The sequence below is a fragment of the Pseudorasbora parva genome, chromosome 2 (assembly GCF_024679245.1).
Source record: "Pseudorasbora parva isolate DD20220531a chromosome 2, ASM2467924v1, whole genome shotgun sequence".
Classification (NCBI taxonomy): Eukaryota; Metazoa; Chordata; class Actinopteri; order Cypriniformes; family Gobionidae; genus Pseudorasbora; species Pseudorasbora parva.
In genome coordinates this window covers 12,398,576-12,529,070 of record NC_090173.1, presented here as the reverse complement: position 1 = coordinate 12,529,070, position 130,495 = coordinate 12,398,576, and the positions used below count along the sequence as shown (strand labels likewise).

The 130,495-nt window shown below is 40.0% G+C and overlaps 3 protein-coding genes and 1 long non-coding RNA gene across 4 annotated transcripts; all 4 read left to right on the top strand.

The window, feature by feature from the left end:
* The first annotated feature begins 13,093 nt into the window (after nt 1-13,093).
* LOC137092056 (junctional adhesion molecule-like) lies at nt 13,094-55,271 on the top strand. The gene is made up of 10 exons (XM_067456342.1): nt 13,094-13,239; nt 19,792-20,148; nt 20,245-20,601; nt 34,083-34,184; nt 51,424-51,525; nt 52,002-52,094; nt 52,274-52,324; nt 52,732-52,845; nt 53,006-53,149; nt 54,879-55,271. Exons 1-10 carry the CDS (start codon nt 13,134-13,136, stop codon nt 55,040-55,042), a joined length of 1,590 nt encoding a protein of 529 aa, XP_067312443.1. The 5' UTR covers nt 13,094-13,133; the 3' UTR covers nt 55,043-55,271.
* Nucleotides 27,303-30,120, top strand: LOC137089427 (uncharacterized). The gene has a single exon (XM_067453001.1). The coding sequence runs from the start codon at nt 27,303-27,305 to the stop codon at nt 29,781-29,783; it is 2,481 nt and encodes an 826-aa protein (XP_067309102.1). The 3' UTR covers nt 29,784-30,120.
* A 1,722-nt stretch (nt 55,272-56,993) lies between the features above and the next one.
* On the top strand, nt 56,994-58,383 carry LOC137092159 (uncharacterized). The gene is made up of 2 exons (XR_010908165.1): nt 56,994-57,154; nt 57,284-58,383. It is a non-coding gene; the product is annotated as an uncharacterized lncRNA (long non-coding RNA).
* A 1,778-nt stretch (nt 58,384-60,161) lies between these two features.
* On the top strand, nt 60,162-90,248 carry elac2 (elaC ribonuclease Z 2). The gene is made up of 24 exons (XM_067456330.1): nt 60,162-60,548; nt 62,621-62,671; nt 62,769-62,839; nt 63,903-63,967; nt 64,065-64,122; nt 64,938-65,006; nt 65,159-65,302; nt 66,033-66,088; nt 66,201-66,259; nt 68,341-68,413; nt 68,548-68,660; nt 69,838-69,936; nt 70,015-70,153; nt 71,216-71,301; nt 71,694-71,815; nt 72,113-72,203; nt 72,917-73,055; nt 73,361-73,399; nt 75,043-75,152; nt 75,333-75,432; nt 77,039-77,159; nt 83,885-83,963; nt 87,151-87,295; nt 89,045-90,248. The coding sequence occupies exons 1-24, from the start codon at nt 60,298-60,300 to the stop codon at nt 89,258-89,260; spliced, it is 2,496 nt and encodes an 831-aa protein (XP_067312431.1). The 5' UTR covers nt 60,162-60,297; the 3' UTR covers nt 89,261-90,248.
* Nucleotides 90,249-130,495: the final 40,247 nt, after the last annotated feature.

Here is a 130,495-nt window from a genome sequence, read left to right as displayed (position 1 = left end):
CCTTCAAAGACCACATTTCAAAGACAGCTCGGTCATGCAGGTTTGCTTTGCACAACATCAGGAAAATCAGACCGTTCCTTACGGAGTATGCAACACAGCTTCTTGTCCAAGCCCTGGTCATTTCTAGACTTGGCTATTGCAATGCGCTTCTGGCTGGACTTCCATCTTGTGCAATAAAACTGCTGCAAATGATCCAGAACGCTGCGGCACGTCTTGTATTCAATGAGCCCAAAATGGCTCATGTCACACCTCTATTCACCTCTCTGCATTGGCTACCACTCGCTGCCCGGATCAAATTCAAAGCCCTGACTCTTGTTTATGGATCCACCACAAGCTCAGCACCCGCATACTTTGACTCACTCCTACGAGTCTACACCCCCACCAGAAGCCTTCGCTCAGCTAATGAGCGAAGGCTTGTGGTACCATCACAGAGAGGCATGAAATCCCTCTCTAAAACTTTTTCTTTCATTGTTCCTGGTTGGTGGAACGATCTTCCATCCTGCATACGCACGACAGAATCACTCGCTTCATTCAAAAGACAGGTAAAAACTCATCTCTTCCACAAGCACTTAATCTTACAATAAAAAAATAAAAAAATAAAATAAAATAAAAACTCTTTCTTTCTCTATCTCTCCTTTCTTCTTCCCTTTTCCGGTTTTTGCTACTCTGAGCGGTATACAAATCTTGGTATTTGGGGCACTTTTTGTGTTTTGTTCCCTGTTCTCCTGAGTTGTAAGTCGCTTTGGATAAAAGCGTCTGCTAAATGCATAAATGTAAAAATGTAAATGATGTATCATCACAAGAGTCTTGAAAATATATTATGAAGGTTGAAAAGTTACCTAGTGCTGCTTTAAATTATTACATTTACTAAGAGTAAAATGGGTAAAGATGCCCAGTTAACATATTTGAAAGGTATTTTACCATTCAATATGCTTTAATTGCAGCTTATTAGATCATATTTTTGTTCACACATGGTTAAAATGTTTTCTTGTAGTTTTGACCATGGAAATCTACAAAAGCTACGGTCACTGTAGTAAAAAATAAACCATGGTTCATTTTCATAAGGGACTGCCAATGCAGAATGTTTTCATTTACTTTGTAATATCAATATTTTTATTTGCATATCAATATTTTTCGATACTCACATCAGTATCGATATATCGATACTTCATATCGATACGCCAATCCCTAGTGTAGGGAACAGCTCGACAGTTACTTCAAGGGAAACAGCTGGCAAGAGGAGTAAGATGCATAAAGCTAGCCTCTGAGGCTCTGTTCAGTCTCTTCTGGCAAGCCATGCAATCATGGCTTGAAAAACAAGGCCAATGTGCAATGACTAAAGCACAAGAGCAAATCCTACGAGATGTACAGCCTGCATTGCATGGCAATGACAAGGCCACTGCTCAACAGCCCATCAGTGAGGTGGAAACTGAAGATCAAGGAGAGAATCCTGATGTTCATAAATGAGGGAGTTAAGCAATCATTGACCTTTGGATACTGGTTAATGTTTGCTCAATGGTGCTGATCTATTGCTAATGATTCTTTGTTCCGAAGGTGAAGCTGACTTTCATCTCAACCTGAATTGCATGTGTGATGCCTTGGTTCAGAGCTGCTGGCGGGACCAATTATGGCAAGTACATGCAAGTCTATGTTGCAGAAATGAAAGCACTTGAACATGAACAACCAGAAGCATTTCAAATGCATGCAGCAATTTTGTTAGTTGTTCACTGGTCTGAGCATCAAAGCTTCAACTGTGTGGCTACTAATCAGGTAATGGAGCAAACCATTAATCGAGAAGGCAAGGGTCAGGATAGAGTGGTTGGCTTCACATTTCGAAAAGGAACTCTCACAAGATGGTTGATGACAAAACATGACCACAGCATGTGAATGCAATGAAAAAGCTTTCACACTGAAGATCAGTTCTCAAAAGCACACAGAGCATGGAGCATCCAGAATGGAGCAGTTTACCTGCATGCCACTCCCTCATGGGTTGTGACACCATGAGCAGTTGGTACAGAACCTGGGAAGGTCATTGCCCTCAAAAGACTGAAGACCCATCTTTGTGAGTTACAGGAAATTACCAAATTTAGACTCTCTGGTAGCCTGGATTATTATGAAAAAAATGCTTGCTTTGAAAATGCACGATTCATTAAATAGGTGTCAAGTTCGTAAATGCAGCATATTATTATGAAAAACAGCTTTTAAAAAAGCACAGTAAATAATGAAAAAATATATTTTTAAACACAACAATAGTGTGTGTGTGAAAGAGATAATATATTAAACAATTTCATGTAATTTTACAAAATAAATAGACACATTTATTTATTTAATTATCTAATTAATATAAATTTAATTATCTAATTATTAAATTAATAAATACATTATTTAATTAAATATTTAATTATTTCAGAATAAACTGGTACATTTAATTGTTGTTTTATTGAATTCATTATTTATTTAATTATTTAATTTTGAGTGATTTGGTCCTCCATAATTTACGGTCATTTTACATGGTGTCAGAAGTGATGGATAATGGCAAAGTTTAATCCTCCATCGAGTTTTTCCTTTGATAAACTGATGGAGTGGATGGATTGGAGACAAAGATTTCAGCTCTTCCGAATGGCTACTAAGCTGGACAAAGAGGACGGAGAAGTGCAAGTGAGTTGTCTCATTTATGCCATGGGGAGCGAGGCAGAGAACATTTATAAATCGTTTGTGGTCACAGAAGAGGGACAGGAAAATGACTTTGCAATCGTCCTGGGAAAGTTTAATGATTACTTTCCGAGGAGAAACGTCCTTTACGAACGTGCATGCTTTCACTAGCGAGTGCAACAACCAGCAGAATGAGCAGAAGCGTTCATCAGAGTGCTGTACAAGCTGTCCGAGCACTGTGAGTTAGGCACCATGAGGGACGAAACGATTTGCGGCATCTCGGATAAAGATCTCTCTTGGAGGCTGCAGTTATGGAAGCCGGTAGCATACTGCTCCAGATGTCTCACTGAAGCAGAAACCCGATATGCACAGATCGAGAAGGAATGTCTGGCTGGCATGTGGGCGTGTGAGAGGTTTGATAAATATCTTTGCGGCTTGGATGAGTTTAAGCTAGTGATCGATCATAAGCCACTTGTAAGGAATTGATTCAGATCAAATAACTCAAAGGGGTATTGAATTACAGTGATACATATTAAATTATTCAAAATTTATATGTAACACTTTATCAACTATTCATCCAGCAATACGTTGAAATTAGAGTACATTATCAATCTTGAATCAGGATATTACCCGTTACAATGGCAATAATATCAATTTTATGTTCACTGTTTGTGAGCTTAGGTAACAATCGATCAGTTTGAGGCACTAACTTATAAACACATAGCCAAAGACACTTGTATAGATGAAGGTAAACAAAAGTTTATTAAACTATTCTAAACACACACAAACTAAAAAAAACACACATTCATACAGTTACTGGGAAAGGGATGTTTGTTAACGGAAAGGAGTGAAGTTCCGAATGATTTCTTAACCACAACCTAAGAATGTACTTGCGTTTGAATGCTCTTACGAGCATGGGTTCCTCTTAGCACGGCGCTGCTCGGCTGGTAGTCAGTTGTTGTGGTCAGAGGGACGAATAGTTTGTTTTGCGGTTGGAAAGCCGTATCCTGGATGGCGTTAGCTGGATGCTACGCGGCGGCATCTCTGTGGCGCCACTGCGCCTGACTCCAGGAAGTTTTCTAGGGCGAGATTCAGACAGTTTTGGAGTGTGGTGATGAAGAGCTCTGGGTAGCTCGGAGGATGCTGCGTGCAGGCAGGAAAGGCCCGCACGATCAAAACAGAAGTCACCGCAAAACCATGGCAGTCAGTAAAGCGCGAAGCAAAACAAAAAGCAAAGAAATCTTGTTGCCCTGGAGTTTTAAACGGGCCCAAAGGTCCCTCCTTGGGGGCGTCTCCGGCCAATGAGATATTGGTGTGGGTGGGTGTCCTGCCCACTTCTCCTGTTCATGCATATCATTAGTGTACTGTCTGATTAAACACTTTTAAGGACCCAAATTTCCTATTGTGATCACAGTACATTTTACACAAATTTACTTTGCATCAAAATGATGAGAATCATTTATCCATCACATAGACATCAAAGAGCTTGCTATTCCCGTGATGGGAGTAGGAGATAGTAAAGATTCATATGTAATACTTGTCACGTGTACAGAGAAACTTTACAAGTTACATGAAAATATACATAATACCTTAGTATATGTTTTAGTCGCCGTTGGGTGGATTAATTCATGTTATTGAATCTATGGTTGAAGTTGACTCCTCATGTCTGCATTGGTGTGAGGTCTTTGTGTGATGTTCAAAGAGCCTTTGGAATGCGCGGGTCGAGGAAGGAGGGGCACGGCGAGGTGTCGTAGTGTCTAGGTTGATTCTCGACCTTTGAAAAGCTCTTAGCGACTCTGTGTCCTGATAACGATTTAAATTTATGCCTGTCGGTAATAAATGCGTCCCTTCTTCGTGAGGTTCTACCCGCTATTACGCTTGTAGAACAAAGAGAAAACACATCATGTGACTCATCTTGTCCTTGTGCTGGTTGAGATAACACAGGTAAAGGGGGAGAGATGTTGTCTCTGGGCCAGTTGGGGCATCCTTGATTAGTTTTATGATCGGTTCAGGTTTCGGAGATGGGGTCTCTAGAATGCTTTGTTGTGTCGACTCACTGCTGGAATATACATATTCCTACACACTGGTTCCTCTCTTCAACAGCAGGAGTCTTGACAACATTCCAGTATGATGCCAGAGTCTTTGGATGCGTCTAATGCGGTTTAAGCACATAGCAGAGTATGGACCAGGCAAGATGCTTGTTGTTGCAGATACATTATCAAGGAGCCTGCAAACTGCCACTACATAAGAAACAGAAAAATATGATGTGGAGAGCTATGTGGATGCAGTAACACAAGGTATATCTGCGACATCCCATAAAATGATCTGTATCAGAGATGCTACTTCAACAGATGGTGAATTGCAAGCTGTATTCAACTGTAATCACTCAACAAAAAGATCTACGCAGCATCCTCAAGCTTCTACATCACTGGATCTATCCAAGCCCACCGGAGTTAAAGCTACATTGTGTGATATTGTGTGGGATCTACCTTGCGGTGAAATGTATATGACCAACCAGTGAATATTAGTTTCTATTCCTCTCAATTCCGGTTTCGTTTTAACTCATACGGTGGCCAATTTAGTCCAAGATAATCTTGGTAATCCCCCTCCTTACATTCGACATGGTGCATCGAGTGTTAAAACGCGAAAGGCGAAGCTCGAATTTATGGGTATGTCCCTCTTCAGCTAATGTACTTCAAGATGGAGGGGCAACATGGCGACCGGCATTCAAACCGATCACCCGTATGTAATTTCAATGGCAATTTTAAACTTATGTAAATACTTTATTACTTGAGAGAAGTAAATATACATTAATAAGCACATATTATTGAAAGTGTTTTTAGCTAAGAATAAACTAAAAAATGTACACAGCTTGTAGCTTTAATGCTCAAATTCTCCAAGTCGTCCAGAACCTCTCTCAAACTGTCAAGAACCTGAAATCAAAGATTTTGTAGTTTGAACATTCATTTAATAACTCCAATAGCTCGGTCCCAGCTACTAACGTCTCTGCAACCTCCCAGCTTCCTTCCCCAGCCATCGGATTAAGCAATACATCAAATGTGCCTTCTACTTCAGCCCTTCCAACTTTTCTCCAGCCTATGGAGTCAACATTTCATGATGCTCTGCCACACCTGAAACTCCTCCTTTACCCTTCTTCAGCAGTCCCACCTCAGTCTTTCGGTAGGCATTTCGTCTCTCCAGCTGCAGTTACAGTGTCTCCTCTTATTAGAGTGAACATTGTCCCAGGTAAGGACATTAACTTAGGCTTCACTTCTGCTTCCGTCGTCTGCCGTTGACAGAAAATGGTAGAATGTGGTGACATGGCAGTGCTTCTCAAAACTTACGATCCAAGATTAAACCGGAATCGTTAATTTGGCGAATTCGTCATCGCATTTAGCTTTACAGATCCATATTGTGTCAGGTCTTTCCTGATCAGAGTGAAGATTTAGATCTGTATCTAGCTTTAATGGCTGACTTTAATAAAAGGTACAGAGGAACCTTATTTTACAGATATCACAAATCTTCTCAGCCAAATCTTCTTCTTTCATCTCGCTCTACAACTCCAGACTAGTCTGGTCCGTTACCGACACGGAATTGCTTGTTCGCCATTTTGGTGGTCAAAAAAACAAAACAAAAATATACATTTTGCTGGCATGCTCCATTTGTTGAGCTCACCATATGACATCAAACCATTTGCTAGTCTCCGCTGACTGCGCGCGCTCCTCCCCAAATGGACGAGCCGTTTATACTAGGCTCGCTCGCCGTTGTGTTATTCTTTGAAAGGACAGAGGGCGACTTAGAGTAATTGTTCTATAAACCATCAGCAAAAGCATCAAGAAGAAGTGGGCTAATGTACACCATAGATGTACACAGATGATATTTATTTTAGTTCATTTCACCAAAAATCTGATCCCAATCTGTTGTTTGCAATTTTACCATTAAAGCTGACATATTCCTGGCACTGCAATGTTAATGTTCGCGTGCTCTCTCGATTCGATTCCAGATTATTAGACGGCTCTGCCTGTTAGCCAACCTGGACCCAGTACCCTGTCCTCTCACAGCAGCAATAATCGTAAATTGAACAATCTTCATCGCTTAAATACATGTCTAAGGTGTCGCTCCCTCAACTTTCAAAGCTTAGCCCTTCAAATTCCAGTTTTTCCCATTCATTTTGACCGTTGTCAAGTCCTTCTCCGAAACTTCCATTTGTTTGCCCTTTAAAGGCTTAGCTAAATCCTCTAGTAAACAGATCAAAAAACGTCTGCCATTACTCTGCCATTTTTGCATAAATTCAGCAGTTCCGTTCACAATTGTCTCTTCCTTTTACATCAATATTTTAGCTTGAAGCAGTGTTCCTAGCTGCTTTTTAAGGTCGTATGCGTCCAGGTGAATTATCTTCAGATACTAATACATTCGGTCCTACCCATGGTATTTCCTATTCTGATATTTGTTTCTCTCCGAATTGCCTCACTCTAATGTTCAACATATAAAATAAAAATAAAAACTTCTAATTATGCCCCTCTCTTTATCTTACCTAACGGTGCACCTCTTTCAAAAGGCTAGTTCAGAACCCATTTTAACTCTGTTTTTAAAAGATGCAGTCTAGGGCTGCACGATATTGGAAAAAAATTACATTACGATATTTTTCCCCCCAACGATATATATTGCGATATTTCGACCCATCAACTCAGGCTAAAGTCAATAATTACTATTCCGTGATATTAATAATTTCACTAATAAGCAAGCTTCATTATAAGTGACAAAAAGAAATGTTGGAAAGTATGTGCAAACATGCAACTAAACCTCCAGTAGGTGGCAGCAGGTGACCGTCTTAATGAGCGAGTCACTGAGTCGTTCATTCAAACGATTAATTCGAACGCTGAATCGTTCACACTTGTTCCTATGAGTGAGACGTGTTACGGGTCTGCTGTGAATGATTTTCACTGCTGAAATAGAACAAAAACACTAAATATTGCATCTAAAATGTAAGTGACTAAGTGAATGTTAATTAGTTGTTTATGGAGCTGTCATATGAAATCAGTGTCTTTTCAGTCGTGATGTTATTCAGGAAAACGCTCAAGTGTTGTAATTTCTCCTCGAGAGGCTGCACGAGCGTCAACAGCGCGACCTTATTATCGTCAGTTAGAGTTTAGATTCTCTGGCCGAACCCAAACCTGACCCGAACCGACCCGCGGGCCGGGTCGGGCTGAGATTTCTCTGCACTATCCTCGGGTCGGGTAGGGCCGGGCCTGTGATCAAGCGTTTTTTTTATTTTTAATTTACTAGTCTAATTGGGTGGGCAGAAAGCTATGCTATAATCAGAAATTATATATACATATTTAGCAAAGTAAGAACTAATACAACAACTAAGAAACAAATGTGTAAGCTACAAAATTGCACTAGTCAGGATTAGTGTAAAAATGTGTGTTAAACTCACAGCTCGTGCAGTGATGGAGCGCAGCATTATAAACAGAAACGCTCTGAGTCAAGAGCTGCTCGCGTGAACACTGCACTTTGCTTAATTAAATATCTTAGAATCGTTTCGTTTAAAAGTGGTCATTTCAAGCTTTCTATACGCATATTTCTCATGTCTGTGAGGCGAGTAGCCTGCTGAGTTTGGGTTTATTTATGAGACGCGCGCTCCAGTGCATGAGCAATGAAAGCGATCACTCCCACGACTTCACCTCACGATTATAGTCTGCTTTTTGCTTTTTATTTATTAAATCCAGGCAATTGGCCTAAGAAACCTTTTTTTTTAAATTAAGATACAATTTAAACAAAACGAAAAAAATGCTTTCAACAAAACAAAACTTAATATTAAACTAAATATAACCACCAAAATCATTTCTGACCCACTCGCATCTTTTCACTCATCATAATCAGATGAAATATGTAAAAATAATATTATAATATTTAAACATAAATATGAAGGAAAAAAACGCATTGTTTAATGGCTAGAACAAAGTAAGCTACAGATAAATGTCTGAGCTGGATTTGAGCAAACATCAGTTTACCGGTGAGCGGTTCATGAGCGCGCGCCTGCGGATTATTGAGCGGAGTCAAGTCAGCTTTATTTATAGCCTATAGCGCTTTTACAATGATGATTGTTTCAAAGCAGCTTCAAAGTGTTAAACATGACAATATTGCAACAAAATGTTATTCGGCTGTACAGTCGCTGTGGAGAAAACTGAAAACTAAATGTAGTTTTATCATGAGCCTCACCAGTCCGTTTCGCTGCGCTTTGCTCATTACAGGCTCGTTCTCGTCAAAACGCCCACGTATTGAACAATGGTCGGGTTTAAATCGGGCTCGGGCTCATAATTACAGTTAATGTGTCGGGCCGGGACACACCTCTATCGTCAGTTCATTATATATTATCCACACTATTATTATCCACTATCGATCGCCACTTACACTAAATCAATGCACAAACGTTCTTGCATTTTGGTGATTCGCTAGTTACTTTTTTGTTTTAATCAGGCTCTTGTCTGTCAGTCAAGTAAAATTCTCTTTCACTTGTCCCTTCAAAACACCCACATGTCCTGGACAAGCGTTAATGTCGAGCCCTGCTTTGTATTCGACGTAAAGATCTTTGTGGTGCCGTTTTAAATGATCAGACAATTTGGTGGTGTTTTCTTGTTTTGTGGCCACAAGACACTCTATGCAAAAGTACCTCTTTTTGTTCAACATCCTCCTTTATCCTCCGCCAAAATAGTCCCAAAAAGATGATTTCTGCTATGAACCTCTTTTTTTTTTTTCCTCTTCGTCGCGCATTTTAGCAGTGAATGTTTGGCCATGAGCGGTGAGCAGCGGCACAGCGAACCAATCACTGTGTAGGCTCGCGGAACGTGCATGTCACTCCAGCAACAAACTCGTGTTTACTGTGTGCTTCCGTTCTCTTAATACACCATGGGCTACTACCCTTCACATCGCATGTGCCGGCGATGTGACTATCGCACATGCGCACATCGCGATGTCGATGTTAAAACAGAATATCGTTCAGCCCTAATGCAGTCTATCCCCCTCTCTCTATACCGGGCACTCATTCAGATTTGGGGCAGCTACTACCGCAGCCGAACAAGAAATCCCTACGTCGGCCATCAAGATTTTGGGTAGATGGACTTCCTCGGCTTTCGAATCATACATAAGACCCGATTCTAAAACCATTCTTCAAGCACAGCAAGCTCTGCAGTAACCATAAGGTAAAATTCTATATAACTACTGGCTGTGGTGTCATAATATTATTTCCTTCATCCCGTTATTATTCTAGCCAGCACTTCTCAACGACTTTCTAGTCATCTAATATGTGTGGCCTAGCGGTGCTCTGTTCAATGTGGCCTCGTCTCTATGTGACTGTAGCAGCCGTTTTGCCTTCTTTACATGTTCATACATGGTCCAAAGAGACTTTGTCTCTGTGTTTTCCTAGGAGTGATCTGGCTATAGTTATATATTATTTAAAAAAAAAAACCTTTTCTAAGTCATAGGCATGATGATCATTCTTAGGGGCGGCAGTAGCTCAGTGGTTCATGTAGGTTGTCTACAAACCGAAAGGTTGGTGGTTCAATCCCCGGTTCCACCTGACCAAGTGTCAAGGTGTCCATGAGCAAGACACCTAACCCCAGCTGCTCCTGACGAGCTGGATGGTGCCCTACATGGCCGACATCGCTGTCGGTGTATGAATGGGTGATTGTGAGGCAAAATGTAAAGTGCTTTGGATGGCCATAGGGTCTGTTAAAAGCGCTATATAAATGCAGTCCATTTCTCTATTTTTCAGGAATCCCAGGATTTTAGACCAGTGGGTATTATCAGTTACCAACTTTTGGGGGTTGGATTCATACTCCACCTACCTTTGGGGGTCGGCTGTGCCCCTGCCCTCATCTTCAGGCAGGAATTGCAGATCCGATACCCTCGTATTATGCTCTACAGACTATGAGAGTCTATGCTCTACGCCAAATGACTTTGTACATAAATGCACTATTGTTAAAATAATTCTCCCGAGTCTTTCCGGTAGAACTGAGATTCTGCAAAAGGTTTACAAAGGTCACCAGGGCCTTACAAAGTCTAGAAAGAGAGCACAGGAGTCCGTGTGGTGGCCAGGAATTTCGGCTGACATAAAGAACACAGTGCTATCATGTCAGATATGTTGCGAGTTGATAAATACACAACAGAAAGAGCCCCTGATCTCCACACCACTCCCAGAACGTCTTTGGAAAAGGATTGCAGCTGATCTTTGTGAGTATCGTGGTCAGAATTATTTAATTATGTCTGATTACTATTCCAGATTTCTTGAGATTCTACACTTACCTTCCACAACAACATCTCACATCACACAATAGTTGAAGGTTATCTTTGCCAGATTCGGGATTCCGAATGAGATGGTGAGTGACTACAATCCTCACATTCTCCAACAGAGTTTCAGGAACTAGCTAAGTAAACACATTGGACTTTAAACACATTACATCAAGTCCTCACCAAAAAGAATTCTGAAGCAGACAGATCCTTTGGTAGCTCTAATGTCCTATTGATCGACCCCCTGTGCCACTACAGGAGTCAGTCCAGCAGAGCTTCTTAAGCTGGGCATACACTGTGTGATTTCTATGGGTTTTCAGCAAGGTTACCTACTCACACTGTACGAGTAGATCGCATGCAATGTAAAGCCAAAGCTCACGATTGATGTGCTCTCACTGTGCGGTCCGACCGTCGAGCGCGTCTTGACTGCTCACATTGTACGGGTGAAAAATGCGCAATAAAACCCCCGTGGCGACGATTGACCATGGTGTATTATAGAGAGGTAAATGCATCAGCTATTGATATCAAGAGGATTTAGAATTTATGTAGGCTATAAAATTAGTATTATTATTAGAGTAGGCCTACTTTTATTATTAAATTGATATTACATTAATTTGCCCCCCTCCCCCCAACAATAATGCATAATCGACACACTGCATAATAAATTAATAGATAGATTACTCCTCACTATTTAAAAACATTTAGCCCGATTAAACAAGGAATTATAGCCTAGGTCTAGTTATATGATTATAATGTCAGAACACTGCAATAATAATGTCCGTCTCAATGAAAAGTAAGAGCAGATGTATCTAAAAACAACTTGTTTAACACAAAATGGGCCTACTTCTCTTCTATTTTTTTTCCACAATATGGACGTAAATAGAAATATTAAGAAAATAAAAAAGAAAGAAAATAAGGCAATAAGCTACGTTATCAGTATGTTGAATTACATTTATCTCTCGTTGTCTGAGAATATGCGGCGAAAGCTTGTCAGATTTTACTTTCACTTTCTGTAGTGAATAATTGACTGGGTTTGAGACTGCGTTTAAACTGCGCATTGCGTGATATCCACTGACTCGCTTTCATGAAGAAAAAGAACTCATTGCAAATGACATTGTGTCAAGATGGAGAAGGTTAAATATTAATTAATATAAAAAAATAAAATCAAAATAAAAGTTTAAGTAAAACAAGTAAATTAATGATCAACTAGCTAAATGAATAAGATGCACTGGATATATACAACACAAACTGGAGGAACAACAGTTTACTTAATTTCTGCTATTTGATAGCTGCCTACATAATTAAAGATCTCCCTCTTTTCGTTTTCTTCCTTAATGCTTTTAAAAATTAAATGGTTGAACTTCTGCTTTGGCGCAGTGAGGGGAAAAAGGGCAATCAGTTCGTGGCTTTGCTTCAACTGTGCGATAACCTCACGAGGGGCGAGCAGAATTTCTGACACGCCAGAAATTCATCCGACCATCCGATTTCCGATCGTGAGAGGTTTGTCGCCCCTCGTTTTCCCCTGTACACTGCACGAACACCTCGCGACAAACGATGCACGTTAAACCTAAAAATCGGCCCGACCCAAAAAAGAGTCGCACGAGTCAGAATTCAGCTCGAAATCGGACGAAAATCGCACTGTGTATGCCTGGCTTTATGGGAAGGAAAATCAAAACAACACTTCCAACCCTAGAGAAGAATCTTCAACCCAAGTGGCCAAAAAAAGTTGGCCAACAAATTACATGTTGTTTTGTTTTGCATGATAATGTTTACTGTCGCCCCCCCCCCCCCCCCCCCCCCCCGCCACTCTGTTGCTTTAATTCAGACGCATCGGGGGTATGACGGAACGTCAGTATGTCAAAGTAATGGCACTGGCTGGTTGTTTATAAAAGTGGTTTTGACGAGAAGAAACTGCCTCTTTACGGTCATTTTACACTAAGGATTACTTTTCAGGGAACAGGGTTACAGTCAAGTAACCGAGACGTTCAAACTGCTGTCATTTTATTTACTTGCTACTGTGAATTATTAACTATTACTGTGACTCAGTCAGCCCAAATCAAAGTGTGTAAAACTGATATCAGATCATCAGAACAATATGCTGGTCATTCACAGTTAAATATTAAGTGAAAGTGGAATTAGATCGGTAATCTCTCAATGCATGTCTGTCCGTAACGAAGCAAACTTTTTCTTTAATGTTCACATCAAATATGGAGCGAGTTTCACCTAAATTGATTTGCGAGAAGATGAATCTTCTTATTTGTATTTTCATATTTTCAGTGCTCGGGATGCACTCTGAAGGTATGTGTGATGTTTATAGGTAGCCTAACAGTAGGGCTGAAATATCCTTTTCTTGACCTTTACTGTTATACTTTGTAATTTGTATGTTGTAGTGTGAGCAGTGGTTTTCAAACCCTGGGTCGAGGAGTAAGGATTTTTTCCATCGGTATTGAAAAAAATATTGGAACAATAATCTAATCTGGTTTTTGTTGACTTTTGTTTATTATTGATAATTAACAGGTTTAGATATTAAAGTTGTATTGAAAATAATAGCTGGTTTGATGTCTCCATTTTGGTGATAAGTGTTTGCTTTAGTTGGGCATTAGGTTTTCTCTGGCTGCTGTAGCCTTATTTGTTTTAGCGAGAGCAGCAAGAGAAAATGTGATCAGATCGTGGCTTCCTGTTGAAGATACAGTTGTAAGGGGTGTGAGAAAAAAAATCAATGCATTTTGATTCTCTCTCCAACTATTCTGGATCAATTCTGAGACTCGATTCGGAGCTTTTAACTGTGTATGCGAGCTGGCGGTGCTTGTGCTTTAGAAACACCGCTTTTCTGCTTGCTTCCAATTCTACACACGCACATACACACACACACACACACACACACACACACACACACACACACACACACACACCTACTTACCTACCTACCTTGATGTTACGCTTACACACAGTGTGTGGACGGTTTTTTCCTTACAAATTTTCTTATGAAAGCACAATTTATGTCCTTTGGAATTCAGTGGACGTATATAAAAATATGAAACTCACTGACAGAAGCTGCTTTCAACTTCAAATGCTCATGTGTGCTTAGAAAAAAGCGCTTGCGCATACGGCTGTGCGTGAGTCCGACTCCATGTGGTGGTAAGGGAGTATGTATGAGACGAGAGTGCGGATGGTTGCAACACTTTTCGCATTTTCTTCAGTTTCTCAGAGACTGCTTTTATTAGAAAGTCAACAATTTAATGCATAAAACGCAAATCTGTCAGCTATACCCACCCACACTGGTTTAACATTCGTAGGCTACATATGATAATATAGCCTACATACAATTTTTACTTGACACTCAAATGTTTCAACTGACCCCATAAGGAGACGGTTGCAACATTCATTAAAATGTAATAATAACAATTCCTTTTACATAAATTTGCAATTTCTTTATTTTATTTGTACACAGACTGGTTCTTCACAAGTTAATTTAACTATATTAAAAATAAATAATAAAAAAAATTCAAGTCACAACCATGTTTTGTTTAATTACTTACATTGTGGCCTAGTCTAACAGTATTTACATAAAAAGGGATATACCTGCTGGCTATTGAAAGATGTCATTAGTAGTGAGTAATTTGTTACTTTTTAGAGTAATTTACACAAAACTGTGTCATCTGAGGTTTTTTTCCAGACAAAAAATACAGAAATCTATCATCTCAGGGGGACATGAGGGAGGGAAGCACAGTCATTCGAATATACTACGGAGTTTCTACCGATACAAAGCTTAATGCTAATTGTGGAAATAACCTTTAACTACACTATTCTGATTTGTGAAATATATCAGTTTTGGACAGTTTTTTTTTTTTTTTTTTTTTGCAACATTTTGCAACCACTTTTCACATTGTCCTGTTTATTGTAAAGTTTATTTTAAACAGTATGTAGCCTATGTCGCAAATTATCTCTGAGGGGAAATAATAATTTTTCATAACTTATTATGATTATTCATTATGATTAATTATGATTATTTGAATCAGTTAAATAGATTAATTTGATGAATCTATATTAATATTACAATCAATAAATCAGTTTATTTTGTGAACTTTCAGTATTGATAATAAATTAATTTTAAGAAAGGGATATTTTTCATGGCTACAGAAAAATACAAACCCAATTCAAAAAAGTTTGGACACTGTACAAATTGTGAACAAATATTTTATTCAGAATACAACATAGATTTTAAACTGAGGAAATGTGTAATTTTAAGGGAAAAATAAGCTGATTTTAAATTTCATGGCTTTAACAGTCCTCCAAAAAGTTGGGACAAGGCCATGTTTACCCCATGTGTGGCATCCCGTCTTGTTCTTATAAAAGTCTGCAAATGTCTGGGGACTGAGGAGACAAGTTGCTCAAGTTTAGGAATAGGAATGTTGTCCCATTCTTCTCTAATGCAGGCTTCTATTTGCTCAACTGCCTTAGGTATTCTTTGTCGCATCTTCCTCTTTATAATGTGCCAAATGTTTTCTATGGGTGAAAGATCTGGACTGCAGGCTGACAAATTCAGTACCCGGATCCTTCTTCTACACAGCCATGATGTTGTAATTGATGCAGTATATGGTCTGGCATTGTCATATTGGAAAATGCAAGGTCTTCCCTGAAAGAGACAACGTCTGGATGGGAGGATATGTTGTTCTAGAACTTGGATTTACCTTTTAGCATTGATGGTGCCTTTCCAGATGTGTAAGCTGCCCATGCCACACGCACTCATGCAACCCCATACCATCAGAGATGCAGGCTTCTGAATAACACTGATAACAACTTGGGTTGTCCTTGTTCTCTTTAGTCTAGATGCCATGGCATCCCAGTTTTCCCAAAAAAAACTTCAAATATTGATTTGTCTGACCATAGAACAGCCCTTGGCCCAGAGAAAATGCCTGCACTTCTGGATCATGTTTAGATATGGCCTCTTTTTTGACCTATAGAGTTTTAGCCGGCAACGGCAAAGAGCCCGGTGGATTGTTTTCACGACAATGTTTTCTGGAAGTATTCATGAGCCCATGTTGTAGCATTCCTGTAGGTTTTGCAGGCAGCAGTGACTCAGTGGTTCATGTAGATTGTCTACAAACCGGAAGGTTGGTGTTTCAATCCCCAGTTCCACCTGACCAAGTGTCGAGGTGTCCATGAGCAAGACACCTAACCCCAGCTGCTCCCGACGAGCTGGATGGCGCCTTACATGGCAGACACCGTTGTCGGCGTATGAATGAGAGAGTGAATGGGTGAATGTTAGCAATATGTAAAGCGCTTTGGATGGCCATAGGGTCTGTTAAAAGCGCTATATAAATGCATTCCATTTACCATTTACCATATGTGATGCAGTGCCGTCTAAGGGCCCAAAGATCACTGGCATCCAGTATGGTTTTCTGGCCTTCCACCTTAGGCACAGAGATTGTTCTAGATTCTCTGAATCTTTGGATGATATTATGCACTGTAGATGAGGATAACATCAAACTCGTGGTTCAGCGAGGTTTGTAACGGGAGAGAAGAGACAGGGGATGAGCGGTAAGTACGTGGGTTAAGTGCACAATAACATTCACCTGTGTCTCAGTAATTGGTGTGGGGAGACCGGATAAAAGCTGGTTGGAAACAGGATGAAGAGTCCAATAATAAGCTACAACAGACTTTGTCATTGCAAGAGTTTTATAATGCCATGATGAGCATGGAAAATGGTAAATCTCCAGGAATTGACGGGCTACCTGTTGAGTTCAATAAGACTCTATGGCCCGTCATAGGAGATGATCTGCTGATGGTTCTTAATGACAATCTGAAATATGATGACAATCTGAAAGGAGGACTATTGGCACTAATCTGCAGGAGAGCAGTCATCACACTGTTACCTAAAAAAGGTGATCTTCAGTGTATCAACAATTGGCGCCCTGTTTCGCTTTTATGTTCAGAGTACAACATTTGGTCTAAAGCTTTGGCCATAAGACTTAATGAGTAAATTAATGAGTAAACTGATACATTCTGATCAGTCTTATTGCATTCCCTATTGCACTTTAATTAGAGATATTTTTGATGCTTCTAAACTCTTGGGAATTAACTCTGGTCTGATTTCTCTTGAAAGGCGTTTGACAGAGTTGAACATCTGTTTTTATGGAATACTTTAGAGGCTTTTGGTTTTAACCTTTCTTTTATATCAATGATTAAGGCTGTGTAATGTAAAATTGAGATTGTTCTTAAGATTAATGGTGGTTTGAGTGCTCCATTCAAAGTTCATAATAATAATAATAATAATATAATAATAATAATGTGTTCGATTTATATAGCGCTTTTCAAGGCACTCAAAGCGCTTTACATTGAAGGGGGGAATCTCCTCAACCACCATGAAGGACAGAGGCCAATGGGCAAATTTGGCCAGGATGCCTGGGACATCCTGGGATTTTTAACGACCACAGAGAGTCAGGACCTCGGTTTAACGTCTCATCCGAAAGACGGTGCTCTTTTGTCAGTATAGTGTCCCCATCACTATACTGGGGTGTTAGGACCCACACAGACCACCGGGTGAGCGCCCCCTGCTGGCCTCACTAACACCTCTACCAGCAGCTACCTGGTTTTCCCAGTTGGTCTCCCATCCAGGTACTGACCAGACTCCGCCCTGCTTAGCTTCAGTGGGAAAACAGTCTTGGGCTACAGGGGATATGGCTGCTAGTTCAGGCAGGGATGTGCCATGTCTGGTATGCTGAATTCCTTAGCCATCGAATCTTTACTTCAAAAGTTACTAACTCGTTTAAAAGGTCTGGCTTTCCCTGGTTGTAATAGCTCTTTACATCTTTCCGCCTATGCTGATGATGTTATTGTTTTGTGAATGGAAAATATAATGTTATTACGTTAAAAAAATGGTTAATGATTTTAAATGCATTTCCTCTGCTAAAGTCGATTGGGGGTAAAATGAAGCTATATTGGTGGGAAACTGGAGTGGAGATCTTCCCACTTTACCTGGAGGATTGATTTGGAAAAGAGGTGGTTTAAAGTATCCTGGTGTTTATCTGGGGAATAAAAGCTTCATAAAGAAAAACTGAGAAGCTCTAATTGAGAAAATAAAAGGCAGATTGGAAAAATGGAGATGGTTACGCCCTCAGATGTCTTACAGAGTGCGTTTTCGTATAATTAATAATCTTGTGGCATCTTCATCTTCATTATGGCATAAACTTGCTTGTGTGGACCATCCAAATGGACTCCTTGTCGCATCTTGAGAAGAATGGAAATGGATTTAACATTGTATTTATTGGATCATAAAAGATTGAATTTTACTGGAATTCCTGCTTTTTATCAAAATTTGTTTAAAGTTTTGTTTAAAGTCAACAAAAAAAATGAAACATCGCTGGATGTAACCAGCAAATTCTCTTTATTGGTTGTTGGAAGAGCCACTTGTTTTAAGTGCTAGGTTTGATGTTTTTTGGGGATGATTTTCCTGGTTTAACCGATTTATTATGTTGTAAAAAGCGTTTTAAATTAAAAATACATTATAAATGAATCAGGAAGTGATTTACAGAGATCTGACAAAGTTGCTACCCTTTTGGGGGTTCGATACATATGCTTTGTTAAAAAATTTCTTGACAAACTAACTATACTTTTAACTGCTGAAGAAAAGACACTTTTAGAAGAGTTTGGTAAAGGAACATTAATCCCTGATAATAAAGATTTCTTTACAGATATTGAAATTTCCCCTGTTTTGGAACAGTCTTGGCTCATTTGAAGATTCTGCCCACGCTACTTTCGTTTTGTTTATTTATTTGAATAAAGTCTTTGAATGTTCGCCGGTTCCCGCCTCTTTCTTCCCATATCAAAGAACTAAGTTAAAAATAATAATAATAATAATAATAATAGATTTTATTTATAATGCACTTTTCATTCCGAAGAATCTCAAAGTGCAACAAGGGGGGGGGGGGATAACAACAAAAAATGAATAACAAGTAAAAATATAGAATACTACAAACAATCAACCAACACAGAAAACAAACAGAAAACAGAGCTGATGGTGAACAGAAACAGAGCTGATGGTGAACAGAAAACAGCTGATGGTGGAAGTCTCTGTTAGCTCCGCAGCACACTGTGGTCCACTCCATGTTTCAGATTTCTCCCAGCGGCAGTGTCCCAATGACATCGCCGAGGCAGGACAGCTGAAGACCAGATGATGGGTCTTCATGACGATTCAAACGATGGGGATCGCCGCAGCACCATGCAGGAGGCAGAACATTTTTTCGGGCACTTCTGTGGACACACCGGGGTCGGCGCAGAAGTCCAAGCCGCTCCACGGCCGCAATGCAGGACGGAACAGCGGCGCAGCCGAGAAGCGGAACATCCCAACATCATGCCGGACGCCGATTACGATGGCCCAGATGACGCTAGCCCGGTGCAAACTTCAGCCACCATGCAGCTTAAGCCCAAGGGAGACCACCAGTGAGCAGTCGCGACGAGAAACATCAAAAGTCCTCCAAACCAGAACCAACCAACCGCAGCAATTCAAACGTAAACATTAGAAGCGGTGGAAAACGGCGAAACGAGGAACAACGTCCTCTCAGTGGCTGCCAGCAATCAGCAACAGCCCCAATTGTAGCTCTGACTGTTAGACTAGTCACAAACATAAGGAAATAAAATAAAATCTAAATCTAATAGTACATTAACATGATCATTTGTGGGTGGAGAAGCGGCGAACAGACGACGCCAGCGTCCTCTCCCCCACGTTGCCTAGCAACATCAAATATGTTCAATACTATATAAATAAACGTAACTTTGCTGTTTATTGTGGAACAGACCATGTTTTTTTTGTTTTTTTTATTTAATGAATATTGTATTTCCATATTTTAGGCTTTGTTGTGCGCGGTCCCTCTGCTCCTCTGGTTGCTCCTCAGGGATCTTCAGTGGTTTTGTCCTGTTATGTTGATAAACCTTTACCAGTGCAGAGTCTGGAGGTGGAATGGAGAAGAACAGACTCAGATGCAGACTCAGAGACTGTAGTTAATTTGTTTCTGGATGGTGAGAGTCGACCAGAGTCCCAGCATCAGGATTATCAAGATAGAGCTAATTTCTTTACTGATCAGATTCAACATGGAAACTTCTCCCTCCATCTGGTCAATCTGAGAGCTGAAGATGAGGGAAAATACACATGTAAAGTTTACAGCCGACAGGATTCTGGAGAGACTGAGGTTCAAATAAAAGATGTTGGTCAGTAAAAACCTGATAAGTTCTGGTAGAAATTTAATTTATCATTCCATGAAAATATTTGTGCTTATACATGTATTTGGGTTTATTTTCCCTTAGAGCGTCTGCTAGTATCAGGATCGAGTCGCTCCATATCTGCGTCTGTGGGTGAGGACGTCACTCTGAACTGCTCTGTAGACTCTCACATCACACCTGAACACATCGAAGAGCTTTCATGGAAGAAAACGTACAGAGATGAAGATATTCTGGTTCTGCTCTACGAAAACAACAAGACTCTACCAGAGGCAGCACATGAGCAATACAGAGACCGAGTTGAGTTCTTCTCTGATGAAATCCCTAAAGGAAACTTCTCTCTCAGACTGAAAAGTGTCAGAACTGAAGACAAAGGAGTTTACATGTGTCAAGTGTTTGCTGGAAGACTTTCAGCCAATGCAACTGTAGTACTTGAGAGACTAGGTGAGTCACGGATAAAACCCAAAATATCTGTCATAATTTTTATGGCACAGTCAAAGGCCCTGTCCCAAATGGCACACTTCATATGCACTTTCAGTCTTGTGGACTTACAATTGCTACCACGTGCACATGTCCGTTAAGTCCACAAGACCGTAGAGTGTCCCATTTGTTATTTTAGGTCTCAAAAGGGTGCTTGCAAGTTGATATGTGCCTTCGATGCGCACTTTTGTTGAGCCTGCACTTCTTCCCGACAGTCAAAGCACCGTTACGTCATGAAAGTGCTGACTCGTAGCAAGAGCGCAAGTGTTTAAGGTGCCATTTGGGACAGGGCCGAAGTAGCACATCCGACTCAAAAAGATCTGAATGAGCCGGTCCAACTGACTGCCGAAGTTTGCAGAGGATTACAAGGAGTCTGATGAGTGAATTGACGATACGATACAAGCCTGATGCATTGGAAATATATGCTTATTATATTTATTGTTATTAAACCACATTTTATTAAAACCTGCAAAAACCTTCCTGTCGAGAGATTTTACTATGGTTTATTGTGCATTCAGATTATGTTTTTAAGCTAATTCAATGCGTTTATAAGACTGGTTTGTTTTTTCTATATACTTTAGACATGTAGAACATATTCGCATTAGTGCATCAAATATGTGCTGAAACGTTAGTTGCGAATCTTACCCAAGATGTTGGCTAGGCTATTCAATAATGGTGTCTGGAATAAAGGATCTGCGAATGAAACTGTGACCACAAACTCCATTAATTATTTCCCCGCCAAACACGGAAGTTCCCGTTATTTGTGAGGAATTGTTCCTTTTCGTTCAGTCCCTCCGAGTAACGTCAGTGACTGATGAATGGGGGTTTCACTTAGAAGCCTATCATCTTCGAGATCTAGAAAACGCCCAATGGCAGTGCCAATGCCATGGGCATGCGAGATTTGCATGCGTAACTCTGCCTACCCGCATGGGTATATAAGGAAGTAGCTGGCATGATCGCATTATGTTTTAGCTTCAGAGCCAAGGGTTACATACCTTTCACTCCTAAAGCCTTCTGAGTTAACTGTCAGTTCTTCAAGACGACAAGACCTTCCAGTCGGTGTTGGTGTCAATGGTGCGTTCCAGTGAATGCATACTTCCTGCCTGCTGTCAGTCGATACAGTATCCAGTTGGTGTGTGGTCCCTGGGTGCTTCGGCATCGACTGCGAGGTTATCCTCTCACAACAAGAGCTCACATGTGGCACGTCCTTTTCAGGATGTCTCGCCCGTGTGCTTCTGGGTGTGGCCGGTCTCTGGCGGCTTCTGATGGGCACTTGCACTGTCTGACGTGTTTGGGTTTCAACATGCTCAGGCGGCGCTTGTGGATGAGTCGTGTTCCCACTGCGGGAATATGGCCATCTTCGTGTTGCGGTCGAGACTCAATGAGCTCCGTGCGGCCGCCGGAGTGAGAGTCCCCTCTGCCACACCCCGATCTGACGTCTCTACGCGAGGCGTCTCTTCGGCTGGTGGCCAGGGTGACCTGAGGGTGATGGTGTAGAATACAGTTCTGACGCTCATGCCTCGGCCCACACACCCCTCTGTTGTACTGGTACCCACGAGCGTTGCGATGGAGCCCGCGGCCTCAGCCTCGGCCGGTCCGCGGGTTTCGTTCGGCGCTCCAGAGGACGATGAGATGTCGGTGACCACATCGCAAGGTGGGCTGGAGTCCAACCCGGGAATAAGGATTGGGCTGTGCTGCCACCCTCGGGTGTGCCAGCATTGCCCGAGTCGGACCCGGAGCTGACAGCCATGCTTGCCCGGGCAGCCGCGGCACTTGGTCTGGAGTGGAACCCTCCTCCCCGGCCAGAGCGTTCGCGGCTGGATGATTGGTTTTTGGGTGCGCCACATCAGGACAGCCATCCTGCCGTGCCCCCAATTCCTTTCTTCCCGGAGGTGCATGAAGAGATTGCGCACTCGTGGAGGGCCCCGCTGTCTTTCCGCGAGCGTTTGACAACCTCTTCCACCTTCTCCGCCCTAGATGGAGCGGTGGCTAGAGGGTACACTGGGGTTCCCCCAGTGGAGCATTCTGTGGCGATGCAACTGTGTCCCCAGAGCGCCTCCTCTTGGCGTGGCGGCCCAACGCACCCCTCCAAGGCCTGTAGATTCACATCTTCAATGGTGTCGAAGACCTACAGAGCTGCGGGGCAGGCCGCCGCCTCTTTGCATGCCATGGCAACTCCTCAGGCCTACCAAGCATATACTGCCCTGGTGGCCCGCTGCTGCACCCAGAGCGCCGCCGGCACAATTGCCTCAGCCTCCTCACCACCGAGGGTGGCCTCCTCCTGCAGTCCCCCCCCCCCCGCTCCCGCGCAGCCACAGCAGCAGCCATCACCCGGGCCGCGTTGCAGAGCGCGCGGCAGGAAGCCGCCCCAGTCCGCTCCAGCCCCGCAGCCCGCTAAACGGCAGGCTAAGCGGCGCTCCTGACATGAGCGTGCGCAGTCACTGCTGACTTGCCTCCGTCAGATAGAGAGCAAGAGTGTGGTTCCACTGAAACTATTTCAGAGGCTCCTGGGGCATATGGCATCGTGGTGACGCAGCTCGGATTGCTTCATATGAGACCGCTTCAGCACTGGCTTCGCGATCAAGTCCCGAGATGGGCATGGCAGTCTGGCCGGGTCCCTGTGACTCAGGCCTGCAGACAGACACTCACCCAGTAGTCGAACCTCAGTTTTCTACAGGCAGGTATTCCCTTAGAACGAGTTTCCAGGTGTTCTGCCTATTATCTGGTCATGGTGTATGAGCTCCACCTAGTGGACATTTTCCGATGTTGCAGTTTGTTATTTTCTGCACATACGCAGTCGCAGTGTTGATTTAGTGGTTCGGCAGCGGTTCAACTTGCAGCAGCGATTTCAATACAGCATAACAGTCTTCACCTTGGAGAAAGATATGCCTGTAAGTTTATTTGCTATTTGTTAAGATCTTTTAAAGTGTTATGTAGGTACATAGCTAATATTTCCTATTGAAAATAAGTTTGTGTCGGGAAGTTTTCTATTACATGTACGCATATGTATAACGGTACTCACGTGCAGATTGTAGCGCACATGTTTATATTATATCCAACTTATTAATGTACACGTTGTAATTTAATTTCTTGTTTATTGTATTTCAGTTTTACAAAAGAAAAAGGATCACATAAGTAAACATTCTGAAAAGGATAAACTGCTTCATGTGTATTTGTTAGCTAGCTGTCTAGCTTCTTCAAAGTGACGCAGTTGCAAGGACAGCATAGTAAAAAGGCATCGACGCATCAGGAAAGATTAACAAGAGCTGTATTTACAGTCATACGCTGCACAATCCTGTGATCAAAAGTGAAGAATTGCACATTGCATAGAAGCAAGATGGATAAGAGTGCAGAAAAGGCCCAGCAAGCTTCAGAGAGGCAATCTCAAGTATCCGGCTCCAGATATTCCTCACGCTCGAGTAGATCATCTGCCAGTTCAGCAGCTATTCGTGCTAGAGCAAAAGCCGAAGCGGCACGCGCAGAGGTGTCTTATGCTGAAAAAAGAGGCAAAAATGATGAAAGAGAAAGCAGAATTGGAAGCGGAAGCAGCAAGACGCAAAGCAGAATTAGAAGCTAATTTGCATGTGCTACAAAAACAAAGGGCAGCAGTTGCAGCCTCAGCCGAAGCAGCAGTTTATGAAGCTGCAGTCGAACCGGAGGATCCGCTGCAGGATTTCTCAGAATTAGCTATTCAAGATTCAGCACAAAGAACCAGTGACTATGTGGCAAATCATTCTCTGACTGAAGATAAGTTGGAACAGGTTCACATGCAATCTATGTCTCATGCATCACAACAGTTTCCAGATTCTACACATCCACAGTTCACTACAACAGCTCCTAGGTTTGTTCCTCTCCCCCAGAGTACCACAGTCGATGTCTCAACACCAAAAGTAAGCATAAGAGACCGTGGAGGCTACATTGCTCCACAGCATCCCACATGCTATGCAAACTCTCGTGAATCCTCTTGCAGAGACTATCCAATGAGACCTTTGGAGACCACTGACCTAACGAAACATCTGATACGACGAGAGTTAGTGAGTACGGGGTTGCTGACATTCGATGACTGCCCAGAAAATTATTGGGCATGGAAGACATCATTCCGGAGTGTGATAAGAGACCTCAATGTAACCGACAGAGAGGAGTTAGACCTGCTCGTAAAGTGGCTCGGGCCAGAATCATCACAACAGGTCAAAAGAATCAGGTCAGTACATGTCCATAATGCAGCACAAGGTGTTAAGATGGCATGGCAGAGAATAGAGGAATGCTATGGTAGCACTGAAGTTATTGAGGATGCTCTGCTAAGGAAACTGGAGAATTTTCCTAAAATCTCTATTAAAGACAATGTCAAGTTGAGAGAGCTTGGAGACCTTTTGTTAGAAATGGATGCAGCAAAGTCAGGAGGACATTTACCAGGACTGGCTTATCTAGACACTGCTCGTGGAGTTAAATCAATCATTGAAAAGCTGCCGTACAGTTTGCAAGATAAATGGATTGCACAAGGCTCCAAGTACAAAGAAGATTACCGTGTTTCCTTTCCACCATTCAGTTTCTTCACCAGATTCATTGTTAATCAAGCAAAGATCAAGAACGATCCAAGTTTTTCATTCTCAACAAGCAGTAACCAAATTTCAGCAAAAACAGAGCCGTCTGCAGCAAAGTACGGTAACCGATCATCTGTATCAGTCAGAAAGACTGACGTGTCAACTGTGCATACACCCTTTCAAAGGAAAAACCCTGAAAGGAAATTGATTGAACCAGACAGTCAGTGTCCAATCCACAATAAACCTCATCCATTACCAAAGTGTCGTGAGTTTAGAAGTAGACACATAGATGAGCGCAAAAAGTACCTGAATGAAAACAACGTTTGTTTTAGATGTTGTTTATCTACGCAGCATTTTGCCAAAGATTGTAAAGTCAACATAAAGTGCAAAGAATGCAACAGTGAGACGCACACCACAGCACTACATCCAGGTCCATCTCCCTGGCTTACAGAACAGCATGTGGGAGAGAGCCAGCATGGCGGGGAGAAAGAAGAGTTTACTTCGACAGAAATTGTGTCCAAGTGTACAGAAATCTGTGGCACCATGACAAAGCCCAGGTCATGTTCGAAAATCTACTTGGTGACAGTATATCCTTGTAACAAACCTGAAAATGTTGTGAGGATGTATGCAGTACTGGATGATCAAAGCAATCGATCATTAGCCAAATCAAAGTTTTTTGATGTTTTCGGCATCACAGGGGAATCATTTTCATATACCCTAAAAACATGCTCAGGAACTATGGAGAAAAAAGGACGCAGAGCATCTGGCTTCACAATTCAATCCATCGATGGGAAAACTCAGGTAGAACTTCCGTCACTCATTGAATGTGATATGATGCCTGATGACCGATCTGAAATTCCAACACCTGATGTCACACAGTACTTCCCTCATCTGAAATCGGTAGCCGATAAGATTCCAGAACATGATCCTAATGCACCTATCCTTCTGCTGTTGGGAAGAGATATCTTGAGTGTCCATAAAGCACGTGAGCAAATCAATGGACCTCTTAACATGCCTTATGCCCAGAGATTAGATTTAGGTTGGGTTATCGTCGGAGAAGTCTGCTTAGGGGGAGCTCATAAGCCGACTAATGTGAACACTTTCAAAACAAATGTGCTACCAAATGGACGACCATCTCTGTTCAACCCTTGCACAAACTACATGAAGGTAAAAGAGACTTTCAGTACTCCTAAGCAAGAAGATTATACGCATTCACTGTGTTATCTAGGCACTCCCACGCGTAAAACTGAGAGTTTAGATGATAATGTGTTCGCCAGAACTCCTAATGATGACAAACCTGCTCTGTCTATTGAAGATGGTGAATTCCTTCAAATAATGGAAAAGGAAATGTATGTTGATGATACAAACCACTGGGTTGCACCACTGCCATTTCGTTCACCCCATCGTAGATTACCAAATAACAGAGAGCTGGCACGAAAACGTCTCCTTTCTTTACAACGCTCCTTTCTGAAGAATGCCGAGATGAAAAATCACTTTGTTAATTTCATGCAAAAGATTTTCGACAATGATCAAGCAGAACCAGCACCTCCATTAAACCAAGGTGAGGAGTGTTGGTATCTACCAACCTTTGGTGTTTACCATCCCCAAAAGCCAGGGCAAATCAGAGTGGTCTTTGATTCAAGTGCCCAGTATCAAGGCGTCTCATTGAATGATGTACTGCTTAGTGGCCCTGATCTGAATAACACACTTTTGGGTGTGTTACTGCGTTTTCGCAAAGAACAAGTGGCGATTACAGTTGATATACAACAGATGTTTTATTCGTTTGTAGTTAGAGAGGACCACCGAAACTACTTAAGATTTTTATGGTACAAAGATAATGACACCAGCAAGGAAATTGTGGAGTTCAGAAGGAAAGTGCACGTTTTCGGAAACAGTCCATCTCCAGCAATTGCTATCTACGGTCTAAAATGAACAGCTGATCAAGGTGAGAAAGAGTATGGAGAAGATTCAAAACAGTTTGTCGTGAGAAACTTCTATGTGGATGATGGACTCGCCTCAGTGGCTTCTGAAGATGAAGCAGTCAGTCTCTTGCAGAGAACTAGAGAGATGTTAGCAGAATCAAACCTCAGACTGCATAAATTAGCATCTAACAGAAGTTCAGTTATGGAGGCATTTCCTGCAAATGACAGAGCTAACGACCTGAAGGATCTAGTACTAGGTGTTGACCCTTTACCCCTCCAGCGCAGTCTAGGAGTAAGTTGGAATTTACAGTCAGACAGTTTCACATTTCAAGTATCAAAAGAAGTGAAGCCGTTCACACGAAGAGGTATCTTAGCAACTGTGAACAGTCTGTATGATCCTCTAGGATTTGCAGCCCCTATAACCATACAAGTAAAGGCATTAGTGCGAGAACTTTCGGTGGACCAATGTGATTGGGACATGCCACTCTCAGAAGACAGAGAAGTTCAGTGGAGAGTGTGGACTGATGATTTACTTCACCTTGAAACACTTAGTGTTCTCAGACCTTACGTACCAGTGTCACTGACTTCTACTGTCCAGAAAGAGGTATGTGTGTTTTCTGATGCTTCTACTATGGCAATAGCTGCTGTAGCATACCTCAAGATTGTAGAGGATAATGGCCAGTGTCATGTAGGCTTTATTATGGGCAAATCAAAGCTGGCTCCAAAACCTGCCCATACAGTGCCACGCCTGGAGTTATGTGCAGCCGTTTTAGCAGTTGAACTTGCAGAATTGATAACAAGTGAAATGGACATTGGTCTACATTCAGTGAAATACTACACTGATAGCAAAATTGTACTGGGATACATTAACAATCCTTCTAGAAGATTCTATGTTTATGTGGCTAACAGGGTTGTACGAATCCGAAAATCGACCAACCCAGAGCAGTGGCATCACATTGCTACTAGTCAGAATCCAGCAGACAATGCTACAAGACCAGTTTCAGTGGCTGAACTACAAAACACAAACTGGCTCTCAGGTCCAGCGTTTCTGCGGCAAACTCATGTAAGTGAACAAGCTGAACATTTCAGTCTAATTGATCCAGAATCTGACAGTGAAATCAGGCCTGAAATAACCACCTTGGCCACGAAGGTGAATAAATGTCAGCTGGGGTCCCACAGATTCAGTAGATTTTCCAGTTGGAAATCTCTTGTGAGAGGAGTGGCTATTCTTACTCACATTGCTAAAACATACTCCAGTAGCACACAAAAAGATTCATGTACAGGCTGGCATTGCTGCAAAATGGATCGTACAGTGAATTTTGCACGCGCAGAAACAACTATAATCAAATGTGTCCAACAGGAGATCTTCCAGGAAGAGTTGAAGTCTTTGAACAATGGCGAAAAGATCTCTAATCAAAGTACTATTAAGAATCTGAGTCCCATTCTTGATGAAGAAGGACTGATTAGAGTGGGTGGACGCTTGTCAAATGCAAACATTACAAAAGGTGAGAAACACCCTCTGATCATTCCAGCTAATCATCACATAAGCACTCTCTTGGTCAAACACTACCATCAAAAGGTAGTCCACCAAGGTCGTCACTTTACGGAAGGCGCACTGCGTACAGCTGGCTTATGGATCATCAGAGCTAAAAAACTTGTCTCTAATATCATCAACGAGTGTATCATCTGTAAAAAACTCAGAGGGCTGCTACAAGTGCAGAAAATGTCAGATCTTCCCAAAGACAGACTAATCGTAGCCCCTCCATTCACATACGTGGGACTTGATGTTTTCGGACCCTGGAATGTGGTGTCACGACGCACTCGGGGAGGCAGTGCCGAAAGTAAGAGGTGGGCAGTCATGTTCACTTGTTTATGTACAAGGGCAGTCCACCTGGAGATACTTGAATCCATGTCCTCTTCAAGCTTCATAAATGCTTTGAGAAGGTTTCTGTGTCTGCGTGGCCCTGTCAAGCAATTCAGGTCAGACAGAGGCACAAACTTCATAGGAGCTTGTAAGGAACTCAGAATCAACTCAGATGATCCTGAGATCCAGAATTACCTTCTGGATAATGGATGTACCTGGGCATTCAATGCACCCCATTCATCTCACATGGGAGGAGTGTGGGAACGAATGATAGGAATAGCCAGGCGCATTCTAGACGCAATGCTGTTAACAAACACTCGACTTACAAATGAGGTTCTTACCACACTGATGGCGGAAGTAGCAGCTATAATGAATGCACGACCCTTGGTTCCTATTTCAACAGACTGTGAAAAAACAGAGATTCTTACTCCAGCGATGTTGTTAACTCAAAAGGCTTGCACAGTATCAGCACCTCCTGGAGAGTTCAGCATAAAGGATATGTACAAGAGTCAATGGAAGCAAGTTCAGAATCTTGCAGATACATTTTGGAAACGTTGGAAACAAGAATACTTGCCCACACTTCAGACTCGAAGGAAATGGATGGACGAGAAACCAAATGTACAAGAAGGAGATGTTGTGTTGTTGAAGGACTCTCAAGTAAAACGCAACGAATGGCCAATGGGACTTGTTACAAAGGCAATTCCAAGTGCTGATGGGAAAATTCGCAAAGTCGAAGTGAAAATAATTAAACAGGGGACTGCTAAAGTATATCTTAGACCAATCTCAAGTGTAATTGTTCTTCTGTCGTGTGAGAAATAACTTGATAAATTGGTAAACATACAAAATGTGATTGGGCAAAACTATTAATGGTATAACAATGTATACCAGGCGAGGAGTGTTCTGCCTATTATCTGGTCATGGTGTATGAGCTCCACCTAGTGGACATTTTCGATGTTGCAGTTTGTTATTTTCTGCACATACGCAGTCGCAGTGTTGATTTAGTGGTTCGGCAGCGGTTCAACTTGCAGCAGCGATTTCAATACAGCATAACAGTCTTCACCTTGGAGAAAGATATGCCTGTAAGTTTATTTGCTATTTGTTAAGATCTTTTAAAGTGTTATGTAGGTACATAGCTAATATTTCCTATTGAAAATAAGTTTGTGTCGGGAAGTTTTCTATTACATGTACGCATATGTATAACGGTACTCACGTGCAGATTGTAGCGCACATGTTTATATTATATCCAACTTATTAATGTACACGTTGTAATTTAATTTCTTGTTTATTGTATTTCAGTTTTACAAAAGAAAAAGGATCACATAAGTAAACATTCTGAAAAGGATAAACTGCTTCATGTGTATTTGTTAGCTAGCTGTCTAGCTTCTTCAAAGTGACGCAGTTGCAAGGACAGCATACCAGGCATGTTGTTGTGTCAACAGATGCTTCCACTATGGGTTGGGGTGCCATGTGCAATGGTCATGCTGCCACGGGCTCCTGGACAGAGAGCCAGCGCCGCCTGCATGTCAATTGCCTCGAGTTGCTGGCAGTATGGTTCGCCCTGCACCGCTTCTGAGCGTTGCTGAAGGGTCAACACATACTTGTCAGGTTGGACAACACGGTCGTTGTAGCGTACATCAACCACGAGGGTGGTCTACGCTCCCGCCGCATGTCCCAACTCGCCTGCCATCTCATGTTATGGAGTCAGAAGCGCCTGAGGTCCCTTCGTGCTGTCCATATCCCTGGGATTCTGAACCGTGCAGCCGACGAGCTCTCACGGATTCAGCCAATCCCCAGTTGGTCCAGCTGATCTGGGATCAGTTCGGGGACGCGGAGGTAGATCTGTTTGCCTCCCACGACTCGTCCCATTGTAGCCTGTATAATTCCCTGACCGAGGGCACACTCGGCACAGATGCACTAGCGCACAGCTGGCCGCAGGGCCTACGCAAGCATGCGTTCCCCCCAGTAAGCCTTCTTGCACAGCTTCTGTGCAAGGTCAGGGAGGACAAGGAGCAGGTCATCTTGGTCGCCCCGTTCTGGCAAGGCCAGACCTGGTTCCCAGAACTAGTACTAACTGCGACAGCCCCTCCCTGGCCGATTCCTCTCTCAGAGATCTCCTCTCTCAGAGACGGGGCACCCTGTGGCACCCGCGTCCCGATCTCTGGAACCTCCACGTGTGGCTCCTGGATGGGACGCGGCAGGTTTGAGTACCCTACCACCTACGGTGGTGGCTACCATCACTTCCACTAGGGCCAAGTCCACGAGACAGCGTTAAAGTGGAACTTCTTCTTCAATTGGTGCTCTTCACACCAAGAAGACCCCTGGAAATGCCCGATCGGGTCGGTGCTGTCATTTCTCCAAGATGGGTTGGATCGAAGGCTGTCTCCATTCACCCTTAAGGTTTATGTGGCTGCTATTGCCGCCTACCATGACCTCTTGGACGGTAAACCAGTAAGTAAGCAGGACCTGGTCATCAGGTTCCTGAGGGGTGCGAGGAGGCTACATCCTCCTCGTGCTCCTCTCATACCCTCTTGGGACCTCTCAGTAGTTTTAAGTGCACTGCAGAGGGCCCCATTTGAGTGCACTGGCCTCCATCAAGAGGGTAGGGGACCTGCAGGCATTTTTGGTTGACGAAGCGTACCTGGAATTCGGGCCGGGTGACTCTCACATGATCCTGAGACCCCGGCCTGGATATGTGCCCAAGGTTCCCACCACTCCGTTCAGAGACCAGGTGGTGAACCTGCAAGCGCTGCCCTTGGAGGAGGCAGACCCAGCCTTGGCACTGCTCTGTCCAGTATGCGCCCTCTGCGCTTACATAGACAGGACGCAGTGTTCCAGGACCTCAGACCAGCTCTTTGTCGGTTATGGTAGGAAGCTGAAAGGGAAGGCTCTCTCAAAGCAAAGGTTGTCTCACTGGATAGTAGACACCGTTGTTTTGGCATACCAGCAGCAGGGACGCCCATGCCCCCTTGGGGTCAGGGCACACTCCACTCGGAGTGTGTCCTCCTCTTGGGCTTTAGCGCACAGCGCTCTGTTAACAGACATCTGCAGAGCCGTAGGCTGGGTGACACGGAACACATTCGCCAGATTTTACAATCTCCGAGTGGAGCCTGTATCCGACTATGTACTCGCCTCTACAAGTGGCCGGTAATGGATTGGCTTAGGTGTCTTCGCTTACTCGCCATTCCACTCCACGGACTGAATACGTGCGATATTCTTCTCAGGTGAGCTTCTCCGAAAGCCCTGAGCTCCTCCAGCGCTGATGACGCCGACGCCAGTAAGTCTGCCCTATTCAGCCAGACACTCGTGTCCGGCCAGGTGCCCCATGTGCATGGTTCCCCCTCCGGGTGACCCCCACATGTGTATTTCCACCATAAGTCTCCATGAGCGGGTGTCTTCCCTTGGCAAGCTTGTCACCTCCTGGGGTTAAAAAATCCACCTGCGGCTGGTACCCGAGTAATCTTCCGTATGCAGGCCTTAGCGGGTCATATGTTTATTCTTAAGTCCTCCCTACGGGTAGGCACTATGGAGCATATCTCCACCTGGAATATGCCTCCCAGTGTACCTTGGTATCTCCTGTGTTATGTGGAGGCCCTCGACCGTACTAGTCTTACATCATGGCACTCGTGCTTGCACAGGGCACGGGAAGACAGCTGAGTGGCTTGATTATATTGGGACCCCCATTCGTCAGTCACTGATGTTACTCGGAGTGACTGAACGAAAGGGAACTCCTCGGTTAGGAGGAGGGAACGGAGACGTAACGTCCCTCTGCCACATCCATGTACGGCTGGAACGGGAGTTCAACTTGGCTCCTCAGCTGGTAAAACATAATGCGATCATGCCAGCTACTTCCTTATATACCCACGTGGGTAGTCGGAGTTACGCATGCAAATCTCGCATGCCCAAGGCATTGGCACTGCCAATGGGCGTTTTTTAGATCTCGAAGATGATAGGCTTCTAAGCGAAACCCCCATTTGTCAGTCACTGACGTTACGTATCCGTTCCCTCCTCAGGGAGCGAGGGTTACATACGTAACTGAGACGTTTCCCCGCCAAACACAGAAATTTCCTGGTTTCCGTGTTTTCACTGTCAGACGCTAGGGGGCGCTATCACGGATCTTCTGAATGAGTATATAATATCCTGAACAAAACACACGCGAGGAAGACGCAAAAAAAGCGATCATGTAAGCAGATGTATACGTAAAATAACGTGATTATCAACATTAAACATAAAATCTAATCTATCTAATGTTAGTGAATGAGATGTTGACTGAGGACGAGCTACAGGACTGAAGCATTAGAGGTGTTGATGGACTCGATCTGCTCCATCTGTGTTTGATCATCTCTGATCATTAATCATCATATAAATCTAATCTATCTAATGTTAGTGAATGAGATGTGGACTCAGGACGAGCTACAGGACTGAAGCATTAGAGGTGTTGATGGACTCGATCTGCTCGATCTGTGTTAGATCATCTCTGAATCTGATCTGGAGTCAGTCTTTCACTAAAACAAGATTTTCTCAGCTTTTTGCTCAAAATGTGTCTTTTTTTATAAAACTTACCCATATTCAAAAGTTGATAAAAAAGGAATGCAAGAAGCTAGAATTTTTTTTTTATTATTTTATTTTTTTTTTTACCAATTAAGCACACAGTTTTCTTCAGTCATTCCAGAATTTAAAAAAAATGTTTGTAACTTCACAGTTTGCGTAGATTACATTACCCGGCATTCAATGCGGCATTACGTCATGAAAGTGCGGACTCAAAAGAAAACTGTGAGGGTTTAGGGTGCCACTTGGGATCCAGCCTTTAGCTGTTGAGTCTACATCGGTTGTACATTTGTTATTGCAGTGCATTGTGGGATTAAATGAGTTTTTAGGAATTAAACGCATGAAGGGTGCGTCTCAATCAGCCCATTGACTTATGTCCTGATCAGTGCCCTGACTAGTAAACTAGGGAGCTGATTGAGACGCAGGGGAAGAGAACATAGGGAGAATGGGCACAGAAAATAACTTCAAAACAAAAGTCCATATGACAACATTGGTGAACACAGACCAAGGGCACATTTCACAGTAACTCACATTTAATGACTGTAAAGTGACTTATTTTTGTTATCTTTTTAGGTTTCTCTTTTTCACACATAATGGTGTTGATACTCTGTTTTGCTGCATTTGGATCTTCACTTCTGCTCTACATTATAATCTACTGCAAATTTAAAAATACAGGTATGTTCAAAAGACTTATTCACTGTAAAATCCACACATACAGGATTTTATTCAGAAAATCACCAACAACATTTACATAAAGCTTGTAAAAATACAGCAGAGTTGAGATGAGGTACAATATCGAAGTGATGTCTTGATACGTATAAAGTGCTGAGTTTAAACAATAGGAACATGTTATCACTACAAACAGTCCAGAGTGAATCCATTACACAGTAAATCATTTAGGCTTAACTACTTAAAAATTATCTAATATATTTAAAAACAATAAGGAATGTTACATGGTGTTCTCTTTTATCTTACCTTTTACTCTAAAGCTGTTAATTTAAAAATCAAAATCAAGCATAGCGTTTGTCCTGGCAGTGGTCACTGAAGATTGTACCAGCTGACTCTCAGCTGATCAATCGCCTATCACAGCATATAAGGTCTATTCAATATCAGCAGCTTTTCACTCAAAAATTCAAATTCTGTCATTGAAGACTTGGTAGTAAACCAAGTACACTGCTATGATTGGATACGAGTTTTGCATATTGTAATGAGCTTCGGCTCCCCAGTCAATACACATGGCGAATTGTTTTGATAACTTCCTATGTGGAAAAATGACAACTGGAATGATTCGCCCACAGGGCCAGGCTAATGATTTTGCGAGCCCTGGCCCATACATGTTCGACCCCGAATCTGATCCTAAATCACAGAAAAATGAACCAACACCACCTCAAGTACAAAGGATACTCCAGTCTGTGACAGTGTGGTAAGTTATGTTTAGATAGACACGTATACAGTAGATATCAAATGATCTGTAACAATGCAATATTAGCACATGTTTTACTGACACAAGTGTGTTGCATTCATTCATTCATTATCCTTTATTTTACCAGGAAATAGTCCTGGCCAAAACAGCAGAAGAATAAACATATACACACAATTAACCGAAGAAGACATTTAGCAATTTAATCACCCATTTGCATCATTTCTGTCAGGTCCAATATAGAAGGCACAGCATCATATTTTAATCTCATTCTGTCTGCAAATTCAGTCTCTTGTTTTCAAAAGAATCTGCGGTGAAATGAAGCGAACAAACAAACACGCAATGTCTTACCCACATGAGCTGGGACTTCATTAAAAATAATGTTCAACCACATTCCTAATATTGGAATCGGAAGGAAGCTTATGCAGCGACTGTGTTCTTCCACAACCTGGCACGTTATTTTGGAATCTTCAATTCCATGTTTATTGCTTGGAAGTTTGATCCAGTTTAGCTCCACGTAGGCCTATGTTATTTATGTTAAATGTCATGCACGAATTAGTGGCCGGTCCATGTGACTCCAGTGTTCAACCTTAATGTTATGAAGCGACGAGAGTTTTTGAATTTTTGTGCATACAAACAATGTGAACAGCTTCAGAGACTGACACGGAATTATTGAATAAATGTGTTATTTATTAGAAAACCACTGTATACACATGGACTATTTTAACAATGTCTTTATTACCTTTCTGGGCCTTGAAAGTGGCCCGATCTTAATTTGTGTTCTGAAGATGAACGAAGGTCTTACTGGTTTGGAACGACATGAGGGTGAGGAATAATGACAAAAATCCAGCGTATAGCATTAGTTCTGGCTGAGCACGTTAGTCAAACTCGCATCAGCTGACTGTCAGCTGATCACGTCTACCTATAGGAATATGACGTCTATCACAGCATGTATGTATATAGAGCTCCATCAGTATTATCAGCAGCTATCGCATTTCTCCAGAGTTAATTTACCCTCCTCCATCCCCAGCTCCTCCACTCGTCCAGTCAGGATTTGGTATTCTAATATCCCTTGAATCTAATAAGACTGAATTAGGTTGTACATTTGATAGACATTAATGCTATCTACAAGGCATCATTGCTTCTGTTCTGTTTACCCCAGTGGGGTTTATCACTGCTTTCCTTGCTCTTATCCATACTAAGCTGCATGGATCCGCAGGACCATACCGCCAATCTAAACGATTTGCTAATTGTCTATCCCTTTGACGAGTAATCCTGACAGAATTTTCATTTTTGGGTGAACTAATCCTTTAAATATCCCTTATTAGTGTATCAAGTCTCCTTTACTCTTAAAGGGGTGGTAAAACACGATTTCAATTTTCTAATTTTATCTAGTGTGTATTGTTGCTGTTTGAGCATAAACATCTGCAAAGTTACAACGTTCAAAGTTTAATGCAAAGGGAGATATTTGCTTTTAACAAAATCAATTTCAACCAAAGGACTACAGCAAACGGTTGGTAGGGAACTACAGCCTTTTCCTCCAGGGTTGCTGACATCCACAGCTCCAATATTTACATAAACCCCTCCTCTGAGAATATTAAATAAGGGGGGCGAGGCCACTTTTTATTGCTGTGGAGAAGAGTTGTTGTGGTATAGTTAGTAGGCTGGAGTGCCATTGGTCGTTCAATGCCGACAAAACACTGTTATTTTCATCCGGATTGCAGGTCTACTTTGTTCAGCTTTTCTAGGGACGGGGGAGTTAGGGATCAATGGTTAAAATTTATTTTGAACTCGGTTCCTCATAATTATTACCCAAATCTCGCTCTCTGTGCTGCACATTTTACAGAGGAAAGCTTCCACAATCATCAGTTCAATACAGGATTCGCAGAACGGCTTGTCCTGAAAGATAGAGCACTTCCACAACCTGTAAGGTTTATTTTTCTTTTTCTTTTGGTTTATGTTTTTTTTTTTTTTATCTGAATGATTTTAATAGGCTACGTCAACATTGTGAAAAGTGTACGTTTTAGGTCAACGCATATAGCAGAGAATAGACTGGGCACACACCTGTTACTTATGTGACTTGCTTGACGTTAAAAATAGTTAAAACAAACTATTAGTTAAAACATTAAAACAACTCCTTGCAGTCTTTCGCTATCTGCTGTCTGACACACACAGCGAAACGTGGGCACAAGTCGCCTCTCTGAAAGCATGTGATCCCTTCAGTTCTGTTTTGTGTCTTGTTACACACTCAAATACACACACAGATGGCTTTTATGTCAAAATGGCTGTCTTGATGAGTATTTATGTAAACCCAGTCGGTTATGCTTTAAGTGAACGATATCAGTCGGGGAAAGTTATGGCTAGTACAGTAAACATGCCGCTGTCTGTCAAACAACAACAAAACAGGAGAAACTCACTCAGTGCTCTCGGCTGAATAACCTTTGTAGATTTATCATGTATCAGTGTATATTTAATTCATATGAGGACTACTTTTTTTTAGTTATTTTTTTTTTTAAATAACAAAGATAATCGTCCATTCCTAGTTCAGGAGTCTTGTTTGCCTGGATGTTCTTGATTTTAAGCTTTAGGTTGATATAACTATATATTACCAAGTCAAGCAAAAGTTTTTGGTATTTAAATATTACATTTTTTGTTTGTTTACATTTATATTAAAATTATATTGTCAGATTTATGACCTAAATTTGTGCTTAAACACTGCAGGTCACTTTCAGAAGTTGTATCGATGCTTTCTTTTCCTAGGAAGAATGTGAAACACATAAATAATATAATTCTCAGTTTTTAAATACTTTTTAAAAATATAATTTAAATAGATTTTTAGGGGAGACCCCTAATAGTCGAAGATTCGATGCATCGATATGCAGGACCGGATTCGACCACTGATCTCATGGTCGAATCTTCGCGGGTGTTATGAAACGAGGATCATACCATTTTGGCAATATGGGGGTGCTCAATATTAGTGTTATAAAGACGTGTCACGGTGCTGAGCGATCGCCCCTTTAAGGGCACTGAGCTTCGCACAGGACACACCGCGCCTTTAAATTTCGAACACATACACCAACGGCGGCATTTGACGCCTGTCCGCGGCGATTAAATGTATATTTCCCTCAAATCGTGAATGTACATACTGATTTCACCCTGTGCTACAATATACACTCATCATGCAGCTCTTCTTTTAGAAGTCGATTCAAAATTGAGCTCGCGCATATATAATGTTCACGTCTGCCTGGTGTGGAGATAACATTACCCGAGACACGGCGCTGAGCTTCAGTCCGGTGTGCAACCCCATTTAGACACAATCGACTTAAGAACGAGCATATAAACGCACTCAAAGTGTTCTTTTCCTCTCTAGGCAGGTATTTTTTTTTTAGGTTTATTTATCAAAATGTTCTTTTATATATATTTGTGTGATGTTCTGTGTTTCGATCGCGGCTTTTAAATGTTATGAGAGAACGGTTAATTCACGAATGTGTAGTGTATAGTTTTGATCACTTTATTAAAAGTGGTGGCTGTGTGCCGTGTGTAAAGTAAAATAAAAATAGTCTTAGCCTCCTGCTGACTAGTGTCCTGCCCTTCCCAACCCGTTTATACCGGCAATTTTTTATTTCTGGTCTATTACACACACACATAGATGATTCGACTATCGGTCGACCATAGAGAGATTCGAAAATTCTGATTCGAATGTGTAAACCCTTAGTCGGGAACACCCCTAGATTTTACGCACTGATAGCAATATCGTATCGCATATCGCATATCACATTATTTAAGAAGATATTGCACATAACATTTTTCTTCAATATCGCACAGCCCTAGCCTGACAAGCCAGACCCACATCAAGATGTTTGGTCTGGAAACTCACCATTGACGGCTCAATCAATAGGGCGGGATAAACGGTTGTCTTTCAAACTCCCTCTGCATGCGATAGGATAGCGCTACAACCAACCAGAGCAACGAAGGTGAAACAGAGCTTGTTGATAGATTAAACATTCGCCGTATCCGGTCGGCAAAACTCTGAACACATCTTCCTTTCTTAAGAATGACTTCAGTGCCGTTCTTTGTTCTTTTCTCAGAGAAAAGCTTAACTCCAAGTCTTCCAGAGTCGCAGTCAAAGCTGATTTGAAAGACCGCCGCCGTTCGCCAGTTTCTGTGTTTACTAGAAGCACGCAAACGCAACTCGGCCATCATTATGTTAAGCCCTGCCCACCGGCTCTATACACGATGTGATTGGCCTGACCAGAGTTTGGTGTTTACAGCTCAGAAGTAAATTGAGAGTTGCTAGACGACACACGCAGCAAATTAGATTTGCTGCCGCTAGGGTACATCTAGATTCTAGGCTAGCACAGCCCTACAAGGAAGTAAACAAATGACAACGTTGTTTGTCTCTGCAAACTAGTTTGTTAAATGCACATTCATACTTAATGTTATCCGACAAACACCTAACGTTACAAACTTTTTTTAAATCTCAACAGCGAACTTGGAATTAGTGTAAATTATTCTTTGGTTAGAGCTTTTATGTATTGTTTATCTACATGCTTACAGGCATGCTAAATATGGTTCTGTGTTTGATTTGGCTGCTATAGTAAAGCCAATGTTTAGTGTTCATTTTGGGTTAATATTTCTTGCTACAGATAGTTGCCTATAATCATTCCAAAAAATACAAAAGGTGCCATTCAGTAGCGATCACTATAGATCCACAGTCTTTAAGGCCAGTAAAGGTGGGGTGTTTCCGAAAAATGTGCACTAGGCGGTTAGCGAATCAGAACACAGCTGGGCCAGCTAACCAATCTGAGCCCATTGTGTATTTTTGAGGGACCGGCTTCATAGAACCCAGAAACCATTGCACCGTTTTTACAAGGAGGGACAGTGCAGTGTAGAATAAAGGTAAAATATATGAAAAATAATGTGTTTTTTTTTTTTAAATGAAGCATGAACACGTTAGCCTAGAAATCTAGACGCACCCTAGCGGCAGCAAATTTGCCATAATGACGAAGTTGCGTTTGCGTGCTTGTAGTAAACACAGAAACTGGCGAACGGCGGTCTTTCGAATCAGCTTTGACCCCGACTCTGGAAGACTTGGAGTTAAAGGACAACTCCGGTGAGAAATGAACCTAGGGGTAATTAACAGATGGTTACCGAGTAGATTGTTCTCTGGGATGCGTTTTCATGAAAATCGAATGTAAAGAGTTTCATCTCTAAAAACAGATTAGCTTATAGCGCCTGTCTATGGGGCACAGGGTGGTAAAATTAAATCGCTAGATAATACCACTAACAAGGCTCAAAATAGCCTCACACTAACACGGTAGCATAATGAGGGTCCCTACATGCAAACCGAAGCATTGAGAACTTTGTAAGAGTACAAACAGTTTAATAAGAAGATATGTTATAAACATAGTGCCTTACGCGTTCACGGACAGGCACCATCTCGAAAAACAGTCTCGATGAATCGATCTACGAGTGCTGTTCTAAGTGAGCTGGTCGATAGGAATTAAGTTTGTGAAATGTAATAACATGGACATTTTTATTTTTATTTATTTATTTTCTCTGTTGCGTTCAGTGTTTTCTTCCAGAAACAACGAACCATATGAGATTCCAAGTCACAGTTCATCACTTAGAACAGTGCTCGTGGCTCGATGAGTTGAGACAGTTTTCCAAGATGGTGCCTGTCCGTGAACGCGTACTGCACTATGTTTATAAAGTGTCTTCTTATTAAACTGTTTGTCCACTTAAAAAGTTCTCAATGCTTCGGTTTGCATGTTGGGACCCTCATTATGCTACTGTGTTAGTGTGAGGCTATTTTTAGCCTTGTTAGTGGTATTAACTAGCGATTTAATTTCACTACTCTGTGCCCCATAGACTAGTGTTATAAGCTAATCTGTTTTTAGAGATAAAACTCTTTACATTCGATTTCCAAGAAAACGCATCCCAGAGTACGATCTACTCGGTAACCATCTGTTAATTACCCCTAGGTTCATTTCTCACCGGAGTTGTCCTTTAAGCTTTTCTCTGAGAAAAGAACAAAGAACGGCACTGAAGGCATTCTTAAAAAGGGAAGATTTGATCTGAGTTTTGCTGACCGGATACGGCGAATGTTTAATCTATCAACTAGCTCTGCTTCACCTTCGTTGCTCTGGTTGGTGTAGCGCTATCCTATCGCGTGCAGAGGGAGTTTGAAAGACAACCTTTTATCCCGCCCCTCGGATTGAGCCGTCAATGGTGAGTTTCCAGACCAAACATCTTGATGTGGGTCTGGTTTGTCAGGCTAAGAACATATTACAGTGCACCCCAAACACAACAAGCCTTCGGAAGAATGTGTTTTACCAGCCCTTTAATGCAGAAGTGATTTATTCCTCTGTCTTTTTAAACTTGTTTTTGGTGAATTACAATTCCATTTACAGCTAATGTCTGATTCGCCGCATGTCCTTCCTCTGCCACCTGCGCTGTTTTCATCTTCTCACACTCTTCAATCAATCAATCAATCAATCAACTTTATTTGTATAGCGCTTTTACAATCACGATTGTGTCAAAGCAGCTTCACAGTGTCAAACAGGACAATAGTGCAACAAAATTAGATTTGGCTGTACAGTTGTACTGGAGAAAACACTGATGTTATCAACTTATTTTAATTTATCATATAGCGACAATTCTGGCATATCAGTATTATAGTTTATAGAATTAAATAAAACCTAATTCATACATTTTTTTGTATAATTAGTTGAATAACTTTAATCATAATTTTAGTGTCCCCAACTGAGCAAGCCAAGCCACAGGCGACAGTGGCAAGGAACCATAACTCGATCAGGGCATGATAAAGAAAAATAATGAAGAAACCAGACTCGGGGGTGCCAGTTCTCCTCTGGCCTATTAACACACCGTGTATGATTATTATTCTGGCAAACTTACAGGTCAGAAATCATATTAGATCGGAATATTCAAAATTTCAGGGTATCCCAGAAGAGACGGGTTTATTTAGGATGGGGCGTCGATTACACAAGAGTATGAATACACGAAAGATCGGAATTATTGCGCCGAAGATGGGTTTTGAGCATGTCGTGCCGGTGAGGCAAATTCGGAGGAGACACCAATTGACACAGCTCAGCAGACACTCCAGGATGCGTTGGTCATGTCCAGGCAGGTCCACCATCCGATCCGGACAGGGCCCAGATCCGGGATAAACCTCGGGATAAACAGAGAGACTAACATTAGTGTAGATGCCACTCTTTTTTATGATGTAACGAGTACATCAGGTGTTATGGGAAGTGTTCCCGGTTCCGGCTGACCTAGTTAATGCAGCCTAACAATCAGTCAATTGATTTGAATAATGAAAGTTAAAAATGTTCTATGTGTATGCCATAGTAAAGAGATGTGTTTTTAGTCTAGATTTAAACTGACAGAGTGTGTCTGCTTCCCGAACAATGCTAGGAAGACTATTCCAGAGTTTAGGAGCTAAATAGGAAAAGGATCGACTGCCTGCAGTTGATTTAGATATTCTAGGTATTATCAACTGGCCAGAGTTTTGAGACCGCAATAGACGTGATGGAGTATAGTGTGTTAAAAGCTTGCTTAAGTACCGGGGAGCTAAACCATTTAGTGCTTTATAAATAATAAGCAAGATTTTAAAATGTATGCAATGTTTAATAGGGAGCCAGTGCAGTGTTGACAGAACTGGACTAATATGATCATACTTCCTGGTTCTAGTAAGAACTCTAGCTGCTGCATTTTGGACTAGCTGGAGTTTGTTTAATTAAGCGAGCAGAGCAACCACCTAGTAGAGCATTACAATAATCTAGCCTTGAGCTCATGAACGCATGTACTAACTGTTCAGCATTTTGCATTGAAAGCATTGAAAGCATACTGAACTTGTGATCGGTGTGACATCTCTTCATTTACTGCTACAAACTGATAACGGTCAGATAAGTACGATTTAAACCATGCCAAAGCAGTTCCACTAATGCCAACATAATTTTCGATTCTATTCAGAAGAATGTTGTGATTGATAGTATCAAATGCAGCGCTAAGATCGAGTAACACTAATAGAGAGATACAACCACGATCAGATGATAAGAGTAAATCATTTGTAACTCTAATTAGAGCAGTCTCAGTACTATGATACGGTCTAAATCCTGACTGGAAATCCTCACATATACCATTTGTTTCTAAAAAGGAAAATAATTGTGAAGACACAGCCTTTTCTTTTTGATAGAAACCGTAGATTCGAGATTGGCCTGTAATTGACTAATTCTTTAGGATCAAGTTGCAGTTTTTTAATAAGTGGTTTAATTATAGCCAACTTAAAAGTTTTTGGTACATATCCTAATGTCAAGCATGAATTAATAATATTAAGCAGAGGATCTATGACCTCTGAAAGCATCTCTTTTAATAGCCTAGTCGGTATAGGGTCAAGCATACATGTTGTTGATTTTGACGATTTAACAAGTTTAGCCAGTTCTTCTCCTCCTATAGTAGTGAATGAGTGTAATTTTTCCTCAGTGACACTACAATGCTCTGTCTGAAGTGATAATGTAGTAGACGGCTGCATGGTTATAATTTTATTCCTAATATTATCTATCTTACTAGTAAAGAAGTTCATAAAGTCATTTCTGCTGTGTTGGTTACAAACGTCAGAAGTTGAAGCTTTATTTTTTGATAATTTAGCCACTGTATCGAATAAATACCTAGGGTTGTGTTTGTTTTCTTCTAAAAGAGTTGAGAAATAAGCAGATCTAGCAGTTTTTATGGCCTTTCTATATGCCATAATGCTCTCTTTCCACAAATTGCGAAAAACCTCCAGTTTTGTCTTCTTCCAGCTGCGCTCCATTTTTCTGGCTGCTGTTTTAAGGGCCCGAGTGTGCTCGTTGTACCACAGCGTTGGATTATTTGCTTTCATCTTCTTTAAGCGCCGGGGAGCAACTATGTCTAAAGTGCTAATAAAGAGAGAGTCAATAGTTTCTGTTGCAGCATCAAGTTCCTCTTGGCTATCTGTAATGCTGAGGAGATGGAACTGATGTGGAAGATTATGTACAAAGCAATCTTTAGTCGCAGCGGTTATCGTCCTGCCATATTTGAAGCAAGGGGATGGCTTTGCAGCCTTAGGTAAATTAAGTATACATGATATTAGGTAATGATCTGAGATGTCATCGCTCTGCTGCAGAATTTTAACAGTATCAACATTTATTCCATGTGACATTATTAGATCTAAAGTATGATTAAGGCGATGAGTGGGTCCCGATACGTGTTGTCTAACTCCAATAGAGTTTAGAATGTCTCTAAATGCCAATCCCAATGCGTCTTTTTCATTGTCTACGTGGATATTAAAATCACCAACAATTAGTACTTTATCTACAGCTAATTCTAACTCCGATACAAAACCAGCAAATTCTTTGATAAAGTCTGTATTGTGCCCTGGTGGCCTGTATACAGTAGCCAACACAAATGTCAAACGGGATTTATCATTTACACTACACAGCTGTCAGGTTAGCTCTGCTGGAAAAACACACAAGATCCAAAAGCGAGTTATAGGTTTTAATGAACCAAGTCTCACAAAAAGGAGGAAAAGCAGGAAGTCACAAGCTGTAGGACAGACAAGATCCCAGGCAGGAGATGCAGGCATGCAGGACTGTGATCACAGGGACGCAATGGGCAATCCAACGCCGAGGATCCTCCAGGAAAGACAACCCGACCAAGAACGCCAGGGAACAGGAACGTACACCTCACACACACAGGAAGCCTGTAACGATCTGACAAAGATAGTGGGTGAGTGAGGTGAATAAATAGGGGAGATAATCAGGTGCAGCTGGCGATGATGATGAGAGGAGCAATCAGTAGCCACGCCTCTAACAGCACCACACAAACACAGTGAGAGAATGAGTCACTGAACCCATGAACCGTGACAGTACCCCTCCCCCTAGGAGCGTCTCCTGACGCTCCCAGGAGGACCTACCTGTCGATTGTAATCATCGATGAGGGAGTGATCCAGTATGTCCCTAGCAGGAACCCAACTCCTCTCCTCCGGACCGTAACCCTCCCAGTCCACCAAGTACTGAAATCCGCGTCCCCTCCGTCTTGAGTCCAGAATACGGTTGACCGAATAAGTGGGTTCCCCATCTACGAGTCGCGGCGGTGGGGGAACCGGGGCAGGCGGGTTAATAAGAGAATGAAAAACAGGCTTTAATTTGGATACATGGAACACAGGATGAATCCTCCCGTACGCTGGAGGTAGTTTGAGGCGGACTAACAGGTAACAGGAAACGGACCAATAAATTTGGGAGCCAATTTATTACATACGGAGCGCAGAGGAATATTCTTGGATGAAAGCCACACCTTTTGACCAACGACGTAAACGGGAGGCTTAGACCGGTGGCGATCGGCTTGGGCCTTGGTGCGCACCCCTACCTGGAGAAGAGTCTCACGGGCTCTGCTCCATGTATGGCGACACCTCTGGACGAAGGCGTGAGCGGAGGGGACCGCGACTTCGGATTCCAGACTAGGAAATATTGGTGGCTGGTACCCTACACTACATTCAAACGGAGAAAGGCCCGTGGACGACACTGGTAACGTGTTATGTGCGTACTCAACCATTGACAGTTGTTGACTCCAGGAGGAAGGATTCTTGGACACCAAACATCGCAACATTCTTTCAAGATCCTGGTTGGCCCGCTCGGTCTGACCATTGCTCTGGGGATGGAAACCCGAGGACAGACTTACAGTCGCTCCCAGTAATCTACAAAACTCTCTCCAGAATTTGGATATAAATTGGGGCCCCCTGTCGGAAACCATGTCTATCGGGAGGCCATGTATGCGAAAGACGTGATCAACGACAGCCACCGCTGTCTCCTTGGCAGAAGGTAATTTGGGCAAGGGAATAAAATGAGCAGCCTTCGAGAACCGGTCCACGACCGTCAAAACGACAGTCTTGCCCTGGGAGGGCGGGAGGGCAGTGATAAAATCTAGCGCAATGTGGGACCAGGGTTTCGAAGGAACTGGCAGCAGTTGGAGTAACCCATCTGGAGGACGATTGGAAGTCTTACCAATGGCACAAACTGAACAAGCCAAAACAAATTCCCGAATGTCACGAGCCATACAAGGCCACCAAAATCGTTGCTTAACCAAAAAATTGGTTCGATTAACTCCTGGATGACAAGCCACATTAGAACAATGACCCCATCGTACAACGTCGGACCGTAGACTCTCGGGCACGAATAATCGACTCGGTGGTCCGCCGGGCGGAGGTGTTACCCCTTCTAAGGCTGATTTGACCCTCGATTCGATCTCCCAAACGAGTGTGGAGACAATGAGTCTCTCAGGTAAAATACACTCGGGAGTGGACGGGCGTTCGGAGCGATCAAAAATGCGAGATAAAGCATCGGGCTTGATGTTTTTGGAGCCCGGGCGGTACGAGAGAGAAAAATCAAAACGACCGAAAAAAAGGGACCACCGAGCCTGCCTGGAATTGAGTCTTTTAGCAGTTTTGATGTACTCCAAATTCTTATGATCGGTCCAAACAATAAAAGGTACCCCCGACCCTTCTAGCCAATGACGCCACTCTTCCAATGCCAGTTTGACTGACAACAACTCTCTGTTACCAATGTCGTAATTACGTTCGGTAGGTGACATGCGATGGGAAAAAAACGCGCACGGGTGCATCTTGTCATCCGAGGAAGAGCGCTGTGAAAGAACCGCACCTACCCCCACCTCCGACGCATCGATCTCCACCACGAACTGACGTGATGGATCAGGGGCTATGAGAATGGGAGCCGAAACAAAGCGGCTCTTGAGTTTGGAAAAGGCAACTTCGGCTACACCAGACCACCTGAACGCAGTTCGAGAGGAGGTCAATTCCGTCAGAGGTGCGGCTAGTTGGCTGAAATTACGAATAAATCGTCTGTAAAAATTGGCGAACCCCAGAAACCTTTGTAGGGCCTTACGGGAATCTGGACTTGGCCAATCTACCACAGCCCTAACCTTTTCGGGATCCATGCGCACTCCCTCGGATGAGACGATATACCCAAGGAAAGGAACTGACTGTGCATGAAATGCGCATTTCTCCGCCTTGACAAAAAGCCCATTCGCTAGCAACCTCTGGAGCACTCGTCTGACATGCTGAACATGTTCCTGGAGAGAAGAGGAAAAAATCAATATGTCGTCCAGGTAGACATAAATGAACTGATCGACCATATCTCTCAGCACATCATTGACGAGTGCTTGGAAGACCGCAGGGGAGTTAGACAGCCCGAAAGGCATGACCAAATATTCAAAATGGCCCCTGGGGGTATTAAACGCAGTCTTCCATTCATCCCCCTCCCTTATGCGGACCAAATGATAGGCATTACGTAAATCCAGTTTTGTGAATATAGATGCTCCTTGCAACCTCTCGAAGACTGAAGACATCAACGGCAAAGGATAAGTATTCTTAACCGTGATGTTGTTCAACCCTCGGTAATCAATGCAAGGTCGCAAGGAACCATCCTTCTTACCCACAAAAAAGAACCCCGCCCCCGCTGGAGAAGAGGAAGGCCGGATGAACTTGGAAGCTAGCGAATCAGAAATGTATTTCTCCATGGCCTCCCTTTCTGGAACAGAAAGTGAGTATAACTTGCCTTTAGGCGGAGACGTACCTGGCTGTAATTCTATGGCACAGTCATAAGGACGATGAGGAGGTAGAGAAGCAGCCCGGGACTTACTGAACACTTCCTTCAGGTCAAGATACTCCTGGGGCACGTTAGACAGGTTCACCGACTCATCCTGCAACACAGAACTAGACACAGACGTACAGGCAGACACAAGACAAGAGGCATAACACTGATTGCTCCATGCAGATATGGAGTTGAGTCCCCAGTCAACACGAGGATTGTGCTTGACTAGCCAGGGGTGACCGAGGACGATGGGAATCAGCGGAGAGTCCGTCAGGAGAAAGTCAATACTCTCCGTGTGGTTCCCTGAAGTCACCAGAGTAAGGCTGCTACTGGAATGTGTAATAGCAGGTAAATGCTGTCCGTTAAGAGCGTGAACAGTGATGGGATGGTGAAGTGGAACAATGGGTATCTGGAGCCGTACAGCGAGGGAATAGTCTAAAAAGTTACCTTCGGCTCCAGAGTCCACAAGCGCCTGACAGTCATGAGTCCTGTTTGCCCATTGCAGTCTTCCCGAGAGGAGGGTGGTGGACGAGGATTTCCCCAGCGTGGACCTACCCGACAGTAACCTCTTATCTACTGTCGGGCTTGATCTTTTACAGAGCAGTTACCGAGGAAATGCCCCGCTGCACCACAGTAGAGGCAAAGGCCCTGCGATCGTCGACGTTCCCTCTCCTCCCGGGAAAGCCGAGCTCGTCCGACCTGCATGGGCTCGTGATCGACCTGTGGGCTGACCGTGTTCTCCCGGGTGAACTCGTAGAATCCAGCGCCGCGTCTAGAACGTGAACGTTGATCCTGAAGCTCTAGTCTAGCGTCGACCCGTAACGCCAGCTCCATCAGCCCATTGAGATCCTTAGGTAGGTCCAGAGCATATATCTCTCTGTGAACACGGTCAGCCAGCCCATGCAGGAACATGTCCCACTGCGCCTCCTCATTCCAACGGCACTCAGCAGCTAGAGTCCGGAAGTCGATCATGTAATCAGATACGGGTCGATCACCCTGCTGCAAACTAGCCAGCCTCCGCGCTGCCTCACGACCCGCTACAGCGCGGTCAAAGACCCGCCTCATTTCCTCTGAGAGTGCCAGGAACGAGGAACAGCATGGATGGTCATTGGCCCACACCGCCGTTCCCCAACGAGCGGCACGTCCCGATAGCAACGTCAACACCAGTGCCACCTTCGAGGCCTCCATGGAGAAGGTAATTGGCTGTAAAGAGAAGTATACAGAGCACCGAGTCAAAAATGATCTGCACAGGTCAGGTTCACCTGAATACCTCTCCGGAGTGGGAATCCGTGGTTCCTGACTGCTGGTGATAACAGCTGGAGTGGGGGGAACGGGCGGTGGGATGGGCGCAGTGGGTGGTGTTAGTTGTTGCATCCGACTGGTGAGCTCGGACACCTGCGTCACTAATGCCTGCACGGCCCGTGCTGTATTAGCCGCCTGATCCTCTTGACGCTCCATGCGCTGGTTGCTGGCAGTCAGATAGTCCTGTAATTGGTTAACACTCGCTGGATCCATCTTGGTCAGATCGTTCTGTCAGGTTAGCTCTGCTGGAAAAATACACAAGATCCAAAAGCGAGTTATAGGTTTAAATGAACCAAGTCTCACAAAAAGGAGGAAAAGCAGGAAGTCACAAGCTGTAGGACAGACAAGATCCCAGGCAGGAGATGCAGGCATGCAGGACTGTGATCACAGGGACGCAATGGGCAATCCAACGCCGAGGATCCTCCAGGAAAGACAACCCGACCAAGAACGCCAGGGAACAGGAACGTACACCTCACACACACAGGAAGCCTGTAACGATCTGACAAAGATAGTGGGTGAGTGAGGTGAATAAATAGGGGAGATAATCAGGTGCAGCTGGCGATGATGATGAGAGGAGCAATCAGTAGCCACGCCTCTAACAGCACCACACAAACACAGTGAGAGAATGAGTCACTGAACCCATGAACCGTGACAACAGCGTTACATAAAGCACCAAAACTTCAAAGGAATTATATTTGAAACTAGACTCCTGAGTAATACTGAAATATTATTATAAATTATAGCAACACCTCCCCCTTTACTTTTCAGATGTGGCTCATGTTTATAACAATAATTTTGGGGGGTACACTCATTTAAAGTAATGCAATCGTCAGGTTTTAGCCAGGTTTCTGTCAAACACAGCACTTCTAAGTTATGATCTATAATCATATCATTGACAATAAGTGTTTTTGGAGAAAGGGATCGAATATTCAGCAACCCAAGCTTTATCAATTGTTCATCCGTATTATATCTGTTGTTTATTTGTTAGACATCAATTAAATTTTTACTGTTGAATGGTTTTGATGGTTTTTTGTATTTACTAATTCGGGGAACAGACACAGTCTCTATGTGATAATATCTAGGTGAAAGAGTCTCTATGTGCTGGGATTTAGCTGACTTTGGTGACGTGAGACAGCTAGCAGACGGTTGGTTTAGCCAGTTTGTCTGCTTCCTGACCTGGGCCCCAGTGAGTTAAGGTTTATCTCTAAGACTATGTGCCAAATGACTAGAGAGAAGACCAGCACCGGCCCAGGAGGGATGAATGCCGTCTATCTTCAACAGGTCAGGTCTGCCCCAAAAACTTCTCCAATTGTCTATGAACCCTATGTTATTTTGCAGACACCACTTAGACAACCAGCCATTGAGTGATGATAATCTGCTAACTATTTCATCACTCCTTTTAGCAGGGAGGGGACCAGAGAACAGTATGGCCTTTGACATCGTACTTGCGAGTTTACACACCTCTTTAATGTTAATTTTGGTGATCTCCGACTGGCGAAGTCGAACATCATTAGTGCCAACGTGAATAATAATCTTAGAGAATTTACGATTAGCTTTAGCCAGCACTTTATAATTTGCTTCGATGTCAGGCGCTCTGGCTCCCGGTAAACATGTGACTATGGTGGCTGGTGTCTCTATTTTCACGTTCCGTGTAATAGAATCACCAATAACTAGAGCACTTTCAACAGGATCCTCAGTGGGTGCGTCACTGAGTGGGGAGAACCTGTTTGATATTCTAATCGGAACGGAAGAGTGGTTTTTTGATCCACAACTATGCTCTCATCGTCACCCGAGTGTTCACTAAGCTAGTCGCATCCAAAGCAGTATCTAAAGCTGTTACATTCTCACTACTCTCACATAAAGCTTGGAATGCGTGTCTCTAAATCTGAAATCTTCTCCGTCAGCCTGATTAATTCCTTACATTTATCACATGTGAAGCCCTGTTCGCCAACGGAGATAGATATGCTAAACATGTAGCATGCAGTGCAAGTGACAATGACAGGAGAAGAAGACATGGCTTACCGTATTTGTTGATGAATCCAAAACTTACCACAGTTGTCTGATGGAGTCTTTTTAATAATCCAACTCACCACAGTTGTCTAAAGAACTCAGAAAACAGAGACCCGGATACCGGGATGGAAAGCTACCAGGCTAGCGAAAAGCTAACGTGTGGTAGTGATTTAGATTAAAAGCTAGTAATGTCAAATTTAAATTGATAGGCTGTATTAAACACTATATGGTGATGAGTAAGTTATATTTAGCAGTGTAAATAACAAAGAAAATATATCAAATAGAGATTCAAACACAGCTATACAGAGCTACAAACACTGAGGCAGGCAGCAGCAGCAGCAGGCAGACAGACAGGAGCAATCGATCAGGAACCAATGCAGACACTCTTCTCCTTCTTCACTTTAATCTTCATCATTAGTATCTCTGATTGAATTTCAAATGACAAGCAAGCAAATGGCATTTCATTAAAACAGGTAAATAGCATTTCTTACAATACAAAATAAGTTATTAATAACTATTCATTCCTCACTAACAGACTCTACTGCAGCCAAACGTGTCAGGACTCTTGGCTTTCTTCAGGTGTTTCTCCCACATATAATGATGTTTGTGGCTTTTGTCCTCTGGGGTGTTACTGAAGGTGAGTGAGTCAAATATATTGATCACACTGCCAGAAATGTTCGTTTCTTTGGATATTTGAAATGCAATACTTGTGAAAAAGAATGGCCTCTTTTTTAAATGCTGTCATGTTGCAGCTGTTTGCTGAAGTGCTTTTAGTATTTAGATCTATAAAAGCTGATTTACACACACTTATGTCATTTCAAAACTCTTTGAATTCTTGTTGGGGAAAAAAAAACATTGACTTCCACACTGTAAAAAAAGATGTTGCTACCTTAAGTTTGTATGTAGATTCAACTTGGCTGTATAAGTCCTTTACAATATTATCACAAATCAGGTTTTTTATTTGTTATAATAGGTGTGTAGATTGATGGGAAGTGTTTTTTTTTTTTTTTTTTTTTTTTTTTTTTTGTAATGGATGCTAAATAGCAAAATGGAAAAAATCTGAAGCCAATCAATTCACATGAATCTGGTTTTGTTAATCTGGTTTTGTTGCAGGATTTCTGTATGAGACGATCTCTTGCTGTGCTCTTTATATTCTGAGGCCTCTGATGGTGATAAATGTTGCACCGTATTTAAAGAAGATGTCAGGTCTGGATCTTTCATTGAATTTGTTTATTTCATCCAGGAGTCTTCACATAATTCCCATATTCTCTGTATTATTTATGAGATTTTTAGACATGTTCTTAACATGAATGTGATATTAATTATTAATTTGGTCTAATTTGCTATATATATATTCATTAGATTTAAACCATTTCTGTTCACAGTACTCAGTCTTCACTCTGAATTTGTCATTTTTATGCTGTTCTATTTTTCAGGTTGGTAAATCTTAAAATCTTCCATATGACCGTGTGTATTATCATGCTGTCATAATCCACAATGATAGCTGAAATAATCTGCAGTGACATAAATATAACAACATTAGATAAACACATTATCACTAGATAACACACTGTCATGTGCTTATACTTTATCATTATCACCTCGCTGCTAGAAATGTACCATTTCAGTGAAACTACAGTTTCTTGTTGTTAAACTATCAGCGCTGAAATCAAGTTTCTGTGCGCATATATGTTTCCTCCGAGAGCTTTGACTCAATTCACACACGGCCTGGAGCTGCTGTGTAGCTTTAACTCAATAATCACAGGCCTTAAAATGGCGTCATCCAATCAGAATCAAGCATTCAACAGCCACATGTTTAAGGTTTGCCGTTGTTCTGTTCCAGTTCTCATCAGTCTTGCTTGGGGGAATATTGTACATTACGAAGAGTCTGAAAAAATAATAATAATAGCCGCGTTTGGTGGTCTGATTCTGCTCTGTGTCATCTCTATCATTTTCTGTAAGTATTTCTGTCTGTTTCGTTTGTTTGAGAGTAAGTGCTGTGAGTACAGTAATAGAATAATGATAACTCAATGTTAATATCATTTATTTACAGCCCCCATTATAAATAACGCAGACGTGAAGAAAACATTTGATTAAATGTGTCTTTAATTTTCTAGTTTTAGATGTGGAGATGCCGTGTCAAGGAGAGATTTGGGAATGGATAAATGATAAATTAGATCTTGTAGCTGGATTCACTTTTTTTATTCTGCCTTCATTACAATTCGCCCTCATGTACTTTGCTTTTGGAGCCTCGAGAGGAGGTCAGTGACTCTTTATCAGATCTTATAAGGAGGACAAAGGACAAATATTCACAAATGAGAAAAGCAGTGATTTGTTTTTACAGTTTTTTTTAACTGCTTACACAAAAAAATCTTACTTGTCACACACTTTCTGAAACCTGACACTCAAACTCCAGAACCATCAAATCTGCAGAACCATACGCTAATTCTCTGCCTCCAACTCAGTTTTCAATTTCATAAAACACTTTTTGCAGAACACACACATCACACGCACACACACACACACACACACACACACACACAATTCTCTAACACAAAAATCTAAGACGAATATCTTGATTTCCTTTTTCAAACACAAGCGATCAAAATGCAACACCTTTCATCAGTGCCTCACACAAACTCCTCACCTGTGCAAACACACATTGCTTTACTTAAAACCCAATAATCATGACTTTAGAATAAGCCAAAGGTCAAGTTATAGTTACTGAACAATGGATGAACGCAATTCAGAAAGAGTAAGGGGAGTCGGAGCGAGACCAACCAAAACACACACACACACAGACATACTACACAGACATACACAGACATACACACACACACACACACACACACACACACACACACACACCCACATACACACACATACACGTGTCTGGTTCACTATCTTTGTGGAGACATTCCATAGGTGTAATGGTTTTTACAAACCGTATTTTCTATCCCCTTACACTGCCCCTGCCCCTAAACCTACCCATCACACACACACACACACACACACACATACACCACACACACACACACACACACGCACACGCACACAAACACACACACACACACACACACACACACACACACACACACACACACACACACACACACACACACACACACACACACACACACTGCCCCTGCCCCTAAACCTACTCAACATACACACCCACACCCACACACACACACACTGGCCCTACCCCTAAACCTACCCATCACAGGAAACATTCTGTATTTTTACTTTCTCAAAAAAAAAAAAAAAAAAAAAAAAAAACTCCTCCTGTGTGATTTATAAGCCTTTTGTAAAGTGGGGCCATGGGTAATGTCCTCATATTTCACCCTCTCCTGTATTACCTGTGTCAGACCTATGGCATTATACACATTTGTGTCCTCATATGTCACAAAAACATGCCCACACACACACACACACACACACACACACTGCCCCTAAACCTACCCATCATACACACACACACACACATACACACACACACACACACACACACACACACACACACACACACACACACACACACACACACACACACACACACACACATGTGGGTTTTGACTAAGTGTGTTTATATGATATATCCAAAAATACAATATTATGGCAAATGTTGTTTGCTTCTGAGAAGTGTTTGTGATATTTTGAATGCAGTGCTTCATTTTGCAAGAGATTGTGTGTGTGCAACTCTTGGATTTGTGTGTTAAGCTTTGAAAAAAAAAGTTTTGAAAATGTGTGTAAGCAGTAAAATATATATATATATATATATATATATATATATATATATATATATATATATATATATATATATATATATATACAGTAACACTGGGAATTAATTTACAAAGTCTGATGTTTGTTCATAAATGAGGAATCAGTAAATCATTGCATTTTCCTGTTTAAACGCCTTATTAAAATATCTCTGCTGTAAAATGATTTCAGTAAATCAGACAAACGTTATTATTCTTCTGTTTTCAGGGTTTTTTGTCAGCATCATTTTCCCATTGTTCTTTTTTCTGTCATTGTCCTGTGTGGCCGACATAAACAGAGAGAGAAGCTGTGAGTATGTGATGAACTCATCTGAGTGGATCCTTAACGCTTTCCATTTTAAAATCAGTTTCTGTCTAAATCTGAATGTTTGAAAGGCCATTACAGTTAAATCTGAATGTATGGGTTTTACTGAATCTGGACCTTCCACTTGATTTTCACAGTTTTAAATATTCATGTAAACTCTATTTTGAACAGATTATTGAATTAAAATATTCAAATATTTTTCAGGTAAAAATTTGCTCAATGTAACCTCATGGATGATCCTCATGTTTATCATGACTGCAGTAATGATCTATTTCTACATCAGAGCACTGAAAAATGAGAAAGGTATTATTATATTTCTAATATTGTCAAGCATTTTTATAATTACTTCTCTGGGCAGAAGGTTCATTATTCACTTATAAATAAAACCTTTCACTGAATACTTCATATAATCAAATCCAATTCTATATAATAACAGCATCCTTCTGTGTGCAGATGCTGCAGGATGGACCTGGACGGCTGTATTTGGGCAAGTGCTGTGGATGATGGCAATCTACATTAAGGATAAAGATCTGGGTACGGTATTGATCATCTACATCTTTGTGAACTGAATCTTCCTCCTGATCTCCAGGTTTAAATAGTGCAGCTCAGACGTGAAGTACAGTGCGCTAAGAGTTTGAAAATTATCCAAAGTTATTCCGGTTTGACAGATCTTTGGTGTCCATAAATTGTTTTGATATTGCCCAAAATACCAATAGAGCAGTATTTTGTTCATCCATGCTATTTTAATTTTGTTCTGATGCTAGTTTTTTATGTTTATTTAAAGCCATCAAATTTTAGTATATATTATAATATATTAATTTCAATATTTACATTTATATATATATATATATATATATATATATATATATATATATATATATATATATATATATATATATATATATATATATATATATATATATATATATACATTGACCAGATTGGTTATGACAAACTGATTTATGACTGACTTGTCACTTTCTTGACTTATCAACGTACCGTGGTAACATTTATTGTTAATTATTGAATTATTGAGTTGCACAGCTGAGTTTATGATGCGCACTTACAGAAAGAAATAACATTTTATAATTTTCACAAAATCACTGTGAGTGTGCACACTTAGTTTTATGTGAGAATGTAACTATAAAACTGGTTACATTCGTTCTGTAAGGGCAGGATTCAAGATTTACCTTTTCAGGCTCATTTCTGTCACTGGAGTCAAAACACTCAAAAAGTATGAATGAAATATTTCATACCTCCAGTCACACGGCAATATCTGAAAAGAGGAATGACAATAACACTGGAAATAAGAACAGATTCATTAAAATGGATTAAGATGGATTATTATTCTGATGGTTAATCCATAAATCACTGATGTATTCATTACACTTGATTTTCTGTTTTAATATTAGATTAAAGAAATGAATCTGTTTTACAGCTCTCCCCTTCGCCGTTAAGCAGATGTTGTATGTGTTTGGATCCGTTGGTGTTGTTTTACTGAACTCTGTTGCACTGATGACTGAACTGATTCTGAAAACAGGCGAGTCAACAACACTTTACTTTGCTAATGTTTCATGCTGTTAGTATTAAAAATATATCATGAAGATGAATTTAAACATGACCGGCTATAGTCTAATATTTGAATATCATTTTCAGTTAATGGTGTGCGTGCAGTTGGAGATCTAAGAGTCGTCGTCTTCTCCTCTGAAAGCATCTTTGCCTTTTCTCTGCTGATCTTGCTCCTGTTTGAACGCTGTAAGTACAACCGGAATTATTATATTTTATTATAAATCAGTATAATGTGTTTAATCATCTTTTATTCATTTAGGCTGGTCATTGTGTGTTTTGGTGTGTTTATGGCGTTCATAATAAAGAATTTAAACTTTATTCATTCAGCCCTTTGTTTGTTTATTAAATTCAGGAATCAGAGATTTTTTTTCATTGATGATTTTTATTAAAATATCTTTTCTCCCACTGCTTTTAACACACAGGGATTTCAGACATGAAGTGTTGGCAGTGTTGTCAGGTTAGTATTATTGATAAGAGATTCACAATCAACCTGGCATTGATTTTGTATATTAAACGTGCATCAAACACACACTAACACACTTCTTAAACAGAAAGTGGCAGAAACTGATGACATTCCAGTCACAGGATTGAACCAGAACCAGGATTCTCAGGTCAATGTCTTTTAGATGGTTTATTGAGTACAGATTTAATAATTGAGCTAATATAAAAGGCTCTTTGCTTCATGTTAAACAACCGTCCTAAATAAATTAATTAAAACACGTGTCTTGTCCTGAAACCAGGATGCCGCAGCGTCTGAAGCTTCAGCCTGTGGATCAGACCAGAACCAGAACACAGAAATGAATCGTCTACTGAATCAAGATCAGGAGGCTGGAAAGAGTGACCAGATGGAGGAAAATCAGCCGGATTCACTGGAATCACAAACATAATCAACAATCAGAGAAAAAGACTTGTTTATCTGACATTATGAGTATTTGCTCAGGTGTGTTTTCTTCAGTGTTTTTATCTGATCAGAGCGCAGTTGTTCAGCGTTCAGGCCAGTGTTTCCTCAGCTCTGTGTTCATGAAGATCCATGAGATGAAGAGAAACACAGTGAGTGCAGATCATCACAGATATTAATGCTCATAATAATATAATAATACAGCTGAGAAACATCCAGACAGAGACCACAGCATCTCTACAGGACATGAAACACAGATATTAATGCTCATAATAATATAATAATACAGCTGAGAAACATCCAGACAGAGACCACAGCATCTCTACAGGACATGAAACACAGATATTAATGCTCATAATAATATAATAATACAGCTGAGAAACATCCAGAGTCCACAGCTTCTGGATATTAAAATCATTAAATCCAGAGTTTACTCCTGAGTGTCTTCACATCAGCATCCAGAGAACCGTCAGCCAGAGTCCAGATCATTCCCTGAGAGCAATCATCACGCCGGGGAAATAAATCTGTTTTATTCCTCTAATGTGACTGAATCTAGGTTCAAAACTCTGAACTGTTGTAACCTTTCTTCCTCTTTCTGGAAAATGTCTGTAATTCCCACTTTATAAAGTTTCCAGCCCAGAATGAGCCCAAACGTAGAGGCTACAAGAACATGCCGATCAGCCGTTCTCCTCCATAATGATGACTCTGGACAGATGATAATTAATACATTTATACATGGCACATAATTTCTTTATGTGAATAAAGCAGTTTAGTGTGAACAGACTGAAACTCAAGTCTTTAATTACTGAATATCGTCTTTTCACACTTACGTTTGTTTGTATTTTTAGTCTCTTGTATTATTACAGAATAATATTGTGCTTTATTTTCTAGTGTTTTCTAGTGTTGTAAAAATAAATGAATAAAACAAATGTAAATAACTGATTTCTGGCGTATTTCTACTTCCGTCCGCTGGATTCATGAAACACTTCTTCACTTTCTCTCCTGTTTGTTGTTGACAGCAAATCAAAAAGCTCAATCCATCTGGAACAACCCTACAGAAACAAACATGAGACGACATCAGACCACAAACATGTTTTAGAGCAGCAGAAATGTTTTTTTATTTAATGTGAAAGTGAAGCCTCATCCACAAATCAGCATCTGGATCATTTATCTGACGATAGATCAGCGGTTAATTAACAATAATCACCTCTTCTGTACATTCACTGTATGTGCAAATAAACCTGACAGTAACATTTACCTGCACGTAAGTCGCCACACTCAAAAAAATAACTCATTGAACAAACTCTATCCAATAAATATGTGTAGCCCCGACTCATAAAAAACTAATTCATGCAAGGAAATGTAATTGAGTTCGTCCAACTCAATTTGATCAAATACATTTTAAATTAACGTTACTTTTTTAACCTGTCAAATTTGTTAATTGGAAAATCCATTATAAGTTTCATTCATTATCATACACAATGTTTATAAAAAAAGAAAAGGCGTGCAACTCTGACATTATGTATCACTGAGTGCACAGCCTAAGCAAAAGCATTAAAACTCCTCTGAATGTCCAACATAACTGAACATTAAACACTAACATTAACTAACAACTTTCCTTTACAGAAAAACACACAAAATAACATTTTAATCATTAAATTTACTCTCCTAATGAAGTCCCTTGCCAAGCATCCTGGGAACTACAGATCCACTGCCAAATATTTCATGTAGTTTTAACAAAAATTAATTAAGTAAACTTCAGTTTTAAACACAGGTTGATTGAACACAATTAAATTAAATTGTGACACATTTGATATGTTTAAGTAAAGTGACCATAATTTAAATATGTCATCTATGAAGGGCCTGAATTTTTTTTTTTTTTTGTTGTTGTTGTTGTTGTTTTTTTGAGTGCAACGAGAAAAACACTGACATGAGTAAATTACAGACTCTCCAGATGATCTGAGAAAACGAGACACTGATCTTGTGGAACATCTGAATTCTTATACATTTATAAAATGAGTTTATTAATATCTCTCTGCATACTGAACTTTATAACTACAGTTTTCTGGATATGATGACTGCAGGATGAAGCATTATAGTGAAGTTTACGACACGTTTGTGCTCACGGGGCATTTAGATTCACAATCAAACAAACAATATATATTTATATATTTAATATTTTTTAAGTATATTTGATTATTTTTAATCAGCTGAGTATAAATGATGTGCTAGACGCTCATTATAATCTAAATCATGAATCTGAGGAAGAGCTTTTGTTTAAAATATCTCCTTCTGTGATCAGCAAAAGAAAGAAACTCAAACCTAAGGGTGAGTAATTGATGACAGAGGTTTCATTTTGGGTTAACTACCTCATTAAAAAACACATTTCAGGTTGTTGTTTTTTCACGTATTATCGATGCAATTTTCCCAATATAATGAAAACAGAGTAAAAATTACCAACCACAAATATTTTGTACAATTATAGCGACAATTTTTTTTACAATAGTCTGACAAAAGTTACACACAATATCAAATTTAAACTGAATTATCTATTAGCAGTGTAAAAATGTAAACTTGAATTGTATTATATTACAGTAAAAAAGTAATATATGAATATATAAAATATGTTAGTTACGCGTCATTCCCATAGACGGTAAAAAAAAAAAAAAAATCATCCACCTAGCGTCTAGACGTCACAATCACGCGCCGGAAGCGCGTCCAGCATCAACACACATGTGTGTGAGTCCTTCAAACCGCTGAGCTCTACCGACACTAACAGAGCTGTCTCCTCATGTGTGTTTTGTTTTCGTTGATCTGATGTTATGAGTCGCTCCTCGTAGGCGCTCAGTGTTTATTATGCTCGCGCGCCTGCGCTGCTCTTTCCTCACACACAGATCGCTGAGAGTCGGCGAACAGACTCGGACACTGATGGATACACACACCTCCGGGAAGAGCAAGCCGGCGAAAGACGCGCGGAGACATGTGAAGACGAGGGACAACCGGCGGCAAGGCGAGCTGCACGGGCCCTCCACCGTCTATGTGCAGGTAGCGGGCGCCGGGAGTCGCGATAACGGCGCGTCGCTGTATGTTTTCTCCGAGTATAACAGGTACGCGCAACAACATGCCAGTGTCACGTGACGAACTATCTGTCATAACAAGGGTGAACCATAACTTCATAACTCATAACAGCACTCATCTATAATCATGATGATTTCGTTAATGCATCTGTAGATGATGTTAAATAAAACTAAAATATGTGTGAAGCGCATTTCAATGACATGTCAGCTTATTTTAAATAATTATAGTACCTAACGTTATAAATGTACTAACAAATGAAGTGAAAGTAACACTGCACAAGTTAAGTTTCACAAATGACATTAACAGACATTTGCACACTTTGAATGCTAAAAACAGTAGTTTATAAACATAAGTGTGCATTACATAAACTTATGACTCGTACATTGAATTGAATGAGGAAAGATTTAAACGTTTCAGGATAATCTCAGTGCTACCTGGAGAGAGAAAAACTATTATATTTGCAAAATCATATACAAAAAATTGATTGTTGCATAACATGTCATGAAATATTGATTCATATATTTATTTGCCTTTAGAAAAAATATTTTTTATTAAATATATTTGATTTAATATATTATTAGATATAGTGTATACATTTATGTATATAATATGTATATGAATATATAAAAAACCACTGACCATCTAAGCAGTATAATCTTTAATTTATTAATAATAATATTATATTTAATAAATAAAAAAAAGTTTCTTAAAAACTTTTACAAACATTCTCACATTATGTAATGCTTAACAAATCTGTAGTTTCACAACATGCATTATACTTTTATACATATCTGAATTAATAAAAAACTTATTGACTTTGTGAATGTTAGGGATGCATCGAAAAGAAATTCTTGGCCGAAACCGAATAATAATGAAATGCTTGGCCGAAGGCCGAATACCGAACGCGGTGTTTTGCATTTTTTCCATTTATTTGGCAATTTTTTTAACATTACAATAATTAAATAGTAAAAAATAGCTTTTTACTATTTTGTGTTGTTTTCAGAGAAATAAATCAAATAACAAAAATATTTATTTAACACTGAAAAATTTTTTACGTTCCAGCAGATATTATACAAACTAAGCACAACATTACTTAAAATAAATAATTAGTAAAATAAAAAATATATTTTTATTTGGCCATCTTCTTGAATAGCCTATGTTAGGCCTATAACTGACTGCTGAAAGAATGTAACTCTGTATGTCTACAACAACAAATGTGCATTGAATAGTGCAAAAAATGTGGATGAATCCATAACAAATAAATAACTGTCCTAGACATAAGCCTACTTAGCCTACTTCTTCAGGAAAAGTGGCCGGTTCTTCTTTATGAAAAGTAGCTTCTCTGCTTTCTCACATGAAAGTCGGTCCCTCTTCTCATCGATGACATGAGATGCAGCACTAAACAGTGCTTCCACACTGCTGACATGTTTGCTGCATAAAGCGCGCGCCTCTCACTCTACGCGGGTTACTATTTGATCGCGTCATTAAAAACGTCATTGTTCGGCCAAAATTATTCGGCCTTTTTACTTATTATTTACTTATATAATTTCGGTTGCCGAACATTCGGTGCATCCCTAAGGAATGTTTTAAAATATATCATGATATTTTAAAATGTTACTGTTAAACTGTATGTAATGTATGATATCTGATTTCATTTGTTGATGAATTATTAATATCAATTAATATAAATGTTTTCGCAAAATCACAGTGCTACCTAATATATATGATGTGTACATATTTATATTTATGTATGCATGTATGTGTGTAAACTAAACACACATGAACTAAAACGTAATTTTATTACCGGTGTTGCTTGACTTCATTTTGTTAATTTATTTTAAGAGATCAGTAATGAATGATCACAAATAAAAATTTAAACTTTGATTTATGTTTATTTGCCCGTGTTAATGCATTTACAGTATAAGTCCATCTCTATATTTTCATAAATATCCATTTAGGATTGTACATGAACCTCTGCCCAGCTACGCATTTAAAATGTGTTGAGTTATTAAAGATATTGATTATATGTGTTGAGTTATTAAAGATATTGATTATATGTGTTGAGTTATTCATGATGTTGATTATATGTGTTGATGTGCAGGTATCTGTTTAACTGTGGTGAAGGAACACAGAGACTGATGCAGGAACACAAGTAAGAGATCAGCTCTCACTGCAGATTTACTCTGACGTGACGTAACGACTCTTCTGTGTTCATATGGCATGTCTGTGTGTTTTGATTGTGTATCCAGAATGAAAATTGCACGCTTGGACAACATCTTCCTCACCAGGATGAGCTGGGAGACGGTCGGCGGTTTATCAGGTGCTTTAGGATTTCGTTCTGTCACATTTGAAGCTTTTTCCAGTTTTTATTTTCTTAAGGTCCACACAGTTTGTGTAAGTTTCCTAAATTAGATTCTAGAAATGCCACTTTCAGAACGCCTGGTCAGGACTTGACGGTTACTTTTTTTTCCCAAGTAGCACCTGTGCTTCTAAGTTGAGAAATTTAGGAGCACATTAAGAAACTTTAGCGCGCGTAACTATTTCTGTATTCTATATACACACTGTAACTGATTTTGCAATAGTTTTATTTTAGAATCACTGAGATACTATATCATTTTTGTTGATACTTTTAATTTAATTTATGCCTGCGTTCATTTTAATTTTAGTAGAACATTTTAGTAATTATATTTTTTTGTCTTTATTTAAAAAAAAATCTGTATAGTTTGTATTAATTTTTATTTCAGTTTTAGTTGACATGTAAATTTTAACTAAATTATAATAAGAACGTTTAAGTTAAGTTTTTAAATTTTGTTATATGTTAGTTAACGTTTATTTAAAACATTAAGAGTAAAAAAGTAAAGAGTTTTTTTTTTAAGGTTTTATTTTTTGTTAACAATAAAAACACTGTTACTAGTAAAGTCCATATATTTAATAATGAGCGTCAAATAATGTTATTAGTCTTTCTTTGCTTTCAGGGCATCCCAAAGAGAAGCTAAAAAAGTTTAAATTCCAACTCAATTTGTGTTTCCAAATAATAAGCGCGTGGAAATTGGACACACTGCGTGACTTTTATTTAATAAATGAGCCTGAAATACACAGGGACTCTTATTTTGAAATATATCGGCTTTATTAAGGCAGCTGCTCATTCAAATTCAGATGAGAGAGATAAAATGTGTTCTTACAACTGTGATGTAAAAGATCTTATGATCTTACATTTAATAAAACTCACATATGCTCCCAAAAACATTGTACAGTTCGCACACATCTATTTATAATCGCAAATGCGAGCGAAATTCTGTTCATGAAGCAGGGCTTTCCATTTCTGTGTGAAGACTCTCATAAATCTCTGCTCTCTGTCTTAACTCTGTGTGTTGTGTGTGCAGGGATGATCCTGACCCTCAAAGACACGGGAGTCCCTCAGTGTGTCCTGTCAGGACCGCCACAGCTGGTACGTCACACACATCTGACAAGCCAAACTATCGGCACTCATGCATCTGTTTGGATATGAATCGGTTTTACTGAATTGTATTGTTCTGTCGTTTTAGGAGAAATATTTGCAGGCCATACGAGTGTTTTCAGGACCGCTGGAAGACATTAAACTTGGTGAAGTCCACCGTTATCATTCTGCTCATATTCATTATATATGCAGTGTTGTTATAGTTTAATAAAAGAGCATTCACTTTAAATAAAGCTGAAATAAATATAAATGTCAGATGAAAAAGCTCAACATAAAACTAAGTTGATGTACTAAAAGTACTAAAATGAGATGAAAATAAAGTAATAAGAATGTCAAAAGCGCATAACAGAATTACTAAAATGAAAACTGAATCTAGAGAAATGAAAGCTAATTGAAACTATTAATAACACACACTGCTGTGCAGAAGTTTTTGATCTGTAAGATTTTTAATGTTTTTAGAAGAAGTCTCTCATGCTCAACAAGGCTGCGTTTATTTTATTAAAAATACAAAAAAAGTAATATTGTGAAATATTATTGAAATGTAAAATAACTTTTCTATGTGAATGTATGCTAAAACGTCATTTATATCACACAAATAAATTGCATTTAAAATATATTACAATAGAAAACATTTACATTTTATTTTAAGGTTACAGTGTAATTATATATTTAAGTACTGTGTAATATTTAGTAACTACGTGTACTTACTATAGGTTTAGGGTTCGACTGAGGGTTAGTTGCTTATAGTAATAACAGTACATTTGGCATAATTATAAGTAAGTACATGTAACAAGGACATTGTCAAATAAATTGTTACCAAAAAGAGTTATTTTACATTTAACGGCAGTGCAAATATAATAAATAATAGTATATAAATGATACTAAAAAACATCAGTGCTCTGCTCACTGTGCATTCATTCAGCTGAACTGATGTGTGTGTCTGCTCTTCTTTGGTTTGCAGCGGTCAGACCGTATACTGAAGCTCAATATAAAGACAACACCATGACCGTCAGTCAGGTTCCTCTCTTCTGTGAGTGACCCCCCGTCTTTACTCTGTTCTCAAGCATGAATGTTGAATACCCTTCACATGTAAAGGATCCGTCTTTACTATGTGTGTGTGTGTGTCTGTGTGTGTGTGTGTCTGTGTGTCTGTGTGTCTGTGTGTCTGTGTGTGTGTGTAAGCTGAGCGTAAGGCCGAGGCCGGTGGACGTTCCCCAGGCTCCGGGCGCAGCAGTCCTAACAGTGGCCAGAAGGGGGCGCTAAAGAGACTGGAGGACCTGGAGGAGTGTCCAAGTCTGAACACTGGCAGAAGATCAGCAAGTCCAGGCAAGACACACACACACACACACACACACGCTATCTTTCTGGGGACTCTCAGTAGGCGTAATAGTGTTTATACTGTACAAACTACATATTCTATCACCCTATACTGCCCCTACCCCTAAATCGACCCATCACAGGAAGCATTCTGCATTTCACATTTTCAAAAGAACTCATCCTGTATGATTTATAAGCTTTTAGGTCCCCACAGTGACAAGAGTCCCCATTAGTCTGTGTGCATTCAGGTTGAAGTCCCTATAGGGATAGAAAAACGTGTACACACACACACACACATCTTTTTAGCTGTACTAAAACAGCTTGTAAAATGTGTTTTTATTACATTTGAACATCATTGTTTGTTAATAATTTAAAAATAATTTGTCCATTTATAGTGTTAATGTCTAATATAATAATAATAATTGTAATAATGATGTATTGCATTTTTATTACATTATTTGTTTTGATCAAGAAAAATAATTTAAATCTAAATTTGAGTTTGCCCATTACATTGTTATAATAATAATAATAATTCAAGTTAGTAAAATAATTTCCATTTAAACTACATATTTATGTGGATCAAATCTACGTTTCATCGCGCAAACCTTTAAACAAACAAATCTCATTTACAAGAATCATTTTTGCCTCATATTCATATTTTGTGGCTGTTTTGCAGTGCACTTAAAGAGAGTAGCGCTAATGTGTTTCATCAGAAATATGAATGTTATGTTTTTCACAGAAGGCAAAGGAAAGATGACTAGAGATTCATCTCTCGTGGTGGCTTACGTGTGTAAGGTCAGCAGAAATAATCTGAGATGGAATACATTTAATAATAATAATGATAATGTGAACTTTTAAGATCATGCTGTGCTCACAGTAGTTTAATTTCAGTGTAATGTTTCCTCAGTTACACCCCAAGAAAGGAAACTTCCTGGTACTGAAAGCTAAGGAGATGGGCCTGCCAGTGTGAGTGTCTGATATATATATGATATATATATATAGGCCTGTCGCGATAGTCAATAAATCAATTAATCGCACAATAAAAAAATGAGCTCAATTATTTTTCCGGCCACGATAATTTCCATTTGCATGCTTGTTTTTGTGCGCGCCTCGTCCGTTTGGGGAGGTTTTACCAATAGTTTATACTCGACGCTCCGCTGGGTGATGAGAGACGTGATGCTCGGCCAGCTTCGCATGAACTCTCGCTTCTTTAGTTGCAGAGCCACGCGCAAAGTGTTACAAAATTTGACGTGCAAACCACCATGCCAAATGGGGTCTCGCCATTTGATGTCATTTAGGGATGCACTGATCATGATTTTACATGGCCGATTCCGATACCGATTTTTTTCAAGCAAAGTGGCCGATTCCGATACCGATTTCCGATTTTATTTTATTTTAAGCAACAAACAATAAAGAAAGAAAGTATACATGAACAAGATGTTTATTTGGTATTTAATAGGCCAATTTGGCTTTTGGCCAATGAAAACAAGTTTGCAATCTGAAATTAATAGGAAATTAAATTAGGTTGAACCTATTTAAAAATTAACATTACCTATTAACTTTAACATATTCTGCAATCCAAACAACACAATCAACACACATTGAACAATCCAAACAAAGAATTAACTTAAATCAGCATTTGTTTTTAAATTCAGTTTAAAGAAAGAAAAAAAAGTCTTTACCAGTTAAATTAAAATAAATAATGAAATTAAATAATTAAAAAAAGTTTATAAATACATTGTTCCAAAAATGTTAAATCAAATAATGTTTAGTGCAACGAAAAAACAAAGATGCTACAGCAAATTAATTCAATGTAATTAAGGTAAGGTAAAATAAAAAATAAAATAAAAATGATCATCCTTAACTGATAGTAGGCCTATTTCACTTCAAGCGCATGGATGTTCTTTTTTACAAGCAGAAGCATTTCGGCTCTCACAAGTTAGTCTGTTTCGTTTCTCTTCCAACACGTGAGAAGCTGAGCTGAACAAGTGCTCACTATCTACGCTTGTGCACGGCGCAGAGAGGAGCTCGCGCAACTTCAGCGAGTGCAGGAAAGCGGCTCTTACCGTATTTGTGTGCCCGTACACCAACGGCTGTTTGCTTCGTGGTATCTGTACTTCAGACAGTAGCTCTGCATTTCCAGTCCTGCTCGCATATTGCAAAATACTTCCACACAAGTGACGTTCGCGATCGCGAATGATTGTAATATAAGCGTATGTGGATTGCGCAAGCGGGCGCCCTTCCGTAAAAATCGGCGGAAAGAAAAAAAAAAACGTCCGGTTGCCGGTCGCGCGCCAGAAGCAAAAACCGTCCGGTTCCGATTTTGGGCAGGTCAACCGGTGCATCCCTAATGTCATTTGGCGTCATTGACGTCATTTTTGCCGTGCGCGCTCGTGCGGACAGCTGCACTAAAGTTGGCAGTTTGATAAATTCTTCAGTTACACCTTTATGTGCTAAAAATGCACATCATTTCTATAGAGATAGCAATACACAATATCCTTTGTTTGCCATCAATGTCTTTTCTCTTGCTGTATCAAAATCTCATCTAGCTTTCCTCAGAGATGGTCAAGTTCAGTTTGTGCATGGTTACATGATTTTTTTAATACTGTATCCTAAAGTGTGGATAATTAAGCTATATATCATATGCTGAAGTAAAAAATATTATTAGAGTATTAATGATTAAAAGAAAAAAACTACAACAAGAACCGTACAGAACTGAAAACCATGACCCTAAAACTGTGATACGAACCGAACCGTGGGTTTTGTGAACCATTGCAGTTTTCATCCATTTTATTTATTGGATATGGTATTATTGTGGATGTTAATAGTTAATATGATCTTTGAAAGGTGTACCTGCATTATTATGCCATTATCCTTATTTTAGATGAAAATGGTCTAAGAACGACAATATTATCGTTTATCGCAATCATTTCTTGGCCAATTTATCATCCAACAAAATTTGTTATCGTGACAGGCCTATATATCTGTTCAGTTGTGTGTTCAGGACAACACGCATATAAACATATAACCGATTTCTTTACCTGTAGAGGAACAGCAGCCATCGGGCCCATAATCGATGCTCTGAAAGCTGGAAAAGCTGTCACACACGATGGGAAAGAGGTGATTGTTCAGTTCTTCACAATGACTGACGCTTTCATTCTGTTCTGCACAGATGTTTCAAACCGTCTAGAGACTTCAGTGTCGGTCTGTACGATCTCAATGTTTTTCATCTGAGTATGCATCATGTGTTTCAGATCCGGCCTGAGGATCTCTGCACACCGGCTGATCCTGGACCAGTCTTTATAGTGGTCGACTGTCCGTCAGAGGACTTCATCCAGCCGCTCTGCACCAATCACATCTTACAAAGGTGAAGAAATGTCTCCTATAGAGACACAAGGCCCACTTTCTCCGCAGACATCTAATGTGACGTGTGTGTGCAGGTATCAGAGCGGCGGATCTGACGACTATTATACTACTATAGGAATATTATCTATTATTAGGACTATATAAATATTTCTAAACAGTGATGACATAACGGAGCCCCGTTTACTGAACTCATGTGACTCTGGCAGCTTGATACAAGATCCGAACCAATTGATTCGAATCAGAAGATTCGTAAAGCTTCGAAGCTCTGTGAAGCAGTGTTTTGAAATTGCCATCACCACATGGGTTCACCTTCAAACTTTCCGCCCAGTGGATATGTTACATCTGTCAAGTTTAAAGAGTCAGTTCACCCAAAAATGAAATGAATGTCATTAACGACTCACCCTAATGTCGTTCCACACCCGTAAGACCTCCGTTCATCTTCACACACAGTTTAAGATATTTTAGATTTAGTCCGAGAGCATTCTGTCTTTCCATTGTAAATGTATGCACAGTTTACTGTCCCTTTCCAGAATGACCAGAAAGGGAATCCAAACATCATCAAAGTCGTCCATATGAGACATCAGTGGGTTAATTAGAGTCTCTTGAAGCATCAGAAATACATTTAGGTCCAAAAATAACGAAAACTATGACTAAATTCAGCATTGTCTTCTCTTCTGGGCTTGTTCAATCTGCGTTTGCGACTGCGCAGTGATGCTGCTGATGTGTTATCTGCTGCGCCCGAGCTTCGTTTATAGTCTGAGGGAGACTGCGCAGTGACGCTGCTGACGCAGTCGCGAATGTGGATTGAAATCAAACCTGGAAGAGAAGACAATGCGGAATAAAGTCGTAGTTTTTGTTAATTTTGGACCTAAATGTATTTTCGATGCTTCAAGAGACTCTAATTAACCCACTGATGTCTCATATGGACGACTTTGATGATGTTTTTATTCCCTTTCTGGACATGGACAGTATAGTGTGCATACACTTGCATACGCTCTCAGACTAAATATAAAATATCTTAAACTGTGTGTGAAGATGAACGGAGGTCTTACGGGTGTGGAACGACATTAGGGTAAGGAGTTAATGACATACATTTCATTTTTGGGTGAACTAACCCTTTAATTAGTTGAAGGACCCCATTATGTATTTAATTCTCTAATAATGTGGCGTGTGTGCAGGTATCAGAGCGGCGGATCTGAGGACTCGGCAGCTCTCGTGGTTCACATGACGCCCGAGTCAGTGCTGAACACGGATCAGTACAAGAGCTGGATGGAGAGGTAACGCTGGACTGCAGTGATCACAGGGATCTGATCGTGTGTGTGTGTGTGTGTGTGTGACGCGTCTGTGTGTCTCAGGTTTCCCAGCAGCACGGAGCATCTGATGATGAACGAGCAGACGTTTACGCCTCACAACGCCCGCAGTCTCAAACTCCAGACGCAGCTCAACCTCATCCATCCCGAGATCTTTCCTCAGCTCAAACTCTACAAGAGCAAAGTACAGCAACACTCACTCGTGCCACATTTAACTTCATCTTGGTTAACATTAATTCAGACATCAGACATTAATCTGTCTTGGTTTTAGGTGTATTTTTTGTATTTATTTATTCTGATTTCTGAAACTAAAGAATTCTGAATCATTACTTGAATGTTTTTTTTTTTATTTATATATATATATATATACTTTTTTCTCATGTAATGTCATATTTGATGCTAATTTCTGATTTAATATTGCATAGTCTGTTACAGATCAGTTTGGTCAAATAGATCAATTACCAAGGTTTTATTTTGTCTTATTTTATTAATTTATTTTAACAAATCATAAAACACAATTAAATAGTCTCTGGTCAGATTAATTTAGATTTTAATTTAGAACTGTTTTTGTTTAATTAAGATTTTTCTTAATGTATATTCATTTATATAATATACATATTTTTTTGCATTTCCGATTAAATAGTCTCTTTATATAAATAATTAAAATATTTTTCCAAAGTATTCATTGGATCATTCCATATTTAAAGCATTTCATTAAATATTTAATAGTCTCTTACAGACCTTTTATTTTATTTTATTAGATTTCAATCATTACCAGTGGGACATTTTATTTATAAGTGGTCAATTATTAATTCGGGTGTATTTTTTATTTATTTACATAATGTATTTTAATATTCCAGTCTATCTATTTTTATGTATTTTTTATGTAATTTAATATTTTTTAATTTATTAATTTTATCTTTTTTTTCTGAGTTAATTTCTTGTTTAATGCATTTTGTTAATTTAATTTAATATTAAATATTTTTTTTGTCTCTGTTGGTCCGTTTGGTTTGAATTAGTTTGCCAGTAGAAACTTTTCAACTATTTTATTTGTCAAGTGTTTTTTGTGATTTATTTTACATTACCGGTATATACATTTATGTATGCAATGTGTTTTTTTATATATATATATAATTATTATTATTGTTTTTTTTCTGATTAAATACATTTTTTAATTTAATTTACAATTTAATACTTTTTCTATTTCTATCCAATGTAACTTCAGTGAATTATTTGTCTCTGTTAGGAGCCGCAGGCGTCTCTAAACGTCCCAAACGTCAGAGCTGAGTGTCTGCTCAAGTTTCAGCTTCGGCCCAAACTGGAGTGGCAAAGGTCAGTTCGGGTCATTGATTGACAGTGTGTCAGCTGATACAGCTGAGCTAGTTTTTGTGGTCCTCATATACCTCGAATACTTTGTGTGTGTGTGAGCCTGTTTATGTGTTTTATGAGGACAAATTTGTATAATTACATAGGTATCACACTGGTATTACACTATAAACGTGGTTTATGAGGAGATTTCAAATGTCCTCATATTTGAAATAGCTTTAAAAAATACTAAAAAAAAATTGAGAGAGAAAAAATGCAGAATTTTTCCTGTGATGGGTAGGTTTAGGGGCAGGGGCAGTGTAAGGGGACAGAATGTACAGTTTGTATGGTATAAAATTAATTATGTCTATGGAGAGTCCCTGTAAACCACATAGACCAACGTGTGTGTGTGTGTGTAGAGATGCCATCCTGTCCTGCGACTCTGAGGAGTTTGTGAAGGAGGCAGCTGAAGTGCCAAACTTTCTGGAGGAAGTTGAGGAATGCAGAAAGTTCCAGGCGGCTGCGTCTGTCTCCACATCTGGTGAGCTTTCTACCGAATCTGTGTGAGAGAAGGAGGGATGAAAGTATTGAATTAGAAGAGCAGAAAGACAAGAACACTTCCACAGCTTGACATTTAATTTCCTCAGAGTAAAACTTTCCCCACTTCTCACTTCCACTTCTCTCTCCTGTATCGCACGCCTCAGATCGTGCGAGAGTAAATGGAGTTGTTCTTCTAAAGTGGACCTCTTCTATATGAACTATAACACTTTTTCAAGCTCTTATTGTTGGTGTGTGGGCTGATTTTAATGTGTTGATGGTGTTTGTCTGTCTGGTGAAGGTGAGAAGTTTCCTGAGATCGTGTTTTTGGGCACCGGCTCGTCCCTGCCGATGAAGATCAGAAACGTCAGTGGAACTTTAGTGAACATCAGGTAATACCGAAGATGTTCAATTCATTTATTGGGATTTTTCAAATATTAAACATTACAACATGCCACTAGCTAGCTAATTATAATATGTATTACTATGTGGACGATTACTCTGAAGTGACACATCGATCAATACTTCTTAAAGGGATAGTTCACCCAAAAATGGAAATGTGATGTTTATCTGCTGACCCCCCAGGGCATCCAACATGTAGGTGTGTTTGTTTCTTCAGTAGGACACAAGTGAAGATTTTTAACTCCAACCATTGCAGTCTGCCACTCATAATGCATGTGAATGGGTAACAACTCTATGAGAGTAAAAAAAACAACATGCTTAGACAACAAGCACAAAAACCCTGCTGCTCGTGACGACACATTAGTTGAAAACTAAGTATTTATGTACACAAAAGTATTTGTTTTTTGTTTTTTTTACCTCAGATCCAAATGAATCTTATCTAGTGTTCCCATCTGTCATTACTTCCGCCAAAATGTCCCATCTGTCATAAGGTCAAACTGGCACGATCATAGATATACATAGATTCCTCATTAGTGCCTGCGCGGTTCGGCTGAATGAATTATGCATCTACAGAATATATATCTATAACCGTGCTGGTAAAAATAAACATCACATTTTAGCTTTTAGGTGAACTATCCCCGTTTTATTGCTATAATGGACTTGATTGTATGCAGTGGTGTATCTGATCATCTCTGTTCCTCAGCCCGTCTCAGTCGCTGCTGTTGGATTGTGGGGAGGGAACGTTTGGTCAGTTGTGTCGTCATTATGGCAATGACGTGGACAATGTCCTCTCCAAACTCTCCACCATCTTTGTGTCGCACCTGCACGCAGATCATCACACGGTGAGACTGTCACACACACACTATATAATGTTAAAATGTTAAGTTTCAGTCAGCTGGATAATAAATAAACCAGTTTATTTTGCCATAAAAGACTGTACATTTATACAGCTAATTATGTGGATGCTTGCCAAATGATTAAATAATGATCAGTTATACAACTGTCGAATACCAGAGCCGTCAGAATCATAGAGAGCTGAGAGATAAATGTATAAAAATTATGAATATTATATATAATGATAATCAGTGTTTCTAGAAAGGCATTTATCACTCTGCTGACATTGCTGTATGTTTTGTCGTCCACACAGGGCTTGATCCATTTATTATTGGAGCGAGAGAAAGCTCTGGTATGTATTTTTGTTTGTTTTTGGGGGTCGGTATTAGTGCTCGGCACAATGACAAAAAAATTATATAACGTTTTTTTTTCTAAATTATATCGGTTTTGCGGTATATGACGGTATTTTTTCCCCCGTTGTTAACCATATTTTCTACTGATATAGAGAGGAAATACTGCAGTAGATTGACTATAACGCACTATTTTACTGTCATGAGTGAATATTGTAGAAACACTCCTCACTAGAGTTAATACAGGTTTGCAAATCCCCACAAAATGATGCTGCGGGAAGACAACCAATAAAACACAGACCTCGAATATTATAACTCAACAGACACATGAATATTAAAATATGACCACAGAGAGAAACCAAAAGTTGAGGGCACTTTAAAAAATCTAACCCAATATAACAACAAACTGCCGAAACGAGGGAGAAACGTGGAAAAAAAACATTTAAAAGGTCTAAGCTAAGGATATTTGAAATACATTTAAGAGCACTACAGTCTCTGAACAAACGACACGTCAGTTTAACACAGAAAGAATAAAGCAGTTACTTTTATTGCCCAGTTTCTTTGAATTGTCAGTCTACATTATTGTCTTCTGTGTATCAGTGTAATCCATCGTGTCATCACATTCGTGATCAGACATATGGTGTCCTTGTTCGCACACATATTCCATTTGAAGAAGATGTGATGAAATATGTGGTTCATGTTTAGAGCACTGGAGTAGGCTATATGAAATATGTCCATAAAAAACTTAAACGTGCTCACTACGCTCTGTGTCTGATCTATATGATCCATGTGGTGAGCGTTGTTAATCTCATTGATTCAATAAAAGCGTGGCGTTCAATTCCCAGGGAAAGCAAGAACTGACAAAAATGTAAAATGTGTACCTTGAATGCAATGTTAGTCGCTTTGGATAAAAGCACCTGCCAAATGCATAAATGTAAAATGCAAATGTAAACTGCTCTCATGCGTTTTGTTTGAGTTCTCCGCTGTAATGCTCAGCTGTGTCCTCACTACAGTGCAACAGGGAAACGTGACCCCTCTCAAACAGTGTTGCGCCTTACGAATGTTGTTTAAACGGCATAAACCGGTATTACATTATATTAAAAATTCATATCATAACAAAAATAAATACTGGTTTTCGGTGTGAACCGGTATACCGCCCAGCTAGCCTGGATGCCAGCCGAACTCAGCCCCATCCACAAGATTTGAGCTCGGGCAGTTCGATCTGGACTTCTCTCTGGGAAAAATGGCGTTTGGGGGATACAATTTGTGTTATTTTGGCACTAAAATTTGCGCTCATGGGTCTATATATCACATAATTGAGGTCGCTTAAACCCGCGGACATGGAAAACAACCCCTCGGGAAAACCGCAGACTTGGCAACACAGTGCAGTTGAGCTCTGTTGACATTTGACAACTAATGTTATGCGTCGCTCAGCTGCTCTGATTGGTTGTTTGTCTATCCGATTGAGTTTCTTCCTGGTTCGTTTGAAACGCCCCATAATCACAGCCCAATGGAGCATCAGACTCATATAATCTGACTAGAACTGAGTATGACCATGTCAGGCTACCACCCAGCACTAATCAGTGTTATTTTGTGCTTGTGTGTATGTAGTATTTCCCCGTTAATGTCGTCTTCTGTGTTGCAGGCGAGTCTTGGTAAAGCGTTCAGTCCGGTGTACCTGATCGCACCCGTACAGATCATGACGTGGTTGAACCAGTACCACGACCACTGCCAGCAGATACTCAGCCAGATCAAGTACGAGAGAAAACTACCACTCTCTTATTTTATCTCTGTCTGTCTTTCTGTAAGAGCATCTGTGATTCTCACTATTGACTGTAAATTCATTATCATTTGTAAAAAAAAAAAAAAAAAATTATATCAACGTAAAAAGTACGTTTCTTGCTTACTCATCGCTTCTGTTTTTGATTGTTCCAGTATTATCCCATCAAAGTTTTTGTGTGATGGTGCCGAGATCCCCAAAGCCAAGACCAAATCCTTCATTCAGACCGTCCTGAAGAAGAATGACCTGGTCAAGGTCTGTATGGACTGTATAGCCTTTTTGTGATATAGCTAAAAAATAGGGGTGTAACGATACATTCATGTCTCGTTTCAATAAATATCACAATACTGAACTCACAATATGATATTATTTCCATATTTCAACATGTATATTTAAAAACTGTTGAATAAAAAGCTAAATGCTAAATTACTATTACATTGGGGGCAATATTGCGCACAGGACAGTGCACAGGATGCCAGAATAAAAATATTCATGATTTTAAAAATTATTTTAGACAAATATGCTTGCACACTGTCACTAGATATATTTAAAATAATGTAGGCCACTTTAAACTGGTAACACAAGACATTTGGGATTATCAGGACCCACAAATATCCCCACATTGCATTATCATATATTTTATTCATTATATTATATTATATACACTGTGACCTGTGGCTAATTATAGTGACCCATACTTGGAATTTGTGTTCTGCATTTAACCCATCCAAGTGCACACATTTACATTTACAGCGAGTGGTAGCCAATGCAGAGAGATTAAAAGAGGTGAGACATGAGCCATTTTGGGCTCATTGAAGACAAGACGTGCCGCAGCGTTCTGGATCATTTCCAGCGGTTTGATTGCACATGAGGGAAGTCCAGCCAGAAGTGCATTGCAATAGTCAAGTCTAGAAATGACCAGTGCTTGGATAAGAAGCTGTGTTGCATGCTCCGTAAGGAACGGTCTGATTTTACACACACACAGTAGTGGACACACACCCAGAGCAGTGGATAGCCATATTGCTGTGTCGCCCGGGGACTTTTAGGGCCTTGCTCAAGGGTCTCACCTCAGTTGTGGCATTGAGGGTGGAAGAGGGTGCTGGTTATTCACTCTCTATACTATACACAATACAGATTGACACTATCCATGATACATATTGCATTTTTGCATTGCAATATTGTGACACGATATAATCATTACACCTCTACTAATACTATTTTTTTTTACTTTTCGGCTATGTAATATATATGTACTAGATATATTTGAATGTTTATGCATTTACTCTAATATATAACAACATGTAAAAAAAAAAGTATATATATAAATTGTATTTATTTTTATTTTTATATTTTGGATCATGATTTGAAGCAAACAGCAGTTTCAAAGAATCTTTTAAAAGTTTTATGCAAAAAAGAACATAAAGTATCTAATGATATTCTGTTTATTTGCTATGCACTGATGTGATAATTAATCTATCTAAATATTTTTTTCTGTCTTCTAGCACTTTTTTCTTACTCAATAAGTGCGTATGGTTTTGGTTTTTACGATGCTTAATGGCTGTATAAAAAGCACATTAAAATATTTAAGATGTTTGTTTATTTTATGGCACCAATAAATGTAATTCATAAATCTTTCAAATATCTGCCATCCGTACACAGACCAACAGATTGTGATATAAATAAAGTGATCTATGGAGCATGATGTTCTCTAATCCTCTCTCTCTCTCTCTCTCTCTCTCTCTCTCTCTCTCTCTCTCTCTCTCTCTCTCTCTCTCTCTCTCTCTCTCTCTCTCTCTCTCTCTCTCTCTCTCTCTCTCTCTCTCTCTCTCTCTCTCTCTCTCTCTCTCTCTCTCTCGTGTAGTTTCAGACCTGTTATGTTCGTCACTGTAAGAACGCGTTTGCCTGCGGTTTGACGCATCAGTCTGGTTGGCAGCTCGTGTTCTCTGGAGACACCATGCCCTGCGAAGCCGTCGCCAATATGGGTAAACACCACATGCATACTATTATATATAGGGGTGGGCAATATGATCAAAATCCTACAATGGAAAAAAAAAAAAAAAAAAAGCTGTAAAATTTACTGTTTAAAAAAAAACGGTTTGGGTTTTACAGATTTATTCAAATTTTAATTACACAATACCTTTTTTTTACTTAGAAAAACTGTAAATTTATCAGTATTTTACTGTGAAATCACATTAAATGGTTAGAAGGTTAGATCTATTACACTTATTCACCGTATATTGTACGTAAACTTTCTGTTAGTTGACTATTTTTAACAATAGCATTTTTACAGTCTTTTACCGTTAAAATCAAGATATTGTTTTCTAATTCTTTACAGTGCACATCACAATATGAGTAATTTGATTTCACTATTAATAATTTACATCTCACTATAGGTGTTTTTGCTTTAAATAAGGCATTTATATCAAAATGTTTAATAACACTGAAATTTTATAGTTCTTAACATCATTAAAAAAAACTAAATACGAGCCTAAAAAAAAACTCCTCAAGCTTAGTGAAGAAGTGCTAAGTACATTAGTTAACCTGAACTAACAATGAGAACACCTCTAAAAGCATTTATTAATGTTAATTCCAATATTTGCTAATCATTCATGTCAAAAGTTGGATCTGCTGTACAATCAATGAACAGTTGAATTTTTATGATGAACATTAACAACGATCAATACATTAGTTGCAGTATTTATTCATATTTGTTAATGTTAGTTAATGCAGTGTTCCCTTTCGAGAGAGGTTCCTCGTATTACGTATGGGAAAAACTCCTTTTCTCGAGAATGTGAAGCAAAACTTTTAATAAAGGTATCTATGTAAAGCGCAGTGAGCTGCACGGCCATAGCCCAGCGCGAGGAGCGCTCTGATTGGCCGGGCTGCGGCAACTGCATGAACCTATGGTGAGGCGGCTGAGAGGAACGAACCAATGGGGGGCGTTCCAGAAGCCCGCCGAAAAAGGTGCTTATATTTGCATACAGGAGGCTATATAAGACCCTAATTCGCCATAGGTGTCAGATTTTATCTCCTTCAGCGATACCTTCGCTGGTCTCCGGAAGAAGCACCGCCGTTGAAAAGGCACCAGCGGAACCTGCAGCTGAGGACGACGGACTCCCTCTCCGCCTTCTCTGCCGTTCCAGCTACGCCATCCGGCGTTATATATCCTTTAAACTGTGTCTATGTTGAGTGTTATATGTGTTTGTGTGTGTGTTGCCGCTGCAACGCCACTTCTAGAGCTTACAGGCTTGTTCTACTCGAGGACTCTCTCGTTCCGCCGCGTCGTTAAGCGCCGCGGAAAGACGGAGCTCTTCTCACTCTCCCTCTGCTCTCGTCCCGTCGCGCTGAATAGCGCCGCGGAAAGAGAGAATGTTAGAGGACATGAGCACACTCAAGCCGAAGCTCTCTTCACTCTGCCGCCGCCGCGGCTCTTCTTCCGCCGCTGCCGCAGAGTTGTCCTCACTCTTCTCTCATTCCGTCGCGCTACAGCCGCGGACAGAGAATACTAGAGTGAATAGGCGAACTCGAGCCGAAGCTCTCGTCACTATACCGTCGCGCTGAGGAGGCGCCGCGGACAGACGGAGTTTTTCCTCAGTCTTCCTCTTCTCTAGTTCAGTCGCGATATCGCCGCGGACAGAGAATACTAGAGTGAATAAACAAACTCGAGCCGAAGCTCTCGCCGTGCTAGAAGCGCCGCGGACAGAGTTTTACCTCACGCTTCCAATTCTCTCGTCCTGTCGCTCTATCGCCGCGGACAGAGAATACTAGAGTGAATAAACAAACTCGAGCCGAAGCTCTCGCCGTGCTAGAAGCGCCGCGGACAGAGTTTTACCTCACGCTTCCAATTCTCTCGTCCTGTCGCTCTATCGCCGCGGACAGAGAATACTAGAGTGAATAAACAAACTCGAGCCGAAGCTCTCGCCGTGCTAGAAGCGCCGCGGACAGAGTTTTACCTCACGCTTCCAATTCTCTCGTCCTGTCGCTCTATCGCCGCGGACAGAGAATACTAGAGTGAATAAACAAACTCGAGCCGAAGCTCTCGCCGTGCTAGAAGCGCCGCGGACAGAGTTTTGCCTCACGCTTCCAATTCTCTCGTCCTGTCGCTCTATCGCCGCGGACAGAGAATACTAGAGTGAATAAACAAACTCGAGCCGAAGCTCTCGCCGTGCTAGAAGCGCCGCGGACAGAGTTTTACCTCACGCTTCCAATTCTCTCGTCCTGTCGCTCTATCGCCGCGGACAGAGAATACTAGAGTGAATAAACAAACTCGAGCCGAAGCTCTCGCCGTGCTAGAAGCGCCGCGGACAGAGTTTTACCTCACGCTTCCAATTCTCTCGTCCTGTCGCTCTATCGCCGCGGACAGAGAATACTAGAGTGAATAAACAAACTCGAGCCGAAGCTCTCGCCGTGCTCATTCTACCGCCGCCGTGCTGAAGCGCTGCGGACAGAGAATACTAGAGTAAGTTAGACGAGCGAGCTCGGGCTGTTGGGTATGTCAAGAACAATGTCGCTGCAGCGCGCGCTTACTGCCAAGGAAGTTGTAATGGCTGCCTTGTCATGATAGCGCGCGCCCCTTCCACAGCGCGTTGCTGACTAGAGCGCGGCTTACGTCATAGCACGCGCTCACTGTCAGAGCATAAGGGCGTCGGAAAATGGCTGCCAAGCTAAGCCCTTTTTTTTTTTCACTCTATCACTTCCAGTCCCCTTTATTCAGGCGGCTGGAAAGGTTTTTACACTGTAGACAAAGTGTCCACTACACAGTGTGCACCCCTACATAAGCACTGTTAATTCAGCCTCACAAAATCACAAATAAATCCCGCCGCGGCCGGATTACACCATATAAAGTCAACTAGCCTTATTGCAGTCAACTAGCCTGTGGTCAAACACGCTTGTCTGCATGCGCGCTTTCAGTCTAGACTAGAGCATAACGGCATTGTGGAATGGCTCACATACCACCCGCACTTCCTTACATTCTCCCAGTTCCCTTAAGTTAAGTGACTGGAGATGAAATATTGCAGTCAACTAGCCTGTGTTAGACACGCTCGTCTGCACACTATGCTGTGTGCGTTTACCCCTGTGGATTTGCTCACTGGTTTGCACCGTGGGTATTCTACGTAGGTTGTGCGCCACTGCACATTGTTTACACTACACACAAAAGAGCTTTCTATGTAGGAAATGTGCCCACTTTACAGTCTGCACTCCTGCACCCAAGCACTTTTCACAAAGTTCACTCTCGCACACACAATATAAATGTGAGGCGTGCGCCCACTGCAAAGCCTGCACCGCCAAAACTAACACTATCCCCACAGTGTTACAAGCAGTGTTACAGCACAAGCAACCCGGCTAACAGGCCCCTATTACTAAGCGGCCAGCCCCCGAATCTAATTCAACCCCTGGCTTTACGAGCCCAGGCCTGGCAGGCCATTCCTGGTATATAATATTGGGTGTTGAACATATAAAACGAGGTTCTCGCTACAGTTTTGCTCGCAGACCCCGCGATTCAAGCCGTGGTCGAGCCCTCTGTAAGAAGCAGTGTCAGTCACGTGCTTCTCGCTGAGGCATTGAGACTGTTAAAGGAGAGAGCGGCGAAAACAGTACACCCGACGCTAGCGAGTCAGGTTTTTACTGTCGCTAATTCCTCATGCCGAAAATGGGTGGCGGTCTCAGGCCCATTTTCCAGGCATCTGAACAAAGCACTTATGACACGCTCGTTTCAAGGTGCTGACGGTGAAACAAATCCTCGCGCACATTCGCCCCGGGGATTGGGTTTTCTCAATAGATCTGAAAAACGCATACTTCACGTTACGATAACCCCCCCACCCCCACTACAGGCCATTCTTGAGATTCGCCTTCGAGGGGCAGGCTTATCAGTACAGTCATTGTCATAGACTCAAGACTTACGGCATAAGAACCGTGCATGGCTAAGCATCTCCTTTTATGGGCAGAGCACAATCTGAGCTCCCTAAGGGCGGTTTACGTGCCAGGTATTCTGAATCAGGGTCTGGACATGTTATCCAGAGGACCCATGTCCCCAGGGGGATGGTCCCTTTACCCGCAAACAATTCAGCTCGCACAGCACACGCTGCCCAATATTTTTTCTGCAAACGCAGGGATGCCCTGGCCCATGTTGGCCCAGACTCCCTCTATATGTTCCCTCCGATCGCGATCCAGCTGCAGCCTGTGTTTTTTAATAGCCCCACTTTGGAAGAACCGCACATGGTTCTCCATACTGTTTCAGCTGTCAGACACAGCCCCATGCCTATTCTGCCAATGAAAGGGAAGGTCTGGCATCCCAATCCCGAGCTGTGGGCCCTCCACGTATGGCCCATCAACGGTATCCGGGAACCTCTCTGACAAGTTATGAACACTATTTCGGAAGCTAGAGCCCCCTGCTATCTGGCAGCTCTGCTTTGAAGTGGTCAGTGGTTTTCTAACCAATGTGCTACGCGAAACATCGACGCACACTCATGCGAACTGGCGGAACCGCTCGCTTTCTCCAAGAGCTAATGGATGCGGGTCGTCCCCCCTCCATACTCGGGGTGTGTGTCTCCGCCATAGCAGCTAGCCACGCTCCGATCGCGGCACATTCACTAGGGAAAAGTGATCTTATTGTGTGTTTTCTTAAAGGGGCCAGGAGATTCAGCCCGCCTTGCCCCTACCTCGGTCCCTATTTGGGACCTCGCCATGGTTTTGGAGGCCGTGAAGGGTTCCCCCTCCTAACCACTTCAGAACACGAGCTTGAAGCACATATCACTCAAAACCGTTTTTCTGCTGGCTGTGGCCTCGGTTAACCGAGTGGGTGGCTTACCTGCACTCTCCGTGAGCCCTTCCTGTCTTGAGTTTGGGTCCAGCAACTTCAAGGTTGTGCTCAAACCGAGGCATGGTTTTATGCTGAAAGTGCTATCAACCCCTTCAGTATGCAGGTCTTTGCACTGCTTAACCCGCGTCTCAGAGAGAATAAGACGCAAACCTATTCTGCCCAGTCAGAGCATTGAGATTGTATCTAGAGCGCTCCGCCCCCTTCAGGCAGTCGGATCAGCTCTTCATTGCTTCGGTGGCCGCACTAAAGTTTGTGCTGTCATGAAACAGTCTCTCACACTGGATAGTGGATGCAGTCCCACTAGCATATAGGTCCAGGACCTAACCTGTCCTACAGGCATTTAAGCCCACTCCTCTAGAGGCATGGCCTCATCTTGGGCTTGGTCGTGTGACATTTCTTTGGAAGATATCTGTGCGGCGGCAGGCTGGGCCTCTCCGTCCACTTTTATCAGATTCTACAAGTTGGAGGTTCCAGCTCTACAAGCAGGGCTTCTCTCCATCTAGGCTCTATCTTGACCCTGGCAAACAGATTGCCTTACATTTTGGCCTGTACACATTAGTCCTTAAGCACTATTCATTCATCATAAGATCCGACTATGTCCGATCAGCTGTTCAAACGAACCAACTCTTCCGGTTCTTCATTCCCCTTATAAGCCGCCTCTGTCGGTGTCTCGGGGGTTTATAACATGTGCTTTGGGTATACTGGGTCAGTCAGCACACACGGCGCTTTACATTGTGTTCCCATACGTAATACGAGGAACCTCTCTCGAAAGGGAACGTACTCGGTTACTTTCGTAACCTCGGTTCCCTGAGAGAGAGGAACGAGTATTACGTTCCGTGCCGTGTTTATGCTTCTCAGGTATCGCTTCAGTCGATCTTAAAACCTGACACCTATGGCGAATTAGGGTCTTATATAGCCTCCTGTATGCAAATATAAGCACCTTTTTCGGCGGGCTTCTGGAATGCCCCCCATTGGTTCGTTCCTCTCAGCCGCCTCACCATAGTTTCATGCAGTTGCCGCAGCCCGGCCAATCAGAGCGCTCCTCGCGCTGGGCTATGGCCGTGCAGCTCACTGCGCTTTACATAGATACCTTTATTAAAAGTTTTGCTTCACATTCTCGAGAAAAGGAGTTTTTCCCATACGTAATACTCGTTCCTCTCTCTCAGGGAACCGAGGTTACGAAAGTAACCGAGTACGTTAACTATAAAATGACCTTTATTGTAAAATGTTGCCTAAATTATTAATAATTTAATAGAAATTTGAGGAAGAACAACTGTCATTAATTCTATTGATTTTGAGGTGAAATGTGAGGCGGAAAATGTTCTTGATGGTTTCTTGAGGTTACACTGCATGCTATTAGGCTTATAGTTACACGTTTATGGTTCTCAGTCTGAACTGTTGGAGAAACCCTCAAAATATTCCATTATTCAGAATCTGGTCATTAAACGCCCATCAGTCCAGTTGTAGAGAGACTGTAATTGCGTCTGGATCTCTATAGTAACTCGCGGATCGATACGAATGATGCCTGCGTTTAAATGCAGCTTCCTGTCTTTATCAGCTCTGTAATCGATCACTTCAGCGCTGAGCTCCGAGTCACAGAAACCTCTTTAATGGCTCCAGAGGGAGTCCGGCGGTGATGGAGGGTATTCAGCCTTCCCCTCCTGAGCGCTGGAGATGGTTTGGCCCGCTAGTCTCATTAGGAAAGGCCTTTGTTGTCTTGACGCTTGTTTGGCCGCTGGAGTTCTTGTGATTGATTTCTAAAGGGAAAAAATGGAGTATGTGTTGGTGTGTGAAAGGGGGAACAGCATGTCAGCTGTAATTTATCTGTGTGTGTGTGTGTGTGTGTGTGGTGGAGAGAGTTTGATACATCTCTCGGTTTGTTCTCAGGCAAGAATGCAACACTTTTGATTCATGAAGCCACGCTGGAGGATGGGATGGAAGAAGAGGCGTTAGAGAAGAGACACAGGTACATGAACACAAGTCTTTAGCAAATGAGTTTTTCACAACCAATTCTGACACTGGTTTTACAGGTACAGCAGCAAAAAACAGCCTCTTCAGTTCCACAAACGCCTCTTCATGTTAATAGTTTTTAACTACTTATCGTTTAATAACAGCCTCTTTTTACAGTTGCACCACATTTTGGCAGATTCATAAAGCAGTCGGTGCTGAAATGAACTGCTAGATTGGTTCAGATCTGACCGAAATCATCAGGGATCTTGTTTAAAATCGAGCTTGTTTCTAACATTGTTATTGTGGTTTACACAGAAATATGAAGCAGCACAACTGTTTTCAACATTGATAATAATCAGAGATGTTTCTTGAGTTTTAACTCCGTATATTGAAAGGTTCCGCTCGGCCTCCGTTAAAGTTGTCTGATAGCTGCATTCAAGTCAATCAGACTTATGGTTGTGTAGTTATAGCCATTTGTATTTTTGCCATTTGTATTTTGATTTATAGCCCCACCAAATGACCAGTCGTCACATGCTTTTTTTTTACACGACCACAGATTGAGCTCTTACATAGGTGTGCTGAGTTTGGTGACAATATCTCATATTTTAGTAAAAGTGGCTTCTCCCTCTTCAAACGTTTTGGTGGCCCTTAGGGACCGTGAAAAAAAAATGTTAACTTTTTTTGATAATTATTGACAACCCGACTGCAGAGAATCTTTCTGCACCTTTTTGGTTCCGATCAGGCCAAAAACCTAGGACTAGTTCGCAAAAGTAAGTTTTTCAAAAAAATCCAAAAACATTTCAAGACACATAAACCTACGCTTAACGCTTTAGGAGCTATAAGTGTTTTTATACTTTTCACTGCTGTAGCGTCCCCTTGGTGATGTTGCAGAAGGTGTAAAAACTACCATCCCTCAAAGTTTCTACAACTTGCAGTTTGGTCTGCCCAATCAGTTTTAATGGGGAGAATGCTGATGCTTGGACATTTTAACTAAAATAATAGTGCTACATGCTTAAATCCCTAAGTACATTTTGACATACCGTAATTCCTCAAATAAAGACCGGGGCCTTTTTTTACCTGAACTGCCGATGGGAACCGGCTTTTATTTGAAGCAGGCTTTTATTAGGGGCAGGCCTGTATTTCTAATTCCATCTGTTTGAAATATAATCGCTTTATGTAAACCATTTTCCATTTAAAGTGATCGTTCCAGTGGACAAATAGCATTGATTTTTTTTTTAAGCAACATTTGTAAAAATATCACCAGACAAAAAAAATACGCATTTTTTGTAATTCCGCGCGCAGCTCCGCATCCGAAGATGAACGAGCTCTCGGCGAATCTAGCCGAGCATGACGTCTCATCACACCGGCCCCCAGTTTACACACACAAATGAGGTGCTTATATTTACTGAATGAGCCTACAAAAGCAGAAATAAGACATTTTAAATAAAGAGCCAGGTTTAAGCAAATAAATAAATAAATACATCACGACATTAAAGTTTTGTGAAATTGGGAAATATTTAAGAGATCGTTAATTTGGTGCATATTTTGTTCTCATGTCACAAGTAATAATATCAAGCCAAGGTTTACTGAGTTTTACACGATTCTTTTGTGGTGTGGTTTGTGGTGAAATGTACTAAAATAAATATCATCACCTGTGCAAGTTAGCCCACTTCTTCTCGACGCGTTGGTTTATAGAACAATTACTCCGAATCGCCGTTTCAAAGAATAGCACAACGGCGAGCGCATCAAGTAGGCTATAAACGCCTCGTCCGTTTGGGGAGGAGCACACGGCGCGCAGTCAGCGGAGGCTTGCGCAGCGGAGACAGGCGAAAGTATAAATAAGGCTTAAGACAGGGCTGCGTGGAGCTGAGCTTCGAGGCTTGGGTGCGACCCCCTTACGACATAAGAGTAGAGAGGCTAATGTTAGGTGTGTCTTAATCAGCTCCCTAGTTCAGTAGTCGGGCACTGATCAGGACATACCGGTAAGTCAATGGGCTGACTCCCTGATCAGTGCCCTGACTACTGACGGAACAGATTGAGGCGCACGCATTGTGAAGATCGATATCTGTAGCCTGCCTGACACGGCATTTTCACAGACGCCGCATCTCTCATAGTCTACAGTAGCCTATTTAAAATGGCACATGCATCCGTTATATTCTCAATTTCATTTACAAATTAATCCCTGTAAAGTGTTTAAGGTTAACTATCGACGAGACCAGGATTAGTGTGTGTAGCACTGGCATGACTCTCATCGGGGCGTGTGGCATCAGGATGGTTTCGCATTAAATTAACGGCATTTAGGGGATTATCCACTCATTTTCCCCCGGCCTTTATTTGAGACCGGCCTTTATTTGTTCGTGCTGACCACGCCCCCGGCCACTATCAGAGTCCCGGCGTTTATTTGACTACAGGCTTTTATTTGAGGAAATACGGTATATTGTTTCAATGTAATGAATGTATTTTAACTTGTCACAAATTATTTTACATAAATACTGCAAGAGTTAATCAGCAGCTCATATCAAAAGTTAATTTTTTGCCTTAAGTGAAGCGGTTATATTGGGCATGTGCAAACTAACAAAACAGGCAAGAAGATAAACCCTCATTTGATTTGAGAGCTAAAAAACACTGTCGCAGGCGGAAAGAGAAACTCTTCTGAAATGAAAGTGGTCAGCTTTCCCAGAGGATAATGCGCTTCCTGATGGAGGACTCATTTTAAAGCGGGTCTCTCTTAAAGTTCTGGGATTCTCCCTTTAGATGAGCATTGATTGGGTTCCTTGTGGGCTGCTGGATTTCTGGAGCGCCGGGTCTCTGGATGAACTGCTCCGTGTGTCACGCCTGGGGCCTTTTCCAATTGAAGAGCTGAATAACTCGGAGAACTTCTGAGTGGAATTGATTGGAGATTTTTGTGGGGGATTCATTTGGGTTTCAGTGAGGAATTGATTGCCTGAGAGGGCTGAGAGCGTCGTCCAAGTCAGTGAAGCTTCGGTTTAGGTTTATCCGCTGAAATGCACAAATTTACAGATTTGAGTTTCAAGCTTTGTAGAAAACAGACACGAGAACTGGTTGAGGAAAACAGAGTAGTACAGAACTCTAATAGGGTCCATGTAGACTTTCTTATGTCATTTATTGTGTAAATTGAAGTTTGTGAAGAGGTTGCATGATTGTGTCCGCGATCGTTGTTTGAATCTGACTCTCTTTTCCAGCACCACGTCTCAGGCTATTGGCATCGGGGTGAAGATGAACGCCGAATTCATCGTGTTAAATCACTTCAGTCAGCGGTACGCTAAGATCCCTCTCTTCAACGACGACTTCAACAGCAAAGTGGGCATCTCGTTTGACCACATGAGGGTGAGGATACACATACTGTCAAATAACTAACAGCTAATTCTTCTTAACTAAAATCCATCCTTCCTTCATTTTGTTCTTACTTCCTTAGTTACTTAAAGGGTTACTTCAACAATTAGCATATGGCTTTGTATCAGTAGAAACCCTGGAGTATATTCAAATGATTGTCCCCCCCTAGCCAGAGGCTAAAGACTACATTAATATAAACAGCATTAATATAAACGGACCTAAGCTGAGCAATGTGTTTTAACTTTTCAAATTAATTTATATAAAAGTGAAGCTTCCGAAGGCATGAACTGAAAACGTGCCAGACTGAACACGCGCTGTGAATGACTGTCGCGAGTGTAGTCGTGATTACCTCAGCTCTCATCACGAGAGCTCATCAGCTCATTTATGACGTTAAATGTAATGTAAATACATATTCATCTTTCCAGCGCTGAAGATGAATCTAAAGCTTTTCCCTTTAATTTCTTGCATTCTTCCATACTTTCTTATATCCATCTGTTCTTTGTTATTTCCTCCTTACTTCATTTTTTAGTTACTTCCTGCATTACTTACACCATCATTCTTGTCTTATTTCTTTAGTTATTCCCTCCTTTTTTAGTTACTCCCTGCATTACTTACATCATCATTCCTTCCTTAGTTATATTCTCCTTAATTCCTTTCTTAGTTACTTCCTCCTTAATTCTTTTCTTAGTTACTTCCTCCTTTATTCCGTTCTTAGTTACTTCCTCCTTAATTCCTTTCTTAGTTACTTCCTCCTTAATTCCTTTCTTAGTTACTTCCTCCTTAATTCCTTTCTTAGTTACTTCCTCCTTTATTCCTTTCTTAGTTACTTCCTCCTTTATTCCTTTCTTAGTTACTTCCTACGTTGCTTGCATAATCATTCCTTTTCTTATTTCTTTACCTCCTTACTTCCTTTCTGTTACTTCCTGCGTTACTTACAGCATCATTCTTTCCTTACTTCCTTATTTTCCTCATTACTTCCTTTCTTTCTTACTTCCTATATTACTTGCATAATCATTCATTCATTATTTTATTTATTTTCCTTCTTTCTTAGTTACTTCCTGCATTACTTACATCATTATTTATTCTAGTTATCTCTCTCCTTACTTCCTTTCTTAGTTACTTCCTGCATTACTTCCTTAAATATTTCATTTTATCCTCACTTCCTGCATTACTTACACCATCATTGCTTCCTAAGTTATTTTCCTCCTTACTTCCTTTCTTAGTTACTTCCTACATTACTTGCATAATATTTTATTTCTGTTATTTTCCTCCTTCTTTTCTTAGTTACTTTCTGCATTACTTCCTTAAATATTTCATTTTATCCTTACTTCCTGCATTTCTTATATCATCATTGCTTCCTAAGTTATTTTCCTCCTTACTTCTTTTCTTAGTTTCTTCCTACATTACTTGCATAATCATCCCTTTCTTATTTGCTTTATTTTCTTCCTTTATTTCCATCCTTCGTTTCTCAGTAACTCCCTTACATTACATATATCCTTGCTTAGTCTTTCTTTTTTATTTCCATAGTTGTTTAATTTCTTATTTACTTTACAATCTTTACAATCATACCTTCCTTAGTTTGATTTCCTATCATCTTTATTCTTTAGTTGTTTATTCTTTAGTTCAATGTTGTGAAGCATTTATATCTATAGTTTAGAAATGCTTCACAAACTAAATAAAATTTATATTCCACTTTGCAATCAAGTGGTAGGTTTTATGTGTTTTGTTTCCTTGTACTCTCAGATTCGATTTGGAGATTTCCCGATGCTTCCGCGGCTCATTCGGCCTCTGAAGGCGTTGTTTGCGGAGGTGATTGAAGAGATGGAGGAGAGGAGAGAAAGGAGAGAGATGAAGAAGAGCATCGAGCCTCCATCTAACGAAGAGACGAGCAGAGGTGCCAAGAGAGAGCAAGATGACCTCAACCAAGAAGCAGCCGTCAAACGACTTAAGGCAAACTGATGGGCAGCCAAATTAAGGAGGAGGATAGGGGATCAGCCCAACCTATCAGAAGGAAGGCTGGGGGAAAACTAAACCAGTGGGCTATGAACTTAAAAATATATATCATAAAACCCATGTTGGGTAGAAATCCAACTGGGCGAGATTTAAAGCAGCTGGAGATTAATCCGAGTTACTCTGAAATGCAGTGTATTGGTTTCTGGCTGGGATCAGAACTGAAATCTGTCCCGCTGCTATTGATTCTGCTTCAGGTTTGACCATGGGTGCCGGTGGGGAAGTACACTACCACAGATTTTTTTGAATGTTTGGCATTTTAATTTATGCCTTCCAACCTCTTTAAACCTGAAACAGAAACATTTCAGCACCGGCGAAAGACATTACGTTTGTTGATTTATATATAGTGATGGAGTTATGGAGAATTTCACTTCAGTTTGAAATCAGGCAGGTTTTTTTGCGAGTAAACTGCATGCAGTTGTGAGAAAAGGCACTTGTACATTTTCTGTATGTAATTTTATTTTATGTCCATGAAATGGCTGATCAGCTTAGGCTTTTCTAATTATTTTAGGGAAATAAACATATAAACCTGGATAACCATTGGTCATTATTATATATTTTTTTATTTATTTATCCCATCCCCCTTTATTTTATTAGTGCAAACACCAACAATTTATTTTAAAAAACTTGGTTTTATTACTTGAATTTTGTGTGACTTGGGTGATTTATAGAATTGTAATTTCATTATAGCTTTGTGATGCATATAGTTGGTTTTGCATGAATGAATAGGCCACTTTCATTGCTTTTTTTTTCTGGTCATGTTACTGCTGATGGCACATCCATGTGACTTGGTAATCATATTCCAGCTACAGATTTTTAATTGTGTATTAAACATGATACGAGTGATGTTTTAAGTTTAAAATAGAACTGAGAGTGGAAGGATGAGGCAAAATGTGTTGTTAGTTGTGGAAAGTTCATATAAAATGGATGAAAGGACCATCCGTCTAGATCTACTCTTTCATAACTCATGGTGTTAAAATCAACATGAAAGGGTTTCTGCTTCTTCTTTTTTTCAATGATGTAACATTTCAGGGTGAAAAAAGATATTTGGTGGAAAAAATGGCACTTCCATAAAATCTGTGTATATTGTGAATGGATTGGAGGATGAAAAGTGTCAGGTTTAAATAAGGGCTTGGTGACAGCTGAAAAGTCATTTTAGAGATGGAGCAAGTTATTACATTTAGTTCGGAATAGCATTAATTGCTGAATAATTCACATTCACAATCTGACATTAAAGAATAACAAACCCCACTGGGACAGATGCAGGGCTGTGCACTTGTTTAATCGTAGCTGAAGACAAAGCCTGCATCATCATTTTTTCCCCAATGGGAACTGATGAAGTTGTCACTGAAGTAGATTGTGCAGTCAACTAACAAAGCTTGTGATTTAATGTCATGTCTCTGGGTTTGATGGTTACTCCGTCATTAAGTGCTCCCCAAAGGGAAAACATGTTTGCTTTGCCATTTATGTATATGTCGAGCGCTATCTTGACATCTAATCAAATTTCTCCTCTGAGCTATAGCACTTCAGTTTATTTTTCAAAGACATGGGGAAAAAAAGCAATGTATGTTGCATCTGTCTGATACTGGTATCAATATATTTCACCAAAAACCTGAATGTTTCTGATCTTGTCGACGGCGCTGCGCCCCGGTGTTCACTAGCAGACTGGTTTTGATCTAATATTCATCATAAAGGTTCAAATAAAGTTTGGTTTATGAATTCTATTAGAGTGGGAATTATCTACATATAACAAGATTCGTCATAGGCTTTCTTTCGTTCAATGAAAAATAAATGAGAGACTAGAGGCTCTGGCTTCATTAATTTCGAAGATGTCTTTTGGACATCTTCATGTTGGAGTCGACTTTTGAAAAACATAAGAATCCATGAAATATGTTAACCTGTTTCTGTTTTCTAAAATATGTGTGAATTCTGAAAGAAATGTTCTGGATTCAAACCGATGTCTACAGTAGAGTAGGCTATATGGGCCATAAACTATCATTGATTACCACAGAATATAATTGATGTCTACAGTAATGTGTGTATTTAATCTATTACACAATGGTAAAGAAAAAGCAGAAACACTGCTCTTTTTTGTTAAAGCACTTTTTTTGTACAGAAAATACATTAATTGTAAAAATTATTTTAAAAGTGGGTCTACTTTTCTAGGCGGACGAACTTACTGACGTAGCGTGACGTCTCTTTCTGGTATCCTTGCGCATATACACAAACTTCAGTCAGAGCAATCGCGACCTGCGCTTTTAAAATAGAAATTTGATTAGCGCATTTCGCGGTCAAAGTCTTTCAAGCTAAAAAAAATCCATATGAAGGTGATACCTCATCTTTCTTCTGTCGTCGTTGTGGTGTCTGTAGACTCTTGATATTCCTTTATAGTTTGAGTCAAAGGCCTATAGGCAATATTTTCGTTCTTGGTGTGAACAGGCCATTGTCCTCTCCATCACCTTGCAGGTTTGTAGTGATTTTTCTCATTCAAAAAACGTTTACCACTTATTTAATTCTCACATACTTGCAAAATGTTGTATTTAGCTAATTGTTTGTAACATTCCTGCAGTTGTCTGGGCGCATTTCCCTCATCCACCACCGGAGGCCGCAATTTACTCAAAAATTAACGAATGTTTCCAACTCTTAGCTTACCTCGCTCTGAATGAAGAAACAATTATTGATGTCCACTTAAAGATAAAAGTAAGGCAGTTGGCCATCTATTAATTAGTTCAGTCACTTCTCAAAACCCCACTGGACTGATAGTAAGACCTGAGAAGTTTTTAATTGTTTGTGATGTGTTTGAGACCAGAACAATCTCTACCATCTCTCATTAACAGGACAGATGTCCCTGTTGTCCAACAGAGGATTCATTGCTCCTGGTAAGTAAGTGTAACAGATGTTTTATTTACAGTGACAATCCCAATGGACAAACCTCGGGTTTCAATTGAAGAAAAGCCGGTTCTGGGCCAGAAAAACCTACTGATATATCATAAGAGATATCAGTGTCCAGTTTCAGCATAACCGTGAAGCATCTAGTTTAAATATAAATGTATTTGCACCTGCTGATCCAGTGACAGACATGCAGGCTCAGTTTGTCTGTTCCTCCAGATCTTTCTTTCTTCATTCAGGATGTGTTGTGATGTGCTTTGATTTTTTTTTACATGACACAACCCCATCATCTTAGTCTCTCGAGTGATCTATGTGTTGTTCATATAAAAGCATATGCGTGTATCTCCCGCTGTGATCCCGCTCTTCTCTTAAGCAGGTGTGTTTTCTCAGCATCTCTCTTTACAGTAGATATTTGTGGATGTGGGTTTGGCCCCTGAAGGGATCCTTTTTTAAATTCAGTTTCATGAAGCTCAGCTCTACTCTTCTCTGCTCAGATGTTGCTCTATCATCGATCTCCATACTTAGTTAGGTTTTGTTTCAACTTTGTATCAAGTATCAACTTTGTCTCCGCTATTTCTTTTAGACTTCATAAAGACAAAAAAATCAAAAGAGAAACAAATGACTCCCTATCTGTCATCTTGTAAAAGCATAGAGAAATAACTTTGATGTGAAGCAGCTCAGATTTCTTGATCTGGAGAAAGCTGATAAGTGTTTGAGTTCATGTATTGAGATCTTGCATTTTTATATTACACTTTTGTATTTTGACAACTAGAGAGACTAAACTAGAGAGGAGAGACAAGATTACTAGGGTCTTTTTGTTTCAGGATAAAGTAGCCCCATTAAAATCTTGGAGAAACAACTAAAACATTGAAGAGATCTTTATTTCCAATAAAGGAAATCTTTTCTTGATCTTATACTGACAAATCGGCAACCGGATGAAGGTTTTATTGCTCAGGAGACTTAATGAAGTTCTCGGTTATGGTGTCTCAGTATCAACTCAGATGTACCTCGTAAATCTGTTTTAGGAGTAAATGTAGATATTAGCTCAAATTGTCTGATCTTGAGAGATCTTGAGTTTCTCATTCATATTGAGATTTCTTACTTTTGATTTCAGACTTTGGTGTCTTTGCAAATCTGAGCACAGTTCGATAAATTAGTGAGACCTCTTCTAAAACACTAGAGAAGACCCATACGAGAGCTTTTTTAGCAGGAGAAATATCTACAGGGGAGACTTGAGCATTTCCATTTGCACTCCATTTAATCTCATATTTGTGTAGTAGAAAGAATTCAGATTTCATTCATGATTTCTTATTAGGGTGAACATATTTTGATTTCCGAAAACCAGGACACTCAACCCAGCAATTAGATACTTCGGTGTATTCAAAGATGCCTTATTAATTTCAATACATTTAAAGTATGCCCCCTTGGTACAGATAGAAAATTGTTATATTACAAAACAGGGATGGAAACTTTTGTGTCCACCGGCCACTGTGGCTGGTGGATTTCAAAATCTACCAGCCACTAAATGTTTTTATCAGCAACTTTCTTGTTTTTAACTGACAATTTGTAACTGCATGTGAAAATTAATACTACAAGCTCTACAATACTTAAGCAGTTTATTTAATCTCAAATCTCAATGAAATACTAACATTTTCTCTATCTCTCTTATACACACACAAACCATGAACTGATATACATTTCATTAAATGAGTAGGGCTCTGTGCACTCTTATTTTTTACCTGGATGTGGCATTTGGGTGATTCGTGAACTTTTATGGCTTCCAGTTTTAAACTATTCGTTTTTGCATCTTCTGAAGCGTGTTGATGACATACCGAGCAGAACATTGTCAGTAGGGATGCACCAAAATAAATATTCTTGGCCGAAACTGAAAAAGAGAAAACCAAGGCCGAAAACCGAAGCACTTAAAAAATTATGCTAATTATTAGTACCATTGCGTTTATGGCTAATGCTATGACTTGCATAAATTGCATAAATTAATATTAAAGTTTTGAATAATAAATCAATTACAAATTATGCAAATATTTATTCAGCACATAGCAACAATGCACAGTATAAAATAAAATTCAAACTAAAATGTTTAACTTGACCTCACTCGTGTACATTTAATAATAGCTATTGTACAGGCCTAATGGCCTGCAGAAGAATAAAGTAATCAAATGTAAAATAACTGCATATTTAACTGTTTAAATGAAAGATTAATCCTTATTAAACTTACGAAAGCTATTCAATCAAGAGCAGTGAGTGATGTCCTTTTGTTTGACATTAAACAGAACAGTAAAGGTTACTGCCCCTTTAAGACCTAATACAGGGATATGTGGTAACTGTATAAAGTTCACTTAAGCCATATTCAGACTATGTCTGCTTGGATACTCAACAAGATAGACATGTTGACATACTTCTTGTGTGAGTTTGTCCGTTTAAGCACAAAACTTGAAAGATAACTCAATATCTGCGCACTGTGAGACGTCTGCGCGCTTCCAGATGACAGAAACAGATCTCACAGCGTGCGCAAGTTCTCATTTGCGTCTTCTGGCTCTACATCCGGATAATGATGGTGAAAATGACTGGTCATATTCGAAAATACAGCAGCATTCGCATGCATTGAACAAAGTTTACAAAGAGGTGAAACAGTATGCTATTTTTATTTACCCGCCACGGTGGCCGGTAAGGTGAAGCGAGTTCACCCACCACAACTCAAAATCACCCCCATTTGGCTGGTGGAGGGTGCTTATTTCCATCCCTGTTACAAAATACTATCTGGTGTTCTCAATATAAACTTTACCTATAAGGATGAACTTCAGATATTTATCCTTAAAACTATTCCACCTCACTAGTAATGAGCAGTAATTAAGAGTTTACTATGGTAAAAGTGTTAATAGTGAGACCTGGACCGTAACATAAAGTGTGACCAAATTTTGTAGCTCAGATCATTTAGTATTAGCCTGGCTTTGCCCTGCTACGTACTTCCGCTCAACTTCTGTCTGAGATTGCGTTTTTTATTTTATGGTTTTCTCTGGTCTAATTTTAACGGGTCCAATCAGCGAACCGAGGAAGTGGCTGAGAACGATGACGTTGATGTTGTGCGCTAGTTTGAGATGACATACGTCACGACCAAACGTTAGCGATTGGTTATGGCAGATCCAATAGTTAACAAGGAAATAAACGCTTGTCAATGGAAAGTGGCCAGACTCTCTGTGCAAATTAAATGTATGAGAGTCTGGTAGTACAAGGCTCATTTAGTATTGGAATAATCTGAGAAATATTGAGTTCATATTTTGATCTTAAGCTTTTTAATTGCAAATTGTCTTTATTTTGTTATTGCAAATCTCAGCACAGTTTGGGACAATTACATTTTCTAGAGGAAAAGCATGAGATTAATGAGGAATTTTCTTTAGGAGAAACACCTGAGAAGCTAGCCTGGTTTTAGTTGTAGTTCAGTATTCGCGGCGGAGAAAGATTCAAACAAAACCATTTATTCCGTTGTGGCACCGCTGCCGAATATTTCAGAAGTTAAAGCCAGAGCAAGAACAAACTTTGCTGAGATTTGTTGGTGGCCATGATGTTGTGGCGCTCCTCCCCAACAGGGTTCAGGAAAAGTTTGATTTTCCAGCTCGCTCCGTTAGTGGTGAAGGAGTTGGCTGAAGCCCTTTTCGGACAGTAATTGTTTCTCGTGGGGTTGGAAGGTATTGTCATCATTTACAGGGGCTAGTCAGTGACTTTATTGCTGTCCGTCTCCCCCACCCACGAAAAAAAAATTCCCGGCCTAATTACTTACAGCTTTTGACAAACACCAAGGTCGTGTGGGGATTTAATTGCTGTCTGAATCCACTTCTCTGAGTTTTCAAGAATGTATCACTTCAAAATTCACTGTTTATATCCCTTTTGACCACTGTCCTCTATCTTCATTTTCTCTATTCTCATTTTTGTCTAAAAGCAACAGTCGAGAAGTTACAGAGAGTTTCATTTGTCTTCCTTTAATACAATGCCTCTTTTTCTTTTCCCAAATGAATTGTTGCCTTCAAATATATTGCGGCTTTGGCATTATGATGTTTGCCCATGAAATCCTCAAGAAACAACGTTTGATGCTAATGGTATTAGGGGTGGGACAAAATATCGAAAGGGCAATACATAATTGTTCTTCTCTGTGTGATACAAGAATCGATATGTTGGTGCCAAATATCGAAATTTTAAATAATAAAAAAAGAGCTCCAAGTAGATTTCCTTGCTCCCAGCGTCACTACTTCATTGCTCCTTGAGGTGGTCAACACATGAATGAGGGAAATGTGAACGTAGTTAACAAGAAAAAGAGGAATAGTAGACAGCAGTGTGTAGTGCTGGGCAGTATACTGGTTCATACCGGTATTTATTTTTGTTATGATATGAATTTTGATGATACCGCAATACCGGTAAAAGTCGCCTAAACAACATTCGGGATGCAGCCAAGCGTGACACTGTTTATAGATGGGGTCACGTTTCACTGTTACACTGTTGTGAGAGCACACCTGAGATTGCAAGGCTGAATCCGAAATCGCCCACCGTTATCCACTAATATAGTTCACTTGAAGGAGTGAATGAAAACGAGTGCGTAAAGTTGGACAGCCGTTGTGTGTACATCGGCTCTGTACACTTGTTATTGCGGTGCAATGTGAGATTGAATGAGTCCACAATAACGTCCACTACAGCACACCACTACAAATGGCTGTCCCCTCAGATAATGATTATAGGGGGCGATTTCGGATTTAGCCCTTGATTACAGCAGAGAATTCAAACTTCACGCAGCACGCGCATTAGAGCGGTTTCCTAGCGGAGAGCCGCGGTGAGATTAACAACGCTCACCACATGGATCATATAGATCAAATTCAGAGCGTTTAAGTTTTTTATGGACATATTTCATATAGCCTACTCTAGTGCTCTAAACATGAACTAGCAGCATGTATGCACACACATTTTAACACGTCTTCTTCAAATGAAATGTATGCAAAGGACACTGATACTACCGTACTCTGATCATGACAGCGAGTTCATGACAGTAGATAATAGTTAGACATATATCTAATGTATCATTATAGAATTGTCTATCTATATGTTGATTATCACAGAATTACCGTATCATGATATTATCAGTATGAGAGTCTGTCCGTCCGTTCTTTCTAGCTGTCATTCTGTCTAATGTTCTCACCCTATCATTCCTCTATTCAGTTGTTCTGTATATTTTTCCACCCCTGCATCTATCTATCTATCTATCTATCTATCTATCTATCTATCTGTCTGTCTGTCTGTCTGTCTGTCTGTCTGTCTGTCTGTATCTATTGTTCTCTCTATCTGTAGCTCTGTCTATCAGTTGTTCTATCTGTCATTCTTCTGTTAATTCGTTCCATCCATCCATCCATCCATCCATCCATCCATCCATCCATCCATCCATCCATCCATCCATCCATATCGCTTTTGTCCTGTCTCTCTGTTGTTCTTTTATTGTGTCATTCTATCTGGCACTCTCATTCTGTATCATTTCATTCTGTCGCTCAATTGTCCTTTCATTCGGCCTCATTATTTTCTGTCGTTTTATTGTTCTGTCTATCATTCTAGTTGTTATTGCTCAGTTTGCAGCTTTCGAATCAAATATGTTGCAGCTTCCGCATCATGATATCAACCCAAATTGGGGTTAATAATAATTTATATCAATATCAATAATAATTTGCATGAATATGAGAGTCATTAACGATTTAAGTTTTGAAATCAACGGATGGCTTCAGAAAATACTTGTATAGCGGCTTGATAGATGTGGAAAAGAGCTCCGTAAAGAAAGTTCATGACAGGTGAGTAAATAATGACAGAATTTGACCTCTGTTTAATTACTGTGTTTAGAAACAACCGAGATGATAATGTAGTTTAATGTGTGGTTTGCTTTGCTTTCAGAGTTGCACAAACACTCAAGCAGGTAAAAGAGTTCGTGACCGACCCAGTGGGCTCCGTAGTGTGAAATTTGTTTCATTCTTCTGGTAATTATAGAGTTCTTCAAAACCTGTCAGACGTTGTCTGTTCACCTCTGTTCTGTCTCTCTCTCTCGCTTTCTTTCTCGGTGTGCAGTTGAGCGGGCGCTGATGTGGACGCATTGGTGTGTGTGTGAGTGTGATTACACCGGAGATCATCGTCTAATTCCACAGCACTTGAGCTCACCTGGACAGGCCGGTAATTGCTGGTAGACTCCAAAAACTACCTGACCTGTCCGTCAGATACAGATCAGCGTCAAACTGGAGACACGTCACACCTCCGCTCGCTGGAATCTCATGTCTTGTTCCTAGAGAAGAAAAAAAAAAGTCAGACTCATCAAGCGAAGCCAATGCAGGCAGGTATTTGATAGCTCAGCAACTATGGGAAAATGGCCTTCTTTGGAGGTTTAAAGAGGCGGATGTCCAACTCGTGTGCATTGCGTTTAGGGGCGGCATGGCGGAGGACATTAGTATTCTGGATGGTTGGTGTGGCTCGCTCTTGTTCCCGCAGCAGGCAGGTTTGTATTAGCAGACTGTCGAGAAGCAAACCTCATCTCTGGGGAGCGAGTTGAGACCAGACGCCCTGCTGGTGCTGCATGAGAAATCAGCCCTGTTCTGCTCCGGATCACAGCGTTTGGATCTGCTCGAAGTCTCAGTGCAGAAATGACCTGCAACTGCACAAACACAGATAGATAGCAAAGACGAAGAGTTTAAGATGTGCTTGATGTTCCTGCACTGAGACTCTTCTTCTGACTCGAAACACTCTAAACTCTGAACGCAAACGTATCTATCTATCTATCTATCTATCTATCTATCTATCTATCTATCTATCTATCTATCTATCTATCTATCTATCTATCTATCTATCTATCTATCTATCTATCTATCGTTCTATCTATTGTTCTATCTATCGTTCTATCATTCTATCTATCTGTTGTTCTATCTATCTATCTATCTATCTATCTATCTATCTATCTATCTATCTATCTATCTATCTATCTATCTATCTATCTATCTATCTATCTATCTATCGTTCTATCTATCTATCTATCTATCGTTCTATCATTCTATCTATCTGTTGATCTATCTATCTATCTATCGTTCTATCTATTGTTCTATCTATCGTTCTATCATTCTATCTATCTGTTGTTCTATCTATCTATCTATCTATCTATCTATCTATCTATCTATCTATCTATCTATCTATCTATCTATCTATCTATCTATCTATCTATCTATCTATCTATCTATCTATCTATCGTTCTATCTATCTATCTATCTATCGTTCTATCATTCTATCTATCTGTTGATCTATCTATCTATCTATCTATCTATCTATCGATCGTTCTATCGTTCTATCTATCGTTCTATCTATTGTTCTATCTATCGTTCTATCATTCTATCTATATGTTGTTCTATCTATCTATCTATCTATCTATCTATCTATCTATCTATCTATCTATCTATCTATCTATCTATCTATCTATCTATCTATCGTTCTATCTATTGTTCTATCTATCGTTCTATCATTCTATCTATCTGTTGATCTATCTATCTATCGTTCTATCTATTGTTCTATCTATCGTTCTATCATTCTATCTATCTGTTGTTCTATCTATCTATCTATCTATCTATCTATCTATCTATCTATCTATTGTTCTTTCATTCTATCTATCTGTTGATCTATCTATCTATCTATCTATCTATCTATCTATCTATCTATCTATCTATCTATCTATCTATCTATCTATCTATCTATCTCTATCTATCTATCTATCGTTCTATCTATCGTTCTATCTATCGTTCTATCGTTCTATCTATTGTTCTATCATTCTATCTATCTGTTGTTCTATCTATCTATCTATCTATCTATCTATCTATCTATCTATCTATCTATCTATCTATCTATCTATCTATCTATCTATCTATCGTTCTATCTATTGTTCTTTCATTCTATCTATCTGTTGATCTATCTATCTGTTGATCTATCTATCTATCTATCTATCTATCTATCTATCTATCTATCTATCTATCTATCTATCTATCTATCTATCTATCTATCTATCTATCGTTCTATCTATCTATCGTTCTATCTATCTATCGTTCTATTGTTCTATCGTTCTATCTATCATTCTATCTATCTATCTATCTATCTATCTATCTATCTATCTATCTATCTATCTATCTATCTATCTATCTATCTATCAATCTATCGATCTATCTATCGATCTATCTATCGTTCTATCTATCTATCATTCTGTCTATCTGTTGTTCTATCTATCTGTCTGTCCATCTGTCTCGCTCTAGCCATCATTCTGTCTATCTTTCTTACTTTTCATCCTTCTGTTTGGTTATTCTGTCTATTTTTCTATCCATTGATCCATCTATCCAATCTTCTCTATCTCACATTCTGTCATTTATCTTTCATTATTTTGTCCATCCATCCATCCATCCATCGTCATGTCTATTCTTTTCTCTATCTATTGTGTTCTGTCTCTTTCATTCTATCTATCATTATTTCATTGTGTTTTTTGTTCTGTCTATCATCATTATTATATCCGTAATTATTTAGTTTTGTCGTTTTTGTCTTTCATTCTCTCATTCTATCTATAATTATTAAAAAATAAATTGTAGCATAAACACCATCAAATCGATAAAAGCTTCAGACCTTCCAACGTTTCTGTTTGAAGCTGAAACCTAAATATGTCCGAGTTCAGGTCCCAGTGCAACTGATACTCAACTGTCATTGGCTCGTCTGCGTTCAAGGGGAGGGGCTTAACAATAGGTCATTTGTGTAGAGTATGTTTCTGAACTCAGACGTCAACTGCAGAATCAATCTCCAATTTAAACTTCAGACAGGGTTGCATATTAAAAGCAGATCGAGCTTGAATGTTTTTTCTTGAATCTATTTTAAAATCCCAGACTGCCTGGAGAGAACAGTCAATACATGCTGTGAGTCCATGATTCCCTAAAGAGCACTCGCTCTGAACCGTGGATCCCTGCGTAGTCTGAATCAAAGCAAGACTTTTGCTTAACACCAATGGACTTGACATAAAAAATAAAAAAAAAGTTGTGCAAAGTGACTAACTAAAATGTAGAGAGAGCAACCAGAGTTTAAGCCAAAGTTAATCTGGAACTGTCAATCTAATGATTTAGGATTCTGGCTGCATTCCTATTTGCATACTTCGATTCTCTAGGGAAGTCCATACTTTTTTGTATGTACCCTGCATGCTGAAAAAGTAGCCTAAAGGGGTTTGCTGCTCTTAGCTAGACACCAGGCATGCCAAGCTGGTCTTTTAATGATTTTAGAGGGTGTTGGCGCAGTGTTGGGGTAACGCATTACAAGTAACTTGAAGTTACATAATCAGATTACTTTTTTCTAGTGACTAGTAAAATAACAGAATATATCAGAAGATCAGAGTGACTTTATCAAATAAGTTCTGCAAGTTACTTTTTTTTTTTACTATTTATTGACTGATAGCTCCGTTGTCCCCGTGTTGAGCGAAATGAATTACGTAAATACAGAGGTGTTGTGTGTAAACATGATGGTTATTGTAGGTCTAGACTAAATGTGAACATTTATTTACTAATCTCACTTGCACAAAAACATTCAGTAATTCTTATGAATGATATTAGCTACATGCAAAATCTCAATTCTATGTAAACCATATTTTCCATAATTAAATATGTTAAATAAAACAAATATTTGTATGCATTTAATCTCACTTTATTGACCAAAGTGCTTGCTGCTGACCTTCGATGAATCAGTTAAATCATGAGCAAAAATTACTTTAAATGTACTTTTTTTTAATTTATTGGTGAAGTGAGCTTTCTTCTCCTGCATCCACAAAGGTATCCTGTACAGGCATGACTTTGCATTGACCTCAGTCTTTAAATTTTGATGTGAAAGGGTCTTTGCATTTGCCCCAAAATAAAACGCTTTTGTTATTTAAAAAAAGCAAGCCCAGCCCAGGTGAGAAAAGTGAACGCAAAAGTAACGTAACACATTTCTTAAAACTTAACTAACGCAATTAGTTACTTTTTTTTAAGGGAGAAACACTAATCAATGAAAGTGCAAAAAAAATGGGTCATGTGACCCACAGGCGTCCATTTTGTGTCCTGTTTCAGCACATGTGCACAGGTCACATGGCTCCATGTTTTCTCCAATGAAAACAGCATTTTTCACTAATTTCCGTCCAGTTAATCAACCACAAAAAATATGAGTCACCTTCACTGGTAAGTAAAGAAGTATTTTCAAGAACTTTACATTATATATCATCAAATGTTTTAGAACTTTACAAAAGACAGATGAGAGCTGACAGTGAAGCCGTCTGTAGATCCAGAGAGAGAGACCGATGACAAACTCTACAGACACAAACACAAGTTGTGATTTCACAGAATGACCTGGACGGATTTCACTTCAAAAACCATTGCATGGTTGTATGCATGCAATATAGAGACCTACTATAAAGTCATCACAGTATCTTGGTCCTGGTAGGCATTTACCTTGATACCAACCTCCTCTTCTGTACCAAAAGGGGTTGTGGTCATATTAGCCCTAAATGCAGGTACAGATGCTTACTAGTACACCGTCCTGGTGCTTTTGACATACCATTTTCAATGTGCTATGAATTCAGTAACACTAATCTAAATCACAATTGGATACTGTGTGCATTGTGATGCTATTTGTTATTTAGCTACAGGAAGCAGCTTTGAAGTCAATGTTCTGCGGTGTTGGTTATGGACTGCCATTAAACTGTCTTAAGCTGTAGATCGTTAATTTAAACAATCTTTTGCAGGCTCAGAAACTTTGGCTAATCCTCCACTCGTTAGAGAGAGCCGTGTTTCATATTGGTTCTTTCTCACTGGTTTGCTTCATCAGCGTTTCAGGGCTCCACTGAGACACGTTCCTCTCGGTCTCTCTGAAATAATTGCTTTCAAGCCCATCGTTTTGTTAAACAGAGAGTGCAAGAAATCCAGACTTTAAAATGCCCTCAAAACTCATGATGGAAAACATTCTTTGTATTGTGCTTTAATTAAGCCTTTACAATTACACTATTTTCTTGAGTTCAAATGAACTCATACTTTCAACAAGTCTCTTGTCTTAGTTTAATTAGTGGCATTTGCTAAGTCAATCACATTTAGCCAACTATTGTTCATACTTTGCATTAGTAGTTACATGGAAATCATAACTAAGTATTAGACTAAGTCATTGATGTTGTATATCACAACATGGTGTGTCTGATTTTTGTCACCTTTCGCCTGTCTGATGACCTATATGGATTAGATGATGTGATCCGTATTGCTTCAGTTTCTCACTTTGAGAATTAGTGATAATGACACTTTCAGCAAAACACCTGTTCTCTATTTGTGTTTCTTTCTCTCTGTGTGTCTTCAGGTTTTCCCTCTCAACTCCAACTGGACACATCAGGCTTCAACATTTTATTCCCTTTTTGGAAAGGCGAGTTTTTGAAGGTACACTGGCCATAAACTGGCCACTCTCTGAGGATTATTGTGCATTTGGCAACAGGTGATTTTACTTATCATGATGAGAAAATAATGAAAATTTGTACATCTTAATGGCCGGAAAACTGTTTAATTCTTAAGTTTGATGACATGGTTTCAAGAGGTGCAAGAAAAGATAGCGATAATGAAAGCGAAACGAGTGGAGAGTTAATAAAAAGTGTCTCATAATAGAGCTTGGATGAGCATGTGTGGGTGAGAAAGGTCACTGCTCAATTTTATTATGAAAATTATGGCTTTCCGCGGCTCCACGCCACAAAGTGAGTGTGGCTAAGGTTCGTTTATATGAAACGGGAAATATTCTCAGAGCTAACAGTAAAACAGCCGTCAGCTTTGGTTTCAATGTCATTGATTTGTCAGAATCGATGGTATCCCGCTATTGTCGGCTCACTGCAATCTCTCGCTGCCCTTCACAGCGGTAGTGCTACTCAAAAACAGCCGTGTTGATTTTAAACTCTTCAATAATGCATCGAGTCTGTGTTTGACTAATCGTAGCACATTGGTTAGCTTCACTGATAACAGTATTATGACTCCCTCATCTTTGCCGCCCTTTCACTTACAAAACATTTTACTGTGGCTAATAATTCACTGCATTTAAGTCTCTTGTAACACTTCAATGTTATGGGCACCAGATCGTGATGCATCAGAGCTAAAAACCTTCTAAAAGTATAATTGCAATTATAAAGGCAATTTCTGTGGCCATGGCTCCTAAATGGTGGTCCTATGTCATTTAGTGAGAGTTCAAAGACAGCATTGTCATGGTTTTCTGACGAAAGATCGCCTGTGATCATTTTCTGACAGGGTCAGAGCTTTAGCATGTTCATCTCACAGTGTCTTTGCTGCTGTGACTAATAAAACTCAACATGAAATGGCGTTTTGATTAACATGACATGGCACTAAAACGTAAAACTACTTAGGTCAAGCTCCATTTTCGCTTTTCTCTATATATGACCGCGTTCATATTCTCCTCTTTCATATCCTCTTTTTTTTTTCAGCGCACATAAAAACCACAATTGCCAAAGTGCGATTCATCTTGCTATATTTGTTTACAATAAGCGCATGCTGATGACATTTTATTCTTCCTATGTTTTCACACTTGGTATGTTTTGGTTGGAGTAAAACAAAACCTAGTGATATTGCTCTGTTAGTACAGTTCAATTGAATATGTGGGAACACTACCATCTACCATCCTAGAGCACATCAAACAAGTGGACCGAGACCGATGGGGGAAAAATGGGTCTAGGTCTGCTTCCAAACCAACTCTGATGCGGTTTGAATGAAATATGAATGCAACAAAGACATGTAAGAAAACCAAACAATTAAAAAAAAAAAAAAAAAACAGGAAGATAAGACTCTAAAGAGAACATAATGCTGAGGTATAATTGTTTTTTCTTGGCATAGTCATTATGTTGCCCATCATAGTTCGCTAAAGGTGTCAGAACCACGTCTCCTCACAACAGATCTTCATTTGTGTGTGACGGAAGGATTCCTGTTGCGGTTTGACTCCTTTACACATTGTATAAGCTAAATTCATGAGTACTCATCTGGTCAAAACGCCATCATATGTAGCTATGCACATACAATGAGTGCATATAGCCTAAACACAGCATTTTTTTTGGATGTTTGGTATGTTCCGTTGCGAAATATTCGTCATATTTGCATTGCGAGAAATGGTCTAGTGTAGCCATAGTTTCGAAATAAAAAATTACACCATAATTGCAATTTTTGAACTTCCCAACACTTAAAAGCAAGGGTACTATTGCCATCTACACTCACCCAAAGGATTATTAGGAACACCATACTAATCCTGTGTTTGCCCCCCCTTTCGCCTTCAGAACTGCCTTAATCATGTGTCATTGATTCAACAAGGTGCTGAAAGCTTTCTTTAGAAATGTTGGCCCATATTGATAGGATAGCATCTCGTAGTTGATGGAGATTTGTGGGATGCACATCCAGGGCATGAAGCTCCCGTTCCACCGCATCCCAAAGATGCTTTATTGGGTTGAGATCTGGTGACTGGGGGCCATTTTAGTTCAGTGAACTCATTGTCATGTTCAAGAAACCAATTTGAAATTATTTGAGCTTTGTGACATGGTACATTATCCTGCTGGAAGTAACCATCAGAGGATGGGTACATGGTGGTCATAAAGGGATAGACATGGTCAAAAACAATGCTAATGGCATTTAAACAATGCCCAATTGGCACTAAGCGGCCTAAAATGTGCCAAGAAAACATCCCCCACACCATTACACCACCACCACCAGCCTGCTCAGTGGTAAGGCATGATGGATCCATGTTCTCATTCTGTTTACGCCAAATTCTGACTCTACATACTCTATCTGCATTTTTTTCCTATTTGTAGTGGAGATGAGTGGTACCCGGTGGGGTCTTCTGCTGTTGTAGCTTGGTTGTAAAGAGTGGTTATTTCAGTCAAAGTTGCTCTTCTATCAGCTTGAATCAGTCGGCCCATTCTCCTCTGACCTCTAGCATCAACAAGGTATTTTCGCCCACAGGACTGCTGCATACTGGATGTTTTTCCCTTTTCACACCATTCTTTGTAAACCCTAGAAATGGTTGTGCGTGAAAATCCTAGTAACTGAGCAGATTGTGAAATACACAGACCGGCTTGGTCTAAAAATTGGCTTAAATCACCTTCATTTCCCATTCTGACATTCAGTTTGGAGTTCAGGAGATTGTCTTGACCAGGACCACACCCCTAAATGCATTGAAGCAACTGCCATGTGATTGGTTGTTTAGATAATTGCATTGATGAGAAATTGAACAGGTGTTCCTAATAATACTTTAGGTGAGTGTATGTTACCATGAAGACCCCATAACACACCTGGAATCTTTCCTTTCCACAAATGTTTCTTTATATATATTTTTTAAGTGTTGTAAAATGTTCTTTTAAGAACTGATTACTGAAAGATTATTTGGGGAACTAAAAATGGTTCTTCCATGGAATCACTGCAAAAAATAAAAACATATTTTTTAATTGTAAAAAATGGTGAACAAGTGTGTTGGCATCAAGGTCACAGGACTCCTGCATGTTTTTCCACAACACTAGGACAAACCTCTCACTCACAGACAGCCCTGCATCTCAGTAAACACCAGGATGTACACTGATCCCAGCAGAGAACTGATCATTATTTGTGCTGTTTTCCTTTAGTTTAGTTTGAATAGTTTAGAGTCCAGCAGTGAACTATGTTGGCCTTCAGCTGCAGTGCAATCTCCATCCTCAGACACCGGCGAAATGACAAATAAGCCCTCCAAACAATCACAAACCCCAGCTGAATTTTCTGTCTTTGTTTTGTAATTTACATGAACAGATTGCGATAGCGGCGCTGGAGTGCTTGAGAAGGCGGCGGGTTTTGTTTGCCGGCTCACTTTTGGGAAAGTCTCACAAATCAGCGTCTTTTGTTTGCCCGTGTTCTCCAGTCCTCCGAGTCCTCACGTTCTGCGGGAACATTTGTGCTTTGTCTGTGACAGTTAGCGGCTTGTTCGTCTATTGTGCAGACTGAATAGAACCGGGTGTCTTTCTGCTCATTCGGGCTGCTTGAGGACATTAATGGGCAAAAAAAATATTTTTGCAAAGTCATCTTTTCACTAGGCAAAAAAAAGAAGTTCTTTTCTATCCGCATAATTAAATCAGTCCAAATAAATGTGCGGCCATTTGAGAGATTAGATTGTAATCCTTACAAAACCATTCACATTGAGCAAGGTTTGCTTTAGCGGTCAGTCTTTGCATTTGTACACATTAGTGTGACAAGACAAGAGGGTCACCGAAATGGACAAACAGTCTCAGGCGGTGAATGGAAACGGCTGCAGATAATCTAACAGAGAAACAAACTTAGTGAAACGATATGAATCCATAAAGCCGCGTCCCGCGGTAATGAGGTTTGCTGATGTCTCAGCTTTTATTTCAGCCGATGTGCACGATAGAGGTTATTATCCCCGGAGAGGAATGGAGATTTTATCTCTCTCAATCTCGCCGTGCTCGGATGTCCTTGGATGGTTGTGTTTTAGGGGCGTCTGCGAATATTTTTGGGCCGTGAGGCGATTTAAGATCTTCTTGGCCGCATAACACTGTGACAAAATAATGGCTGTTTGGATTGCAATACAACCGTTTCCTGAATATTGAACAACAAATAGGCCTAAATCTTCACCATTGCACCTTTTCAGTAAGTTAAAATAGATTATTTTTTTATTTATCATAATTTGTGTATTCTTACTGTTAACTGATTAATGCAGTATACAGTTGCAAGAAAAATAGGTGAACCCCTTGCAGAAAATGTGAATAATTGTAACAAAATTATACAGATCATTCAAAAAGTAACCTCAAAGTACACCTTATTTACCCATACAGGGTGCATATCTTATTGAAGGTATATGTTAATATGCATGATATTGCCTCAAGATGTTATGCACCCTGTATGTATAAATAAGGGGCGGCAGTGGCTCAGTGGTTCATGTAGGTTGTCTACAAACCAGAAGGTTGGTGGTTCAATCCCCGGTTCCACCTGACCAAGTGTCGAAGTGTCCATGAGCAAGACACCTAACCCCAACTGCTCCCGACGAGCTGGATGGCGCCTTACATGGCTGACATTGCCGTCGGTGTATGAATGGGTGAATGTGAGGCAAAAATGTAAAGCGCTTTGGATAAAAGCGCTATATAAATGCAGTCCATTTACCATTTACCAAATAAGGTGTACTGTGAGGGTTTTTACCCCAGTATATTATACATATGTTTGCATAATACTGTATGCACCCGATGCTCGATAAGGTACAAAGATGAATATTTTGTGTACTGATTCAGTGCCAAGCTAAAGGTGCAATATATTTGCATATTTTTCTTTCTGAGAGTGTCTTTAACTAAACAAAATGTTCTAGTTGTTCTTACAATCAACTTGTTTTCATTGCAGAATAACTGAAGTTGCATCAAAAGGCAGGTATGTATGCATTTTAAACTGGCAATTAAATTCAACAGTTGTGCGATTGGAACGAGAGCCAAATCAATCGAGTCAGATGACTCATTATAATTCAGGACAAAATGAGTAAATACTTTTCAACAAAACCAATGGTAAATGTGTCCTTATCCGAGACGGACAGCCTCCGCTCAGGCACAGATAGAGGAAACTTTATCTTCACCTTCCGAAAGACGGAGGCGGGTGAAGAGAAAACGAAAATGACAGAAAACACAAATGACTGTCAAGCTGTCAGGAGGGAAGCGCATTCATTAAAATATCTGACGAGAAATGCAGCTTTAATTCTTACCTTAATGATTGACGTGGGGAACAATAGGACGCATTAATTGTTTTCTTTTAAATGATAATGAATGAGGTTCTGTGCGTCTGTGGCTTGTTGAAGTTGTTCGGGATTCTGCTGTGTGTGATTTCTGGCGACGTTACATGCGGGAGTTTATAACAAACGCTTTCCAAACTTTTAATCAGTTCATTTGCACACAAGTCTCTCTTTTGTTGTCTTTTTACTTTTAACAGATTAGCTTCTCCTAGGTGTTGGAGGTTTCTAATATATTGCATTAGAAAAAAAACATAAGCAGTAAAAGACATCTTTTAAAGTGTATTTGCTCACTTTTCCTCAGAGGCATTTAATGGGCTTTTGACTTAAAGTTTTCATAGAAACAGATTTTGTATAGTTTTAGTTTACCGTAACAGCACTGCGTACTAGCATTGTGTCTTTTGTGCATGCAAGAAATGCTCACACTTCAGAAATCATTCTGATTATGATTTGCTGCTCAGAAACGTGTATTATTATCAATGTAAAAATATTTTTGTTAAAACAGATAAAAAGAATAAAGATACTTAAAGTTAAAAAAAGTACTGATGCCAAACTTTTGAATGCCAGTTTATTTATTTATTTATATATATATATATATATATATATATATATAATATAAATATACCCCATATATATATATATATATATATATATATATATATATATATATATATATATATATATATATATATATATATATATATATATATATATATATAATAGAGTACCAGTAGAGTTGCGTCATGTGCAGTTGCTTTCTATGTAGTGTCCCAAACCAGTCACTCATTGGTTTCATTGTGGATGCTGCTCATGAAGTCGGCGGTTGCTGGGTTTTGGAACAGAACGGGAGACAGTTTCTGAGATATTTTGTGTCTTTATGGGGTCTGGAGCAGCGAATCTATGATCTCCCTGAGGGGAAAAACACCATAGCTTTTGTAAACAAGACATATTCACTGGGAATGAGGGAGGTGAAGTGTGCCGAATGAGAGCGCGGGAGAGAAACCGAGAATGAAGAATGGTATTGATAGAGACAGCGATGGCATGTAAACGGTGGGCTTTCTCTCTGTGGGAATAATGCATGATGTCGCCATTTCAAGACTAGACAATACCTGCAAAAATACTGTTTTATTCTCTCTCTTAATGCTAATAAAAATGGCAGAATTATTAGTACAAATGTTTATATGTTGAATTTCTGCATGCTTATGCATTTACAGTCAGAAAGGCACTTTATTGGTCCTATTAGAGAAATGTTTTTTGCCAAAGAGTGTTACAGGACAGTCTTCTGACAAAAAAAAACTAACAAATATATAGTACCATTAAACATACACAATAACTTACTCATACACCGGTAAGGCATAACCTTTCTAATATTGTGTTAGTCTCCCTTTGCTGCCAAAACAGCCCTGACCCATCGAGGCATGGTATCCTCTAGACCCCTGAAGGTTTGCTGTGGTATCTGGCACTAAGATGTTAGGAGCAGATCATTTAAGTCATGTAAGTTGTGAGGTGGGGCCTCCATGGATCAGACTTGTTTGTTCAGCACATCCCACAGATGCTCGATTGGATTGAAATCTGGGGAATGTCACCACCTCAAACTTGTGCTCCTCAAACCAATCCTGAACCATTTTTGCTTTGTGGCTGGAGCATTATCCTGCTGGAAGAGCCACAGCCACCAGGGAATAATGTTTCCATGAAAGGCTGCACATGGTCTGCAATAATGCTTAGGTAGGTGGTGCGTGTCAAAGTAACATCCACATGGATGGTAGGACCCAAGGTTTTTCCCAGCAGAACATTGCCCAAATCATCACACTGCCTCCGCCGGCTTGCCTTCTTCCCATAGTGCATCCTGGGGCCATGTGTTCCACAGGTAAGTAACGCACACGCACCCAGCCATCCATGTGATGTAAAAGAAAACGTGATTCATCAGACCAGGCCACCTTCTTCCATTGCTCCGTGGTCCAGTTCTGATGCTCACGTGCCACTGTTGGTGCTTTCGGTGGGGTCAGGGGTCAGCATGGGCACCCTGACTGGTCTGCGGCTATGCCGCCCCATACACAACAAACTGAGATGCTCTGTGTATTCTGACACCTTTCTATCAGAACCGCCATTAACTTGAGCAATTTGAGCTCCAGTAGCTCGTCTGTTTGATCGGACCACACGGGCCAGCCTTTGCTCCGCACGTTCATCAATGAGCCTTGGCCGCCCATGACCCTGTGGCCGGTTCTCCACTGTTCCTTTGGAGCACTTTTGATAGATACTGACCACTGCAGACCGGGAACACCCCACAAGAGCTGCAGTTTTGGAGATGCTCGACCCAGTCATCTTAATGACTTACTGCCTAATATATCCCACCCACTAACAGGTGCCGTGATGAAGGGATAATCAGAGTTATTCACTTCATAATGTTTTGCCTGATCACACCGAATAAACATATATTCGCAGTATAAATGTATATATACAGTATATATGCAATAATTACACTCACAGACAAAACATTGATGTGGAACGTGATGGCAGATTATTATTAATTATATGGAAGTATATGTGTACTAATGTTGGATGCTTTAAAATTTCTCTTCTGTTCCAAAATTAATTAATTCACTTTAAATGTTAGTGTGAAGTTTGAGTTGTTATCGAGCGAACCTCCTCTCTGGAGTCTAATGAATGAACTCAGTTTGATGTAGTGAAGTATTGGATCCAAATGTGCCTTTAATTAGGACTCTTCATTTATTGATCAGGTAAAGAGGAAACGTTGCTGTTTCACGGCTGAGCCAGGAACACTTGTGAGTGTTTACAAGGATTCAGAGGATGATATACGATCCCTCATTCTTCCTGTTATGGTACGTGATTACATGACACCAGTGACTCTGTTCTATAAGATGAGATCTCGTGAGATGTCCCCCTGTGGGTCTGGTCAGAAGTTGTGATGTGACAAATGCAGAGATTATCCACGTTTACACTGACTTCAGGTTAATCAAGGTGTCACTCCACTTCAGTGTTTAATCTGGTTCTGTACACACAGAGTTTGACTCTTTAGAGGGGTAACAATAAGTACAAAAAACAGTTTATAGTTTTTATTACTGCTTTATGCTCTACGAAACCATTTTAGTGCCACGTTACAGTAAAAAAAAAAAAACATTACAAGAAATCATGTGATTATCACAATTGGAATAGGGTGCAGAAACATCAAAAAAATTGATGTGGATGATTTGTTTAAATCACTTTAGAATAGGAGTTACCAACAAATCATTGGTTTTATGGTGCAAAACAGGTCAGCTCAAAAACATTTAAATTATTAATATGTCTGCAATTGTTTTTTCAGGAGTTATTTTCAAATGTTATTCATATAATTACTTCAGTCTTTTAATGCAATGGCTTTGTTCTAGTATTATTGATTCAGTTCTCAAAGGATTACATTAAACTTGTAATATTACAATTTTATTCTCAAAATATTATGACTTGGTTCTCAAGATCTTTTACTGTTGATGTGACACTAAAACGCCTTTTTATTTTGTATTTCTCATTCTGTTTAGTTTGTTTTGGTTTTATTTACTTTTAATCATACCCAGATGCTTTTATCCAAAGCGACTTACAAATGAGGAAAGCAATGGAAGTGATCAAACCAACAATAGGGCAACAATATGCAAGTGCAGTGACCAGTCCCAGTTAGTCTAGCACAGCACACATAGCAAGTGAAAAGGATTTTTTTGTGATCCGCTTTTTGGGATGGCACCACAAGATACTGTTCACTTGCAGAACGCAAGCTTGTGGGGAGCACGTTGGTCTGAAGTAGTAAGTTTGGGTATAGGGGTGCAGAGTCAGTGATTGCTCTGTAGGCAAACGTCTGTGTCTTGAATTTGATTGCAAGCGGAAATTGACAACCAGTGCAATTATATGAGGAGAGGCATGACGTGTCCTCTCTTCAGCTTGATGAAGACTGGATCAGTTTGCAGAGTTTTGACAGTACATGCTGGAAGGCCTGCCAAAAAGCATTACAATAGTGCAGTCGGGAGAGAACAAGAGCTTGAACAAGGAGTTCTTCGATAGGAAGGGTCAGATCCTCCTAATGTTGTGAAAGGCAAATCTGCAGGACGGCCTGGTTCTAGCAATGTGGTCTGTGAAGTTCATCTGATCATCAATCAACTCCAAGGTTCCTGGCTGTCCTCGAGTTAAGGTTGACGATCCTAGCTGAAGTTGTGATGAAGTGGTGGTCCTTCATCCAGCAAGAGATGTCTCTCAGACAGGCCGAGATGCAAGCAGCTCCTGTCGATCATCTGGCTGAAATGAGAGGTAGATTGTGTCATCAGCATAGCAAAGATGGGAAAAGTCATGTTTCTGAATGTCAGATCCTAGTGATGACTGGTAGATGGAGAAGAGAAGCGGTCCAAATACTGAGCCCTGAGGCCCTCCAGTAGCAAGAAGTTGTGAATCGAAACCTCACCCCACCATGATACCCTAAAAGGACCTACCTGAGAGGTAAGACTTGAGCCATTGACAGGAAGATCATGTGGTTAACTGTGTCGAAAGCTGAGAGTCTCAGTTGAGTGGATGCTTTTGAAAACAGACTGGTTGTTGTTCAGAAGGTGGTTCTCTGTGAGAAAAAGTTGAACACAACTCATTCAAATTAGTGGAAGAAGAGAAACCAGCCTGTTAGTAAGTCCAATGTTTGCAAAACTGACCCGAACAAGATGTTAATGCAGTGACCCATACGGAAATGTAATATATGTCTATATATGAAATATCAATATATGCGATATATGTGATATATAAAGTAAAAACATATATGAAACATATTAGAAATTGGAACAATTCCATATATTGACATATATATGTATCCCATATATTATATATGTTAATGTATGTATAAAACATATTTTGACATATAGGTCTTATATATGAAATATCCTAATATGCTCATATAGAGTAAAAACATAAATGCACATGTATGCACAGCATCAGAAATTCCATATATTGACATATATCTTTAGTCCACATATTATATATGTTTAAATTATATATGTGACAAATCATTATCACTGTCAAATGCCGTAGAGTCTTAAAATCTATACTATGTATAAAACAAATGCCATTTAAAATATAAAATATTTATAATATTACTTATTGTCAGGTGAGGCAAGAGATGAAGGACTCAAGGGTGCAGAGGTTAATGGGCTTTTTATTAGACTTCAAAAATAAACAATCGAAACAATCAAACCCCTTCATGCTTGTAACTGGCTCGTCTTAGTTTTTTATACAATAAGAAATACTCAAAAAAACGGGAATTCACTTTTGCCAATAGTTTGTGTTCAAACTAACTGTAAGATTCTCAATGACGGAGTGAAAATAAATTGTATCTATTTAACCACTGAATGAGATAACATAATAACAATTAGCACATGGATGGAAATCCAAGACAGCATTGTGAATATCAAAGCTCAACACTATAAGTAAACAAATAAACAGTAAATCAATTCTAAACCCAAAATACTAGTGATACACAAACAAAAAACAGTACCAAACAATTCAAAATGCCGTAGAGGGAAAAAGGATATACAGTCTGCAATGCAAGTCTCTTGAGTGTTGTAGAAGTCCCAGTCCTAGCAGGCAATGAAGATATACAATCCTAAATCCTAGATTAGGCACTGGCACAATCCAACACAGGTCAGAATTAGGTATCAGTGCACTCAAGCCCCATTACAGAGTCCTCTGCGAGCTTCTCTGCAAACTTCCAAACACTATGAATTAACATTTTTATGGGTACATCAAAATGTGCATTTGAACAAGATTGTAAAGCATTAGAATGTACAATTCACTTAACTCTCAAACACAATGTGATTCCAGGCATTTTCACCCATGCTCCACTGCCATGCCTCTCCTCTGTGCTACTCGTAACCTTAAAACCACTTCCTCCCTCTGTTGCCCTCTAGAGGACAGGATGAAAAATGTCACCCATGTACCAGGGTAACCATTACATGCTACACAGAACAAAACATGAAAGTACACGCCATGGCTATGATGAGCACAAGCCGCATGCTAAACAAACAACCCTAAACACATGGACAAAAGAGTGTATACTGCCCAAGCAAAACTAGATGCTCACACGAGACCAAGCGAATGCTCAAACTGTACACTCACAACGGGGAGGAAAACACACATGGAGCTTTTAATGTCCGAAGCCTGAACCAAAACCAAATTATGAAATGCCAGGATTCAAACACCACTATATAAATCCATATAAAATCCAATACAAGCATACTGAATGTTTGCATATATTATGTTTAAATAAACTTACATATATAAATTCAACATATATTGTTTACATATATGGCATTAACATACAGTACCATATAAAAAATCATCATATAAATAATTTTAATATATGTATATATAATAATTATTCTATGGGTATTTCATACATGGTATAAACCTATATCTTCATATATCGTGAGAATGTATATATGCGCTAATAATGTATTGCCTTATATGAAACATATATGACATCACTACTCGGATATAGGGACATATATGTACATATATTACATTTCCGTATGGGTGATGTCGCTCTCATGGAAACTGACCGCTTTTCTGAGATGCATGAAAATCATAAACAGGTATGTGTTTTGACTCACTTGCAAAATTGCCTTTCTAAAATTGTCCACACAGCGGCTTGCTAGTGGTGAAAACATCTAAATAGCGCTATTGTCGTTTAGAGCTGCGTTACAGCAGGATATGAATTTGTCTCATATTTGATGAGGTTGCATCACTTTATGTCCTTGTTTATTACTCTAAAGATGCTTTGAATTGTATAAAGAGCTAAAGAAATGAATAACAAATTGATTTGCTACACTTTAAATTGCACATTGTATTACCAGCATTATTTCTCACTTTTGTTTTGTTCACAGTAAAGTTCATCAATTTGTTCCAGTTAAAAATAATGAAGCTTAAAAAACAGTCCGGATAAACTCTGTAATCTCCCCATAAACCTAGTAGTTAACTATCCCGACCCGTGTGTAATTCTCTCTGCACAGCAGCTCAGGTTCTCCAGGTGGACGTTTTTGTACATTCATGTGGATGGATTGTGCTTGTTTTTCTCTCTATAATGGGACATGATGCTGTAATGGTCTGACTCTGCCGGTGTTGGAGGTGCAGAGAGATGGAGTCGGTGTACGAGCGGCCCGGTAATGGCTCCTCCGCTCTGCTGTGCTCATTATTTTACTGCCGATGAGGCCGCAGAGAGTCCAGCGTTTCCGCTCCACTGCAGCCCGAATACGTCCAGCATACATCACCGATCTGTGCGTACGTGTGTGTGATTTAGGGAGTTAGACTCCAGAAGTAAGTTGTGTATTTGTATGAGTGGCTAGAGATGAGTCCAGCAGAAATGTGTGGGGTTTTGGGGCGCATTTCCTGTGCCCTTTTACTCATGATGAGACTGGCAGGTTAAATGGAAATTGAGTGTGAATGATCACTGAACTTTCAGGACTTTTTGAACCGTAAATTAGCATATGAACTTTGACATTACAGTCTCATGCATATACATTCAGACACTGACCCAGGTTTTTACCAGGTGTTAACCAGCTTATTAAATGGGTCCAGTGGAGGGTTCTTTGATTTGAATCTCATATTACTAAAGCAAAAAAAAAAAAAAGGGGGGGGGGGGGACTTTAAAATAGCAGTCTGCATTTTGTTAATATTATTTGAATAAACTTTTTGTCTGTGCTGCATATGATCTCTGTAGATTTATTTTATTATTAATTATTTAGTGTTGTATTTATTTAGTTTTTTTGTCTGTTGCACATTATCTATTAGATGTGTCTACTTTATTCAATCCTCTTCTTTTTCTTTTGTGTGTGTGTGTGTGTGTGTGTGTGTGTGTGTGTGTGTGTGTGTGTGTGTGAGAGAGAGAGAGAGAGAGAGAGAGAGACACACTATATTGTGCGCATGGGACTGTGTGTGTGTGTGTGTGTGTGTGTGAGACTATCTGTGGGTGCATGTGTGTGACTTTTCTGCGTGCGTGAGTGAGTGTATGACATTATCTGTGTATGTGCGTGAGTGAATGCCTCTGTGTGTGAGACTGTGTGTGCGTGAGTGAATGTGTGTGACACTGTCTGGAAGCGTGTGTGTCACTGTGTGCACGTGTGACCGTGTGTGTGTGCGTGTCTGACTCTGCGAGTGAGTGTGTGATGAAAATGACCCATAGCTCACAAACTGGCTGATCAGTTTATGTTTCTGATAAACATATTTTATGTTTCACAGACGAAAAGAAGTTTTCATCTGTGCTTTGGAATGACGTGAGGGTGAGTAAATGATGACCATTTCTGGGAACACTAGTCCTTTAAGTTCATTTCAGAGTAGCTACTTGTTTGGGTTTACAATGCACTTGTAACTGACCAAAATATGTGTATGTAGCTTTACACGACAACAGACAGGATAGTAGTGTAAACTAAACCTGAATCTGTTGAAAGCCTGTGAAGAGAGATGACGTATTGTTAGTGATGAGGTGTCTGTTTGTGGCTGAAGGTGAGAGATAATTTTGTGTTAATTGGCGTGAGTTCTCATTAATGTGTGATGTGACCTGTGTTAACGAGAACTACGGGCGTGACAGAATGTGGTCACGGTGGATATTTTATCCAGTGGATGAATGTCACGCTACTTCTCGACACAGAACATATTGACGTTGAAATAAGCTTCAATCTCCAGCTACTGTGACGTGATGTGGATGAGGAGCACTTCATCTGTAAAGGTGATGTACATGGTTCTTGTCTGTTGATGTTTACTGATGAAATGTTATTTCTGAATTCTCTGTTAAAACTACTGATAAATGGTAAAACAGGTTTTAAAAATCCCATAGATAATAATGCCCCTTTTTACAATATGTAAAATACGTTTTTTTTTTTTTGTCCCTTTAAATGCAAATGACCTGCTGCTCCCGTGCCCATTAAATAAGAGGGCGGGGCTTCAAGAGCTTGTGTTAGCAGCTCAGATTACCTCACGCAGATATGCACTGAAAATGTCAGAAACTGTTCAGCCTTTTATGTTCAAACCGGAGTCGGACAATGATGGAGAGATTCAAAAGGGAGTGACAACATGTAGAACATGAACATGTAGAACATGTAGAGACAGAACATTTCTAAATGTTAGTTTATGAATTAATAACTGATGTGGAGTTAACTATCTTCAAGTCATCGATTAGCATATTCTGCATATTATCATATTATCATGATAATCTTATAAATTGCTCTTGTGTGAACTGTTGTAAAATGCACAGAGCCAGAGAATATCTGCTGCATGAAGACAGAACAGGTATAGTTTAGCTTAATTATGGTTATAACTTATGTTGTCATCTTGCTTTATGACATCCTATTGCATTTGTGTTCATACTGTATTGCAATAAATGTGAAAAGACGGATGCGAAAGCTTGAGCAGATCCTAAATGTGCTCAACTACTAAATTTCTTACTCTGATCAAAATGGGCTATGTGGTGTTCCCGGGGGTGGGGTTTATGTAAATTTTAGGATTAGTGATGTCACTAACCTGTGAATAAGCTTACTGTAGTCCCTTCCAGCCGATTGTTGAAGTCCTAAAAAAGTAATTTCTGTTAAAGAAAATATCTCCCTTTGCGTTGAGCTTTGAGAATCATAACTTTGCAGATGTTTTTTTTTTATTTATGCTCAAACAGCAACATCACACACTTACTAAAGCTAAAAAAAAGTGAAATCATAATCAACCACCCCTAAAGAAGAAATGTAAGCTACATCTAGTCAGCTAATAAAAATATGTTCTAATATTCTTTGATAATTTCCTTAAAAATGTTGTCCCCCCTGACTTGTAGGTACCCCCAAGGCTCTATTCTGGCACCTTTTTTGTTTTCTCTTTTTAGGCTTCCTCTTGGCTCTATTTTTGAAAATCATGGCATGTATTATCATAGCTATTTGCAGACGATACACAACTTTTTTTGCCCCTGAAGCACAAAAATGTTTTTTAATCTCTCAGTGCCTGTCAAAATATCGTTATTTTTTTATTTTATTAAATGTTGTATTTGGCTCTACTGAACTCTCAAAAATGTATCACTTGAATTCTGGTGTTTTATCTTCTTCTGTTAAATCATGTGTAGAAAACATGGGCCTTATTTGATATTGCATTTCAATTTGATAAGCACATTTAAATTATATGAATATTATAATATCCAACTTTTTACCATTATGGGAATGTTACTTTAAACTTTTCTCTGAACATTCTGAAACAGTAGAAACATTTACAAACAAAAGAAAAAAAAGAAACAATGAACATAAAAACATTTCAGAGAAAACCTCGGCTCCTCAGCAGGATAGATAATGCGAGATTGCATGCACAGGTCCTTTTATACCCCCGTGGTGGGGCGGAGTTGCGCTATGTAAATTTCACAAGCCATTGTCTGGCTATTGGCTCGTTTTTGTAGAACTCGAAGGTGATAGGCTCTTAAGCAAAACCCCATTTCGTCAGTCACTGACATAACATCTCCGTTCCCTCCTCAGGAAACAAGTGTTACATACATAACAGAGATGTTCAGTTGGCAATAGAAACCCTAACCCATAGTTTACTCATCCTCAAGCCATCCTAGGTGTATTTGAATTTCTCCTTTAGCCAAACACAATCTGAGGTAAAAAAAAAAAAAAAAAAAATATCCTGGCAATTGTTTTAATGGCAGTGAATAGCAGTCCTGATTTTTAATTCCAAAAAAGGGCATCCATACATCATACATATAATCCATATGGCTCCAGGGGGTTAATAAAGGCCTTCTGAAAAGAATCAATAGGCTTTTAAAAATTCTTGTTTTAAACTTCTAATTTGTGGCCGGTGTTTTGTTTTTCTCTATCCTCTGCTCTATTCCATGTTTGTCTATATGTCATACATCATGTCAGGTGTTTTATTTTTTGCCGTAAAATGATGCAAATATGGACGTTTGTCAGAAGCTACTTATTTTCGTTTATAAAGGTTTAAATATGGACTTAAATAATAAATATTTAATAAAAATAAATATTTTTCTTACACTACTCCATCGGTTTCACCTCAGAAGGCCTTTATTAACCTGGAGCTGAGTGGAGTACATTTATCATATTATGTAAATGATGTAAGTTGTAATAATGTTCTACATTTAAAAGAACCGCAGCTATAATGATAATGTCACAGAAAAAGCAAATATCACTGAAATCACTGATTTTTTTCTAGCTGCTGAATGATGAAAAACATTGACAGCCAATCAGAATACATCCTACTTTAAAGAGCTTGTGCATTTAAAGTGGCAGGTGACAAAACTGCTAATTTTATTTATTTCGTTACCTGGTTGAGTTTGGGCTCTCCTCTGGCTTGCTTAGTTAGGGACACTTAATATTCAACAGTATTATTGATCTGACTGCACTGGCACTTTTAGATGAGAACTGAACTGAGCTGAGCGATGCCATCCCTGTTTTCTGAAGAACTGCTTTATAGATTAAACTAATTGAATAATTGATGATCTTTACTGAACTGAATAACCACTGAACTGACTTCAGCTGAACAATTAAACTATTTTCTTTTTTCTTATCACTGTAAAGCTGGTTTGAAACAATCTGTATTGTATAAAGTACTAAATAAAGGTGACTTGACTAAAAATACAGTTACACTATATTGCCAAAAGGTTTGCTACGCCTGTCTTTACATGCACATGACCTTTAATGACATCCCATTCTTAACCCGTAGGGTTTAATATGGAGTTGGCCCACCCTTTGCAGCTATAACAGCTCCAACTCTTCTGGGAAGGCTTTCCACAAGGTTTAGGAGTGTGTTTATGGGAATTTACGACCATTCTTCTAGAAGCTCATTTGTGAGGTCAGGCACTGATGTTGGACGAGAAGGTCTGGCTCTCAGTCTCCGCTCTAATTCATCCCAAAGGTGTTCATTCGGCTTCAGGTCAGGACTCTGTGCAGGCCAGTCAAGTTCCTCCACACCAATCTCGTCTTCTTTATGGATCTTGCTTTGTGCACTGGTGCGCAGTCATGTTGGAACAGAAAGAGGCCATGCCCAAACTGTTCCCACAAAGTTGGATGCATGAACTTGTCCAAAATGTCTTGGTATGCTGAAGCATTAAGAGTTCCTTTCACTGCAACTAATGGGCCAACCCCTGAAAATCCCACGCTTTGCATTGCACTTGGTGACATAAGGCTTGAATGAGCTGCTCGGCCATGAAAAATCATTCCTTGAAGCTCTCTACACACTGTCCTTGAGCTAATCTGAAGGACACATGGAGTTTAGAGGTCTGTAGCTATTGACGAAAGTTGTCAACTTCTGCGCACTGTGACCCTCAGCATGCGCTGACCCTGCTGTGATTTTTACATGGCCAAACACACAAACACTCGTGGCCTCTACAAAAGCATATACGATCATTTAATAACCTCCGAGCTCATGGTGGGTCTGTTCAGAAAGGTTTATTCATTATCGTAAAAAGAAATCTATTTCTCTATGGAAAATGAATAGCATGTTTACTTCCAGAACCCGACTGTTGTCCTCACGGCTGGCAAACACGCAACAAGCCTTCAAAGTTTAAAGATATCGTATATCAGTTAATTAAACAGTAAGTCTTAAAGTTTGCCTCTTCCGTCTGGGGTTTTAGTTCATTCTTATCACTAGTGTCATGTCAGGACATGAATAACACTGGTTCTTATAATTTTCTCTCATCAGTAAAACGCAGGGGTTGGCGTTCACCTCGCTGGTGATTTCTCTCAGACAGGCGCTGGCTGCTAATGACAGCTGAGTGAATGCAAGGCATGAATCAAAGCGGCAGAAAAGCTTTCCAGCGCTGACAGGTTATCACCCGCGTGACAAATGTGTTGGGAAACCCTCTGTCTCCAGCACATTCATTTAGTCAAAGTCTCATATAAACACACATAAACACATTCATTCATTCAGACAGAGAGACAGAGAGATGTTTTTTCTCCTCTGCTCTTCATAATGCAACACTCTTTCCGCTTAGCACAACTAAATCGTGAAAGGGTATTGATATTTTTTAACTGTAAAAAAAAAAAATCAAATTAGCCCATGATTTACTCACCCTCAAGCCATCCTAGGAGTATATGTCTTTCTTCTTTCAGTAAAACGGAAATAAAAAAATATTCTCTGCCTCTTGAAAGCTTTATAATGGGAGTTAATGTTGATTTTTAAGCCTACAAAAGTGCATGCATGCAAAGAAATCCCTACGACTCCAGGTGGTTAATAAAGGCCTTCTGAAAACAAATGATGGGATACTTATAATTTTTAGGGTGAACTAACCCTTTAACCATGTGGTGCCGTTTTGTCATTAGTGACCGAAAAATGCATGTTTTTACTTTTTAACTTGAAACCTGGTAACTTTTCCATAACATATTTCCCGATAACATTTAATATTTAATGTTCAAAAATCAAAAATGAAGCCCCTGTATTCAGCATCTTGAATTCAAAATATGGCACGTGATTCACTGTAACTTTGAATAGCCTCATGTCATATCTTGGTCACATTAATCATAGCTAATAAACAAAACATGAACCTAACCTTCAAATCTAATGAACTGTGAAAACATTTCATCTTTGCTGGGTTCTTATCAAGACCCATTTTATGGATGTATTGTATAGTTTTGCTTCCTTTCTTTATTGTTAGGAGTCTAGACCAGAGCTTGTATTCAACAAGGAAGAATCAGAATATGAATGTGATAAACTGTGTTTGAATGGCAGTGAGTATGACACCAGGCCAACATGCCCTTCGGTAATGGTATAGTTTAGATTGTGTGTGTGTGTGTGTGTGTGTGTGTGTGTGTGTGTGTGTGTGTGTGTGTGTGTGTGTGTGTGTGTGTGTGTGTGTGTGTGTGTGTGTGTGTGTGTTGGTATCAGGTCTCTCTCAAGGGCAGGGAAAGATGCCTTGGGAGTTGCAGCTCTGTGTGTGTCATATGGCTGTAGGATGTAATAAGGGCATGAGATGGATAGTTATTTCCCCCAGGAAACGATCACACTTCTAACACCTTTCATGTCCACTTGTGTGTGTGTGTGTGTGTGTGTGTGTGTGTGAGAGAGAGAGAGAGAGAGATTGAGTGAGTGAGTGCGACAGTGAATGAGTGCGACAGTGAGTGAGTGTGTGTGCCTGTGAGTGCGAGAGAGTGAAAGAGTGTAAGATTGTGAGTGAGTGTGTGTGTGCCTGTGAGAGAGAGAGAATAAGTGTGAGTGAGTGTATGAGTGAGTGCGTGCGAGAGTGAGTGAGTGTGTGTGCCTGTGAGTGCGAGAGAGTGTAAGATTGTGAGTGAGTGTAAGTGTGTGCCTGTGAGAGTGAGAGAGAGAGAGAATGTGAGTGCGAGAGTGAGTCAGTGCGTGAGTGAGTGCGTGAGTGATTGTGAGAGAGTGTGAGAGAGTGAGTGAGTGCGTGAGTGATTGTAAGAGAGTGAGTGAGTGTGAGAGAGTGAGTGAGTGAGTGAGCGAGAGCGATTGAGCACGAGAGCGAGTGAGTGCGTTAGTGTGTGAGTGAATGAGTGCGAGAGTGATTGTGAGAGAGTGAAAGAGTGTAAGAGTGAGTGAGTGAGTGAGTGAGTGAGTGAGTGAGTGAGTGAGTGAGTGAGTGAGTGAGTGAGTGAGTGAGTGAGTGAGTGAGTGAGTGAGTGAGTGAGTGAGTGAGTGAGTGAGTGAGTGAGAGCGATTGAGCACGAGAGCGAGTGAGTGCGTTAGTGTGTGAGTGAATGAGTGCGAGAGTGATTGTGAGAGAGTGAGTGAGTGAGTGAGTGAGTGAGAGAGAGAGAGAGAGAGTTTAAGTGTTAGTGTGTGAGTGACCACTTTCATCATTATGAGTTACTTTGACGTTCATAAAGCCCCTACAGCTGTCTGCCAGTTACCATGGCAACCCGAGGTAACCCATATCCTCCACAACTTGTCATGTCAGTCAAATCCCAGCCCTCGCCGGGGCCGTGGGTCGACTTACATTAAATAGAATCAATTTCAGAGACGTCACTGAGCAAAAGGTCTCTCTTGTTTTGAAGACAAGGTTAAGTGTTTGAAGCCTCGTCTTATCAGAGTTCAGCGCGAGTAACCTTGAAGAAATGTTTGTAAACTAACCAAAACTTCTATGTTCTCCTCTGTCGGATCAGTTTTCTCTGCTGTTTTCATGTTGGGCTGTTTTCATTTTGATAAATTATGGCATAACAAAGAATGTAAAACGTTTGTAAAGAATCGTATCCCAAATTCTACATTTGAAAGTTTTGAATTCCAATTATTTTACATTCAAAGTCTTCAATAACATGAAGCTTACTGCAATGTTTATTGGAGTATCTTTGCAATGTACCCTATAAATAGCATGGTAAATAACTATGTTAATCATTTAGTACCAGGCTACAAATTCCTTTTGCAGCTGGTTTTCCATCTGATAGCATCAGAGTATTGTGGTATATCCACAGTAATATAAAAACCTGTGCAGGTTATGATGTTCTTGGAGTGTTATTGTAAAATTTCCCTTCAATTTTAAGTTTTCTGCCTTCGAGGATGGACATTTGGGAAATGTACTGTAGACCGCAGGATAGCAAAGATAAATGATCATCTTTTATATATCGTATTGTGAGGATGAACCTGAACCTGAAGGCTAAACTTACAGGATCAACTGTAATAGACGTAGGCCAATAAGAGCTAGGGGCTATAGTCTTAAGCATCCTTGTTAGAATGCCCACCTATGTCAGAGAAACGGTTTGAGTAATATCTGTTACATTTGGTGCCGTGACCCGGATGTGAGTGAGGTTTATGGGAGTGTGACCTAGGAAAGTAAGCTGTACATGTAAAACTCACTTCCCTGACCTCAAAAGGTGTGCTAGTGACTAACACTAGAGGCTGTGGTCTTTAGCGTCCTTGTTAGCGTGCCTGCCCACTCCAGAGAAGCAGGTTGAGTAAGATCGGTTACATTCGGTGCTGTGATCTGGATGTGAGTGAGGTTTATGGGAGTGAGTGTGTCCTAGGACAGTAAGCTGTGTATGTAAACCTCACCTCTTTGACCTCAAGAGGTGTGCTAGCGACTAACACTAGAGGCTGCAGACTTAAGCATCCTTGTTAGCGTGCCCGCCCATGCCAGAGAAGCAGGTTAAGTAAGATCGGTTACATTTAGTGCCATGACCCGGATGTGAGTGAGGTTTAGGGGGTGAGTGTGACCTAGAACAGTAAGCTGTGCAACCTCACTCCCCTGACCTCAAGAGGTGCATTAAAACTAACACTAGAGGCTGCGGTCTTTAGTGTCCTTGTTAGCGCTCACCTACGCCAGAGAAGTGGGTTGAGTAAGATCAGTTACATTTGGTGCCATGACCCGGATGTGAGTGAGGTTTAGGGGGGTGAGTGTGATGTAGGAGAGTAAGCTGTGCATGTAAACCTCACTCCCCTGACCTCGAGGTGTGTTAATGAATAACACTAGAGGCTATAGTCTTTAGCGTACTTGTTAGCATGCCCACCTACGCCAGAGAAGCAGGTTGAGTAAGATCAGTTACATTTGGTGCCGTGACCCGGATGTGAGTGAGGTTTGGAGGGGTGAGTGTGACGTAGGACAGTAAGCTGTGCATGTAAACCTCACTCCCCTGACCTCAAGAGGTGCGTTAGCAACTAACACTAGAGGATGCTGTCTTTAGCTTTCTTTTTAGCACGTGCACCTACCATGCCGGTGACCCTGGTTTCAATCCCACTCGAAATGGGTCGAATAAGACAGATAACACTAGTTCTCACTGTTAACATTTGCTTGACACCGGGTGAATTAAAAGCATCAGTCTTGCTAGAAATTCAGACTCTTTCTGATAAGATTGAGACTGTAATCCACAGTTTTGTCAACAGAAAGTTTGCCATGCAGAATGGATTTTAATGCAGTGGTGGGTGAGATGATGGATATCATGATAAGTGACGCTGTGGTTGGGTGTATAAATATTTCAGAGCTGAATTGGCGGTTTGAGCGGCGTCTGGCCTTTACTTTAACAAAGCACTCAAAGGATGAAGCGGCCTGCGTTATTTAGTGCCGTCCCTTCAGGCTCTGGAACAAAAAAGCAGAGGTCAGTGGATGATCTTTCACACAAATAACCCCACTTTCGCTTTCATGATTTTTTTAGCATGCTCTTCTTACACAGTTGTGGTGGCTCAGATGACATCCCATGATAATAACAAGTGATGACGACATGCGCCTCGAAATTCAGCAACATTTCATATTGAATCCTGTGGGATAAGTGGACAGAAGGATCATTCATACCTGGCGTCAGTGTTTTGTTCCCAACAGGTGCAGCAGTAAATAAAGGATCTTGATAGGTATGTTCAAGGGGTGCTCAAAGTTACAAAGCAACTGTTGTTCATTTTTAGTTAGACATATTGCAAAAGCAGATCAATTCAATGACTGTCAATAGAATGAATTTATATATATATATATATATATATATATATATATATATATATATATATATATATATATATATATATATATATATATATATATATGATTATTAGGAACACCATACTAATACTGTGTTTGACCCCCTTTCGCTGTCAGAACTGTCTTAATACTACTTGGCATTGATTCAACAAGGTGCTGAAAGCATTCTTTAGAAATGTTGGCCCATATTGATAGGATAGCATCTTGCAGTTGATGGAGATTTGTGGGATGCACATCCAGGGCACGAAGCTCCCGTTCCAACCACATCCCAAAAATGCTCTATTGGGTTGAGATCTGGTGACTGTGGGGGCAATTTTAGTACAGTGAACTAATTGTCATGTTCAAGAAACCAATTTAAAATGATTTGAGCTTTGTGACATGGTGCATTATCCTGCTGGAAGTAACCATCAGAGGATCAGCCATCATCATAAGGGATGGACATTGTCAGAAACAATGCTCAGGTAGGCTTTGTTATTTAAACTATGCCTAATTGGCACTAAGGGGCCTAAAGTGTGCTTCACAAATGCTTTGCAGCATACCTCGGTTGTAACGAGTGGTTATTTCAGTCAAAGTTGCTCTTCTATCAGCTTGAATCAGTCGGCCCATTCTCCTCTGACCTCGAGCATCAACAAGGCATTTTCGCCCACAGGACTGCCGCATACTGGATGTTTTTCTCTTTTCAAACCATTCTTTGTAAACCCTAGAAATGGTTGTGCGTGAAAATCCCAGTAACTGAGCAGATTGTGAAATACTCAGACCGGCCCGTCTGGCACCAACAACCATGCCACGCTCAAAATTGCTTAAATCACCTTTCTTTCCCATTCTGACATTCAGTTTGGAGTCCAGGAGTCCAGGACCACACCCCTAATTTAATTCTATATAGTATATTTAGCTCACCGAGGCTGCATTTATTTAATCGAAAATATTTTACAAAAATATTTTTATTCCTGTGATCAAAGATGAATTTTCAGCATCATTTCTCCAGTCTTCAGTGTCACATGATCCTTCAGAAATTATTCTGATATGATGATTTATTGCTCAAGAAACATTTATGATTATTAACATTGATAAAAACACTTTTTATATAAATATTTATTTGTAGGCTTTTGTATATTTTATTAGAGCCTGATGGATTATCGCTCTGCTGATTTTATCGGCCGATATTAGCATGTCATAAATATATCGGTGCATATGCCGCAGATATGAACAGGTGCCCAATTTTCACACAAAATTATATCAAAATTTTGTCAAGTATCATCGTAAACATAGTCATAAACATGAAATGTGCCAGTCACCGCGAGCGTTTTTGGTCATTTTCATGGCACACAGAGTATCTTGTGTAAATCTTTAAACATACAATTTATGAAAAGAAAGAACAGAGCATCTGCTTTATTCTAGCTTCATGCTTTTTTTATTAACACTTGAATGTCAACGTTTCACTCCATAACTTCAGGCAGTTTTGATTAATTTGCTGTTTAATTTTGATGATTTTGTTAAAAAAAAAAAAAAAAAAAAAAAAAAAAAAAAAAACTATCGGTCGGGCTCTTTTTTATTTATAATTCTATCTAGGATCAGGGTGGACGACCACTTAATTTCCCAAAATGCATTACCTGTTACATTCCTTTGAATTGCAGATCAGTATATTCCACTTTTGGAAGTTTTAGAATTTTGACAAATTCACTGTGTGCTGTTTTTTAATTAAATTCCATAACATTTTGTGACATTTCAGAAATGCTCTAAGCGTTGACCAATCACAGCACACTCATCCAGCCCAACCAATCAGAGCACATTGCGCTTTTCTGAAGGAGGAGCTTCATAGAGACAGGAACTAAACAGAGTGTTACTGACAGACTGGGAATAGAGGTGTTGTAGCAATGTCAAATATGTTAAACATGTTAAAAACAATCAAGGCTTTATAAAAGGCATAATGTGACTTCTTTACAAAATGAATTTGTTTTTTTCTGTGATTCAGGTTTCATCTCGCCTATAGTCGAACAACCCAACAAAACTGTTGAGAAGTGAAAATAAATCTTTATTTGTTGTGGTTACACACACTTTTTATAATATCAGCTAATTTTTTCCATGGACCCCACAGGAAACGTGTCTTCTGTCAGCGGGATGCCCAGAGGTGAGCTGGCAACATCCACACAGCGTATAGAGAGAGTAAATAAACCCTCTTGCTGACATTTCTGGTGATGTATGCATCCTGTTGTCAGGCTGTACGGTGTGATAAATTGTGTCTGTTTTATATTTAATAAGCTTTTGGGAATAATAAGATGAGGTTGCGGATCGGCTGGATTGTATGTGTGGGATGCCCCCCCGCACATAGCAGAATACACAAATGCAAAACTTTGAAGGATTAGATGTCTCGAACCTCGCATGCTTACACGGGATGCAGCGATTAGCTCTTCCTCACACACTCATTGTGGCAGTGATTTTGTTTCCAATTGGACTGATGAACCTTGATAGTGTAAACCGGCCAGTGAGGGTCGGTTCACACTGGAAGTTTTCACTGCGCTACTTTTCCAATAGTTTTCCATGTTTCACTCGCTTCTCACATCTTTTGCAGTCTTGTGCATGATTCGGCATTCTGAAAACAGCGTTCAAGCGTTTTCTTACATTTACGTGAAGCAGAATTAGAAGTTTTTTGGAGGGGGAATGATTAAAATGTAATAAAGTTTATTTTTATGACTTCATTGGCAGATATTTTTTTTAAGCATCATTTTGGTACATTTGTCAGGCAACAATACTTGAAAGTAATTTTGCATCTCAAGTACATTTCTTAATATAGGAAAACTAGTAAGGAAATACTAAGAACATAATTTTTGCAGTGTGGTCAGTCTATGAACGAGACTGAACTGAAGCTGTGAACTTGTTTATTTGTAAAAAAAAAAAAAAAAAAAAAAAAAAATCACCTATCAAATTTAAAATAATAAATATTTTTAATTTAATTAAAATTAAATTATAAATAAAATAAAAAAATAATGTTAAGCATTTTAATTGCATTTCTTAGATTATCTTTGCTTCAAATTAAAGTTTGCAATCTTGTGATTCATTTTGAGGCAGGTTGGTTTGGTTCAAGGTTTAAAACTCTTATTGAGTCATTTTTTTTCACTAACGTTGCAATAATTGAGAAATACTTCAGAAATCAAGGCTGATGAAAAAGTTGGGTTCTGTTGCCTTTTGTTAAAGGGGGGGTGAAATGCTGTTTCATGCATACTGAGCTTTTTCCACTGTTAAAGACTTGGATTCCCATCCTAAACATAGACAAAGTTTCAAAAACTAATGTTGGACGTTTGATGGAGTATTTCTGTGTCAAAAATACTCCTTCCGGTTTCTCACAAGTTTCGGCGAGTTTTTTTCGAGTATGGCTCAGGCTTGACGTTAAATAGATCGGAAGGTCCTTGTATGGGCCGTACGGGCTCTTCTCCCGGAAGGGTGCGCGCGCGTGACTAGAGGCGAGAAAGGAAATGCCCGGCCATAAACACTGCTCTCAAGGTGCAGATCCAGTCGTCCGTGAACACTTCTGTCACGCCGCGCTCCACTTTATTCCTATGGGTGACATCAAGCGACTTCAACGCTTCAGCACAGCATTCCGGGAAGGCAGCACTGCATTTGAACCGATTTGAACGCAGAAATGACGGGAAGCTTCACAACATCGTTTCAGTCGTGTCGCAAAAGTGGATCTCCACAGTCACTGCTGTCAGGACTTCACGAAAACAACAGTTACCAAAGAAGTGTTTTTGGCGGAGCGGTCCCAGCGATAAAGGTTCGGTCCTGCTTTGGAAGCAGCCGGTGAGTAAAACTGCTTCAAATGTCTCTGCTGTTGGCTATCGTCGCGTGAGTAAACATCAGTAAACCACACGATCGTGTATAACGTTAGTTAATTTATCAATGGAGCCTGCGATCTGTGGTGTGTGTTTAAATACATTTGTTTAGCTGACCACTATATGTGTCAGTCTGATTATTGTAAAACCACCCAAACATAAACCTAGCGTTCTCACAAAGCGTGCTTCGTCATTCAAATGCGCTAACGGACTCCATTGCTGTTCTCT

Excerpts from the sequence above, each read along its gene's own strand:
- LOC137089427 (XM_067453001.1), top strand. The coding sequence starts at position 27,303 with ATGGAGGCATTTCCTGCAAATGACAGAGCTAACGACCTGAAGGATCTA.
- elac2 (XM_067456330.1), top strand. The coding sequence starts at position 60,298 with ATGCTCGCGCGCCTGCGCTGCTCTTTCCTCACACACAGATCGCTGAGA. Across the intron at positions 62,840-63,902 it reads GACGGTCGGCGGTTTATCAG|GGATGATCCTGACCCTCAAA; the intron begins GTGCTTTAGGAT and ends TTGTGTGTGCAG. Across the intron at positions 65,303-66,032 it reads CAGAAGATCAGCAAGTCCAG|AAGGCAAAGGAAAGATGACT; the intron begins GCAAGACACACA and ends TGTTTTTCACAG.
- LOC137092056 (XM_067456342.1), top strand. The coding sequence starts at position 13,134 with ATGTTCACATCAAATATGGAGCGAGTTTCACCTAAATTGATTTGCGAG. Across the intron at positions 20,602-34,082 it reads TGTAGTACTTGAGAGACTAG|GTTTCTCTTTTTCACACATA; the intron begins GTGAGTCACGGA and ends TTATCTTTTTAG. Across the intron at positions 52,095-52,273 it reads GTATTTAAAGAAGATGTCAG|TACTCAGTCTTCACTCTGAA; the intron begins GTCTGGATCTTT and ends TTCTGTTCACAG.